The sequence below is a fragment of the Schistocerca piceifrons genome, chromosome 6, assembly GCF_021461385.2.
Source record: "Schistocerca piceifrons isolate TAMUIC-IGC-003096 chromosome 6, iqSchPice1.1, whole genome shotgun sequence".
NCBI classification, from domain to species: Eukaryota; Metazoa; Arthropoda; class Insecta; order Orthoptera; family Acrididae; genus Schistocerca; species Schistocerca piceifrons.
In genome coordinates this window covers 147,042,599-147,162,969 of record NC_060143.1, presented here as the reverse complement: position 1 = coordinate 147,162,969, position 120,371 = coordinate 147,042,599, and the positions used below count along the sequence as shown (strand labels likewise).

The 120,371-nt window shown below is 40.6% G+C and overlaps 1 protein-coding gene across 1 annotated transcript; it reads right to left on the bottom strand.

Moving 5' to 3' along the window:
• Positions 1-36,058: 36,058 nt before the first annotated feature.
• Positions 36,059-117,598, bottom strand: LOC124802510 (tRNA (cytosine(34)-C(5))-methyltransferase). Its single transcript, XM_047263343.1, has 15 exons — positions 117,434-117,598; positions 117,259-117,339; positions 101,180-101,415; positions 96,508-96,685; positions 96,346-96,427; positions 95,352-95,492; positions 95,112-95,241; positions 94,848-94,978; positions 72,173-72,374; positions 57,552-57,791; positions 57,317-57,452; positions 47,865-47,942; positions 44,268-44,421; positions 37,483-37,659; positions 36,059-36,915 (listed from the first exon to the last, which is right to left on the bottom strand). The coding sequence occupies exons 1-15, from the start codon at positions 117,497-117,499 to the stop codon at positions 36,737-36,739; spliced, it is 2,211 nt and encodes a 736-aa protein (XP_047119299.1). The 5' UTR covers positions 117,500-117,598; the 3' UTR covers positions 36,059-36,736.
• Between the last annotated feature and the right edge of the window lie 2,773 nt (positions 117,599-120,371).

The window sequence follows — 120,371 nt, the reverse complement described above, 5'->3', positions numbered from 1 at the left end:
ATGAAGTTGGTAAGTGTGATAAGGAACGAGGTTTTTGGAAGATCTTCGGGTGGGCGTTGGGAGAGGTAGTGCTCAAGGGCAGAGAGACCATGGGTATGTGGGATGTTTGTGTAAAGGGATGTAGCATCTATGGTGACAAGAAAGGTTTCAGGTGGGAGAGGAGTGGGAATGGATTTGAGGCGTTCTAGGAAGTGGTTTGTGTCTTTGATGTAGGATGGGAGTCTGCGGGTGATAGGTTGTAGGTGCTGGTCTACCAGAGCTGAGATACGTTCGGTTGGGGATTTGAAGCCTGCTACAATGGGACGGCCAGGATGGTTCTCTTTGTGGATTTTGGGTAATAGGTAGAAGGTAGGGGTACGTGGCTCAGGTGGAGTGAGTAAGTCTATGGAAGCCGTTGTGAGGCCTTGTGAGGGACCTTGGATTTTTAGGATTTTTTGCAGCTCAGTCTGGATGGAGGGAATGGGATCCTGGGTAACAGCTTTGTAGGTTGAGGTGTCAGAGAGTTGACGCAGTCCTTCTGCCACATACTCCACACGGTCAAGTACGACAGTTGTGGAGCCTTTATCCGCCGGGAGGATGACAATAGAGTGGTCTATTTTCAGCTCTTTAATGGCACGGGATTCAGCTGGGGTGATGTTGGGGGTTGTCGGGATGTTCTTCAAGAAGGACTGGGAGGCAACACTGGATGTGAGGAATTCCTGAAATGTCTGCAAGGGATGGTTTTGGGGGAGGGGAGGAGGATCCCTTTGAGAAGGCAGTCGAAACTGTTCTAGACAGGGTTCAACACTGGGTCTAGTGCTTGGGGGCTGTGTTTGGGTAGTGAAGTGATATTTCCAGTTGAGGTTCCGGGTGAATGAGAGGAGATCTTTAACCAGGGCAGTGTGGTTGAATTTAGGTGTGGGGCTAAAGGTTAAGCCTTTTGATAGAACAGATGTCTCTGGAGGAGAGAGGGATCTGGATGAGAGGTTTAGGACTGAATTGGGACTGGTGATATGTGGCATTTGACTGTGGTTATAGTTGAGATTTGGTCTGTGTGGGGTATGTGCTGGGATGGGGAGATTGAGTAGGGTGGCTAGGCTAGGTTTGTTGGCTATGAGGGGGGTTTGTTGAAGGTTCTGTTGTGGTTGGTGTTTGTGAGGGATAGGGAGAGGGACCCCACTTCTTAGGTGTTGCACTAGCACTGTGGATAGTTTTTTCAGGTGTTGTGTGGCATGGAACTCAAGTTTGCAGCTGGCTTCTAGGATGATGTTCCTCAGTGTGTTCTCCAAGCAAGGGTTTGAGAGGTGGAGGACTGTGAAGAGAGATAGGAGCTGTTGGGAGTGGTGGTTACATGAAGTAGTGTAGAGATTCAGGACAAGTTGGGTAAGGGCTAAGGATTGAAGGTTCTGGAAGTCCAGGAGAGACTGGTGGAAGGAGGAATTGCACCCAGAGATGGGAACTTTTAAAGTAAGCCCTTTAGGGGTAATTCCAAAGGTTAAGCAGGACTGGAGGAAAAGTATGTGGGATTGCAGTTTGGCTACAGTGAATGCATGTTTCCGGAATGAATGTAAATAATGTGGTATAGGATTAGGGTACATAGTGGGTAACTGGTGGATAGGGAAATTAGATAACTAAAGTTGAGATAGTAATCATAAGAAGGAGTAAAACACGGAGGGAAGGACGAGAAGGAAAGAAATTGTGTTGGTAATGTTCAATACCAAAGGAAGACCAGTAAATAAGAAAAATACGGAAAAAGTTAACCAGACCAAGCAAGTATGTCCAGATCAGGGGAAAAAGAACACACGTAGCTCAAAAACAGAGATAGCGAGTGGCGAAAAAAGATCGCACGTGCCGCAAAAGCGATCGCGCGTGCCGCAAAAGCGATCGCTCGTGCCGCAAAAGCGATCGCGCGTGCCGCAAAAGCGATCGCGCGTGCCGCAAAAGCGATCGCGCGTGCCGCAAAAAAGATCGCGCGTGCCGCAAAAAAGATCGCGCGTGCCGCAAAAAAGATCGCGGTTGGGGCAGAAATGTCCCAAAAAATTTTTCTTGTGGCAGAGAAAGATAGCCAATGGCACAAAAATATCGCCAGCGACAAGAAATCGACGGAAATGGATGATACTGGTAGGTGTGGAAGAGATTGTTGGCAGTGATTGTTGGCTGGGAAACAGCGAATAACGAACGTTAAAACTATGGAATGTTGAATAAATAAATCAATAAATAAAAAAGAGAAGAGGACTATAAACGGAACAAGATAATAGGAGGAAGATGAAACTAGCACAGTTGGTGACGAAAATATTTATTTATGTATATATAAAACACTGAAGAAGAGAAAGTGTTAAGATGACAGACGTAAGTGATAGCTAACAAAAGGGACAAAACAATGAAGGATGTGGACCATATAGGTGATCTAAATGATTAATGGAAAATCTCATATAAGATGTGAAACAAATACTAACAAAGAGGTAGAGGGGCTGGCCAGTACTTACCTCAGCTCAGTACAGCCGATAGATACACATAAAACAGAACTGAAAATTTACATTCCTAGCTTTCGGAACTTTGTTCCTTCATCAGGGAGGAGAGAGGGGAAAAAAAGGGAAGAAGGGAAAGTGGATTCAGTTACTCACAACCCAGGTTATGAAGCAACAGGGAAAGGTAAACAGGGAGGGTAGCAAGGATGGAGGCATGGTTGTCAGAGGGAAGCCAAAGATATTCTACTGTAAGTACTGTGCCAGCTTCAAACCAAAGAGGATGCATACAGAAGTAAAGTATAAAGATAAACACAACTATGTAGGATGAAAAGATGCGTGAATGGCTAAAGAGGAAAGGGAAAGAGGAGAAGACTGAAGAGTGAATGGGAGTGAGGTTCTTTAACGTAGGTTCAGTCCAGGGGGATGGCGGGATTAAAGGATGTGTTGAGTGCAAGTTCCCATCTCCGCAGTTCAGAGGGACTGGTGTTGGGTGGGAGAAGCCAAATGGCACATACGGTGTAGCAGGTTCCTAGGTCCCTAGAATTATGCTGGAGGGCATGCTCCGCTACTGGGTATTGGGCATCTCCTAGGCGGACAGTTCGTCTGTGTCCGTTCATTCGCTCAGCCAGTTTGGTTGTTGTCATGCCGATGTAAAAGGCTGTGCAGTGCAGGCACGTCAGTTGATAAATGACATGTGTAGTTTCACACGTAGCCCTGCCTTGAATTGTGTATGTTTTACCAGTAGCGGGGCTGGAGTAGGTGGTTGTGGGCGGATGCATGGGGCAGGTTTTGCAGCGGGGTCGCTTACAGGGGTAGGAACCGCTGGGTAGAGAAGGTAGTCTGGGAATATTGTAGGGTTTAACAAGGATGTTACGGAGGTTAGGGGGGCGACGAAAGGCAACTCTGGGTGGTGTGGGGAGAATTTTGTCAAGGGATGATCTCATTTCAGGGGTTGACTTGAGAAAGTCATATCCCTGGCGGAGTAATTTGTTGATGTTTTCGAGGCCAGGATAATACTGGGTGACAAGGGGGATGCTTCTGTGTGGTCTGGGGGTAGGAACATTGTTGTTGGATGGGGAGGAATGTATTGCTCGGGAAATCTGTTTGTGGACAAGGTCTGCAGGATAGTTGCGGGAGAGGAAAGCACTGGTCAGGTTATTGGTGTAGTTGTTGAGGGATTCGTCACTGGAGCAGATACGTTTGCCACGAATACCTAGGCTGTAGGGAAGGGAGCGTTTGATGTGGAAAGGATGGCAGCTATCAAAGTGAAGGTACTGTTGTTTGTTTGTGGGTTTGATATGGACTGAGGTGTGGATGTGAGCTTCAACAAGATGAAGGTCAACATCCAGGAAGGTGGCTCGGGTTTTGGAGAAGGACCAGGTGAAATTCAGATTCGAAAAGGAGTTGAGGTTATGGAGGAAATTAAGGAGTGTTTCTTCACCATGAGTCCAGACCACAAAGATGTCATCTATAAACCTATACCAGGCCAGGGGAAGCAGCTGTTGGGTCTTCAGGAAAGCCTCCTCCATGCGGCCCATGAAGAGGTTGGCATAGGAGGGAGCCATCCTGGTTCCCATGGCCGTTCCCCTGATTTGTTTGTAGGTCTGGCCTTCAAAAGTGAAGTAATTATGGGTGAGGATGAAGTTGGTAAGTGTGATAAGGAACGAGGTTTTTGGAAGATCTTCGGGTGGGCGTTGGGAGAGGTAGTGCTCAAGGGCAGAGAGACCATGGGTATGTGGGATGTTTGTGTAAAGGGATGTAGCATCTATGGTGACAAGAAAGGTTTCAGGTGGGAGAGGAGTGGGAATGGATTTGAGGCGTTCTAGGAAGTGGTTTGTGTCTTTGATGTAGGATGGGAGTCTGCGGGTGATAGGTTGTAGGTGCTGGTCTACCAGAGCTGAGATACGTTCGGTTGGGGATTTGAAGCCTGCTACAATGGGACGGCCAGGATGGTTCTCTTTGTGGATTTTGGGTAATAGGTAGAAGGTAGGGGTATGTGGCTCAGGTGGAGTGAGTAAGTCTATGGAAGCCGTTGTGAGGCCTTGTGAGGGACCTTGGATTTTTAGGATTTTTTGCAGCTCAGTCTGGATGGAGGGAATGGGATCCTGGGTAACAGCTTTGTAGGTTGAGGTGTCAGAGAGTTGACGCAGTCCTTCTGCCACATACTCCACACGGTCAAGTACGACAGTTGTGGAGCCTTTATCCGCCGGGAGGATGACAATAGAGTGGTCTATTTTCAGCTCTTTAATGGCACGGGATTCAGCTGGGGTGATGTTGGGGGTTGTCGGGATGTTCTTCAAGAAGGACTGGGAGGCAACACTGGATGTGAGGAATTCCTGAAATGTCTGCAAGGGATGGTTTTGGGGGAGGGGAGGAGGATCCCTTTGAGAAGGCAGTCGAAACTGTTCTAGACAGGGTTCAACACTGGGTCTAGTGCTTGGGGGCTGTGTTTGGGTAGTGAAGTGATATTTCCAGTTGAGGTTCCGGGTGAATGAGAGGAGATCTTTAACCAGGGCAGTGTGGTTGAATTTAGGTGTGGGGCTAAAGGTTAAGCCTTTTGACAGAACAGATGTCTCTGGAGGAGAGAGGGATCTGGATGAGAGGTTTAGGACTGAATTGGGACTGGTGATATGTGGCATTTGACTGTGGTTATAGTTGAGATTTGGTCTGTGTGGGGTATGTGCTGGGATGGGGAGATTGAGTAGGGTGGCTAGGCTAGGTTTGTTGGCTATGACGGGGGTTTGTTGAAGGTTCTGTTGTGGTTGGTGTTTGTGAGGGATAGGGAGAGGGACCCCACTTCTTAGGTGTTGCACTAGCACTGTGGATAGTTTTTTCAGGTGTTGTGTGGCATGGAACTCAAGTTTGCAGCTGGCTTCTAGGATGATGTTCCTCAGTGTGTTCTCCAAGCAAGGGTTTGAGAGGTGGAGGACTTTGAAGAGAGATAGGAGCTGTTGGGAGTGGTGGTTACATGAAGTAGTGTAGAGATTCAGGACAAGTTGGGTAAGGGCTAAGGATTGAAGGTTCTGGAAGTCCAGGAGAGACTGGTGGAAGGAGGAATTGCACCCAGAGATGGGAACTTTTAAGGTAAGCCCTTTAGGGGTAATTCCAAAGGTTAAGCAGGACTGGAGGAAAAGTATGTGGGATTGCAGTTTGGCTACAGTGAATGCATGTTTCCGGAATGAATGTAAATAATGTGGTATAGGATTAGGGTACATAGTGGGTAACTGGTGGATAGGGAAATTAGATAACTAAAGTTGAGATAGTAATCATAAGAAGGAGTAAAACACGGAGGGAAGGACGAGAAGGAAAGAAATTGTGTTGGTAATGTTCAATACCAAAGGAAGACCAGTAAATAAGAAAAATACGGAAAAAGTTAACCAGACCAAGCAAGTATGTCCAGATCAGGGGAAAAAGAACACACGTAGCTCAAAAACAGAGATAGCGAGTGGCGAAAAAAGATCGCGCGTGCCGCAAAAGCGATCGCGCGTGCCGCAAAAGCGATCGCGCGTGCCGCAAAAGCGATCGCGCGTGCCGCAAAAGCGATCGCGCGTGCCGCAAAAAAGATCGCGCGTGCCGCAAAAAAGATCGCGGGTGGGGCAGAAATGTCCCAAAAAATTTTTCTTGTGGCAGAGAAAGATAGCCAATGGCACAAAAATATCGCCAGCAACAAGAAATCGACGGAAATGGATGATACTGGTAGGTGTGGAAGAGATTGTTGGCAGTGATTGTTGGCTGGGAAACAGCGAATAACGAACGTTAAAACTATGGAATGTTGAATAAATAAATCAATAAATAAAAAAGAGAAGAGGACTATAAACGGAACAAGATAATAGGAGGAAGATGAAACTAGCACAGTTGGTGACGAAAATATTTATTTATGTATATATAAAACACTGAAGAAGAGAAAGTGTTAAGATGACAGACGTAAGTGATAGCTAACAAAAGGGACAAAACAATGAAGGATGTGGACCATATAGGTGATCTAAATGATTAATGGAAAATCTCATATAAGATGTGAAACAAATACTAACAAAGAGATAGAGGGGCTGGCCAGTACTTACCTCAGCTCAGTACAGCCGATAGATACACACAAAACAGAACTGAAAATTTACATTCCTAGCTCTCGGAACTTTGTTCCTTCATCAGGGAGGAGAGAGAGAAAAAAAAGGGAAGAAGGGAAAGTGGATTCAGTTACTCACAACCCAGGTTATGAAGCAACAGGGAAAGGTAAACAGGGAGGGTAGCAAGGATGGAGGCATGGTTGTCAGAGGGAAGCCAAAGATATTCTACTGTAAGTACTGTGCCAGCTTCAAACCAAAGAGGATGCATACAGAAGTAAAGTATAAAGATAAACACAACTATGTAGGATGAAAAGATGTGTGAATGGCTAAAGAGGAAAGGGAAAGAGGAGAAGACTGAAGAGTGAATGGGAGTGAGGTTCTTTAACGTAGGTTCAGTCCAGGGGGATGGCGGGATGAAAGGATGTGTTGGACTGCAAGTTCCCATCTCCGCAGTTCAGAGGGACTGGTGTTGGGTGGGAGAAGCCAAATGGCACATACGGTGTAGCAGGTTCCTAGGTCCCTAGAATTATGCTGGAGGGCATGCTCCGCTACTGGGTATTGGGCATCTCCTAGGCGGACAGTTCGTCTGTGTCCGTTCATTCGCTCAGCCAGTTTGGTTGTTGTCATGCCGATGTAAAAGGCTGTGCAGTGCAGGCACGTCAGTTGATAAATGACATGTGTAGTTTCACACGTAGCCCTGCCTTGAATTGTGTATGTTTTACCAGTAGCGGGGCTGGAGTAGGTGGTTGTGGGCGGATGCATGGGGCAGGTTTTGCAGCGGGGTCGGTTACAGGGGTAGGAACCGCTGGGTAGAGAAGGTAGTCTGGGAATATTGTAGGGTTTAACAAGGATGTTACGGAGGTTAGGGGGGCGACGAAAGGCAACTCTGGGTGGTGTGGGGAGAATTTTGTCAAGGGATGATCTCATTTCAGGGGTTGACTTGAGAAAGTCATATCCCTGGCGGAGTAATTTGTTGATGTTTTCGAGGCCAGGATAATACTGGGTGACAAGGGGGATGCTTCTGTGTGGTCTGGGGGTAGGAACATTGTTGTTGGACGGGGAGGAATGTATTGCTCGGGAAATCTGTTTGTGGACAAGGTCTGCAGGATAGTTGCGGGAGAGGAAAGCACTGGTCAGGTTATTGGTGTAGTTGTTGAGGGATTCGTCACTGGAGCAGATACGTTTGCCACGAATACCTAGGCTGTAGGGAAGGGAGCGTTTGATGTGGAAAGGATGGCAGCTATCAAAGTGAAGGTACTGTTGTTTGTTTGTGGGTTTGATATGGACTGAGGTGTGGATGTGAGCTTCAACAAGATGAAGGTCAACATCCAGGAAGGTGGCTTGGGTTTTGGAGAAGGACCAGGTGAAATTCAGATTCGAAAAGGAGTTGAGGTTATGGAGGAAATTAAGGAGTGTTTCTTCAACATGAGTCCAGACCACAAAGATGTCATCTATAAACCTATACCAGGCCAGGGGAAGCAGCTGTTGGGTCTTCAGGAAAGCCTCCTCCATGCGGCCCATGAAGAGGTTGGCATAGGAGGGAGCCATCCTGGTTCCCATGGCCGTTCCCCTGATTTGTTTGTAGGTCTGGCCTTCAAAAGTGAAGTAATTATGGGTGAGGATGAAGTTGGTAAGTGTGATAAGGAACGAGGTTTTTGGAAGATCTTCGGGTGGGCGTTGGGAGAGGTAGTGCTCAAGGGCAGAGAGACCATGGGTATGTGGGATGTTTGTGTAAAGGGATGTAGCATCTATGGTGACAAGAAAGGTTTCAGGTGGGAGAGGAGTGGGAATGGATTTGAGGCGTTCTAGGAAGTGGTTTGTGTCTTTGATGTAGGATGGGAGTCTGCGGGTGATAGGTTGTAGGTGCTGGTCTACCAGAGCTGAGATACGTTCGGTTGGGGATTTGAAGCCTGCTACAATGGGACGGCCAGGATGGTTCTCTTTGTGGATTTTGGGTAATAGGTAGAAGGTAGGGGTACGTGGCTCAGGTGGAGTGAGTAAGTCTATGGAAGCCGTTGTGAGGCCTTGTGAGGGACCTTGGATTTTTAGGATTTTTTGCAGCTCAGTCTGGATGGAGGGAATGGGATCCTGGGTAACAGCTTTGTAGGTTGAGGTGTCAGAGAGTTGACGCAGTCCTTCTGCCACATACTCCACACGGTCAAGTACGACAGTTGTGGAGCCTTTATCCGCCGGGAGGATGACAATAGAGTGGTCTATTTTCAGCTCTTTAATGGCACGGGATTCAGCTGGGGTGATGTTGGGGGTTGTCGGGATGTTCTTCAAGAAGGACTGGGAGGCAACACTGGATGTGAGGAATTCCTGAAATGTCTGCAAGGGATGGTTTTGGGGGAGGGGAGGAGGATCCCTTTGAGAAGGCAGTCGAAACTGTTCTAGACAGGGTTCAACACTGGGTCTAGTGCTTGGGGGCTGTGTTTGGGTAGTGAAGTGATATTTCCAGTTGAGGTTCCGGGTGAATGAGAGGAGATCTTTAACCAGGGCAGTGTGGTTGAATTTAGGTGTGGGGCTAAAGGTTAAGCCTTTTGATAGAACAGATGTCTCTGGAGGAGAGAGGGATCTGGATGAGAGGTTTAGGACTGAATTGGGACTGGTGATATGTGGCATTTGACTGTGGTTATAGTTGAGATTTGGTCTGTGTGGGGTATGTGCTGGGATGGGGAGATTGAGTAGGGTGGCTAGGCTAGGTTTGTTGGCTATGAGGGGGGTTTGTTGAAGGTTCTGTTGTGGTTGGTGTTTGTGAGGGATAGGGAGAGGGACCCCACTTCTTAGGTGTTGCACTAGCACTGTGGATAGTTTTTTCAGGTGTTGTGTGGCATGGAACTCAAGTTTGCAGCTGGCTTCTAGGATGATGTTCCTCAGTGTGTTCTCCAAGCAAGGGTTTGAGAGGTGGAGGACTTTGAAGAGAGATAGGAGCTGTTGGGAGTGGTGGTTACATGAAGTAGTGTAGAGATTCAGGACAAGTTGGGTAAGGGCTAAGGATTGAAGGTTCTGGAAGTCCAGGAGAGACTGGTGGAAGGAGGAATTGCACCCAGAGATGGGAACTTTTAAGGTAAGCCCTTTAGGGGTAATTCCAAAGGTTAAGCAGGACTGGAGGAAAAGTATGTGGGATTGCAGTTTGGCTACAGTGAATGCATGTTTCCGGAATGAATGTAAATAATGTGGTATAGGATTAGGGTACATAGTGGGTAACTGGTGGATAGGGAAATTAGATAACTAAAGTTGAGATAGTAATCATAAGAAGGAGTAAAACACGGAGGGAAGGACGAGAAGGAAAGAAATTGTGTTGGTAATGTTCAATACCAAAGGAAGACCAGTAAATAAGAAAAATACGGAAAAAGTTAACCAGACCAAGCAAGTATGTCCAGATCAGGGGAAAAAGAACACACGTAGCTCAAAAACAGAGATAGCGAGTGGCGAAAAAAGATCGCGCGTGCCGCAAAAGCGATCGCGCGTGCCGCAAAAGCGATCGCGCGTGCTGCAAAAGCGATCGCGCGTGCCGCAAAAGCGATCGCGCGTGCCGCAAAAGCGATCGCGCGTGCCGCAAAAGCGATCGCGCACGCCGCAAAAAAGATCGCGCGTGCCGCAAAAAAGATCGCGGGTGGGGCAGAAATGCCCCAAAAAAATTTTCTTGTGGCAGAGAAAGATAGCCAATGGCACAAAAATATCGCCAGCAACAAGAAATCGACGGAAATGGATGATACTGGTAGGTGTGGAAGAGATTGTTGGCAGTGATTGTTGGCTGGGAAACAGCGAATAACGAACGTTAAAACTATGGAATGTTGAATAAATAAATCAATAAATAAAAAAGAGAAGAGGACTATAAACGGAACAAGATAATAGGAGGAAGATGAAACTAGCACAGTTGGTGACGAAAATATTTATTTATGTATATATAAAACACTGAAGAAGAGAAAGTGTTAAGATGACAGACGTAAGTGATAGCTAACAAAAGGGACAAAACAATGAAGGATGTGGACCATATAGGTGATCTAAATGATTAATGGAAAATCTCATATAAGATGTGAAACAAATACTAACAAAGAGATAGAGGGGCTGGCCAGTACTTACCTCAGCTCAGTACAGCCGATAGATACACATAAAACAGAACTGAAAATTTACATTCCTAGCTTTCGGAACTTTGTTCCTTCATCAGGGAGGAGAGAGGGGAAAAAGGGGAAGAAGGGAAAGTGGATTCAGTTACTCACAACCCAGGTTATGAAGCAACAGGGAAAGGTAAACAGGGAGGGTAGCAAGGATGGAGGCATGGTTGTCAGAGGGAAGCCAAAGATATTCTACTGTAAGTACTGTGCCAGCTTCAAACCAAAGAGGATGCATACAGAAGTAAAGTATAAAGATAAGCACAACTATGTAGGATGAAAAGATGCGTGAATGGCTAAAGAGGAAAGGGAAAGAGGAGAAGACTGAAGAGTGAATGGGAGTGAGGTTCTTTAACGTAGGTTCAGTCCAGGGGGATGGCGGGATGAATGGATGTGTTGGAGTGCAAGTTCCCATCTCCGCAGTTCAGAGGGACTGGTGTTGGGTGGGAGAAGCCAAATGGCACATACGGTGTAGCAGGTTCCTAGGTCCCTAGAATTATGCTGGAGGGCATGCTCCGCTACTGGGTATTGGGCATCTCCTAGGCGGACAGTTCGTCTGTGTCCGTTCATTCGCTCAGCCAGTTTGGTTGTTGTCATGCCGATGTAAAAGGCTGTGCAGTGCAGGCACATCAGTTGATAAATGACATGTGTAGTTTCACACGTAGCCCTGCCTTGAATTGTGTATGTTTTACCAGTAGCGGGGCTGGAGTAGGTGGTTGTGGGCGGATGCATGGGGCAGGTTTTGCAGCGGGGTCGGTTACAGGGGTAGGAACCGCTGGGTAGAGAAGGTAGTCTGGGAATATTGTAGGGTTTAACAAGGATGTTACGGAGGTTAGGGGGGCGACGAAAGGCAACTCTGGGTGGTGTGGGGAGAATTTTGTCAAGGGATGATCTCATTTCAGGGGTTGACTTGAGAAAGTCATATCCCTGGCGGAGTAATTTGTTGATGTTTTCGAGGCCAGGATAATACTGGGTGACAAGGGGGATGCTTCTGTGTGGTCTGGGGATAGGAACATTGTTGTTGGACGGGGAGGAATGTATTGCTCGGGAAATCTGTTTGTGGACAAGGTCTGCAGGATAGTTGCGGGAGAGGAAAGCACTGGTCAGGTTATTGGTGTAGTTGTTGAGGGATTCGTCACTGGAGCAGATACGTTTGCCACGAATACCTAGGCTGTAGGGAAGGGAGCGTTTGATGTGGAAAGGATGGCAGCTATCAAAGTGAAGGTACTGTTGTTTGTTTGTGGGTTTGATATGGACTGAGGTGTGGATGTGAGCTTCAACAAGATGAAGGTCAACATCCAGGAAGGTGGCTTGGGTTTTGGAGAAGGACCAGGTGAAATTCAGATTCGAAAAGGAGTTGAGGTTATGGAGGAAATTAAGGAGTGTTTCTTCAACATGAGTCCAGACCACAAAGATGTCATCTATAAACCTATACCAGGCCAGGGGAAGCAGCTGTTGGGTCTTCAGGAAAGCCTCCTCCATGCGGCCCATGAAGAGGTTGGCATAGGAGGGAGTCATCCTGGTTCCCATGGCCGTTCCCCTGATTTGTTTGTAGGTCTGGCCTTCAAAAGTGAAGTAATTATGGGTGAGGATGAAGTTGGTAAGTGTGATAAGGAACGAGGTTTTTGGAAGATCTTCGAGTGGGCGTTGGGAGTGGTAGTGCTCAAGGGCAGAGAGACCATGGGTATGTGGGATGTTTGTGTAAAGGGATGTAGCATCTATGGTGACAAGAAAGGTTTCAGGTGGGAGTGGAGTGGGAATGGATTTGAGGCGTTCTAGGAAGTGGTTTGTGTCTTTGATGTAGGATGGGAGTCTGCGGGTGATAGGTTGTAGGTGCTGGTCTACCAGAGCTGAGATACGTTCGGTTGGGGATTTGAAGCCTGCTACAATGGGACGGCCAGGATGGTTCTCTTTGTGGATTTTGGGTAATAGGTAGAAGGTAGGGGTACGTGGCTCAGGTGGAGTGAGTAAGTCTATGGAAGCCGTTGTGAGGCCTTGTGAGGGACCTTGGATTTTTAGGATTTTTTGCAGCTCAGTCTGGATGGAGGGAATGGGATCCTGGGTAACAGCTTTGTAGGTTGAGGTGTCAGAGAGTTGACGCAGTCCTTCTGCCACATACTCCACACGGTCAAGTACGACAGTTGTGGAGCCTTTATCCGCCGGGAGGATGACAATAGAGTGGTCTATTTTCAGCTCTTTAATGGCACGGGATTCAGCTGGGGTGATGTTGGGGGTTGTCGGGATGTTCTTCAAGAAGGACTGGGAGGCAACACTGGATGTGAGGAATTCCTGAAATGTCTGCAAGGGATGGTTTTGGGGGAGGGGAGGAGGATCCCTTTGAGAAGGCAGTCGAAATTGTTCTAGACAGGGTTCAACACTGGGTCTAGTGCTTGGGGGCTGTGTTTGGGTAGTGAAGTGATATTTCCAGTTGAGGTTCCGGGTGAATGAGAGGAGATCTTTAACCAGGGCAGTGTGGTTGAATTTAGGTGTGGGGCTAAAGGTTAAGCCTTTTGATAGAACAGATGTCTCTGGAGGAGAGAGGGATCTGGATGAGAGGTTTAGGACTGAATTGGGACTGGTGATATGTGGCATTTGACTGTGGTTATAGTTGAGATTTGGTCTGTGTGGGGCATGTGCTGGGATGGGGAGATTGAGTAGGGTGGCTAGGCTAGGTTTGTTGGCTATGACGGGGGTTTGTTGAAGGTTCTGTTGTGGTTGGTGTTTGTGAGGGATAGGGAGAGGGACCCCACTTCTTAGGTGTTGCACTAGCACTGTGGATAGTTTTTTCAGGTGTTGTGTGGCATGGAACTCAAGTTTGCAGCTGGCTTCTAGGATGATGTTCCTCAGTGTGTTCTCCAAGCAAGGGTTTGAGAGGTGGAGGACTTTGAAGAGAGATAGGAGCTGTTGGGAGTGGTGGTTACATGAAGTAGTGTAGAGATTCAGGACAAGTTGGGTAAGGGCTAAGGATTGAAGGTTCTGGAAGTCCAGGAGAGACTGGTGGAAGGAGGAATTGCACCCAGAGATGGGAACTTTTAAGGTAAGCCCTTTAGGGGTAATTCCAAAGGTTAAGCAGGACTGGAGGAAAAGTATGTGGGATTGCAGTTTGGCTACAGTGAATGCATGTTTCCGGAATGAATGTAAATAATGTGGTATAGGATTAGGGTACATAGTGGGTAACTGGTGGATAGGGAAATTAGATAACTAAAGTTGAGATAGTAATCATAAGAAGGAGTAAAACACGGAGGGAAGGACGAGAAGGAAAGAAATTGTGTTGGTAATGTTCAATACCAAAGGAAGACCAGTAAATAAGAAAAATACGGAAAAAGTTAACCAGACCAAGCAAGTATGTCCAGATCAGGGGAAAAAGAACACACGTAGCTCAAAAACAGAGATAGCGAGTGGCTTCTCCAAAACCCAAGCCACCTTCCTGGATGTTGATCTTCATCTTGTTGAAGCTCACATCCACACCTCAGTCCATATCAAACCCACAAACAAACCCACAAACAAACAACAGTACCTTCACTTTGATAGCTGCCATCCTTTCCACATCAAACGCTCCCTTCCCTACAGCCTAGGTATTCGTGGCAAACGTATCTGCTCCAGTGACGAATCCCTCAACAACTACACCAATAACCTGACCAGTGCTTTCCTCTCCCGCAACTATCCTGCAGACCTTGTCCACAAACAGATTTCCCGAGCAATACATTCCTCCCCGTCCAACAACAATGTTCCTACCCCCAGACCTCACAGAAGCATCCCCCTTGTCACCCAGTATTATCCTGGCCTCGAAAACATCAACAAATTACTCCGCCAGGGATATGACTTTCTCAAGTCAACCCCTGAAATGAGATCATCCCTTGACAAAATTCTCCCCACACCACCCAGAGTTGCCTTTCGTCGCCCCCCTAACCTCCGTAACATCCTTGTTAAACCCTACAATATTCCCAGACTACCTTCTCTACCCAGCGGTTCCTACCCCTGTAACCGACCCCGCTGCAAAACCTGCCCCATGCATCCGCCCACAACCACCTACTCCAGCCCCGCTACTGGTAAAACATACACAATTCAAGGCAGGGCTACGTGTGAAACTACACATGTCATTTATCAACTGACGTGCCTGCACTGCATAGCCTTTTACATCGGCATGACAACAACCAAACTGGCTGAGCGAATGAACGGACACAGACGAACTGTCCGCCTAGGAGATGCCCAATACCCAGTAGCGGAGCATGCCCTCCAGCATAATTCTAGGGACCTAGGAACCTGCTACACCGTATGTGCCATTTGGCTTCTCCCACCCAACACCAGTCCCTCTGAACTGCGGAGATGGGAACTTGCAGTCCAACACATCCTTTCATCCCGCCATCCCCCTGGACTGAACCTACGTTAAAGAACCTCACTCCCATTCACTCTTCAGTCTTCTCCTCTTTCCCTTTCCTCTTTAGCCATTCACACATCTTTTCATCCTACATAGTTGTGTTTATCTTTATACTTTACTTCTGTATGCATCCTCTTTGGTTTGAAGCTGGCACAGTACTTACAGTAGAATATCTTTGGCTTCCCTCTGACAACCATGCCTCCATCCTTGCTACCCTCCCTGTTTACCTTTCCCTGTTGCTTCATAACCTGGGTTGTGAGTAACTGAATCCACTTTCCCTTCTTCCCTTTTTTTCCCCTCTCTCCTCCCTGATGAAGGAACAAAGTTCCGAAAGCTAGGAATGTAAATTTTCAGTTCTGTTTTATGTGTATCTATCGGCTGTACTGAGCTGAGGTAAGTACTGGCCAGCCCCTCTATCTCTTTGTTAGTATTTGTTTCACATCTTATATGAGATTTTCCATTAATCATTTAGATCACCTATATGGTCCACATCCTTCATTGTTTTGTCCCTTTTGTTAGCTATCACTTACGTCTGTCATCTTAACACTTTCTCTTCTTCAGTGTTTTATATATACATAAATAAATATTTTCGTCACCAACTGTGCTAGTTTCATCTTCCTCCTATTATCTTGTTCCGTTTATAGTCCTCTTCTCTTTTTTATTTATTGATTTATTTATTCAACATTCCATAGTTTTAACGTTCGTTATTCGCTGTTTCCCAGCCAACAATCACTGCCAACAATCTCTTCCACACCTACCAGTATCATCCATTTCCGTCGATTTCTTGTTGCTGGCGATATTTTTGTGCCATTGGCTATCTTTCTCTGCCACAAGAAAAATTTTTTGGGACATTTCTGCCCCACCCGCGATCTTTTTTGCGGCACGCGCGATCTTTTTTGCGGCACGCGCGATCGCTTTTGCGGCACGCGCGATCGCTTTTGCGGCACGCGCGATCGCTTTTGCGGCACGCGCGATCGCTTTTGCGGCACGCGCGATCGCTTTTGCGGCACGCGCGATCTTTTTTCGCCACTCGCTATCTCTGTTTTTGAGCTACGTGTGTTCTTTTTCCCCTGATCTGGACATACTTGCTTGGTCTGGTTAACTTTTTCCGTATTTTTCTTATTTACTGGTCTTCCTTTGGTATTGAACATTACCAACACAATTTCTTTCCTTCTCGTCCTTCCCTCCGTGTTTTACTCCTTCTTATGATTACTATCTCAACTTTAGTTATCTAATTTCCCTATCCACCAGTTACCCACTATGTACCCTAATCCTATACCACATTATTTACATTCATTCCGGAAACATGCATTCACTGTAGCCAAACTGCAATCCCACATACTTTTCCTCCAGTTCTGCTTAACCTTTGGAATTACCCCTAAAGGGCTTACCTTAAAAGTTCCCATCTCTGGGTGCAATTCCTCCTTCCACCAGTCTCTCCTGGACTTCCAGAACCTTCAATCCTTAGCCCTTACCCAACTTGTCCTGAATCTCTACACTACTTCATGTAACCACCACTCCCAACAGCTCCTATCTCTCTTCAAAGTCCTCCACCTCTCAAACCCTTGCTTGGAGAACACACTGAGGAACATCATCCTAGAAGCCAGCTGCAAACTTGAGTTCCATGCCACACAACACCTGAAAAAACTATCCACAGTGCTAGTGCAACACCTAAGAAGTGGGGTCCCTCTCCCTATCCCTCACAAACACCAACCACAACAGAACCTTCAACAAACCCCCCTCATGGCCAACAAACCTAGCCTAGCCACCCTACTCAATCTCCCCATCCCAGCACATACCCCACACAGACCAAATCTCAACTATAACCACAGTCAAATGCCACATATCACCAGTCCCAATTCAGTCCTAAACCTCTCATCCAGATCCCTCTCTCCTCCAGAGACATCTGTTCTATCAAAAGGCTTAACCTTTAGCCCCACACTTAAATTCAACCACACTGCCCTGGTTAAAGATCTCCTCTCATTCACCCGGAACCTCAACTGGAAATATCACTTCACTACCCAAACACAGCCCCCAAGCACTAGACCCAGTGTTGAACCCTGTCTAGAACAGTTTCGACTGCCTTCTCAAAGGGATCCTCCTCCCCTCCCCCAAAACCATCCCTTGCAGACATCTCAGGAATTCCTCACATCCAGTGTTGCCTCCCAGTCCTTCTTGAAGAACATCCCGACAACCCCCAACATCACCCCAGCTGAATCCCGTGCCATTAAAGAGCTGAAAATAGACCACTCTATTGTCATCCTCCCGGCGGATAAAGGCTCCACAACTGTCGTACTTGACCGTGTGGAGTATGTGGCAGAAGGACTGCGTCAACTCTCTGACATCTCAACCTACAAAGCTGTTACCCAGGATCCCATTCCCTCCATCCAGACTGAGGTGCAAAAAATCCTAAAAATCCAAGGTCCCTCACAAGGCCTCACAACGGCTTCCATAGACTTACTCACTCCACCTGAGCCACGTACCCCTACCTTCTACCTATTACCCAAAATCCACAAAGAGAACCATCCTGGCCGTCCCATTGTAGCAGGCTTCAAATCCCCAACCGAACGTATCTCAGCTCTGGTAGACCAGCACCTACAACCTATCACCCGCAGACTCCCATCCTACATCAAAGACACAAACCACTTCCTAGAACGCCTCAAATCCATTCCCACTCCTCTCCCACCTGAAACCTTTCTTGTCACCATAGATGCTACATCCCTTTACACAAACATCCCACATACCCATGGTCTCTCTGCCCTTGAGCACTACCTCTCCCAACGCCCACCCGAAGATCTTCCAAAAACCTCGTTCCTTATCACACTTACCAACTTCATCCTCACCCATAATTACTTCACTTTTGAAGGCCAGACCTACAAACAAATCAGGGGAACGGCCATGGGAACCAGGATGGCTCCCTCCTATGCCAACCTCTTCATGGGCCGCATGGAGGAGGCTTTCCGGAAGACCCAACAGCTGCTTCCCCTGGCCTGGTATAGGTTTATAGATGACATCTTTGTGGTCTGGACTCATGGTGAAGAAACACTCCTTAATTTCCTCCATAACCTCAACTCCTTTTCGAATCTGAATTTCACCTGGTCCTTCTCCAAAACCCAAGCCACCTTCCTGGATGTTGACCTTCATGTTGTTGAAGCTCACATCCACACCTCAGTCCATATCAAACCCACAAACAAACAACAGTACCTTCACTTTGATAGCTGCCATCCTTTCCACATCAAACGCTCCCTTCCCTACAGCCTAGGTATTCGTGGCAAACGTATCTGCTCCAGTGACGAATCCCTCAACAACTACACCAATAACCTGACCAGTGCTTTCCTCTCCCGCAACTATCCTGCAGACCTTGTCCACAAACAGATTTCCCGAGCAATACATTCCTCCCCGTCCAACAACAATGTTCCTACCCCCCAGACCACACAGAAGCATCCCCCTTGTCACCCAGTATTATCCTGGCCTCGAAAACATCAACAAATTACTCCGCCAGGGATATGACTTTCTCAAGTCAACCCCTGAAATGAGATCATCCCTTGACAAAATTCTCCCCACACCACCCAGAGTTGCCTTTCGTCGCCCCCCTAACCTCCGTAACATCCTTGTTAAACCCTACAATATTCCCAGACTACCTTCTCTACCCAGCGGTTCCTACCCCTGTAACCGACCCCGCTGCAAAACCTGCCCCATGCATCCGCCCACAACCACCTACTCCAGCCCCGCTACTGGTAAAACATACACAATTCAAGGCAGGGCTACGTGTGAAACTACACATGTCATTTATCAACTGACGTGCCTGCACTGCATAGCCTTTTACATCGGCATGACAACAACCAAACTGGCTGAGCGAATGAACGGACACAGACGAACTGTCCGCCTAGGAGATGCCCAATACCCAGTAGCGGAGCATGCCCTCCAGCATAATTCTAGGGACCTAGGAACCTGCTACACCGTATGTGCCATTTGGCTTCTCCCACCCAACACCAGTCCCTCTGAACTGCGGAGATGGGAACTTGCACTCCAACACATCCTTTCATCCCACCATCCCCCTGGACTGAACCTACGTTAAAGAACCTCACTCCCATTCACTCTTCAGTCTTCTCCTCTTTCCCTTTCCTCTTTAGCCATTCACGCATCTTTTCATCCTACATAGTTGTGTTTATCTTTATACTTTACTTCTGTATGCATCCTCTTTGGTTTGAAGCTGGCACAGTACTTACAGTAGAATATCTTTGGCTTCCCGCTGACAACCATGCCTCCATCCTTGCTACCCTCCCTGTTTACCTTTCCCTGTTGCTTCATAACCTGGGTTGTGAGTAACTGAATCCACTTTCCCTTCTTCCCTTTTTTTCCCCTCTCTCCTCCCTGATGAAGGAACAAAGTTCCGAAAGCTAGGAATGTAAATTTTCAGTTCTGTTTTATGTGTATCTATCGGCTGTACTGAGCTGAGGTAAGTACTGGCCAGCCCCTCTATCTCTTTGTTAGTAGATGATGATGATGATGATGATGATGATGAGTTATGTTGTCTTTCAATCTAACTCATACTGTAAACTTTCCAACTAGGATCACTAAATCCTCAAGGACAGCCATTGATAACATTTTTATAGACAAATCAAAGGAACAAAATCATATCATAAAACCTGTAATAAATGGACTATCAGATCATGACATGCAGCTCCTTGTTTTAGATGTAAATTCTAAGCAGATTATCAAGACTGCTAAATCTGAGTACAGGAGAGTAGTCAATCAACCAAAAATTGAGTGTTTTAGAAAACTGCTCAAAGATGTGAACTGGAAAGATGTTTATAGTGCTCATGACATGAATGAAAAATATAACACATTCATGAACAATGTCAGTATCTTGTTTGAAAACTGTTTTCCTCTAAAAGTTACTCAAATTAAACAGAAGTCTATAATAAAACCATGGATTACACAAGGAATGAAGATTTTCTGTAAGACAAAAAGGAAACTGTATCTGTCGACCAAGAATAGCTCCAATGCTGATGATTTAGCTAAATACAAGGAATACTGTAAAATATTAAAAAAAAGTAATTCAGACATCTAAACAAATGCACTACGAGAAGAAGATAGCAATGTCAGGGAACAAAATAAAAACAATATGGGATATAGTGAAAGAGGAGACTGGTAGAACCAGAAGGGAACAGGAGCAAATAGCATTAAGGGTAGATGACACATTAGTAACTGATGGGCATAGTGTGGCAAATCTATTTAACAAGTACTTTATATCCATTACTGATAGAATGGGATTGTCAGGATCAGTAAATAATGCCCTTGAATATCTGAAACTAGCCTTTACAAATGGCTTCAGGTACATGAATATGTCACTCACTTCACCAAAAGAAATAACTTCCATAATAAAATCTTTAAAAACAAAACATTCCAGTGGTTATGATGAAATATCAATAAAGTTAGTTAAGGCATGTTCTTGTGAGTTTAGTACAATTCTAAGTTACTTGTGTAACCAGCCAATTATAACTGGGACATTTCCTGACTGGCTAAAATATGCAGATGTTAAGCCTCTATTCAAGAAAGGGAATAAAGAGATACCATCAAACTACAGACCGATTTCACTTTTGCCAGCATTCTCAAAAATTTTAGAAAAAGTAATGTACAGGCAGCTTCTCAATCATCTGACCACAAATAACATATTATCAAGAACACAGTTTGGATATCTGAAGGCTTCTGATATCGAGAAGGCTATTTACACCTACAGTGAAAATGTACTTAATTGATTAAATAACAAATTACAAGCAGCGGGTATTTTCTGTGATTTGTCAAAGGCATTTGATTGTGTGAACCACAACATCGTTTTAAATAAATTAGAATTCTATGGTGTCACGGGCAGTGCTGCAAAATGGTTCAAGTCATACCTCGCTAACAGGAAACAAAGGGTGTCAGTGCAAGGGACTAGTGAATTAAGTCATCAGTCATCATAAGAATGGGAAGAAATTACATGTGGTGTCCCACAAGGATCCATCTTAGGGCCATTGCTTTTTCTTGTGTACATTAATGATCTCTCCATCAGTTACACTGCCAGAAGCAGAGTTCGTTTTGTTTACAGATGACACAAGTATTGCAATAAATAGTATGTAGAGTGTAGTTCTAGAAAGATCTGCTAATGATATTTTCATGGATATTAATAAATGGTTTAAAGCCAACTCACTGACATTAGACTTTTAAAAGACTCACTCTATGCAATTCAGAATCTGTAAGAAGTTTCCACCCAGCATATGCATAAGGTATGAAGAAGAGCAGATAGAAGAGGTTGACAGTCAAATTCCTGGGATTACAACTTGATAATAAATTCAGTTTGGAGGAGCACACCACAGAACTGCAGAAACGCCTTAACAAATCTGTATTTGCAATTCGTATGTTAGCTGACATGGAAATGAAAAAGCTTGCATACTTTGCCTACTTTCATTCCATAATGTCATATGGTATAATATTTTGGGGTAACTCTTCAAGTCAAACAAAAGTTTTCAGAGTCCAAAAGCGTGTAATACGTATTATTTGTGGAGTAAATTCACGGACGTCCTGTAGAAACCTCTTCAAAGAACTGGGTATACTAACTACTGCCTCTCGGTATATTTACCCCTTAATGAAAATTGTCCTAAATAATATCTCTCTCTTTCCAACAAACAGCTCAGTTCATACATACAATACCAGGCACAAAAATGATCTGCACAAGGACTTAAAAGCACTTACTTTAGTTCAAAAAGGAACACTCATCTTCAATAATTTGCCAGCAAAGGTAAAAAATTTAGTTACAAATAAAGGTCAGTTTAAAAGGAGCCTGAAAGACTCACTAGTGGCCAACTCCTTCTACTCCATTGACGAATTTTTTAATAGAAACAAATGATGTATTGTATATATTCATACTATTAGTATTGTTATTTAAGCTTTTTTTTTTTTTTTTTTTTTTTTAAAAAAACGACATGTTCCACATCCATGAGTATCTCTTCAGCACGGATCTATGGAATGAAAAACTAATCTAATCTAATCTGACCTCGTTGATGGGATGTTAAACACTAATCTCCTCCTCCTTCTTCTTCTCCTCCTCCTCCTTCTCCGACAGGAAATGAATCCTGTCATACAACTGAAGGAAGGAATATTGAGTTTAACATCCCATCGACACTGAGGTCATTAGAGATGGAGCACATGCTCGGATTGTGTCAGGGATGGGGAAGGACATTGGCCGTGCCCTTCAGAAGGAACCATCCTGTAATTTACCTGGAATGATTTAGGGAAAGCAGCATGGAAAACCTAAATCTGGATGGCTGGACGCAGGTTCGAAACACCGTCCTCCTGAATGCGAGTCCAGTCTGCTATTCACACGCAACTGAGACAATACTCCATAAGTAAGCAATTTAATTAGAAGTCGCTTGTGAGGAATGGTGTCAAAAGCCTTCTGGAAATCTAAAAATACTGAATCAATTTGATGTCCCATATCAATACCACTCATTACTTCGCAAGGATAAAGAGTTAATTGTATTTCAAAAGAACAGTATTTTCTGAATCTGTGTTGACTATTCGTAAATAAATTGTTTTGTACGAGGTGATTCATAAAGTTCATACACAATATACTTTTTCAAAATTCTACTGGAAACCAACATTAGTGATATGGGTCTGTAATTCGTGGTTTCCTTTCTCGAGTATTGCTGTGACTTGTCCAACTTTCCAGTATTTAGGTAAGGATCTTTGTACAAACCAACTGTTGTATATGACTGCTACGTATGGAGCTATTGTATCAGCATTCTCTCAAAGGAACCTGACTGGTATACAATCTGAACCAGAGACCTGGCCTTTCTTATCTGTTTTAAGCTGTTTTGTTACACTGAGAATATCTACATCTATGTTACAAATGTTGGCAGCTGTTCTTAATTCGAATTCTGGAATATTTACCTTGTCTTCTTTCATGAAGGAATTTCAAAGAATCATGTTTAGTAACTTTGCTTTGGTGGCACTGTCATTGATAACATCAATATTATTACGCAGTGAAGGTACTGACTGTATCTTGCCACTCGTGTACTTTGCATACAATCAGAATCTCTTTTGGTTTTCTGTAGATTTCAAAACTTCTCCAGTTTTGGTGATTCTGAATTCTTTTATATTTAGCATTTTTGTTATGCTTCTGCAACAGTATTTTGACTTGTTTAGTGTACCATAGACAGTCTGTACCATCTCTTATTAATTTATGTCGTATACCTCTCTCAATTGCCGTCGATACTATATCTTTGATTTCAAACCACAGCTGGTTTGTGCTTACACAGTCGGATTGGAAGAAGTGGAGACTGTTTCTTAGGAAAGTGTTAAGCAAATTATTATCTGATTTTTTTTAATAGAGGTATTTTATGTTTATTTCTGATAGGTTTGGATGTTATAGTATTCAGTCTAGCTATAACAACCTTGTAGTCACTAATCTGTCAGGACCCTATTTGGTCAGGATTATTTGTTGCTAAGAGGACAAGCATGTTTTTGCAACCATTTACAATTTGCGTGGGCTCCTGAAGTAGCTGTTCAAAATAGTTTTCTCAGAAGGCATTCAGAACAACTTTGGATAACATTTCACGCCTACCAGCAATTTTAAACATGTATTTCTGCCAATATATCGAGGGTAGATTGAAGTCACAGCCAACTATAATTGTATGAGTGGGGTAATTATTTGAAATGAGACTCAGGTAATCTTTGAACTGTTCATCTGAGTCAGATCAGTAAAAGGAACCAATTATTAATTCACTCTGGTCAAGTATAACTTCTACCCAAATTAACGCAAAGAAATTATCTACTTCAATTTCATTAAAAGGTAAACTATTTCATTGAACTTTTTCGATGTTCTCCATTGATCTTGTGTATCTGATAAGGATCCCATATCGCACAGCAATACTCCCAAAGAGAATGGGCAAGTGTAGAGTAGGTAGCCTCTTTAGTAGACCTGTTGCATCTTCTAAGTGTCCTGTCAATAAAGCACAATCTTTGGTTTGCCTACCCCACAACATTGTCTAAGTGATTGTTCCAATTTCAGTTCTTATCCCTAAATATTTAGTGAATTGACAGCCTTTAGATTTGCTTGATTTAATGTTTTAACACCACACAGATACCTTTGCAAAACATTTTTGCATTGGTTTCGATCTTCTGAAGACTTAACTAGATGGTCAATGACAGCATCACCTGCTAACAATCTAAAAGGGCTACTCAGATTGTCTCCCAAAATGTTTATATAGATTAAAACAGCAGAGGGCCTATAACACTACCTTGGGAAACAGTACATACCACTTCTGTTTTACTCGATAGTTTTCCATTATTTGCTACGTACTGTGATCTTTCTACAGGAAATAACACATAAGTTCGCACACCTGAGATGTAGGCACACAATTTGATTAGAAGTCGCTTGTGAGGAATGGTGTCAAAAGCCTTTAGGAAGTCTAAAAATATGGAACCAATCTGAGATTCCCTGACGATGGCATTCATTACTTTATGTGAATAAAGAGCTAGTTGTGTTTCATAACAACAATATTTTCTGAATCTGTGGTGACTTTGTCAATAGGTGATTTTCTTTGAGGTGTTTATTAGGTTAGAGCACAATGTGTGTTCCAAAATCCTACTGTAAATCAACATCAGTGATATTTGTCTGTAATTTGTATTTCCTTTCTTGAGAATTGGTATGACTTGAGCAACATTCCAGTCTTTAGGTATGGATCTTTTGTTGAGCAAGTAGTTGCATACGATTGCTCAGTAATAACATCTGCATCAAAAGAAACATAATTGGTATACAATCTGGACCAAAAAACTTCTATTTATGAAGTGATTAAAGCTCCTTCACTGTACTGAGGATATCTACTTCTAAGTTACAAATGTTGGCAGCTGTTCTTGATTCCAGTTCTGAAATATTTACTTTGTTTTCTACAGTGAAGAAATGTCAGAGAATCATATTTGGTAATTCCGCTTTTGTGGCATGTCATCAGTAACGTCAACATTCCTGTCACACATTGAAGGTACTGATTGGCTCTTTCTGCTGATTTACTTTACATATCATCAAAATCTTTCTGATTTCTTTTCGCCAGATTTCAAGACAAGAGTTTCAATGTGGAAACTATTAAAAGCACCTCACTTTGAAATCCAGACTCTTTTCCACCTCGCTCTGAAATCCAGACTTTGTACCAAAAGACCACAGTCAGTTCTGTCGACAATGCTACAGTTGGTGAGATCTGCCTTCATCTTACAAGCAAGACTAACAGACTTTACCACTTCAGATAGCTAGCCGAAAACAGAGAATCTCTTCCAATCCAAAGCAAAACACATCGTTGGTACCTGTGCTCTTTACTGTATCCAGAAGCACCGGTTCCACATCTGAACTCCTCCCGGTATGCACACAAAGTGCATACTGAATTCCTTCCCCTCCTTTGCAGCCGCACCCCTAAGAGGCCCCATTACGAGCCTAACATTGAAGCTCCCATCTACCAGTAATCCCACTTTCTGTGTATGCCCAGACTTTGTGGACCGAGAGGATTCCCGTAGAACAGGGCGAGCAATTTCATCTGGCTCAGGAACTTCTGTCAACCACAGACAGCGCCCAAAACTTGTTCATCGGACAAACTGGAAGGGGCCTCAAGATCACCCTTTCCCTCCCCTCCTCCAAGAAAGTCTTTCACAGCATGCCTCCCCTCGGACCAACCTCTCACTCAACCACGGGTAAGGGGTTAATTTCAGTGCAGGCAGTACCTGTGGTGACCATGGTAGTGGACCGATTGGGGGACACACACGGGACACCCTCAGATCACTCCATCTGGCTGCCCAAAACGATGCCCATTGGCAATAGCCTCAAGTTGCATGACTGTAACCAGCATTGCCTGGAGCTGTGAGCAATGGATTACCAACTCTGTTTTCATCTGAGCACAGTAACTATAGTTCCTACCCATACAAAATATGGCCTGACAAACTCTCAGACATGCACAAAATACAGGAGTTGAAGCTAAAGAACTCTCATGAAATTTAAAATAAGTCACTTCTTATGAGAAGCTGGGCCAACTCACAGTAATCTGATGCACTGCTGCTGCTGCTGCTGCTGCTGCTGCTGCTATGAGACCTATCACTCGACTGGAGGATCTAATTACTATAAGCAGCAAACACAAAACAAATGCCTGGTGAGATGCAAATAGCAGTTTTATGCACTGCAAAGTTAATAAAGGGCAGAACTTTGATAAATACACAAACATGCATGAAATATAACGAGCACCGCTGCCGTTATTGTGAGAGCTATCACTTGACTTCACAAATCAAGGCGTCACTGTTACATCAGTGCTAACTGGCTTCCTTCATTCCTGCAGTAGTTCCATGAGCGTGAGAGTCTGAGAACTGTGGCACTATGGTCACTTCCTACTCATCGACTTGTTCTCTCTTACTGAAGCATGCATTAGTATAGTGTTAATTGTAATTTATTGTTAGTATGGAAGATGAGTACACTATCTTGCTGCTCTGAAGTAGCGCTCACAAGGCAAAATGACCAATTCTCAGAATCTGATGGCGTTTAACAAAACTGTGTTTTGTGGGACTGTGGAGGATGTAAGACAAAAAGTAACTGATGCAAAGTACACAATTCAAAATGTGATGCATTAGAGAAGTGATATCTGGAATAACTTTCATACTGTAGTCAATGCTTCAGATGAAGAACAAATTTCATCCAATGAAATGGTTGTATTCTTGTTTAGTCCACCTCCACCATGGGAAAACATATGTAGTACATCAAAATGGAAGCTGCGCACAGAACAACCTCATTGTTAAACCCCAAAGTCCAAAAAGAGCATTTTTTTTTATATTCATTTTGTCATGGCAACTTACGTTCACTGGCTAACATGTGTTGTGTACCTTATCATTCATTTATGTAATGTATTTCAATAATTAGTCACCATTTAGACATTGCACTTCATCCTCATGACATTTTCTGATAATGTCATTACTGACTTGGTAACCACATGAAAGTGTGCTACATGTCAATGTAATTGTTACCAAGTTCAGAGATGTCACAGGACTCACTGGCAAGTTTAAAGTGAGTACACAGAGCTCATTACTGATCCCTAATACACAGTTTACAAACACCTACCTTACACAACTCATTAATTTGAAACCTCATAATGCCTGAAATACACTCCTGGAAATTGAAATAAGAACACCGTGAATTCATTGTCCCAGGAAGGGGAAACTTTATTGACACATTCCTGGGGTCAGATACATCACATGATCACACTGACAGAACCACAGGCACATAGACACAGGCAACAGAGCATGCACAATGTCAGCACTAGTACAGTGTATATCCACCTTTCGCAGCAATGCAGGCTGCTATTCTCCCATGGAGACGATCGTAGAGATGCTGGATGTAGTCCTGTGGAACGGCTTGCCATGCCATTTCCACCTGGCGCCTCAGTTGGACCAGCGTTCGTGCTGGACGTGCAGACCGCGTGAGACGACGCTTCATCCAGTCCCAAACATGCTCAATGGGGGACAGATCCGGAGATCTTGCTGGCCAGGGTAGTTGACTTACACCTTCTAGAGCACGTTGGGTGGCACGGGATACATGCGGACGTGCATTGTCCTGTTGGAACAGTAAGTTCCCTTGCCGGTCTAGGAATGGTAGAACGATGGGTTCGATGACGGTTTGGATGTACCGTGCACTATTCAGTGTCCCCTCGACGATCATCAGTGGTGTACGGCCAGTGTAGGAGATCGCTCCCCACACCATGATGCCGGGTGTTGGCCCTGTGTGCCTCGGTCGTATGCAATCCTGATTGTGGCGATCACCTGCACGGCGCCAAACACGCATACGACCATCATTGGCACCAAGGCAGAAGCGACTCTCATCGCTGAAGACGACACGTCTCCATTCGTCCCTCCATTCACACCTGTCGCGACACCACTGGAGGCGGGCTGCACGATGTTGGGGCGTGAGCGGAAGACGGCCTAACGGTGTGCGGGACCGTAGCCCAGCTTCATGGAGACGGTTGCGAATGGTCCTCGCCGATACCCCAGGAGCAACAGTGTCCCTAATTTGCTGGGAAGTGGCGGTGCGGTCCCCTACGGCACTGCGTAGGATCCTACGGTCTTGGCGTGCATCCGTGCGTCGCTGCAGTCCGGTCCCAGGTCGACGGGCACGTGCACCTTCCGCCGACCACTGGCGACAACATCGATGTACTGTGGAGACCTCACGCCCCATGTGTTGAGCAATTCGGCGGTACGCCCACCCGGCCTCCCGCATGCCCACTATACGCCCTCGCTCAAAGTCCGTCAACTGCACATACGGTTCACGTCCACGCTGTCGCGGCATGCTACCAGTGTTAAAGATTGCGATGGAGCTCCGTATGCCACGGCAAACTGGCTGACACTGACGGCGGCGGTGCACAAATGCTGCGCAGCTAGCGCCATTCGACGGCCAACACCGCGGTTCCTGGTGTGTCCGCTGTGCCGTGCGTGTGATCATTGCTTGTACAGCCCTCTCGCAGTGTCCGGAGCAAGTATAGTGGGTCTGACACACCAGTGTCAATGTGTTCTTTTTTCCATTTCCAGGAGTGTATTTACTTGCAACTATTGGTTTCTTTCTCAAAATACTCAGTTTAGTGTTTTGTACCATGTGTATCATTCTGAGCAGACGGTTTGGGACACACTGTATATTGTACCACACAATGAATTTCTACTACAAAGGAACAGAACTGAATTTCTGTCCACCTTTGCCCCCCCCCCCCTTTTTTTTTTAGGCTGAACTTTATAGTTATAAAAGAAATTGTAGAGCCAAGAAATAACCGACCAGAACAAACAGAAAAATTTGGTAACAACAGTATTATGAAAAGGGATAAATTGCTACTCACCATATAGTGTAAATGCTAAGTCACAGATAGGCACAACAAAAAGACAACAAGTAAGCTTTCAGCCAAAATGGTCTTCATCAGAGTTAAACACATACACACATGCGCGCACAAAAGAAACCCACATGCACAGGACAACAGTCAATGGCTGCCGTGGCCAGACTGCGAGCAGCAGTGTATGATGCGGGGAGGCTGGGGTTGGGATGGGAAGGGGTAGCAGGGCAGGGGCGGGGGACGGAAAATTGCTGCTTGTGGGAGCATACAGGGACGAGGTGGAGAGAAGGTAGGGCAGCTAGGTGCAGTTGGGAGGATAGATAGAGTGCGGACAAGGGGGAAGGGCCAGGGGGGACAGCAGAAAAGGAGAGAAGTAAAAAGACGGTGGGTGGATTGGTGAAATAAAGGGCTGTATAGTGCTGTCATGGGAACAGCGTGGGCACAGGTGGGTAAAGGACAAAGACTAATGAAGGTTTACGTCAGGAGGATTACGGAAATGTAGGATATACTGCAGGGTGAGTTCCCACATCCACAATTCAGAAAAGCTGGTGTTAGCAGGAAGGATCCAGATGGCACCGGCAGTGAAGCAGTCACTGAAATGAACACCATGTTGCGCAGCATGCTCAGCAGTTTAGCTTGTAAATCACATGACTGGTTTCGCAGGTATCCCTGCCTTTGAGGGGATAAGTTATGCTTGTGACCAGACTGGAGTACTAGATGGCAGTGGTGGTGGTGGGAGGACGTATGGGACAGGTTTGGCACCTAGATGTATTACAGGGATATGGACCAGGAGAGGCAAGAGGTTAGGAGCAGGGTTTCCGTAGGGATGGACAAGGATATTCTGTTGACTTGGTAGGCAATGGAATACCAGTGTGGGAGGGATGGGTAGGATAGTGAATAGGACATTCCTCATTTCAGGGCACGAGAGAGCTAGTCGAAAAACTGGCGGAGAATGCAATTCAGTTGCTCCAGTACTGGGCGGTACTGAGTCATGAGGGGATTGCTCTTCTGTGGCCAGACAGTCGGACTTTGGGAGGTGGTGGGCCACTGGAGAGAGAAGGCATGGGAGATCTGTTAATTACAGACCAAAATTAGCCTTCCAACCTTGTACAAAAACAGATCTCCTGTGTCTTACCTCTCCAGTCACTCCATCATCTCACAAAGAACCATCATCTGGCCACAGAGGAGCCATTCTCCTTGGACTTGGTACCATCCAGGAATGAAGCAAATGAATCGCATTCTCCGCCAGGGTTTCGACTACCTCTCATCGTACCTGGAAATGAGGAATGTCCTGCCCACTATCCTCCCCACCCCTCCCACAGTGGTATTATCCTGCTGCCCATCAAACCTACACAATATCCCCCTCCATTCCTATAAAACCTCTGCTCCTATTCCGTTGTCTCATGGCTCATATTTTGTAATATGATCTAGATGCAAGACCTGTCCCATACGTCCTCCCATCATTGCCTATTCCAGTATAGTCACAAGTATTACCTATCCCATCAAAGGCAGGACTACCTGTTAAACCCGTTCTGTGATCTACAAGCTAAGCTGCAACCACTGTGCTACGTTCTATGCGGGGATGACAGACAAAAAGCTGTCTCTGTTCACATGAATAGCCACCAACAAACTGTAGCCAAGAATCAGCTGGACCATCCCATTGGTCTTCATTTCAATGACTGCATCACTGCCTGTGCCATCTGGATCCTTCCTACCAATGCCAACTTTTCTGAACTATGTATGTGGGAACTCTCCCTGCAATATATCCTACATTCCCGTAACCCTCCTGGCCTCAACCTTCGTTAGTCTTTCTCCTTTATCCACCTATACCCACCATGTGCCCATTCTAGCACTACAAAGCCCTCTATTCCACCAACACACCCACAATCTTTTTACTTCTCTTCTTTTCTGCTGCACCTCACCCTCCGTCTAACACCCTGCCTCCACCTAATTGCCCTACCCTCTCTCCACCTCACCCCGCACTCTTCCCATTCCCGCCCCAGCCTCCCCCTTACTCCCATTGCACAGATTGCCTCTCCAATCTTGCGCTGCTGTTCCCAGTATGGCCTTGGCAGCCACAGACTGTTGCTGTGTGTGTGCGCGCGCGTGTTGCGTGTGTGTGTGTGTGTGTGTGTGTGTGTGTGTGTGTGTGTGTGTGTGTGTGTGTGTGTGTGTGACAAAGGCCATTAGGAGAAAGCTTTAAGTTTGAAAATCTTTTTGTTGTGCCTATCTGCGACTCAGCATCTCCGTTATACAGTGAGCAGCAATCTATCCTTTTCATAATACTGTCATTATTCCAACCTAGAGCCATTTGATAAGTAGATTTCATGCAGGTGCTGCAAGATGTCATGTGAAGCAACTCAACAGTTATAGTCTAGTAACATTTCCCTATAACCAATTATGGCAGTCTTACCACTTACCTCAACAACCGTGGCAAAGCTTCGATTAAGGCCCTCAGCCTACCCGAAAAATTCCAAAATAATTTGCTTAAACTGAATTTAATCTGATCTGATCATGAATCCTAGTATTTTTTTTTTATTTTTTTTATTTATTTTTTTTTCAAATATTTAACGTTTGAATTTCATATAGGCACCCACTATTATAGTGCATCACTCCCCTAACTTTGCAACCAATAGCAGCTCAGAATACCATGCTCATTACAAGCAAGCCCAGTACGCCTGTTTCTTTCACGTGGCAGACTGGGGTTTCTACAGTGTGTATACGGTTTTTAAAAGCTGGCATTTGATTTGTTTCTTCTGCTCACCAGCAGGTGGACACATGTCTAAGTGGAATGACAAGTCATTCAGCAGTTCCCTAATAGATAGTGCTATTCACATTGTCTAGCACACTAGCAGCAAGCTGGGCATAATGAGAAACCATTAACTCTTAATTTAAGTGTTTATTTAAAAAAACACGAAGACATTCATAATTCACAGAAAATAAATGTTAATGCGTCACAGGATGATGTTGCAACATTATAGGAAATAGCCCGTGTATTTTCATTGGTCCTCAGATTAAAATTCAGTAGTTTTACTTATTTCAAATGTTGGTAGTTCCATAGCATGTCTGTAGGTCTTCAAATCAACAGTACTAGATGTGCTTATGGTGAAACCTGGAACATGATTGTTGCAGTTAAAATGTTGTAAGCAGTGGTAGTGAAGTGTATTTCACTGTGCCCTGTCATGTGTGAGGTGTCAACGTCAATTTATCTTGTCATTGGGTTGTCGAAAGGAAAACTAAGTTGTCTAATATTTAAATCATTATCATATAACACATAGTACTGCTTTCTATCTCAAACTGCCATGGACACATTTATTTCTACACGAGACCCACTGAATTTTGTAACTGAAAACCCTGCATTCTTCTCTCATCTTTCTTTGGAAGATAAACTCCTGCTGAAAGAATGAAAGCCAACACCAATTCTGCCTATTACAAAACATTATGGAAAATTTATAAGACATTTCCAAACACAATGGTACTATGGTTAAGTGGCAACGTTTTTAAGTAACAAACCTCCTTCTTTTTACTGTGTGCTATTTGGAACGGGTAATAACAGTTTTGAATGGTGTAAGTGGGGAGTAGGTGAAGAGCGTTTTCAAAATTTCCTTTCAAATGCTACGAGGTATGAACATTCATTTTAAATATCACATCAGCTGTTAAATACAGTCAGCTAGGTACAGTAATAACTGACCAGGGTCTTTTAGAAGTAACATGCTTGAGAGCTTTGCAACGTAACAAGAAGGTTGATCAAAACAGAAGTATAATAAAGAAAATAATTTTGACTATCTGCTTTTTAGCACAGCAAGAGTTGGCTCTTTGAGGTCATGATGAATCTGAGGTGTCAGTAAATAAAGGGAATTATTTAGAACTTTCGGACTTCTTGGCAGAAGATGAATCACACATGAAGGATCTTTTATCATCCAGTGGAGTATTTAAAGGTGCTTCCTCTGACAAAGAGGACGAATTTATAGCTTGAATGAGATTTTCACTCTGCAGCGGAGTGTGCGCTGATATGAAACTTTCTGGCAGATTAAAACTGTGTGCTGGACCGAGACTCGAACTATGGACTTTTGCCTTTCGCGGGCAAGTGCTCTACCAACTGAGCTACCCAAGCACGACTCAAACCCCGTCCTCACAGCTCAGTTGGTAGAGCACTTACCCATGAAAAGCAAAGGTCCCGAGTTCGAGTCTTGGTCCGGCACACAGTTTTAATCTGCCAGAAAGAATTTATAGCTTGTTTATGGGTTTTGCTAATGAACAAAATTCAAGTGAAGTTAAACATATACCTTTTATATCATTAAATGCTGAGAAAACAATGGATACTAGAAGTTTGAGTGTAATTTTTTGTTCTGCAAATAATGAATCAGGAGAAATACAAGAGATTCTCAGGGTTTTATGACTTATCCAAAGACCAGACTGCACAAGACATAGCCATTATTTTACTGCAAGTGCTAAACAGTTTGGAATATTGATTAAAAAACTTATCGCAAATATACAACAGCTGCAGTGCACTGGCAAGGAAAAATCATGGTGTCCATTTTATTGTGAAACAAGCATATCATCATGCACTCTTTATTTACTGCTACACACATCAGTTGAACCTTGACCTCGTCTAAGCTTGTAAAAAAAAATTACAGAAGTAAAAATTCTTGTGGGATATCTATCAGGATTTCATGCATTTTTTAGCCGTTCCAGTAAAAGAAATTAACTTCTGAGATAAAGGGAATTTAAACTACCCAGTCCTTGTGAAACAAGGTGAAAATTCCATTCATGCACTGTACAAACCAATATTCTTCACTATACAGACCTGAGAGCAGCATTTAATGATGTGATAAACAATGAAAGGTGAAACAACAATTCTTTACATCAAGCAACTGGGCTAAATAGTATATCACACTTTTCTTTTTCTACTACAGCTGTTCAGTTTGATTTTCCAGCATGCAAGTACCTTGTTTATCATCTTGCAAAGTGAAACTTTTGACATAAACTACTGTAAGCTCAAAATTGAAAACTACATTAAGGCTGTTGAAAGGCTAAGATGTGAGGAAATTATTTTAAATGCAAAGTGGAAGCTAAGAGCCATATAAATTCAGCAAGAATAACTGAAATTTATTTTAATGAAACAGAAGCAAGTATTCAGAAATTGAGAAGGCTAGCATTCGAAACAGTTGACACAGTAGTAGTAAACATGGAAACTAGATTCCAGGACTTTCATGAAACAAATTTTACAGAGCTTGTAAATAAAAAGTTCTCAGTTTATAGTAGGCCAAACAATTTCTCAAACCATGATACTTAAAATATTGACTAATCTTTGACAGCGAAAAATTGAAAGGAGAATTTGTATTTATGACAACAGTGGTGATAAACGTCTACGGCTTCAGGACCTCCTTGAAACTATTATAAACAATGGATTAAAAAACGTGTTCTCTGAATGTGTGAAATTATTGTCATTGGTTCTTGGAATTCCAGGAACCACTACGTCTTGCAAAAGAAGCAACACAATGACAAATGACATACTGACAAACTTGGCAATTTTGGCTATTGAGAAGGAAACTGTCAGATCTTAAACGAAACAACAAGAGTTCATATCTATCAAACAATGGAAAATCCAGGATGGAATTTTAACAATATTATGAAAAGGAAAGTTGCTAGCCACTATATATAGGATATTCTGAGTCACCATGGGCACAACACATCTCTGCGATTTAGATCAAGGGAGAGGACACCTCATCCACATTCCTCCAGAAACTCAACAGCTTCTTCCTCATTTGCTTCATCTGGTCCTACTCAACCCAACAAACCACCTTCCTAGATGTTGACCTCCACCTCAAAGATGACTACATCAATGCCACTGTCCATATCAAACCTATTAACCACATGAAATACCTCCACTTAGCCACCCGTGGTTCATCTCTCAAAATATACCGAGGGTCTCACTGAGGCTTTCACAGACCGTAATTATCCTCCCAACCTCGTACAAAAACAAATCTCCCATGCCTTAACTTTCCAATCTCCCACAACTTCCCTAAGTCTCACTGTCCAGCCACAGAGGAGCATTCCCCTCATAACTCAGTACCACACAGAACTGGAGCAACTGAATTACATTCTCCAACAGGGTTTCGACTACTGCTTGTCATGCACTGAAAGGAGAAATGTCCTGCTCACTATCCTTCCCACCCCTTCACAGCTTGTGCCATATGGATCATTCCCACCAACACCAACTTTTCCGAATTGCACAAGTGAGAACTCTTCCCTGCAATATATCCCACATTTCAATTACTCTCCTGGCCTCAACCTTCATTAGCCATTGTCCTCACCCATCCCATTCTAGCACTTCACAGCCCTCATTCCACCAATGCACCCAGTGTTTTCACTTATCTCCTTTTCTGTAACGCCCCCCCCCCCCCCCAAAAAAAACCTCTCCTCTGCCCTCCATCTAACCTCCCAACTGCACCTAGCTGCCCTACCATCTCTCCACCTCGCCCTTGAGCACTCTGCAGCACCTCTTCACTGTCTGCCACCCCTACCAAGCTATCCCTCCATCTGTGTGTGTGTGTGTGTGTGTTCTATTTTCGACACAATGGCTGAGAGATTATACTGTGACAGTCTTTTTGTTGTGCCTATATGCAGCTCAGGAGTTCATCTCTCGTGTTTGCGATGTTTCCTCCATGGGAAAGGACAGGATAAACTGATTTATAAAAAGTTGTAACTGTCAGTTATATTTTTATTAATGTATAGGTGTTTAATATTTTTATGCATTTATTTATAACAATTTCTGTAGAAGTTTCTGTCTTAACAGAAATATGTAACTAAGTTACTTTTGCAGTATTTCTATTTTACAAGTTTTTTGTAAGATCTTTTTCTTTTTGAAATTCGTAATTCTCAGCCTACCATACAAAAAGTGCCACATTTCGCCACTGCTCAGCAACCATAATAAACAACAATGATGACACATCACATCCCATGCACATATTTTTTCCTCATCTTTGCCGAAGATTTTCTTTTACACAACAATTTCTTTCCATCTCTTCAGTTTGGTTGGCATCTATAAAATAAAGGGACTTTCTCATTTGAGAGATAAGGATCCAAAGAATCAGTGGGGAAATGACAGTACACCTAGCTCTTATACTGCCTTGAGTTTGGTGGCGCACATATTAACAATACTATTAATAAATTTCAATACCAATAATGAACTGTATTTATTAATACACAAAACCTGTACAGAAAAAGATAGAGCGTATTTAAAAATTCACAACTTTACTCTTCGTGCTCTGTGTGTAGCTTTAGATGACAAAATGAACAGTGATAAAAAAAAATTCTGGCACAGTCACTCACGTAGCACTTAGAACAATACCCCTGACAGCCACATAATAAATACTAAATCTTACACTCATAATTTAAAAAACATACATAATGCAGTATTTTGCTTCCTCACAGTAGTGTTTGTTATCTGCTTACACAAAAAGCACGAAGTGGTCAAATGAAATATCACATTTTACAGTGACAACAGCATTTGTCAAACTACTGGTTCACAATACTGTATACCAATTAACATCAAAATGTAAATCTGACTCTAAAAAATAGTTTCCTGCATTGAAAACCCAGATTTATTTCTTTCAATCTTTGGAAGAATTGTGCTGTGGGTATTGCACACCCCATAATAATAATAATTATTACTATTATGATATAATATGAGAAGTTATGGTAATTACTGTGTGGTGTATGCTTCTGCAAGAATTCAGTACCCTGCATAGCCACGAAGTAACATTCTGAGTCCACATGTTGGCAAATATGTCTGAAGACCATTTTTATTTAAGATGACATCTTGGTACATGAATACTTCAATTCAAAGCCTCTGTTATCCTTCACCTGCTTCTAGTTTGCTGGTTTCAACAGTGTCCCTCTGTGATGAGTTTCCATTATCCACAGAAAGAGATTCATTACTTGCTGATGAATCTTTATCACAAATGTTTAGGCAACTCTCAGATTTTTCACTGCTTTCGTCAGGAACATTTTTGTCTTTGAACTTGTTGACCTCTGAAAATGAACAAGTAAATAAGTTCGAGCTTTTAGGAGAGCCCACTTTTCTGGTGTGTGTGTGTGTGTGTGTGTGTGTGTGTGTGTGTGTGTGTGCGTGGAAGAAATACAAGCACCAAAACTTGCATTAACATGCTCTTATACTACAAGGTGACTGGTCTCGTATGCATGTTGTGGGCACTAAAATTTTCCACTAATACCTGCAATCAGACTACTTTAAAGTAAAGCAACTGAAAATCACAACTGAAAATATTGAAATGAACTTATAAAATTCTTATCAAGTTAAGATTCATATGGAAAATTGTAACTTCAATACACATCAACCACTTGATGATTATTAATGATGATTAATATTGGTAAATAACAGGAAAGGTATGTGGGCAATGTTGAAGTATTTGGGGATCCTAAAATTAAAGACTTGGTCTACAAAGGAAAAATAAGGACATAATTATAAATGCAGGAAAAAAGAATAGAAGTAAATGGAAGGAGGGACAAGAGTGTGGAAAAACAAAGAGCAGCTTCTGATAGATACATTTATTCTATTGTTTAATCAGAAATGGTTCTTACCATACTTTGAGACATCTGCTCCTAAAAGCCGCAAATAGTGAACACAGTCATTTGTTGGTACGTATGCTCGTACAGATTTTATACCTCGCCATCCCACCATGTGCAATGGTGTAGTACAGTTCATGTCACCATCATTGGTGGGCTCACCTTCATACACCAACACACAGCTGCCTTGTGCTGTAAATTTTCAAAAACAAAGAATGTCAATGTGCCGTTCTCGATTGTGTATATAATACGTCAGCAAGATTTAATTACATAGAGGACAGAGGGCACCAGTGCTCACCTAAGCCACTAATACTAAAATAGTACTCGTAAGCTAAGAAGGAAGGAAATACACAATTTACTCTCAACAGCAATTCTATTCGAAACAAGTCAAACACTGGAAACGCCAGGATGGAATGTGGCAATATTATGCGAAGTCAAACAACGGAAAATCCAGGATGGAATAATGACAATATTATGAAAATGGTAGATTGCTATTCACCATACAGTGGGCATGCTGAGTCACAGACAGGCATAGCACAGACAGGCATAGCTTCCAGCCAAAAGGCCTTCTGCTAACACACACACACACACACACACACACACACACACACACACACACAGAAATCACTGTCGTGCCACCGAGGCCAGAGACAGTGGTCATGCATGTGTGTGTGTGTGTGTGTTTTTTTTTTTGGGGGGGGGGGGGGGGGGGGTTGGGTATGGCCAACATTAAAAGAAAGCCTTTTGGCTAAAATCTCATTAGTTTAGCAGTCTTTTCACTGTGCCTGTCTGCAGCTCAACATCTCCGTTATATGGTGAGTAACAATCTACCCATTCCATAACACTGTCCAATAGGTAGATTGCTACTCACCATACATCTCCTTCTATATGTTGAGTACAATATATCCTTTGCATAAAGAACAGTATTATGGTTGATATGCTGATACAGTGCGCTGGCAGCAGTAAAAATATTTGGTATCTGAGTGTTGAAATTAGTCCTTCCAGTTACGAGCCCAGCATTCTATCACCGTGTTACATTCCTCTGGAAGAGTTAAAGACACAGAAACGAAATAGTTAAAATACTATCGTCTTTCTCTGTGGTCAAACAGATTTCTACACTGTGGAATATTTGTAAAATATTGCAACATTCTGGCTTTTACTGGAACGGTATGGTCTCTGAAAACAGAGGACTTTTCCTCAAAATAATTTTATTTCTTCACCGCAACAATGCTTTTAACAAGATGCACACAGTACAGTTAGAAATTGGCAACTTTAATACAAGGCTCTGATAATTTTTTGGTTACTTTTTACTGAGAAGTCTGAAGATATGGCTTTCATTCAGAATGTCCATTTTTTTTATTCATTCATACTTCATTTTACTCTGAATAATTTCCTTTTCCACTGTCATACACATTAACAATCTTCCACTCAAATTAAGGTGCTGCTTAGACCTTCCCAACAATTACATTATAAGAGAGAAAAACATTTTTTTTCTTTTTTTTCCCTTGCCGATTCAGACTATCAAATCTCAAATAAGCTTAACTCCAATATTATGAAAAGGATACACTAGCACTCCCCATAGAGTGGAGATGTTGAGTCACAGACAGATACAACAGAAAAGACTGCTACAAAAGTAAGTTTTCAAGCAAAAAGGCATTCTTCTGAATTCACACAAACACCGTTCACACACACATGGGCACTGTCTCTAGCTGCTGAGACCGGATTAGAATTAGCTTAATTTTATTTTAATTCAATTCAATCTTTTTCTCTGTCTCTGTTCACTGTTAAACACCTCATACATGCTGTATTCGGTGTTTCCCCAGTGGCACTAATATTTGATGAAAGGTTAAACCATGCTTCACTCAAATAAATCTTTCACTGAGCAACTGAGTGCATACAGTTATGAAACTTTCTCACACATTAAAATTAAGTGTTTGACTGGAACTGAAATACAAAACCTGGCCTTACAAGACAAAACTCTTGCCAGCTGACTTAGCCGGACATGACTCACTCTACAGCTCAAAGTTTTAGCTTCCCAGAAACCTTACTTTTACCATACTGAACTAGTGGCAGAAAGAGAAATGATATGGCAGAGAGCGACTTAGCCACAGTTACAGGTTACTCTTCTCAACAGTAGAGAGTATACCGTTATGATATTCCTCACAGATTACAACTGTGTGCAGCATTCTGAAAATAGTGTGCTGTGGATTAGAAAGAACACACCTGGTCTTGCACGTCACTCAGATTATGAATAAAATGTTATCAGACTTCTAGCTTTGTCAAGTGGTTAAAATGCCACAAACTTTCAACCCAAGTACTATTTGGCCATAGTACAGTGAAATAGTGCCAGTGAGGTTGCAGGGAGATCCTTATATACTCTAGCTGCCAGCTGGGACATTACTAGTGTTCACATTCTCACATTATCACCAAATATGGGCACATTTTGAGACGTCAAGGGATAGCCAATCTAATACTGGATGGAAGTGTGGGGGCAAACACTGTAGAGGGAGACCAACAGATGAATACAGTAAGCAGATACAGAAGGACATACGTTCCAACAGTTATTCGGAGATGAAGAGGCTCGCACAGGATAGGGTAGCATGAAGAGCTGCATCAAACCAATCTTCGGACTGACGATGACAACAACAGGCATGTGTTGCCTCGATATTCTACATGCTCCCAATCACTGAAGACCTCGCTGCACTCATGTTGTTCGGTGATTTTAATTCAATGGATTTTTTAAATTACATTGTCCTAGGAGTCATAAGTGCAAGCCACAACAGAGGTTTTGTTCAAATTTGATCATTTACATTTTACAGCATGTCTAAAGCATACTTTTTTGAAATAGCATAAGTGATAAAACCTCTTGCGCTCCTTCCTGTGTTGATATATGGTGCACACTGTTTGCCTAATTTAAGTTTAGACACGCTAACTAGGTATTTTGTAGATCCCAGATGTTCTGAGACCTGCCATATTTTTTTACTGATCTCAGTAACTGTCACATTTTTGATGGCAGCATGAAGAAAGATTTGACTGTGTGTCTTTTCGAGAGGCAACTTATGCTGCATGACATGGGACCATAAAACATCAAAAATGTAAATTTCTTTTCTTGCTCCTCATCGCTGGTCTTATTGTGATTCCTCCTCAACATCATTTCATTTATTGCCTCTGTCAAAAATCCAGTAATTATTGAGACCAGTAAAAGATGCAGCGGGTCTCCAAGCATCCAACCAAGGTCTACAAAATACCACGCAAATATAACCAATCTTAATGGCTTGCACTAAGGGCTTCTGGTACAGTGTAACTGAAAAAGTCTTTGAAATAAAAATCACTGACATCATCAGTAATTGAGATGGTGGCTACAGCTCAACGCAGCATACAGTGATTGTGAGGTTGGTGTGGGTGCACCGATCGCAGGCTCAACATAATATGCTATGCCAATGTAAGGCGATAACATGAGTACCAGTGATGTCATATCCAGCAATTAGAGAATGTAAGGACATACCATCAGTCCACTGGTAGTCATTCCTCTTGACAATGTTTGTTTTGTACTTGGTCAAAAGCTTGTGGCATTTTAACCACTTGATGTGGCTTGAAGCCTGAGAATATTTTATTCAATGTTACTGCCACAAGAGATTGCATCCTCACACTCTGTTTATAGTTTTATCCATGCCATAATGTACTGTATGTGAAGGTGACAGAGCTTGCTTCCAGATAGCAGCACGATAGAACCATCTGAAAGGGTTTTCACTGGTACACTAATTTGGCAGCTTGAGCATGGATAAACTAAGGTGACAATATTCCGAAGTTTACTCTTACACCCAGTTTTATATAAAGAGCATGCTATTAGTCATCAACTTGTGAGAAATATCACATGAGATGCCAGCAACAGATGTCCAACAGGTTTTTGGTTCTGGCAGCAAAACAAGTCAAATGAAGTACTGTGAGGGCCTCTAGCTTGATATGTTGCAATAATCACAGAGAAAACTGTTTCTGAGCAAACTGACTTCATTAGTTTACTATACACTTACCATAAGTGGTTACAGTACAGTGCACAGAACATTCACTTGACAGACAGCCAGCAACCCTATATTTCCTTTTCCACTTTTTGTCTGCAAAGTAATGTACACATTTTGACCCAGGGAAAATTGCGTTAATTGCATCAGTATCATAAAAGAAGCCCATTACGGAAGGAACAGTGGATACGAAGGAAGGAAAAAAGGAAGGAAGGATTAACATCCTGTTAACCTTGAGGTCTTAAGAGACTGTCTCCTAAGACTGTGTACATTCAAAGACATCATGAAGACAGTGTTCAACAGCAACAGTGCAATGGGGTACAGAAGCACACAATGCTCAATGATGAATACTGAGGGCGCCAGAAATAGAAAATGACCAGCCAGCTCCTTTCTGAAATCCTACATAGTACGAGCATTGGTGCAGAAGTGAGAAGCCACAAAAATAACTGAGCACAAAGAAGAACAGCCTGTCACTGCACTGCTATCCAAAACAATATCATCATACATTATGCAATCCAGTTCCAATCATGCATATGAGCTGACTGTCAGTATAAATGTAAAGAAAACATATTACATGGCTGTATAACACTTTGCACTATGACTGATGACCCAGCTGCCGGAGTCTAGATATGTGCAAATATAATAAAAAACCGCAAAAGAACTATTCTTAATTTAAGGGCACGATAGTACTTCACAATGCAGTGCCTAATTAATTTTCATGGACACAGCAGTTACTTTCATTTTGTGTTTATTTCTTACTTTACTCTTCTATTGCGTTGTCTCTGAAGTTTGTTCATTTTGCTTGCGTGTTCAAACTCTGACACCTGGTTTAGCAGAGTTAAATGAGGTACCAATATTTGCTGGGACAGGTGGATAATCAATGAACCAGTGGACTGGTTTATTGGTTTAATGATTAAAGGAACCAAAGTATGAGTCATTAGTCCCTCTTACCCTCTTACCTGGAACAGGCAAGTCAACAGACCTACACAACAAAGAAGGGCCTAGCTCAAACGACCAAAGGTCAACAGAGCCTGGAGAAAGGACCAAAAAAAGTGGCAGGGGGGGGGGGGGGGGGGGGAAGAGAGAGATTACGCAGGTGAGGTGCCCCGCCTCGTCCAGGGAGCAGCCATAAGCCGCCAAAGGCACAAAGGGCAACGGGGGACATATCCCTCACCACTTAGCAGAGGCATCCCACCCAACAGTAACCAGAAAAGATCAGTGACATATGCTGGGTGAGAGAAGCACAGGAAAAAGAGAGGAAAACACCAAGACAAACAGAACATGCAAGAAGGCTGAAGAAGATCAAGGGAGTGGGCAGGGTGAGGACTGGGGCAGACCACCAAGCCCAGAACCTATGCCTGTTCAGAGTAGAGGAATGAACCAGTGAAGTATTATTCATTAACTACCCTGCAAACCAAAACATTTTTCCATCAATGCCTTTCATTAGTTTAAAAACAGCGATGATTTACTTGCTTCAGAGCTCTGCCACAGTAAGAATCACTGTCCTATCATTTCAGAAAAAAATGTGATTCGTCTCATATCCGTTCCGGATTACTGGAAGCTAAACTGCTCCCCTGTACACGCCAATCTGCAATATTAACGCCTTTACACCTCTTGTATCAATGATAATGTGGTGCACTGTCTTTTCAACACCTGTCTAATCAAGCATACAGACCGAGTGGATTAGCACAGTGGTTAGCATATTGGTCTCGCATTCAGGCAATGATGGTTCAAATCCCTGTCTGTCCATTCAGATTTAGTTTCCTATTATTACCCTAAACCACTCCAAGCACATGCCAGAATGGTTCCTTTGGAAAGGGCAAGGCCAATGTACATCCCCATCCATTCATAATTCGAGCTTATGGTCCGTTTCTAATGACCACAGGATGTTAACTCTAATCTTCCTGTCTTCCTTCAACCACTCCCAAAGCACCTTTGCTACATGAAAGCAACAACAACCTACTTTTTGAGAATTTTGTTGAAGATCTCAACCATCTGTTTATCTAGAAGGAGGCAAGAATGATGAAATTAATGTGGGTCTTTATTTTCATTACAGAAATTTTTAGCATGTTGCAAATTGTGTTTAACAAGACTTTCACTTCACTAAAGGCACTTTCTGTTATTATGCAACAACTTTTTTGTGTCAGTGTGAATAAAATGCAATCAAACAAATTAGTATAGCAAGTTACAGTTAGCTCATTATCATTTTGGAACTTATTTGAGCAAAGAGCTAACATTCCTGGTTTACATTACGTTAAAAAAGAGAGAGTAAAATTTCAGGATAGTAATCACATCCAGTGATAAACATGCACCTCTGATACTAGTAGCACAAATGCAAAAATATTGGTGCAGTGCTACATAGTTTTAAGCAACTATCATGTTGTAATCCTTTACCATGCAAAAATAAGATCATGAAGTAAGACAAAGGTATGCCAAGATAAGATAAAAGAAGAGGAAAGGAGAAAAATCCCCCCCCCCCCCCCCCCCCCGACAATCCCCACACACACACCAGCAGTGGGAGGGATGGCAGGGAGGGCGGGCTAAGAGAGAGGAGAGAGGAGAAAGAAAGAAGAAGAGAGGCGGAGGGGATAGGGAGAGAGGAGAACTAAATGTTTGCTCCCTTTTTTTAACGAATGGATAACATTAAAAATTTTCAGTTTCAAGGCAGGTGTTTCATACATTGTTGAACACTGCACATGTAATGTGCTTTTAAAAAATCATACAGTACATTTTTTTTTGCTATTGTATATATTTACATGAACTTGCTGTTTCTTTTTTACTTACAAATGTCTTTAAGCTGCTGTTGTGTCTTCTGATCCAACGATGTAGCTTCTGGAGGGAATTTGGGGTTGTCATTCATCAGAAGGGCTATCAGATCAGACTTTGTAACTTTAATTTTCCTCTTTGGCCCCATATAAGGATAGATACTATGCAAACCCTACAATAAAAATTAAATATGAACAGAAAACAAATCACAAAAATAGAAAATGGTGGGTTCAACTGGCACAGAAAATATCTGAAAATGGATCATTAGTTTTCACAACCAAAAATTCACATTATCACACTAACAAACAAGAATGAAACTTTCTTAAAACAGTCCATCAAGACTTACATGTACACTATAGCTGGGGATATTACGACTTTGCGCAAACAGCAGCATTTATGAAATGTCATGAGAACATGCATTTTCCTGTGTGAAAGTGTCACAAATCTGGGGGAAACAATTTACTAATATTGGTAACAGACGGTTGAAATAGACTTATTTCTCAAGGGCTGAGGTTTTTGTGTAACCTTAACATGATAATTCACTGAAGAAAAATAGCAAAGAATAATTTTGGTCACATTATCCATTTTCAAAAACAGTTAACAATACGGTCACATTTTAATATTGGGATGTATATACATAGCGCACCAACACCTGCCTTCTAATCACAGTCTTCAATGATTTCACTGTCTACTTCACTACCATTACTTATTTCATTGGCATCAGTATTTTCATCACACTCCTCCCAAAGCACGATGTCCTCACTACCATCCTACACATCAGACACACTGCATGTCCTGAACTCATTGATGACATCATGAAAGAGACAATCCATTGACACATAAGGCAAAATAAGGTTTTTTTTATATTCTTTGCAGATGGAGTGAGCATATGATCCCCTTCTGAAAATGGACTGGAACAGTATTTTTGGAGAGTCTTCCAATGTCACCTACGGTCTTGAGGCCATACCTCCGGGTCTGTTTTCAACACATCAACTTATTTTTCACTTTGAATGTGAGGTAACCTTTAAAGGCGTCCAATATGAGCATAGTTCTCTCACTGAGCAGCACACTAGTCTGCGATTCCTAACATCAGCTAGCCAGTACAAAATAATTCTGTTGTCATCCAGCCTTTTTCTTGGCAATAAATTGCTAACCCCCTAAGGGAAATTTTCCTCGGGCAAAGTTACCCATTTTAATAATAACAAAGAGGGGGAGGCATGCATTCAGCATTTCTTCCTCTACAACACCATGGTAATTCTTTCTTTTCAGTTTCCTATTGTTCTTAATAAGATACTTATTGCCCCTTTATAGTCTACTGTCACATTGCTTGGCATGTCACAAAAGACTGGTGTCTCAGCGTTGCCCATTTGGTGTGCAGGATAAGAGCACCACTGCCCCATTTGTATTACATACCTCTGGAAGCTGGCAAGTTTCTTGGTAAAATCTTCTGCAATCTGTGTGCTGCTTCGTCAGATACAGGGACCACTTCTACACATAAACCGAAGTCTCCAATTGATGCTCCCATGAAATTCTGTCCATGTTGCATTTAAGCTCTAAGCAATTTCCGAGGTATTTAACTGGATTATTTGTTGAGAGAAAGATACCCCATCTTCTCCGGAAAATACTGCTTTTTCGAAGTACTAACCATGTGGGCAGAGAGACTTGCACGTCTGCAATGACCTGACGGCCATGCTAGTTGTAGTGCAGCTACTGGCAGGGTCTCCCATGCTGGGAAGGGCCCAGTGGATGAACCAGATGAAGAGTATCTAACAACAACCCATTTCTCCCATATCTGTTCCTGTAGTCGTTTCCCAATTCCTCAGACACCTAACGCAAGGTGTAATGCGATCCATGCTGAGGGGTGCCTGGCACATGAGAAGTTGTATTATTAACAGAACCACAGGGATACCGGATGACCTCCCTGAGTAATTAGTCTTGCACAGCATGTGTTCCATGATGTCAACCAAATAGAGCCCCAATTCTTGTGGGACCAGAAAGAAGAACATGGAAAACAAAACAAAAACTGAGGGACTTGATGAGATCTCAAACACCCAAGGAATTGATGGAAGCTATTTCTGCAGTTGGATTGGGCAAACGACCATCTGAGATTTGGAAACTGTTACTGAGAAGTTTGACTAGGGTCAAGATCAAATCCTTGTCTGGGGCTCGAATGAGAACACTCCTCAAAAGACAAATAGAAAAGGAAGGTAAAGAATGGCTTCTTAAAGATAAATGGAGGAAACTGAAAGGTCTTGAATGTAAGGCTTCAAAAATAACTCTCTCAGAGCACAGGATAATCAGATCCCTTCTATCACTACGACAGAGAACATGAGAACAAGGAAAGAGTCTAATACTCACACTTCTCAGGATAAACATATCCAGAAAAAGCAGAGGACGAAATTGGGAACAGACCTATAGCATGCAACGTCTAGTGTGTTTGTAATGGTCCATTTGTGTGTATATTTTACTGTAGATTACAAACTTCACCTTCTTGCACTCTAAAGTGTTGCAGAAGTACTGTGGCCCAGGCATCTTTGATTCAGACCCCTTTTCCTCCTGGACTCCTCTTCTGTGAAATACATGTATTCACTTTCCTTTACAATGACTACATTGCAATTTTACAGTTGGTTACACCCAATTTATACAACATTCTGGAACTAGTGAAAGGTCTCCTAGCACTACTTCTGGCTTTACTAGAACGACAGGGAGCAAAACCAAACAATAAACCCACCTTCAATTGGGCAACAATGGGCTAAAACCACTGTGGTTTTTGTTTTCCTGCATTAATCAAATCAAAGTATCCCATATTTCCTTTTACTTTATACACAGGATAGAACACTAGCTTTCAGTTCAGGATATTTCCCAGTTTTTGGCCTTCTGTAAGAAACTGCAGTTTGCAGCTTATACTCCAAAATGATCCAATGCTGCACATTAGACTACTCATCCAAACACTACTTTTTAACAGCGTCTCTATCAGATAATCACTAACTCTGAGTTTGATATTTACATCATAACTGCAGCAATTTCTGAAATGTGTTGATTTTCCTTTCGGTGTTAACACTCACAGTTGAAGATTAAATTTTACTCTTTAGTCACAGAAAATACAATGCCAGGCTTTGTAAAATGCTCATGTGATTGTGCTATAGAAATATAAAAAAAATAAAAGAACATAATGAATCAATCGCTTAATCTCCGTGGATGTGGGCAATAGTCATTCTTTTTTCATAGTTACAGAAAAACAGTGCTCGACTTGTGCAGGATAATGGACCTTTGAGTACGATAATAGTCACTACTTAAAAATAAACTGTCAGCAATACAAAAGACTGTTGCTTCAGATACAATGATTAATCTCCCTACACTTCAACACTGTTGCTCCACTTCGAACTAAGAAATGAGCACCATAGTCGACATTTCAATTATGTGAAAATATACCTGTTTTTGTAGATGCTGGTAAGGCAGACCCTAATTTTCTGTGACCGAGTTTTGGGGGGGAAAATGGGGCTGATATTTGGAGGGATATTGTATATGGTTCTCAAATGAAATTTTACATAAAATGTGTTACTTTTTTATCATCACAAATAAAAACAGAAAGTTATGCCAGTTCGTATCACTTACCTCCTGAGCCAATCGAAAAGGACATTCCTGGACTCTGTTGTCACACCGAACAAACGTTTTAACACCAGTGTTGATCAACTGAAAAGTATTTTAAAATGTTATTTTCAAGGAATTTAAAAGCAAAGTAAGCTATAATAATGGATCACTGCTTCTTATCTATCAAATTATTAAATTGTATATAAAAACGAAAGTGCTGGCAGGTCGATAGACACACAAACAAACACAAACATACACACAAAATTCAAGCTTTCGCAACAAACTGTTGCCTCATCAGGAAAGAGGGAAGGAGAGGGGAAGACGAAAGGAAGTGGGTTTTAAGGGAGAGGGTAAGGAGTCATTCCAATCCCGGGAGCGGAAAGACTTACCTTAGGGGGAAAAAAGGACAGGTACACACTCGCACATATCCATCCACACATAAAGACACAAGCAGATGTCTGCTTGTGTCTGTATGTGTGGATGGATATGTGCGAGTGTATACCTGTCCTTTTTTCCCCCTAAGGTAAGTCTTTCCGCTCCCGGGATTGGAATGACTCCTTACCCTCTCCCTTAAAACCCACTTCCTTTCGTCTTCCCCTCTCCTTCCCTCTTTCCTGATGAGGCAACAGTTTGTTGCGAAAGCTTGAATTTTGTGTGTATGTTTGTGTTTGTTTGTGTGTCTATCGACCTGCCAGCGCTTTCGTTTGGTAAGTCACCTCATCTTTGTTTTTATATAAAATTTTTCCCACGTGGAATGTTTCCTTCTATTATATAAATTATTAAATTGAGTCCATACCCAGTCATTGGATACATATTTCATAAAAGATGCAAGCAGCTCAAAAGACTGCATTCAGCTGGCACTACAATATGTGACCAAAGAAGTTACCTGTATTTATTATAGCTCCCTGACAAAACAGTTTCAAACTTCAATGTACATTATAGCTTGTCACTACCATTCTTATTTTGAACACAAGGGTAAATACAACAAATAATAACAATGTGCTGTGCTGCACTTGCTTTTGCATTTATATTTGGAAACAAAATTTGATGATGCTGACTAGAACATACTCTTTGAATTTCTGAAGTTATCAGGGATAAAATACGGCATACAGGAATCCCCACTTATTATTTAGGATTTGGAGTCTCTGGGGGAAAAAAATGCAACTTTTCTATTCAATATTGTTTGCATTGCGTGAAAGCTGGTGCTGTAATTGAAAAAAATCGAAACGGTTGAAAAACCATTGAAAAATGGTATCATCTCAAGAAACATAGTCAGATTAAGATCCCAGGAAGTGAGAATGCAGTTCTAAAACCTTTAATGAGAAACCAGTTTGTTATAGCAAAATATAATACAAAACATAATACATTACGTTGTCCATAGTATTAGTGTAATTTTTTTTCACAGTTGTCACTGAACTTAAAAGCAGCTGGAACAATTAATTAAACTACTTTTAGCTTTGCCCAGGAATGATGACATGGATGTAGTAGTATTTTGTTCCCTCTGGGATCTTTTTTAATGTGAGTCTCTTTGCCTCTCAGAAACCTCCCTGTTTTACTGAAGCAAATGTTTGAAATGGTGATCATTTTCTGCAATACATATTGCAATCCTATTTCTAAAGGACAATCCTACATCTCTAAGTATTTCTTCACTAATGTTTGCACATTCATTGATAATTTGCTGCCATATACTTTCCGGTGTTGTTGGTCCTTCCATGCAACATTTCTCTTTTAATGTTCCCCACGGGAAATATTGGGAGAAGTGAAATCGTGTGAATGTGCAGGCCAATTTTGAGGAACACCTCGTTCAATCTATCGACCATCATAGTTTGAATCAAAACTTCTCACTTTATCTGTGAATAATTTATTGGACATCCACTGTGTTTAAACACCATATCAATTTTTGTTTGAAGTGGGAGACCTGCAAATAGTACTGAAAAAAGGAAATATCTAAAAAGTCACCATTCACATTACTATCTATGAAAAATATATGGGCCACTTATCCATGTACCTGAACATACCACACCAAACACTGACACTCCACAGTTGTTGATGCTCGACTTGCCTTAAACAGTGGTAACTCTCCACTGAACAATAATACATATTATGCCATTCAATTGACTATGATTCAAAGAAGTTGATTCATCAGGAAAAGTGTCTGTAAAATAAAATCACTATAGGCCGCTAGTTGTTGCTGTATTTCAAAAGTTCACGGGGTCTGCAAGTCATTACCATGTTTTTCATGTAAAAATAAGTGAGGTGGGTGGAATTTGTATTAATGCGGGATGTGCAGAACAGTCCTTGGGGAAATTTCTCAATCTCTCGTGATTGGTCAAGAACTAACATGAGGATCTGCAGTAACTGCACCTAAAACATTCTCTTTGGCATTTTTCATTTGCCAAAGGCAGTGGTTGGACTCTTTCTTTGTGTTGCTCATTTCCACTTTCAGTGAACAGCAAAGAGTGACTGTAGAAGGAACATTCCTATCAGGGAACGGATTAGCACACCTTAAGGAAGGGTTGACTGCAGTTCAAATACTTGAAGTAAATTGAAATGTGAACACTTCGCACAGCCTTTTCCTTGTCCACAGTAAATGGTATGGCCACAGTCATGCTCCAAACAGTCTGACTACTTCCTTGAAACTGGAAGTGTTACACCTACGGCGAGAGTCTGACACATGGTCGCAGTCCATGCTTTATACCGTATTTACTCGAATCGAAGCCGCACTTTTTTTCCGGTTTTTGTAATCCAAAAAACCACCTGCGGCTTAGAATCGAGTGCAAAGCAAGCGGAAGTTCTGAAAAATGTTGGTGGGTGCTGCCACAACTAACTTCTGCCATCGAATATATGTAGCGCTACATAGGCATGCTTTGTAGGCACAAAGATAAATACTGGCACCAAAACCGCTGCGTCATAAATAAAAAAAGAAAAAAAGGTGGAAGACTAGCTTTTTTCTCCGCCCCGAGTTTTGACCACTGCATTTTCGTACATTATCCAACGAAGTAAATACAAATTCCGTATTGTTCATCTTCGAATGTAGCAGCAGCATTTCAATGTACTACGAAAATCCGACTGGCAAGACTGTTTGGGATGTTTGTCAATATGGCCAACTCTACATTCTGGATTTTTTCCTACCTGTGAGAAGAGATGGTTACTAATAGGAACTTTTATGAATTGTGGATCACATGCAGTATTCTCTTCACCATAAGAATAATACGAATATAAACATTTTACCATGTATTGTTTCGTGTTTGCTGCTATCTCATTTAAATCCTGTCTGCCTAATAAACTACGAAACTAGAGTGAGACAACAGCAAATGCGGAAGAATATACATATCATGCCATCTTTATATTCGTAAAATCTAAGATTTTTAAATCTAAGATGACTCTAATTTCTGTGCAGAATGTAATGTACTAAAGAGGCGCCTGCAAAGATTTTCAAACAGAGAAAAATTTTCGCTAAACTCTCGTTCAGAACATCTATCATACGCAGTCTATTATTTGGTTCTTGTTAATCATTAGCAAAGAAAGCAGCCCCATGCCGCGAGCGGTGACAGGCAGTAAACACGCACTATCAGAATGCAACAAACAATGCACGACACAGTACAGTAATGCATTTTCAGCTTAGAGTGACGTAAACACCTATAACAAAGAAAACGGCGCTTATCAAATCAAAGAAAAATAAGCAATCAATTCAAACCAGACGAAGCACGTGAAAAAGGAAGCGTACCCGCATAAATAAGGACGGAGCACCTGACGCATAGCAATGGCTACCTGGCAAAGCGTAACTGCTAAGCTTACGCCTCGAACCAAACTACTGTAGCTGTATCGTCATTCATTCGATCTAAATTGTGCCTCATACTACAATGGACCAACTTTGTTTCGATTTGGAGATGCGGCCTAAAACTTTTGTCTACCCTTGAATTTCGAGTCTCAAATTTCAGGTGCGGCTTAGATTTGGGGAAAATTTTTTTTCCTCGATTTCGAGTCTCATTTTTCAGGTGCGGCTTAGATTAGAGTGCGGCTTAGATTCGAGTAAATACGGTAAACAGTAATTTGAATGGTAAAAGATGTATTGCAGGAAATGGTCATCATTTTTCGATTTTCAACTCATTTTCATTTTTGGTCAATTGCAGCACCAATGGACAATGAAAACACTGTTAAATAGAGAAGGTAATGTATTTTTTTCCTAGGGAACCCAGATCCATGTTATAAAAGTGATTCTTATTTATGATTCCGAAGTTGACACTACACCCTTGCTCTGGAGGTGAGACAGGTGGTTTAGATTCGTGCCACAGGATTTCCCCCTTCAACACAAACAACTTTTATTACAACCTATTTTTAATTCAATTTGTAATTTTCTAGATATTTCAAAAACCAACTTCAAATACCTAATTCTGTATTGAAAATGATTGTGATATTTACAGCACAAAAGCCTAGTCATCTGTTCTGAAAAATTATCTGGGCCATCCAATCTCCAAGTAACCACATGCACCAAATCTGAGAACCACCTTTTTTCAATCAACAGACCCATGAAGATAAATAAAAGTACACATTAGTGAGCTCTCCCTGCGTGTATAAATTATTTATGAGAATTCTTACTATTTGCTGTACCATATTTACTCCAATATAAGATCATCCTGATTATAAAACAACATTTTTTCAAGAGGCTTGTTAACACATTCTAACTAAACAAAATTGCAAACAGTTTTACTGACAAAGTATCTTCCTAAAAAGTTAACATCATACCAATTCTAAATTTATACCTTTTATTGATTGTCCACAGTTCTGATAATAAGAGGAGACATAAAATAAACAAAAATAAAACGAACAATTGAAAATCCAGGATCGAATGTAACAATATTACGAAAAGGAAAGTTGCTACTCATCATATATCGGAGAAGCTGAGTCACAGATAGGCACAATAAAAAGACTATCACAAATACAGTTTTTGGCCAGTAAGGTCTTCACCAAAACCACACACACACACACACACACACACACACACACACACACACACACACACACACTTGTGTTTGAGCGAGTGTATACGTGTGTCTCTGTCATCTAATTTTGATGAAGGCCTTACTGGCCGAAAGCTATATTTGTGACAGTCTTTTTATTGTGCCTATCTGTGACTCAGCATGCCTGCTATATGGTGAGTAGTAACTGTCCTATTCACAAAAATAAGTCTCTTACATTAATTTGCAGACGGTTTTCTTTCCCACATTTTTCGCTTACTAACCCTGTTATCTGTGGTATCACTATTTTTGATTACCATTCTAACAGCACAACTATGACATTCACATCTTCTTCGTCACCAATATTTGGCTGTTTCTTCCAAATATGTTGCAATTTCTGAGGTTGTAGTAACCGTGGGACCTGAGGTCACAGCTGTTTTTACCCTAACACATATTGGATATCACTTCTATACTGATGTGAGAATGTTAGAATAAACACACTATCTGCCCATCACTCTTTTATCCGCTATGTAGAACCAGCAACTGACTCACCGCTTCTCGGTCCCATCATAAATGTCGGTGAGCATCAACAACATTGCAGCATGAAACGTGTAAATATGTCAAAGGTAACTGTGACATGTAAGCAAATAACAGGCCAAGCGCCAAAAAACTGATTTACAGATAGTCAACAAATTGTGTATAGCACTTAAACAAAAGCAACATAAAAGTTGGAGATCACTATACAAACACATGTGGGGTTTTATTCTATTTAAATGGATTTAAGAACAAAATGATACAAAATATGAAAAAAACGAAATGGTCTGTTTGAAATGGGTTTAACATAAATAACGATACAAGTGCCACCGTGTCCATTTTCACTCATTTCGCAAGTTTCTCATAAAACCACTTATTCTCCTCTTTTACAAATGGTATCATTTTAGCTTAATCCCTTCTCTTTTCTTCAGACAGCCTACATTCCCAGTGTAGTGTTTCCAGCTGCACGTGTTGAGATCAGAAGGCTTCACATTTCTCTTCAAGATGTAATATTCCTTGAACTCTTCAATTTCACTAAGAGCTGACCAAACTTGCAGTACCCCGGGCTGTTCAGCAGTCAGTCTGATCCATTGTGCTTTTGAAATATGCACATTGGTGACATTCATATATTTTTCAGCAGCTGACTTAAAGTTGTAAAAATCTGTTTCTTGAATAATAGTCACTAGAAATGGTATGGTGTGCATAACTTCAGTGATGAGACGAACTAAATCTTTTGTAACTTCAAACACAGCTAGCCTCTTTCATTTCTCAATGTGAGCAAAATCACAATCACAAGACATAAAAGAGTGTCCTTTCACCAAAAACTCGTGTTCTATTTCCGTAAAGTAACCCTTCGCTGTAAGATAAACTCACAGAAACATCATTATCTTGTTTTTGTTTTGTCCACAGCAGTTATGACTCCACATTATTAGTTTCTTTTTACAAGTAAGTGTCAATATAAAAGCTTTGTGGACATAGGAAGCAATTTCATTCCCTGTCACATACAGCCTCATGCCAGAGAAACATGTTTGATTATCAACCAAAAGTTTTAATTTGAGAGCTGTTCACTGTGTCTTAATGAAGGAAGAAAAAACACTTTTTTCCAAATCCATTGCAGCTGTACATACTTCTGAGTTATGCCCCTGACTCTCGATTGTGTCAGTTTTCATGGAATCTATAGCTTTCTTGCCTTTTGGTGATGGCGTTCTAGCTGCAGTTTATTGTCTTTATTATTGGGATCACACCTCAATTTGGCTTTAAGGAGGCCACATGTAGAACAAGTGTCACTTGGCAACTGATGAAACTTTAGCTTGGGGAATCTGACTTTAAAGATTTTTGCATAGAAACAGTATGTGGGTTAGTGTCTTCATGCTGCCTTTGAAATTCCTTAAATAAATGATAAACAGTAAGGTCTTCATTTAAGTTTGTCACCCATTTTTTTTCCCTTGAATAGTGGCTTTCTTGTCTTGGTATGGCGTTAATATGAACAACAACCAGCTTTTCATCTTCTTTATATTTCTGGTGTTTTGTCTTATTTCCTCACTCTTCTTCATATACAATCTCACCCCTCTGTTTCAACCGTGTTAATGTCTGAACTCTTCTTATGGTCAAACCGAGAACCTCAATAAATGTTCCTTTACATTCTCTTATTACGTCTCCCTCACCATCAAGCAATGTGTAAGACACAGTTATGTTTTTCTTCTTGGGTATGACCAGCTTTCCTGCACCTTTCTCGGTACACAGCTGCGCAGTTTCGTTACTATCATCATATATTTTTGACCTTCGCCTCTTCACTTTGCAAACATGTATGTGAGACACTGCATAGTTATTTTGCTTCACTGTATCGTTTGTTTAGTAGAATTCCTTAAACAACTTCAGTTTCTGGTCATATGAAAGGTGCCTGCATTTAAACTTATGTTTAAAGGAGACCTGAAAGAGTGAAGCAGTATATATAATATGTTTAAATCAACATGCCTACATATTTGCAAGTAAATAATTTCATTCCAGTAGTTAACTATAACCTCATAATAAGAATGATGACTTTTGTCCATACAAACTTCGTTTCAATAGCAAATTGAATGCATTAAAATACTAGAACATAACTTTCACAGATTCCAATCCTTGTAATAAAAATTAAAACGGCAATCAAGTCCTACTTGGTGCTTGGGAGCCTCTTTAGCTGGAACAACAGTGCTGTCTTTTCGAGAATATTCCTTTCCTTCGTTGCGTAATTTCTTCCTTTCACTTTGAGCACTACCTTCACCCTTCTTCCTCCGTTTTGGTGCAGTTTTCCTTTCCATTTTTCAAAATTGTGTATTATGTATCTGTAATATTACTTCAGCAGTGTCCTATTGTTGCAAACAAACTGCAGAGCTACTTCAATTATCAACAATTCACACATGTACGTGCCAAGACAATAACAGAGAACAGAGGGCACATGACTCATTATTTGAGCATTGATGTTGGTGTTAGACGTGACTGCCATCCTGTGAAAGTTGCAAACACTGTTTCACGCTGTTCTGGTGCTTGTATCAGAATACATATTATTGGCAATGGTGGTTACAGTGGAATTTCACCTATTACTCAAATTTTCATTTTTTGGCACTTGACCCGTTATTTACTTACATGCCACAACTTATCTAGACATTTTTTGTCTTCAGCAAAAATGAACACTACTGTTGAGTGCTTGTGCAATTTTGAGGTCAATTCAATTTCGACGGCAACAAATGATTTCACGCAAACTGCAGTTTAAAAGTGAGGGATGCACTACTCCCCTCCCCGCACTCACGTAGTTCTCAGCCAAGCTGTTATCACTGTTCCCCATCCAACACTTCAACAGTGCTGTGCTTAAGTGACTGTGAAACATGGACTGCAATACCTCCACCGGTACAAGTCATATGTAACAACAGCAACTAATATATAAATAAAAGATTGCAATCATGATTCAGTTCAATTTAGAAACTTTCGCTCATCCCATGATCTACTAACACCTGTGGCACTCACTACCTCCACGATGAGTCTTCTCGCAACAACAATTAGTTTAATAAGATTTATTTCGTTTCTTAGACATTTCATTCTGGATTAATTTTCCTTCTTGTTTAATCTGAATGTTACCATCATGTTCTAAAGCTGATTAAAAGCTGGTATTCTAATACAAGAACACCTTACAATCTCTCATACTCAAATAAAATACTGATCCGGGTTCCGAATCGAGCAATGTTTTTTGAAGGATAATATTTCCACTTTTGAATGTTACCTTTACTTAAACTGCAGCAATAATGTTTGTACATGGTATTCATGTATGTATGAGAACTTTTATTGCAAAACCTGGTCAAATACAACAAGAGTTTGTAAGATGATAGACTTCAGTGTTATTTCCTCCAGTGTGTCACAAAATTGTCAAATTTGTAGCAAGCAATAGTGTTGTAGTGGATAGTTCATAGTTTCTCGCGTATCTCTCACACTAGCACCGCAGGAGTCATATGTCACGTGATTGTTCGATCAACAATGGTACTGTATCGAGTGTTTCGGCGTATCAGGAAATCTTGAGCATCTTTAAATGCGAGTATCATTTGTAAACAATGTTTAAAAATGATACCCTCAGCAGCAATAATTTGTTCTGCAAATATAAGATGACCTTATACTTTTCAAATGACAAATTTGGGGAAAAAAGTAACCTTATAATCGGATAAATATGGCATTTAAATGTGATTCAAATATGATATTTTGAATTTAGATTTTATTTCCAAATTCTCTCTCTCTCTCTCTCTCTCTCTCTCTCTCTCTCTCTCTCTCTCTCTCTCTCTCTCTAACACCCCCTCCCCTCCCCCCGCACACACAGACATATATCCAAACAATAACCTGCCCTGACAAACTGTTAAATGCCTTCTTACAATTTACTTAACACACACAAATACATGACTTTTAGTAGTTGATTTAAGCAAACATTTATTTCTTATTCAATCTGTTAAAACTTACACTCACCTTAATGTTACTTTCATTATGTAAAACTATATCTCGTACTGCTGGCGATGTGAAGTATATGTTCTTTTTCTTTCCTTCTTTGCATCTTGTCAACAAACAAGTTGGCTGTAAATTTTTGTCAATGTCATAAAAGTCCCTGTAAAGAAACATTTTGTAGAAGTCTACAGTATCTGCTTCATTAGCATAAATAAAACATATACACAACTAAAAGGTATTTACTGACAACATTACAAACCTTATCTGTGGCCAAAGAGGTTCGTTTTCATCAAAGAAAATGAATGGATCTTCTTTGTACCCATGCATTCTCCTCCTCTTCCTCTGTGGTTCTGGTGCAGAATCTTTCTTTTCTGTAGATGGTTCAGTACTACTTGCATCATTTGGTTTCAATGGTGCTTCCCAAGGCAAAAGACGCATCTTCTCCAAAACCGCCACAAAGAAACCTCCAGTATCTTGTTTGTGAGGAAGTATGCGTATGCTGCGAAGCCAAATAAATATGACTGTATCATCTTAATAAGGTTCTTTCCAAAGAAAGTATAAATTACTATTACATTAAAAACAATGTATCAACAATTTGGTGCCCTAAATGATTGTTTCTGCAACACAAAAATATTATAAATTCTATTTCAAATCTGCTGTGCTTGACACTACAAAACAATTATCACTGCATCACACTGTCTATTGTAGGTAGCTGTGTTTGGAAATTATTATTATATTGAAAAAGTTTCATTTCTGCAGATTGTGTTTTATTGTCAATTTCACCTGAAGAAATAACAGCCAAAAAAGTACCAATATAAACATGTATCATAGACAAGACATGCTGCAGTTGACTACATGATGTAATAAACAGGAATTTCTCACAGAAGATGTAACAGTTCCTACAATAAGGCTTTAACAGTCTTGAAAGAGTAAGAAATATTGTATTGGGAGCTGGAATTAAAAATTCTCATTGTTGACAAAGAGCAGTAATTGCACTAGTGCAGCACGGTGGGCAGTAACACTGTACCTGTTTAACGCTACAAACATTAGGCTTTCACATCTGTGCATGACTTTGGGGCAGTGTGAACAGAGCATACCTATTTAGTGTCTTGAACATGTTAGGTTTTGTATTTATAAAACAGTATTTCAATAAGTGTTACTCTTCTGCTATCATCTCAAGAAAAGTGCTGTCGAAAATCATTGTCTGCTACTGGAAGCATATGGAGAACGCACTATGTCAGAAACAATGTACAGAGACTGTTTTAGTTAATTCAAAGACAACAATTTTGAGGCGAGTGGCCAAATGCATCCTGATCAGTGTGGTATACCATGACCTGCTGTAACTGGGGATGACCTCTATGTTGAGCGCCCATAAAGCCCCCCCAAACGGTGAATACTGTATGCTATGAAGTACGATTACTCAATCTGAATCAGGCTCTTAAAGACAAACACCTTCAATATGCTCACACACATGTCAAAGTTTTTTCTGCTACATGACAATACCTAACCATATGTTGTAAACTGAATGAAGGAAACCTTGATAGGACTTCAACTGGATGTCTTACCCCACCTGTCATATTATTACACATCGCCCCTTAAAATTACCATTAGTTTCTGAGTCCACATAGCATGACTTTTCTGAACAACATGTCACATCTTTTAACAATCTCGAAAACTGGCTCCATGAATGGACCACCTTAAAAGATCATGATTTTTTTTTTCCACACAGTCCAAGGTGGTAATAGGTTGTAGCTGCCAAAGGACACTAATTACAGTAAATTATCTTGTGCAACTCTATTAAAATAATGTGTGTTTTCTGTCCAATGACCTTCTTCTTCATTGTTGCTTTGGCCCAAATGACCATAGGTCTATGCCTTCTCTAGATCTCTCCAACAATAATTTCTGTTCCTGGCTTTCATAGTCCATCCTCCTTTTCTCAGGCCCATTGTCTCTTTACCCTTGTCGACACCATCTTCCGTCTTGTCTGTGGCCTTCCACAGCCCCTTCTGCACACCAGATCCTGAGAATGCTATTCATGGCTGACGTAGACGTACCTCTTCTATCCTAATTAGATGTCGTGTCTACATGAATCTTCTTTTCTTCACCTTAGGTTGGTCAGTTCCTGGTTTTTTAAATATCCTCCAGCCCTGTAACTGGGGGTACCTCTTGTGGTCAAATTCCTTTATATCTTGCTCTCTAAGACTAGCAGATTTTGTTCGCCATTTTTTGTTAATGTATAAGAAGTATTCAAAACAAAAGGTATAAAATGTCATAACAACCAAAGCAGTTGAAATTAGCAAATGCCGCTCTGAGACAACTTAGAGAAACATCAGGGGCACAATTGTAGTGTCTGGTGTGGTTGAGTGCATGTACATGCATCACCACTTCCCCTTAAAAAATTCAGAGCTGTGCGCCCTCAGTAGGCAAGGTTTTTCTTTTTTAATGTCTGAAGTGTGATACTCACTCAGTTCCTCAAGCAGTGAAAAAAATATTAACAGTGACGTGTATTGTGAGCCAGTCCATAGCCTACAGAAGTCCGCCACAGGCAAACGGCCTCAGCTGCTCACGGAGTGAGTGATTCTGCTCCACGATAATGCACGTCTTCATGTCTCCAAGGTTAGAAAAAGTGTACCAGCAAGTTCAAGCTGGAGCAGCTTGAGCATCCAGTCTGCAGCCCGGACATGTCGCCCTGTGACTTCCATGTGTTTGCTCTGTCTCTTATTAATTTACTTGGTATAAAATGCTTAACTGCCACTAAGAATACTTTTTTGAATTTAACAATACTAGAGAAGGAAAGTTGCTACTCACCATATAGCAGAGATCCTGAGTCACGATATGCACAACAAAGATATTCACACAATTAAATAAGTCCCTTCCATACAGCCTAGCCACCCGTGGTTGTCGCATCTGCAGTGACGAGTAGTCCCTCTCAAAATATACCGAGGGTCTCACTGAAGCCTTCACTGACCGTAATTATACTCCCATCTTTGTACAAAAACAAATCTCCCGTGCCTTATCTTTCCAGTCTCCCACCACCTCCCAAAGTCCCCCAGTCCGGCCACAGAGGAGCATTCCCCTCGTAACTCAGTACCATCTGGGACTGGAGCAACTGAATCACGTTCTCTGCCAGGGTTTCGATTACCTCTCATCGTACCCTGAAATGAGAAATGTTCTGCCCACTATCCTTCCCACCCCTCCTACCATGGTATTCCGCCATCCACCGAACCCACACAATATACTCGTCCATCCTTACACAACCCCTGCTCCCAATCCCTTACCTCATGGCTCAGACCCCTGTAATAGACCTAGATGCAAGACCTGTCCTATACATCCTCCTACCACACATACTCCAGTCCGGTCACTAACATCACCTATCCCATCAAACGCAGGGCTACCTGCGAAACCAGTCATGTGATTTACAAGCTAAGCTGCAACCACTGTGCTGCATTCTATGTAGGCATGACAAGCAACAAGCTGTCTGTCCACATGAACGGCCAACAACAAACTGTGGCCAAAAAACAAGTGGCCCACTTTTTTCTGTTGCTGAACACGCTGCCAAACATGACATCCCTCATCTCTATCACTGCTTCACAGCCTGTGCCAAATGGATCCTTCCCACCAACACCAGCTTTTCTGAATTGTGCAGGTGGGAACTTTGCCTGCAATACATCCTACATTCCCGTAACCCTCCTGGCCTCAACTTTCGTTAGTCACTGTCCTCACCCATCCAGCCCCCTCCCTGTTTCCATTCCAGCACTACACAGCCATCATTTCACCGCCACACCCAGTCTTTTAATTCCTTTTATTTCTCTCCTTTCCGCTACTTGCCCCCTCCCCCCTCCACACCTTCTCTCCTGCCCTCCATCTAAACAGCAACACTTCACTGTCCGCCACTCCCACCATACTATCCCTCTCTCTCCCCTCCCCAGCCTCCTCCTTACCCCCACCCAGTCACCACTCCCATCATGCACTGGTGCTGTTGCTCGCATTGTAGTTTCAGCTCTCTGAAACTGTGGACGTGTGTGTGTGTGTGTGTGTGTGTGTGTGTGTGTGTGTGTGTGTGTGTGTACTGCTGATAAAGGCCTTAAAGAACGAAAGCTTTAATTGTGTGAATCTTTTGGTTGTGCCTTATTGCGACTCAGCATCTGTGAGTGAGTAGTAACTTTCCTTCTCTGGTATTGTTACATTCCATCCTGGATTTTCCATTGTTTGATTTTTGAATTTGAGCTACATCTGGTTGACAGTTATACGAAGTGTTCACATGAAGAGGTGCTAAATGTTGTAACAACCAAACCAGCTGAAATTTGTGTATGTCACTTTAGCATAACATAGTGAGATATGATGCAAAGGACATGTCGTCACCTCCCAAAAAAATGCGAAGCTGTGCCCTCAGTAAGCAAGATGATGCTCACCATCTTTTTCAACATGCGAGGTACGATACTCATTGAATTCCTCAAGCACACAAAAACCATTAACAGTGACATGGACTGTGAAACACTCCACTGCCTATTTAAGTCCATCAAGAGCAAACGGACTGGGCTGTTTACATAGGCAGTAATTCTGCTCCATGATAACGCACATCCACACGTCTCCAACGTCAAAGTAACAGTACTGGCCAGGTTCAAATAGGGACTCAGTTACCTGTCTTGAGTGTAAAAGCTGATCAACAGTTGATTTGTTCCTTGTGATATTACACTGATAGTCCCCTATAATTCAATCTGCAACTGGTATCACCCTCTTCAGTAGACATGCTTACATTACAGTGCAACATCACATACCAGATGAACATTCTGTTTTAGTATAGCACAGACTATGGCTATTTTCCAGGTGTCGTGCAATCTCTCATATTCCCAAACATTTTTTAATAATTTTGTAATTATTTTAACCAGTACCAGTCATCCATTCTTTATTAGCTCTCTGGCAATTTGATCTTCTCTGAAAGCTTTGTTTTATGTTTTTGATTATTTCCTCTATTTCTTCTTCATTGGGGGTCTCTACTTCACTGTCTGTGGTGTCACACAGAAAAGACTGAATAAGGCCACCACAGTTTAGAAATTCTTTGAAGTACTCTGCCCACTGTCATTGTACTTCAGTGTCAATCATGAGGATCTTCCCCTGTGTGGCTTTAACAAATGTTTCCTTTTTCTTATATTTTTATATTACTTTCTTTACTACTCTTTACTTTTCTCTATGGCTAGCTCCTTGTAATATTTCCAATTCTCCTAACTTAGTATAGTTGCACTTTCCTTTCTTATTATGGTCACCTGCCTTTTGACTCCTGATAACATTTTCTAACCACCACTTCCTAGCCAAGCTTATCCCTTCTTTTTTTTCTGCCACACTTGATTGAACCACACCTTATCCAGCCTCTTGTGTGCCCAGAACTTATGATTCTACCTTGTTTACTGTTTCCTTAATTTGAGACCAGCTGTGGTTGATATCAGCGTCTCTCATTTTTTCGTCACATTTATGTAGGTTTTCTGCTAGCATTTAATCTCTTATATCGTAACTAGCTGAGAAACATTGTGTTACCCAGGTATTTATCTATTAATCCATCTCCTCCTCCCTTCTCTGTCTCTCCCCATCAACTTCTTCCCTCTCCCTTTGTCCATGTCCTCCTGCCCCTTCTTTCTATACACCTCCTACCTCATTCTACTTGACCTGTCTCTCTCTATCCATCTCTCCTCCTTCCTCTCTCCATCCATCACCCTTGCCCCAGTTCACATCATCTTCACTGCTCCCTCACTCCACTCTATCCATCACCCCTGTCCATCACCTCCACCCCTCTCCCTCTCTATCCACCCCCACCCCCCCACTGCCACCATCTATCACCTCCACTCCTCCCTCTCTCTATCCATTTCCTCCACCCTCCTATTCTCTGTCCTCCTCTTCCTGCCCCTCTTCCTGCTCATCTCCTCTACCCCTCTCTGTCCATCTCCTGCCCATCTCTCTCACTGACCACCACCACCATCACCAACTCTTCCTTTCCTCTGTTCATTTCACTATCCACCGCTGTCTGTTCATTTTCTTCTCCCTCATCTCTCTGCCTTCTCTGTCTATCTGCTCCTCTTCCCCCTCTTGTCCCATTGCCCTCCCCCCCCCCCCACTATCTCAGTCTATCTTCTCCTCCTCCTCCTCCTCCTCCTATTTGTGCCTATCTCTTCTTTCCCCATCATTGCCTGTCCATCTGCTTGTCCCACCTTCTCTCTCTCCATATTCTGTCACTCACACCAATAGGAAGATGGTTGTTCTACCCCTACAGTATTTCTTTCCAGACTGTAAATAATGTGTGTACCAAATTTGATTGAAATCATTCCAGGAGTTTAGGCTGAGCTTTTTACCTGTGGCTTTGTTTGTATACGTACATATCATATATGTCACACATATTTAACAAACTTCATGTGTACTTTCACAAATATTTCACCTGTCTGTCTAGCAAATTTTGCCCTGGAATTTCATTTTCAGGTATCTTAATGTTTAGCATGTCATATCTCCTGAACTATGAGCTGTACATTCTTATAATTTTGCAGGTACATCCAGTGGTGTAAAATTTGTTGTGAATACAGTGAGGTTTTTTCTCGCATCTCAGTATATGACGTAACATCTCATGAACTGTGTGTAATACAATGACATATTTTTGTAGGTACATTCAGCAGCAAATGTGGATACTACCTGCAAAAAGGACTGCAAATAGATTTAATAACACTGAAGTAATAAATTTAGCAGCTTGCGTGATGCAGTTGTTATTCACACATTGAGTGTCTACGATGACGTATCTCCTGAACTGTCACACAGTGATGTTATCTTTTTGGTACATTCAGAAGTATGTGTGAATACTGTCTGCATCATCTGTCATGATTACAGTTAGTAGTAAAGAAGTAATAAATTACATCATGCATCATGTGCAAAGTTTTACACAAGAACAGCAAAAATGTAGTAAATGACAACCTTTTTCCGTTCATCATTTTGTGGGGTTGGTCAGCTAGAAAACGTTTTTTAAAGTTTTGAAATTATGTGTGGAGTTTGTTGCAAGTTTCTAAGTGCCCTCATTCTCAAATACTGGATAACTAAAGTACAGGTATTCTTGCATCGTGGGCTACTCTGCTTTCTCATCCCCACCTCCACCTCATTGAAAGTTGGGTGGTTCCTACACCCTCCCCCCTCCCCCCCACCCACCCCCCAGTAATTCTTTACAGACAGTAAACAATATGTATACCACATTTGGTTGAAATCAGTCCAGTGGTTGAAGAAGAGCTGCAGAACATACATACGTACATTTTTGTTAGTTCTATGGATATGTAGTCTGATGTGACTACGAAGGCTTTCCCGGCGTAATAATTGATAATATTCTTCTCGGATATGCAGCCAGATCATAACGTCTTCAGGACACAATATTTCCACGGTCCAACTGGCCGCCATCTTCAGGTGAGAGCGCTGGTGCACAATCTCGCCGGAACTGACTTCCCAGCGCAAGCGGCAGCCCCTATATAGGCCGCAGAATACCCACAACGCGTGCACGAGAAGATGCCGTAGCTGCCCTCTAGCGCAGTAAACATGTCGCGCCGCCAGAGGTGGAAAGAGGCGAAATCGAGATATCGCTGTCAAAAATAAAAGAAATTTTAAAAGTTTTTATTCCGACGATTGAAACACAGACCGTTGTTTTTTAATGTCAGATAACACCGGGTCCCAAATCTTACTTAAAAGATAACCCTTGTCTCTATTAATAAGATTGTCAGATAAACGAATCTCTGTGGATTCTTTTAAAACACAGTCCCAATAGCGAGATGCAGGGGCAACCATTTGTGTAGATCATATAGCATTCTGTGTCCCTCGGTGAGACAGTGCTCCGCCACTGCGGATTTCTCAGGTTGAAGCAGCCATGTGTGCCGCTGATGCTCAACACATCGGTCCTCAATGGTCCGGATTGTCTGACCAATATAAGCCTTCCCACAGTGGCAGGGGATCTTGTACACACCGGGCTTCCTCAAACCCAAGTCATCCTTAACACAGCCAAAAAGCGCTCTAATCTTGGCTGGCGGACGAAAAATACTTTTGATATGATATCTTTTTAGAATTCTTCCTATCTTCGAGGAAATGCTCCCAGCAAAAAGCAGAAAAGCCACCGATTTGCAGGTATCTTCTGGCTGTTCAGGCGATGGTCCAAACTGGAAAGCACGACGGATCTGTTTATCTGTATAGCCATTCTGCTTGAACACAACCTTAAGGTGGTCCAATTCTTGTGTCAAGTTTTCTCCATCTGAAATGGCATAAGCTCTTCTCGCCAGCGTCCGCAGGACCCCCGTACGCTGGAATGATGGATGACAGCTAGAAGCATGCAGGTAACGGTCCGTGTGCGTAGGCTTTCGATAAACACTGTGTCCCAGTGTCCCATCATCCTTTCTGTACACCAGAACATCCAGAAACGGAAGCTTTCCATCACTTTCCACCTCCATGGTAAACTTGATGCTAGGATGCAGGGAATTAAAATGATCTAGGAGGCGGTCAAGAGCTTCTCTCCCATGAGGCCACACCATAAACGTGTCGTCAACATACCTCCAGAAACAGGTTGGTTTTAAGGACGCCGTCTTCAGCGCCATGTCCTCCAAATCTTCCATAAAAAGGTTGACGACTATTGGGGACAATGGGCTCCCCATAGCCACTCCGTCAGTCTGTTCAAAATATTTGTCATTGAATAAAAAGTACGTCAACGTCACCACTGACAAAGCCTGGTTGTTTCCTCATCCAGTTTCTCACCAATTAATTGCAAGGATTCTTCCAGAGGAACCCGGGTAAAAAGCGACACGACATCAAAGCTCACAAGCAAATCACAGGAACTAACAGACAAGGACTTCAATCTATGAATAAACACCATAGAATTGGGAATGTGATGTTCGCATTTACCGACGTGAGGGCCAAGAACAGATGCTAAATACTTGGCTAGATTGTAGGTAGGAGCACCCAAGTTACTCACGATCGGACGAAGCGGGACCCCTTTCTTATGAATCTTGGGTAGGCCGTATAGTCTCGGTGGCACGGCAGCACCAGGACGAAGTTTTTTGAGAACGTCGTCAGGTAAAGAACTCTTCTTCAGCAGTGAAAGCGTCTTCCGTTTTATCCGTTCAGTTGGGTCATCCTGCAATGTTCTGTATGCCGAGTCCTTAAGTAAGAGATCCATCTTTCCCAGATAGTCATCACGTGACAGACGAACCGTTGCGTTTCCTTTGTCCGCTGGTAGAACTATCAGATCCTCGTCTTCTCTAATGGACCGGACGGCTGCCCTTTCGAGAGAGGAGATGTTACTCCGTGGAGGCGGCGCCCGCCGCAATGTATGTGAGACCTCTTGCCTAATCTCTTCAGCTTGGTCCTCCGAAAAGTTGGACACTGCTTGTTCGACTGCACAGATGAATTCGGTGATAGGCACATTCCTCGGTGTAGGGGCAAAATTCAGGTCTTTCTCCAACACTGACAGCGTAGCGTCGTCCAGTTCTTTACTCGTGAGGTTAATCACTGTCCATCGACGGTTGTCGTCATCAGATATCATAGGTTGAGAACAAAGCCATTGAAACTTCGAAAACTGTTTCCTGACGGCGCTCCTATGCGTCCAATCTGATAGTGCCCAAGAAGAACTATCCATCCATTCCCAGGATGCATCCGACAGCAGCGACGATAACTCCAAGTGCAAGAAAAGTAAATCCTTGGATATGAGATCCAGTTGTCTTCGAGTGAAGCGAATGCGCTCCTTGACTAAGGCGAAACTGGCATGCTTCTTGATGTTGTCGGCCGTTTTCGTATCAATAAAATGCACAAATCTAGCAAACTTAGGTATTACTCTTCCATCGCGGCATCTCAGCAAAAAGGCAAGGGCACTCAGCACCTTGCCCTTCTTCTTACGAAGTTAATCAAACTTCTTCACAACTTCCACCATCTCCTCTCCGTAGAGGCTTCTGATGTGACTACGAAGGCTTTCCCAGCGTAATAATTGATAATATTCTTCTCGGGTATGCAGCCGGATCATAACGTCTTCATGACACAATATTTCCGTGGTCCAACTGGCCGCCATCTTCAGGTGAGAGCGCTGGTGCACAATCTCGCCGGAACTGACTTCCCAGCGCAAGCGGCAGCCCCTATATAGGCCGCAGAAGACCCACAACGCGTGCGTGAGAAGGTGCTGTTTAGCGCAGTAAACATGCCGCGCCGCCAGTGGTGGAAAGAGGCGAAATCGAGATATCGCTGTCAAAAATAAAAGAAATTTTAAAAGTTTTTATTCCGACGATTGAAACACAGACCGTTGTTTTTTAATGTCAGATAACACCAGGTCCCAAGTCTTACTTAAAAGATAACCCTTGTCTCTATTAATAAGATTGTCAGATAAACGAATCTCTATGGATTATTTTAAAACACAGTCCCAATAGCGAGATGCAGGGGCAACCATTTGTGTCGCATCATATAGCATTAGTGTTGTAGCACCCTGGGGCACTCTGGGATGCTCTCTGGGTTATTCTGGCTACTACCTCATGTTCTCTGCGTTCTCTGTGATGTTATCTCTTACGATCTCTATCTTGTGAAGGGTGCGGGAGTTCTGACTCCTGGGGAGGTGGGTGGGTTTTCTTTCATGGCTGTCTTAAGTTTATTTAAATTTTTTTATTTACTATATATAAAAACAAAGATGAGGTGACTTACCGAACGAAGGCGCTGGCAGGTCGATAGACACACAAACAAACACAAACATACACACAAAATTCAAGCTTTCGCAACAAACTGTTGCCTTATCAGGAAAGAGGGAAGGAGAAGGAAAGACGAAAGGAAGTGGGTTTTAAGGGAGAGGGTAAGGAGTCATTCCAATCCCGGGAGCGGTAAGACTTACCTTAGGGGGAAAAAAGGACAGGTATACACTCGCACACACACACATCCATCCACACATACAGACACAAGCAGACATATTTTTATTTACTATTGTTTTTAATTTTTTTTTTATTAAGATTCTTTCGTTTTATCTCTTGAGTTTTTTTTTAATTAGTACAGCAAACATTTTTATTTAAATGAAGACGCTTTCACTGCTGAAGAAGAGTTCTTTACCTGACGGCGTTCTCAAAAAACTTCGTCCTGGTGCTGCCGTGCCACCGAGACTATACGGCCTACCCAAGATTCGTAAGAAAGGGGTCCCGCTTCGTCCGATTGTGAGTAACTTGGGTGCTCCTACCTACAATCTAGCCAAGTATTTAGCACCTGTTCTTGGCCCTCACGTCGGTAAATGCGAACATCACATTCCCAATTCTATGGTGTTTATTCAGAGATTGAAGTCTTTGTCTCTTAGTTCCTGCGATTTGCTTGTGAGCTTTGATGTCGTGTCGCTTTTTACCCGGGTTTTTCTGGAAGAATCCTTGCAATTAATTGGTGAGAAACTAGATGAGGAAACAACCAGGCTTTGTCGCCACGTGCTGACGTCGACATACTTTTTATTCAATGACAAATATTTTGAACAGACTGACGGAGTGGCTATGGGGAGCCCATTGTCCCCAATAGTCGTCAACCTTTTTATGGGAGATTTGGAGGACATGGCGCTGAAGATGGCGTCCTTAAAACCAACCTGTTTCTGGAGGTATGTTGACGACACGTTTATGGTGTGGCCTCATGTGAGAGAAGCTCTTGACCGCCTCCTAGATCATTTTAATTCCCTGCATCCTAGCATCAAGTTTACCATGGAGGTGGAAAGTGATGGAAAGCTTCCGTTTCTGGATGTTCTGGTGTACAGAAAGGATGATGGGACACTGGGACACAGTGTTTATCGAAAGCCTACGCACACGGACCGTTACCTGCATGCTTCTAGCTGTCATCCATCATTCCAGCGTACGGGGGTCCTGCGGACGCTGGCGAGAAGAGCTTATGCCATTTCAGATGGAGAAAACTTGACACAAGAATTGGACCACCTTAAGGTTGTGTTCAAGCAGAATGGCTATACAGATAAACAGATCCGTCGTGCTTTCCAGTTTGGACCATCGCCTGAACAGCCAGAAGATACCTGCAAATCGGTGGCTTTTCTGCTTTTTGCTGGGAGCATTTCCTCGAAGATAGGAAGAATTCTAAAAAGATATCATATCAAAAGTATTTTTCGTCCGCCAGCCAAGATTAGAGCGCTTCTTGGCTCTGTTAAGGATGACTTGGGTTTGAAGAAGCCCGGTGTGTACAAGATCCCCTGCCACTGTGGGAAGGCTTATATTGGTCAGACAATCCGGACCATTGAGGACCGATGTGTTGAGCATCAGCGGCACACATGGCTGCTTCAACCTGAGAAATCCGCAGTGGCGGAGCACTGTCTCACCGAGGGACACAGAATGCTATATGATGCGACACAAATGGTTGCCCCTGCATCTCGCTATTGGGACTGTGTTTTAAAAGAATCCACAGAGATTCGTTTATCTGACAATCTTATTAATAGAGACAAGGGTTATCTTTTAACTAAGACTTGGGACCCGGTGTTATCTGACATTAAAAAACAACGGTCTGTGTTTCAATCGTCGGAATAAAAATTTTTTAAATTTCTTTTATTTTTGACAGCGATATCTCGATTTCGCCTCTTTCCACCACTGGCGGCGCGGCATGTTTACTGCACTAGAGGGCAGCTACGGCACCTTCTCGCGCACGCGTTGTGGGTCTTCTGCAGCCTACATAGGGGCTGCCGCTTGCGCTGGGAAGTCAGTTCCGGCGAGATTGTGCACCAGCGCTCTCACCTGAAGATGGCGGCCAGTTGGACCGTGGAAATATTGTGTCATGAAGACGTTATGATCCAGCTGCATACCCGAGAAGAATATTATCGATATGTAGTCTGCTTAACCATTCACCACATGTCCTTAAATTGTGCAAGCAAACAGCAAAAATTAATTGCAATATCCAACAGTCCTGAAATGTCAGCAAAGTGATATATACATTATTTCTCTATCAAAATCACTACATAGAATCAAATACATTTTCAATATGCATCCTGTAATAATATCTGATAAACTATGAAATTATACGTAGGCAATGTGACTGGGTGGTACTTACTTTCAAGAGGCAAAAAATAAACATAAATCTATTCCCTGCTCTCAGAATCGTTAGTGTATCACCAGGAAGGAAAGAGGGATATACTTCACAATATCTTTGTATCCCTTCACCCTCACATCAGTGGTGGAGGCCTCTCATTCTGATCTGCCCCTCTAATCTTCCAAAACATATCCCTCTTTCCAGTCTGATAAAGGGTTTAACAGTTCAAAAGGGCAGTAATCGATTTTTTCCCCCTACCTTTAATGTGTCTATTAACAGCACTGTAATTTCACCTCCTGAAGATAAGGTCTGGTCAGCCAGACTGTTTCCTTATAATTTTATCATTTTCTTGAGTGAATTCTCCTTTTGATGTCAATAAAACTTGATGTATCTCAAAAACACTCATTTAATCAAGAACTACACTAAATTAGTTAGTCAAAAATGCCGTGTCACATACAGCACGATCTAAAGCTTTATCCCATTTTGTCCATCAAGTGCTTAAATTATACTACATTTAGAAGCAAGTGTATTTTTGTAATACAGCATTTCTCACATTTTGTGAAGGTCCACCTGACAATATATTAACTACAGTACCATGTAACGTAATGATACATTACAAAGAAAACTATGTATACTAGTAACGACACACATGGAAGACCAGAGAAATTATTAATACAGTGATGGCATGTTTAAGACTTACATAATTAAGTATCAAATCCTGTTGAAACACAGAGATGTCACATAAAGGACACACTCTGACAGTAATGTGAGTGTGTATGGAACTAAGAGAGAGAAGACAAACTTGAACAGGGATGACTGGGTACTGCACCATATAATGTGCCCATTCTACATAATGACTGCCATCTTGTGCACATGGTCAAAATTGACCAACCAGCTTCATCTAGAGGGTTAGCTTGATGATGGAGCATTGAAACTGGTGTGAACCTCTCTATGTGTTAATTCTGGGACAGTCAGCTGGAGGTTGGACTGGTGGTATACTTTTAATTGCACCTTCCACAAACCACAAAAATCTCAGACTGCAACACCCATACAAGTCTCTCACCATGATGTTTCAGGTATGCTATACAGCATAATGCTTTTGGACAAGTACACATCACCCCACCCCAAAGTGATGGTAGCAACCTGTTAGGCATTACCCCACTCTCATATAGTAACTGGCAGCAGTCACAGTTGAGCAGCACAATTTATAAATGCAAAATTTGATGGTCTGCAAGTGCCAAAGCAATTCCACATGCTGTATTTTTTCAGTACAACGCCTAGCCACAGATGGTAAAGACAAGTAAACTGCTGTGGCTTGTATACATACTTGAAATGCTATCAATAAAACATGTATGTGATACAGATGTTTGCCAATTTGTTCATTACTGTTCTCCAGTAACCATTGTTGATTCAATTACATAGGCTATGTAACACTGTAAAAGACTGTGAAATAACTTTTATAAATAACACTTTATAAAATTGTTGGCAATGTATTGTGGTACGTTTATCGTATCTCTTTTAAAAGTTAGAAAGCAAGCACAACATTTACAAAATATTTGTCAAATATTTTTTTCTAGTGCAAGACAGGCCGTGCAGACTGGGCAGAGGGTAATTTTCCAGAAACACTTCAAGGTACCATGATTCCACGACATGATGCTTAGAGGCCCTGATTGTAGCCATCAAGGATTAACACCGCACTGAATTCTGCAAATTGGAGACACTGTGTTGCTAATAATTTGTGCATTGTCATGTATGTTATCTGTCATATGGAGTTCATCTCATAAATTTTAGTGTATCACCTTCTAATGTGATTTAAAACTATAACTTTTAAAGTTTTATTAAGATATTTAGCAATCTTACCAGCGATCAAGTTTATATTTCTCCGCATTTTCTGGTGCAGGAGGAAACATCTGCTGATGGATTACTGTACGCCATTTGTCTGGGACATCAGCAATGCTCTGATACCCCACTAGATCTCTCGATGCAGGAATCCAGTGAGATACACCTTTGCTATATACCAAGCCAGGTAAGAGGTTTGTGACATCAACTAGCTCAACAGCACCTAAAAATTTCCACTAGTCTTTAATACAGTGATTTTGGAAAACTTCCTAACAATTTTGATACTTGGTTTCCAACTAATCAATATATCTCCAGCATTTTCATCTTTCTCAAACTTATTTTTAGATACACACACAATTAATTAAAATTACACAATGTTTTCAGCAAAATGGTCACAAATGCAAAGACACTACTAAAAGAAGTAAAGCACATAAGAATCTTACTATCAATTATGCAGCAGTTATTTGAGCCATCTTGGTTGCCGCACAGTGAAACCTGCAACTTACATCCTCAATTATTTGTTGTGTGTGCTTCAATCTCTTCCTACAGGTATCTCTAGTATCTGGGAAGTTACCGGATGTTTGACCACATGTCCTATCATCTTGTCCCTTCTTTTCAGTATTTTCCATATTCTTTCTTCATTGACTCAGTTGAGAACCACATCACCACTTATCAGTCCAACCTAATCTATAACATCCTTCTGTAGCATCAAATCCCAAATGCTTTGGTTCCCATCTTTTCCAGTTTTCACACTGTCCACAATTCACTACCAAAGAAGGCTGTGCTGCATACACAAATTTCTCAAATTAACATTTTTTTTGGCTGGGAATACGCCTCTGCTTGTGATAATCTTCTTTTTAAGCCCCCTTGCTACAGTCACATGTTATTCTGTTTCCAAAGAGGCAGAAGTCCTTAACTTTGTCTACTTTGTTTTTACTGATTTTGATGTTAAGCTTATTAATCTTATTTCTGTTCCTCCTCATTACTTTCATTGTTCTTCAGTTTTAATCTCAATCCATATTGTGTGTTCATTATACTGTTCATTACATTCCAAATTCCTCACTTCATCTCCAAGTAACTACTGCAAGCTACATCCTTCTGAATCTGCTTGGTGTATTCATCTCTTGGCCTCCCTCTACAGTTTTTATCCTCCACGCTGCCCTCCAACACTAAATTGGTGATACCGTAATGCCTCAGAACATGTCCTACCAACCGACCCCTTCTTCTAGTCAATTTGTGTCACAAATTCGTCTTCTCCCCAATTCTGTTCAGTACCTCCTCATTAGTTATGAGATCTACTCATCTAATCTTCAGTATTCTTCTGTAGCACCACATTTCAAAAGCTTCTATTTTCTTGTCAAATATTTATCATCCATGTTTCACTTCCATATAAAGTTACACTCCATACAAATACTTTCAGAGAACACTTCCCAACACTTAATTCGATACTCGATGTTAACAAATTTCTCTTCTTCAGAAATGTTTTCCTTGACATTTCCAGCCTACATTTTATATCCTCTCTACTTCGACCATCATCAGTTATTTTGCTCCCCAAATAGCAAAACCTATCTACTACTTTAAGTGTTTCATTTCCTAAATTACTTACCTCAGCATCACCTGATTTATAAAGGGCGTTCAAAAAGAAACGGGCTGGAGGTGTAATTACAGATATCAGTACCTGTATGTTAGAAGTACTAACCCTGGCTGTTGAGATACTTGTTCCACTGTGACACAAAGTGGTGAATGGCAGTCTCATAAAATTCCCAGGGCTGCGATGTTAACCAGTTCCACACGAACTACTGGATATCTTAGTATGAGGCGCATCATTCCACAGACCAACTTGTTGAATGTTAGTAGGGTTGTCACTTGCCCCAATAATTTCAGAAATTCTGAAGGAAGATTTTCAATTCCTTCCACCTTACTTAATCACAAGTCTCTCGATGCTTTGTCAAACTCTGACAATAATACTGGATTGTCTGTCTTACATACTGATGGTCATTTCTTCTTTTATCACATCATCACACAAGTCCTCCCCCTCACAGAGGCCTTCAATGTACTCTGTTCACATATCCATTTTCTCCTCTGCATTTAACAGTGGAATCAACATGTCAACCATAAATGAATAACGCAAGTGTGGGGGGGGGTTGCAAAAACACTTACCTTCCATGAACCCTCACAAAAAAAGAGGGCAAAGTGAAGTCTGAGTAACCAGGAGGTTGATGGAAGTGCAAAATATCGAGACTTATTTCACACAAATTTGCACTCAGTAATCATAATGTTCAAAATTTTACTGTGAAATCACTAGTGCAACTCAGCACACTATCTTGTTGAAGACCTTCACATCTCCCCACAACTGAGGAAAAAGCCAATCCCTTAAATTCAGAAATTCAAGTTTTCAGCAAATCTCTGCAAAACAAATTTCTATTTGATGCTATCCCACAAAACAGTGTACAATTAACAATGGGTCAATCCCCTTGTCCCATACTAGTATGAAGCTGGTGTGTTTCCTGAATTCTAACACTGTCTCTTAATTTTTTCTGACAAATGGAATTCTTCCTTGTCATTAAAATCAAATTCAATGGAAAGTAGAGCAGAAAAAAAACTGCATATATTTCCCTTATCCTCTTCATTAATTGCTTGTCCAAGTTGAATCTTGTATGGTTTCAATGTTGGGCAGACCCGTTAACACTTATCAAACTGGAAAATACCACTCTTAATTTTGACATTGGCTATATAACTTACTTACAAACTCAATATTTTCCTTGCTTGTGTGTCAAGGAAGTGAAAATGTTCTGTGGCACATATGGTACTCTCATAAACTGAGCATATTCATTTTGTGAAACAGCTGGTTTGCCACTATAAAATGTCACTGTATCACTCTGGCCCTGCAAACTAGTTACAGCTCCTACAAACCTAATAAAACATGACCACTTCCTCCTTTGAATTGTACGCAGTTCACTGAAGTATGATCAGAATGATGTGCAAACGCCTCGTGTGTGTGAAGGATACTTTGCAGCACATTTAATGTTCAAAACATGTGACAGACAAATGAGGCAGAATTATTAAACTTGCTCATGAGTTGCAAGGTACACTGTCCGTGCTGTGACAAATTGCCTCACCTTCAGACACACTCACCACTTCAGAGGTTTCAAAGTTGCATTATTTTGAAATATGGGGTCTATTTTAGACAATCTGTACAACAGAAAACAGGTATATGAAGGAAATCACTGACACTATCGCATGGAGGGAAAAGGGGACAGCTTTTAACATAAAATAAAGATCAGAGGCAGAGTACTAGCGCAGCTGTACAAAAATACCTATGACTTGAAACATGTTCCTCGTGAATATGAAGCCAACACATTAACCATAATGGTCCACAAGCTTCTTCATCTCCCAGTACCTACTGCAGCCTACATCCTCCTGAATCTGCTTAGTGTATTCATCTCTTGGCCTCCCTCTACGATTTTTACCCTCCACACTGCCCTCCAATACTAAATTGGTGATGCCTTGATGCCTCAGAACATGTCCTACCAACCGATCCCTTCTTCTAGACAAGTTGTGCCACAAACTCCTCTCCTCCCCAATTCTATTCAATACCTCCTCATTAGTTATGTGATCTACCCATCTAATCTTCAGCATTCTTCTGTAGCACCACATTTCGAAAGCTTCTATTCTCTTCTTGTCTAAACTATCTATCGTCCTCGTTTCACTTCCCTACATGGCTACACTCCATACAAATACTTTCAGAAACGACTTCCTGACACTTAAATCTATACTCGATGTTAACAAATTTCTTTTCTTCAGAAACGCTTTCCTTGCCATTGCCAGTCTACATTTTATATTCTCTCAACTTCGACCATCATCAGTTATTTTGCTCCCCAAATAGCAAAACTCCTTTACTACTTTAAGTGTCTCATTTCCTAATCTAATACCCTCAACATCACCCGACTTAATTAGACTACATTCCATTATCCTCGTTTTGCTTTTGTTGATGTTCATCTTATATCCTCCCTTCAAGACTCTTTTCATTCCGTTCAACTGCTCTTCCAAGTCCTTTGCTGTCTCTGACAGAATTACAATGTCATCGGCGAACCTCAAAGTTTTTATTTCTTCTCCATGGACTTTAATACCTACTCCAAATTTTTCTTTTGTTTCCTTTACTACTTGCTCAATATACAGATTGAATAACATCGGGGATAGGCTACAACCCTGTCTCACTCCCTTCCCAACCGTTGCTTCCCTTTCATGCCCATCGACTCTTATAACTGCCATCTGGTTTCTGTACAAATTGTAAATAGCCTTTTGCTCCCTGTATTTTACCACTGCCACCTTTAGAATTTGAAAGAGCGTATTCCAGTCGACATTGTCAAAAGCTTTCTCTAAGTCTACAAATGCTAGAAATGTAGGTTTGCCTTTCCTTAATCTTTCTTCTAAGTCGTAGGGTCGGTATTGCCTCTCATGTTCCAACATTTCATCAATTAAATTCAGCATCTCTTCTGTTACCCAAGGATTTCTACTAGCCCTTGTCTTTTTACCTACTTGATCCTCTGCTGCCTTCACTATTTCATTCCTCAAAGCTACCCATTCTTCTTCTACTGTACTTCATTCCCCCATCCCTGTCAATTGTTCCCTTATGCTCTCCCTGAAACTCTGTACAACCTCTGGTTCTTTCAGTTTATCCAGGTCCCATCTCAAACTCCCACCTTTTTGCAGTTTCTTCAGTTTTAATCTACAGTTCATAACCAATAGATTGTGGTCAGAGTCCACATCTGCCCCTGGAAATGTCTTACAATTTAAAATCTGGTTCCTAAATCTCTGTCTTACCATTATATAATCTATCTGAAACCTTTTAGTATCTCCAGGGTTTTTCCATGTATACAACCTTCTTTCATGATTCTTGAACAAAGTGTTAGCTATGATTAATTTATGCTCTATGCAAAATTCTACCAGGCGGCTTCCTCTTTCATTTCTTAACCCCAATCCATATTCACCTACTACATTTCCTTCTCTTCCTTTTCCTACTCTCGAATTCCAGTCACCCATGACTATTAAATTTTTGTCTCCCTTCACTACCTGAATAATTTCTTTTACCTCATCATACATTTCATCAATTTCTTCGTCATCTGCAGAGCTAGTTGGCATGTAAACTTGTACTACTGTAGTAGGCGTGGGCTTTGTGTCTATCTTGGCCACAATAATGCGTTCACTATGCTGTTTGTAGTAGTTTACCCACACTAGTATTTTTTTATTCATTATTAAACCTACTCCTGCATTACCCCTATTTGATTTTGTATTTATAACCCTATATTCACCAGACCAAAAGTCTTGTTCCTCCTGCCACCGAACTTCACTAATTCCCACTATATCTAACTTCAACCTATCCATTTCCCTTTTTAAATTTTCTAACCTACCTGCCCGATTAAGGAATCTGACATTCCACGCTGCGATCCGTAGGACGCCAGTTTTCTTTCTCCTGATAACGACATCCTCTTGAGTAGTCCCCGCCCGGAGATCCGAATGGGGGACTATTTTACCTCCGGAATATTTTACCCAAGAGGACGCCATCATCATTTAATCATACAGTAAAGCTGCATGCCCTCGGGAAAAATTACGGCTGTAGTTTCCCCTTGCTTTCAGCCGTTCGCAGTACCAGCACAGCAAGGCTGTTTTGGTTAGTGTTACAGGGCCAGATCAGTCAATCATCTAGACTGTTGCCCCTGCAACTACTGAAAAGGCTGCTGCCCCTCTTCAGGAACCACACGCTTGTCTGGCCTCTCAACAGATACCCCTCCGTTGTAGTTGCACCTACGGTACGGCCATCTGTATCGCTGAGGCACGCAAGCCTCCCCCTCCCCACCAACGGCAAGGTCCATGGGGGGGGGGCACATAACATAGGTGTCTGCAATGGGAAGCACTATCACAGTGCATAAAACTGAAATTGAAACTAAGCTCATCTGTGCTTTAATTATAATACAATGCAGAATAAATTACACATCCTCTGTAGCATCAGTTCCGTTAATTCTCTTTCCTTATTTTTTCAACAATATTTTCAAATATTACCAGCTCTGTGTTCTGCCCTAGTGCTGACTAACTGCCATGCCTTCCTTTTTGTTATGGTGTTGTGTTAATGTGGTCTGGAGGAAATGCTGTTCAGTACATTGGTTTCCTGGCTGTTGTCAGTTTCTCAGACCTTGGTGCTGCTATTTTTCATTCACACAGATCTTTTATTGACATCACAAAGCTGAGTGCATCCCATTCCAGACCTTTCACCAGAGAAAAATCCCCAACAGTAGCTGAAATTGAACACAGGTCCTCCACATGGCAAGCCAACACACTGATTACTCAGCTACAGAGGTGCACAGTATCCAATCATCATCTTTCTTTTATTTTTTTATATTGGAGTAATTGTTTTCAACTATCCTAATGCCTTGAATCCTGATAAAAATTCTATATCTGTTACAGCAAAGAAATTTTTTCCCCTCAATTACTATTTAATTCTTGATTTCATCAAAACAAAGTAGCAACTTTAATATTAGTATGTGCATCCTGCAAATCCCATTAAATAATAAAAATGAAAATTATTCTCAATACAAAGAGGAAGCAATTTATGGTGCACAGTAGTAAATGGGAGACACACGATGCAAGAAGGAAAAAATAGATGTAACCACAATAAAAAGAAAAATGTAACCATATCCTGCAGCAGGCGGTATACAGTAGAGGCTGAAGACAGGAAGATTAGTTATTATTGTATTGTTGATGACTAGGTCAGCAGATACAGAGCACCAACACCTACAGGAGTAGTACAGTGAAGAAAACTGGCTCTCTTTTTCAAGGTAACAATCTAGACAGTTGTCTTCAGGGTTGCCACAAGTTTCCCCAAGTGAAATTTCCTGACATTTAGCTGATTTCCAGACAAGTCTAAGCATTTTTACCTGACAAATTTTGAGATCTCAAGGGTAAGTTAAAACGAAAGTTGACAATCTGTCTTTGCAGCTATGGAACTTGGACGTAGATGGCGTTTCCTGATGTGAGCAAAAATTGTAAGTACTAACATCAACTTCTTTTGTAATGAGCAGTTTTTAGACAGAGAAAGCATGCCAAATGATACAGGTGTTTCGTTAAGACCACTGATGTTATTTTATTCCAATAAAACGAAACACGTTAGGTGACAAAAATGTGCATTTCCTTGTAGTCGCAAGACATATTTAAAATACCTTCACTGATTTCAGAAATAAAAGCAAAAATAAATAAAATGGGGAAGAATTGTGTAAACCAATACTGTAGATGAATGCCAATAAAATTTGGTTCTACTATATTCATTATTGTCAGTTATTACCCATTGTGTTATATCTATTATTTTACATGTATTTTACGATTTTTCTTTCGAGAAATACAGGGTGAGTCAGGAGGAAAGGTACATGCTTTGAGAGGTAATAGTATTAGTGATTCTGAACAAAAAACTTCATGTGGACATATGCCCTGTTCCGAATGGTTTCCGAGATAGCACACATTTAATATCACTTTTGTTCGTTTTTCTTCATTAACTCTAAAATCGCATCCCTCAACAAAAACATGTTGCAGTGAAAAATTAAACTATATTAAATTTCCTACAAAACAGGTCCTACTCATTTTTTTTCTCTAGAACAAATGGTTTGTGCTAAGAGAGTGTGAGAATGTTGAAACTCATTTATTTTCTGTACTATCAAACACTGTCACTGTCTACAATGTACTACAGTAGTGCAGAGCAAGTTGAGACGAACAGTTTGATGTGGGACATTTGTGGTCTATCAAGTCGGGAAACTACCTCAAATTGGCCTATAAAAACTACATAAGCTACAGCACATGCACGTCGAGAGAGTTCTTCAACATTCTCGTGCTCTCTTCGCACAAACCATTGGTTTAGGGAAAAACAATGAATAGGACCTTTTTTGTACGAAATTTAATATAGTTTAATTTTGTACTGCAACACGTTTTTGTTGGACGATGTGGTTTTCGAGTTATTCAAGAAAAACGTAAAAGCTATATTAAATGTGTTCTATCTCGGAAACCATTCGGAATAGGGCATATGTCCAAATGGAAGTTTTTTTGTTCAGAATCACTAATACTATAATCCCTCAAAGCATACACCTTTCCTCCTAATTCACCCTGTATATGAATATATAGCGTACAAACCGCAAGCAACTGACAATTTTCTTCTTATTACCATTCACACTTCCAAACACATAAACTACTTTTTGAGTGCCAATATATACTAGAACAAATACAATGTCTATAAAACACCACACTGTATAATGTACTTGCAGTGAGACAATAGCAATTCCTGAAATCCATCACCTATGGCCTCTGGCCTGCTGACGAGCACAGCAGTCCTGGGTCCATGGATAAACAATGAAATCTGCTGCATTACACCACACACAAACTGACCTGACCTGCGGGCAGATTGGTGAGACTAGATTCGATAGGCAGGGCCTGCACATTAGTGGGAACCAAATGGCTTTAGATCGGCAGGCCCAATCCATTACAGTTACCCGCAGAAATGGCCCGCAGTTTTGGCCCGTCGCAAAAACCCATTTGTGTGGCCAGCTACTCACGAGCCAGAGACAACATGTAGATGAAATGAGACCACAGGGACCAATCCATGCAACAAATAACTTGTTCAAATACTCTGAGAATCAATAATAATGTGGACAGGAAGCAACTTACCATAAAGATAATTGCTGAGCTGCAGACAGGCACGTAGAAAAGAATCACACTCTCACAATTAAATTTTCAGCCATAGTTTTTGTCAAAAAACGAGAGCGCACACACACACACACACACACACACACACACACACACACACACACACACACAACTCGTACACACAACCACCGTCTCCGGCTGCTGTGTCTACAGTCTCAGAATCAGGTCCAAACAAATCACTCCTCATGCGTCCCTGCCTCTCATCAGCAGCTGCTAGGCTAGCAGCAAGAAGTAGTGGCAGCACTGACTGCAGGCTGAGGGGAGTGGTAGGAAGAGAAGTAGGGAAGCGGTGCACACAACTCAGCTGCACCCAACCAGCAACGATGCATGACATCTCAGTAAACAAGCCATTTCATCTACTGAGACAAAAATGAGATTTTTCCAGTTTTTTTTTTTTTTTTTTTTTCAAATTTCCCTGTTGTGTTTGAAATTCCCTGATTTCCAGAGCCTGTGCCAACCCTCGCCTTAATTCAGGGAAGCAATGGGAAACCTATGAGGAACAGATAAGTTACTAGAATAGATGGAATTAATGAAGAACTAATTAAACATGAAGGATTATCACTAGATTGAAGACTTTTACAGGTAATAAATGAATGTTGGACGAACTGCAAGACTGCAGACCATTGGTATACAGCAGAAGTAATCCCTTTTTTGAAAAAAGGGTAAGGTAATGACTACCATCACCACTGTTTTCCAACTCCAGTTTCTCGGGTGTGGTGCACAAGTGCTCCCCATCTTCTTCGCTGTTCATTCTTATTCTGTGCCCATACCACTGAAGCCTGGTTTCTTTATGACACTGGTAACAGGAACCTCAATACCAGCTACTTTTCTGTTCATCTCATTCCTGATTTTGTCGTTTCTAGTTGTTTGAGTCATAGTTCTAATAAATCTCATTTCTATTGCCCGAATTCTGCTGAGGTCTTTGGGTAGAAGGGTTCACGTTTGTCAACCAACATATGGATTGGTACGAAATAGGTGTGGTACATGGCCACTTTTGCTTTTCATGGATTTCGGATTTGACTGTGCAAATTGGATGCGTTCTGTTTCCTGCTAAGTACTTCCCGCTTAATGGTGATGTCTTTTGCAATCATGCTTCCTAGTTACTTGAAATGGGAAACAGATGTTACTTTAACTCCTTCTAGAAATAGATTTGAGATTGTTCCTTGGCTGTTGATTGTCCTTTTTACTGTCTTTTTTATTTATTTTTAATCCACAATTTTTGAATGTGTTGTTCCAATCATTAAGTTTCTTCTGTGCTTCAGCTTTTGTTTCTCCACATACTATCAAAACAGCAGAAAAAACCAGGGCATTTCATTCATTCACTGTGTATTTTCTTGATATATTTTATGATCTTGTCCTTAACTATTACAAACACGTGTGGTAAGTGTGGTGGTAGGGCGTTTCCTTGTTGGACACCTCTCTTCATTTCAAACAATTCTGATCGTCCACTGCCTATCTGAACACAGCTGTAACACTTTTGATATAGCATATTGGCTTTATCAGTTAGGAACTTTGGCACTTTTAGGTCTTACAAACTTTCCCATATCTTGTTTCAAGGAACACTGTCACTCACTTTTTGAATGTCCATGAATATAATCACAAGATTTCTTCCGTATTCCCAGTGCTTTTCTGTGTCAGTATCCATCAAACCTCAGTCTTTCCTGAATCCATGCTGTTCTGCCTCAAGCAAAGGTTCTACTATCTTTCCAAGTCTCATTTCTACGATCTTTTGTAACTGCTTCAGACTGTGTGAAAGCAGCGTGATGCCTCTGTGATTTCCATATTTTCGTCAACTGCCCTTTTTGAACAGAGGGATGATGACTCCTTTACTCCAATCTTCTGTAATTTTGTTTTCTTTCCAAAACACTGCTAACACACTATATTGCCAATTTAAGCCTAATATTCCAGCTGCCTTTATCACGTCTGAACTGAGATCACCAAAGCCTGTCAACTTTCCATTCCGCATGCTCTTTAATGTAGTTTCTACCTCACGCCAGGTTAATGGACGTACATTGGTTTGGACTTCATTAATTATTCTATAGTCATTGATGACTGTGTTGTCCCCATCTCCATTTAGCAGCACGCTGAAGTACTTTTTCATGTCGTCCCTGATCCCTTCCTCCGTTCATATTAAATTACTGTCATCTGTTTCCAAGGCAAGGATATTTACACACTTATTTCGTTTACACTTTAGTATTTTGTATTGTAATTTCGTAATTCCCTGACAGTCTTCCTCTATCCTTGTAGTCAAGTCTTCCCACCACTTTTCCTTTTCTTCCTGGATCAGTACTTTTACAGTTAGTTTCTTTCTCTGGTATTTCTGAGCTAGATGTTCAATTGCTAAATCATTTCGTCTGTCATGTGTTTTCTGTTTTTCATGGTCTAATTTTCTTTTCAGTATATTCCTATCTTTTACTGCTGTCTTTACCCAGTCATACCACCAAGGTGTTTCCTTCTTTTGGTGTAGCACTTTTTTTCCACAGATGCCCGTGGCTTCTTTAACAAGGGTTCTTTGAATAAAGACCATTCCTCTTCTACTTTCCCTTTCTCAGTTTTGGGTAATTTGGCTGTTATTCGTGCTTCATAGTTACTTTTCTTTTCCATGCCCTTCAACAGCAAAGTCTTACTCTTTGGCATTCTCTTTTGTTTAAATCTTGGCACTTTAACTTCTTTTAGGTCAGCAGTTAATAGCCTGTGGTCACTATCTAGGCTCTCATTGGGTATAACTACTGTCTGTAACATACTGACCAGCATTTCTATCACTGATGATGATGTCTATCATAGTCTTGAGCTTGTCATCCCAGCTGTATCTTGTTATTCTATGACTTTCCCTCTTCAGACACCACATGTTCTGTACGGTTGTTTCACAAAAATCAGTTAGGTTCTCTCCTCCTGGTTTTCTGTTCCCACAACCAAGAGGATCAATGATGTTTTCACATCCTAGATTTTTTTTACCAACTTGAGCAATCAGATCACCCATAACAATGGTGTTCTCTTCTATTATTTGTTCTACAAGTTCATTAAGTTAATGTTCTTTCTGCTCCATGGTACATCCTGTTTGTGGTGCATATACTTGCAAAACAGTATGCTGTGAATTACCAACCCTTAGACTCATCTGGATGATCCTGTCACTCATGTATTTGATGTCTGTCTGTCTATATCTTTATGGAGGATGAGGTTAACTTCATTTTTGGATTCACTATTGTCACCATCCCAGTACGGCACATATCTATTTTTCAGTGATTTCTTCCCACAGCTTTTCCACTTTGTCTCACTCAACCCCAATATTCTGAACTTACACCTCTCTGTAAGATCTACACCTCTCCATAAGATCTACCAGTTCTTCACACTTGGTGAGAGTGAAGATACTGAGTGCACCAATTTCCAGTTGTTCATTTTTGGGAGGGTTTTATGTCTTCTGGTATCTTCAATGAGCATCAGGCATTTTCCTGTCATTAGTTCAAGTGGTACTAGAACTGCAATGCCTTGTGTTTAATTCATTCTTCCAACTAAGGCTTGGTTTAGGTTTGAAACCAGTATATATTTGCTCAGCTGCAGACTTACTAGGCCTAACACAGATGGCATTCCAACCTGTGTTTATTACAATGTGTGTAGTTTTGTAAAGACTTTTTGCTACCTCTATTAGGTAATAAGGACATCCACATTCAGACATAAGAGAGGCATCAGTCTTCTACACACTGGTGACAAATGCATATTCAAAGATAATCAACAACAGCATGAAGAATACCACAAAAGCTATTATTTCTGAAGAACACAATGGATTTAGATCTGTACGTTCATGCACAGACAATGTGTTTGTAATTAAAAACATTTCAGAATTTAAAATAGAAACTCATATGGTCTTTATCAACATTAAGAAGGCTTTTGACTATGGAAGATTAGGTCTGCATGCAGATGTCCTTACAACCTAATAGAGGTAGTGAAAAGTCTTAACAAAACTACATGCACTGTAGTAAACACAGGTACAAATTGATTAGAAGAAATAATTATTAACCAATGTGTTAAGACAATGGTGTGGACTACTGTATTTCACAGACTACAAGATGCACATTTTCCTTTGAAAAATTGTCTCCAAAATTCAGGTGAGGCTTATACTTGAAATCAATTTAGAAATGCCCAGTGTTTAAAGTTCCCACCAGTCTTAAAAATGACCATGTATTTGATGCTGTGGGAAAAACCTATACCTATCTGGCAACATTGGATTCAACTGGCAACAGCAGTGCACTGATGTGACGAACATGAGATGCAGGGATTCACAAGCTTGCTAACAAGCTCCCTCCTGCCCCGCCATCATAAACCCAGAACACTGTCTAGCCTATGGTGCATCATTGCAATCTACAGTGGCAGTGAACTTTAATTGAAAGTGATTTGTGTTATTGGTAACAGTACAATATTTTTGTTGGTTGCTAGTTTTGTAGTGTAAAAAAAAAATTAAAAGGTATTAATATGATGCAGGCTATAAACTGAGAGTAACAGTATCTGCAAAAGAACATGGAAACAGGGCAGCTGAGCTGCATTTTGGGCCTCCTCCAACAGAAAAAAGCATTCGCAATTGGTGGTTTAGTAAAGAAGAGCTGAAAAAAAGAGGAAGAATAAATATGCAAATGGCCAAAACTAGAAGATGACAATTTTAAAGGTCAGTTTGGTTTTATAAACTAAGAATATTTTTTAGTCTGGCTTTGCAATCCAATAATAAAAATGATAAAATGTCATTTTTTTAAAAACTGCTTAAAAATTAAGATGCATCTTATAGTGTGTAGCGTCTTATAGTCCATAAAATGCAGTATCACCTACACTTTTTAATATTTATATTGACTTCATTCTTCGCAAATAGAAATATAAAGTAAACAAAGGAATTAAGATAACGAGCGAGAAATACCTGAATGTACTGCTGTTTGCTGATGACATCATTATTATTCAAAAGAATGAAGATGACCTCCAAAGATAAGTATACCAGCTGAACAAAATTTGCAAGAAGTTCAACTTTCAAATTTCTAGTCTCAGAACAAAAATAATGGCAAGGAGAATATCCAGTCAAATCAAAAATTGTTTTGGATAATTCATTTTTAGGGACAGGTGTCTCAGATCTCTTATTTAGGCTGTGCTATAAGTTTTGACTTTTGACTCTGATGTTGAAAATAATGCCATTAGCAGAACACTGGGCAAAAAAGACCTTCATAAAATTCAATAATGTAAGGGTGGTTTCTGTGTTATACCGGTAATATGGAAGCAAAAGCTGGGTTAGCAAAAAACAAGAAAATAAAATTCAAACAGCAGACATGAGGTTCCTGAGGGGCTGCAGAAGAAGAGAGAAAATTAGAAACAAAGATATTAGAACAGAATTAAATATTTTCAACATGAATGACAAAATTCAAAAATATGTTGAAGACAGGAGATATCATCTCATGAGAATGCCTGGTCACAAAATTCCCCTGAATATCCTGAACTACAAGTTGAATGGGAAAAGATATACTGGAAGACCTCAAAGAAGATGGGGATAATTTTGTTCCTGAGTTCGGAAAAGGCAATAGCCTAAACCTTGAAAGGGAGATGATACTGATGATGGAAAACCTGAATTTGGATATCGGAATGAGGGTTTTGACCCAACTCCTCCAGACAGAATTCAGTGCACCACATTGCTTGGCGAAGGAAAATCGCAGGAGGAGTAGGAGTAGGAGCAGCAGAAGGAGGAGGAAGAAGAACAGGGATGAAGTATGAAGAGGAGGAAAAATTGAATTAAGCAAGCAGGAGGGTAACAGTTCTTCTTCTTCTTCTTCTTAAACTATTGCTACAGGGTGTATACGTGGACGAGGAAAAAAAAATTCCCGGATTTTTCCCGTATTTCCCAGTTAAAAATACACTTTCTCCCAGATGAAAATACACTTTTCTGTGCTAAGTAACAGTATACTTTTCCTCAGAACTGTAAAACTTATCAATCCTTTCAATGGTTGTGGCTTTATACACCAGCGTAGAATTTCCCGGCACTTTAGAAAATGAAACTCAAGGGAAAAAACATGTTTTGGAAAAATGTCTGAAGTGCAGCAACATGTACACTACATATTTCCGTATTATGAAAGTATAAATTCGAATTCCACCAAACACCGCATGTTACTTTCCGAAGGATTGAAATCGAGATTGCGATGCACTTCTGTAAGCCAGTCGTAGCTTATGTCAAGCGATCTCGCCAGCCAATGACATTGAGTATTCAGAGCATAGGACATGTGATGTAGTCAGCCAATAACATCACTGTTAAGTAGCGCGAACACACAAACAGGAAAAGGTAATGGTTTAAATTAATATACATAGTGTTGCTACAAGAAAAGAAACGCTTTTACGTATAATATTGGTCTCTCAGATTAATAAGCTGCAAGAGAAGCTAAGCTTTCACACATAATGTTGATCTTTTTTGCACATGTTACACTTTAAGATGCATCTCACAAATGTGCCAGTAAAATTTTTAACATCGACATAAATGTCTGTTCTTCTGGGCTCTAAAATATTCTAAATGGTCGTCCTCAAAGATTTGATTTTTGAAAGAGTCAAACGCTCTGTGTTTTAAGAAATTCATCGGACATTCGCGCACGGAGTTCATCTAGGGTAAAAGGAAATTTACTTTGAAAGTAACACTTTCCAAACAACCATTCAGAATATTTTCCCGCGACTTGTTAGAAATAGATTCGTTTCAGCAGTTGCCAGAGAGCGCCAGATAACAGGCGTCGCCGCGATTGCGCAGCTACGATGACGCAGGAAACCTGTACGTTTGTATGTGTAGAACATTAAAAAATCTTACATTACGTCATAAAAGAAACAAAACATTAGAGGATACTCCACGAGCATGGGAATTTTGTGAACTATACTAAAATGCATCATTCTGCTTAAAGTGCACATTCCTGTGTCCAGATTCATATGTAAATTTTCTTCGAGTACCAGTACTGCATTATCTCATGTTTGGTTCTTTATCAAGGCATAATGCCATACGTGCTAGAAGATGTAAACGTGAACTTGAAATGCAGCGCACAGTTGAAACTAGCCAATAGAGTGGAACTTAACACTTCATTTCAAAAAAATTGACTGCCTCAGCAGAAAAGATTAATAAAAGTCAAATTTCTTTAACAAACCGACAAAAATAACTTCATTGTTCTGCAAGGCGATTAACGCTTGACTGTCAGAAAGGTGGAAATAAAATAAAATCTGAAACTAATTACATATTTTGGCCTTCCATAATTATGCGAATGTATTTTAATTCACTCGATAGCTCCCGGCCACAGAAATCTGTTTTGTTTTCATTTGACGTGAGAGCAATAAACGAAGAGGAAACAGCAAAATCACTTAACGTAAACACGGGTCACATGGAACTACCACCTCCCCACTACAACTCAGACTGCTCTGTGCATCAGGTCCGGATCTATGATATTTCCGAACTGGGGCAGTATTAGATAGTGGTGCTCTCCCTCCCTCAAGCGTTTGTGGTAGGACGCCAAAAATTCAAAAAATCGACGTTTCAAAAACACTTCATTTTGTAGCTCACATTTTTCTGAAGAGTCTGATACATAAAACATATATGTTCGAGGAATGTTATTTGGTCTTAAGTGTGCCAAAGTGCAGTGCCACGCCTCTTCACACAACATTCTTCCATCGCATGTATCTGATTTCGCTCTGTGGAGTTCAGACACGTAATATTTTGTAATGGGTGCCATCAAACTATATTCATGCCAGTGGAAATTAAAATGTCCTGTGGTGCCTCTCTTGCTCCCAGTCTGCCAGTTTGACATCCTGACCCTATTTTAAAAAATCATGCAATTAATGCTGGATGGGGTTATTTGTAACTGGCAGAAAAGAACTCTTCAGAAAATTTGCAGTCTTTACTGCCTATTAGCTAATAAATTGCTGTTTTGTGTGATATAAAATTAAATAGGGGATACATAAAATGAGTAAAGACAAGAGACAAGCAAGACAGTACACATTTCTTCAATCCTTAAGCTCTACCTTTTTTTCTCTGTAATATTGTCACAGCTTTATATAGCTAGCTTTTTCTTTCTGGGAAAGAATCTATTACCTCATTCAAGTTCGTCAACGTTTTGCTACATGAAGAAACGAAATTTCATTGTCTAATATTAGAAAAGCTGTTGATACAAATTGTACCCAAGACTGGTGTGGTTTCTCGATCTGATTACGTGCATTTTGTCACTGCTAGATAAAACGAAATAGGCCTGTCTAATATTGCTGCAGTTGTTACACACACCAAAAAAACGAGACTGTTTTAGCACAAATGGTCATTTTTATAACACGACAGAATATAATTCACGAAGTACCAATATCAAATGCCTGTTAGGCCTACTACAAGAAAAAGTTTTATGTTAGGAAATAGTTTCACATCTCATTCATACTCTCTCGCTTCTGAAGCATGAGATCGAAAAGTAGTAGTACGAAATTTTTATATAAATTTTGAATCTTCATATTCTTCTGTAATTTGTGAGAGTCCCCGTTTCTTCTCCTTCCTCGTTCTAACAGACAATCTTGTCATCACTAATTCTGTAACTATTCCTTTCAGTGTCAAAACTTATTCTTTGGTTAACTTCAATAACCCTGCCACTTTAGTTATTCCGAATTTATTCACCGGTTAGGCGTTATTACCCGTGTTCGTACAACGCGATTTCCGCGCTACTCCCAGAATAGAACTTTAGCAGCTGTTAGCCGGGGACTGTATAACTGGCCCTTAGTGGTGTAGCGGTCTGATCAAAAATTGTCCGTCAAAATTTCATTTTCTCGGGTGCACAGAGGAGAAAATAAGCAATCTTTGTTGCCTATTACTCCTGTTAGTTATTTATTTCAACTCTGGTAGTCTGAATCTGTGGAATTCGCTAGTAGTTATGACAACGCTGACCATTTGCAAACCCAGTCAACCACATAAATAGCGATTGGCATTCACCCGTTCGGCTTTATTCCACTCAGCTCTTATAGACCCGTACCCTTTTGTCTGCATGTAAGTTTATTTCTAGATGTGACGGGGATTCTGCTGGCAGAGACATCACATACACTATGCACACATTCAAAAATCAACTTACTATTCTTTCAGAAATCAATTTAGAATTTGTTCTAAAATGTTCAAAACCCAGCAGGGATGCGTTCAAAATCATATGAGTAATCAATAGACCAATGCGCGCTGGACGCTAGGCGCTTTGTGAAACAAGGTCTTTTTCCTCAATAATATGACTTTGGCGCCCTTCCCCCTTGAAACTGCCGCCCGGGGTAGTACCCTGGTTTGCTCCCGCCCCCTAGTTCCGTGCCTGTTGCGCATACGTGAATCTGGCAGCTTAGGTGCACCAGTAAAATTTTTCCAGATAGCATTTAGCTGCTTGCTGCTATTGCTTATATAGCTAACTGCCACACTTCTGCAGCCAAAGTGGGAGAAGGTACTACTCTAACGTGACTCAACTGCACATGCGCGTAAGCTCGCTCGCAACCACTCAAACGAATCTAATGTAAAAAGTTGTGACGTCACACTCATCGGAGGCAATTTGTTGTTGTGAAACACTGCATAATCTTCCTTACTGTTGGCAGACACTTATATGACCACTGTGTTTTGTTGTTGTATATGGCGCATTTCCTTTGCAACTTAAGTTTTATTTTCGTTTTTTTCCTCTCGTTCGTTTTTTATTACTGCAGTATTATTCTGCAGTAGCGAGATACAGTAATAGTCTTTGTCAGAGTATTGGTTCTACCAGTCAAAGTTACAAAAATTTAACTGAAAACTAGAACAATGAAAAATTCCCGGAATTCTAAAAAAAATTCCCGGGTTTTTCCCGGATCTCCCAGTTGTCCCAGGTCGTATACACCCTGTGCTACTACATTTGCACTGTAAGGTTGAGATGATTATCTGTTCCTCCATCACAAGTGTGGAGGATAAGGAACTCTTCATAATGTTCTTTAGCACCTACTATGGAAGACTGGCCTACTTCTTTTCCAAGGTTGCTAAAACACACCAGTTCAAATCCTGTTGGTAGAATGAATTTTCATCACCATTATTTCTCCACAAATGGGGGAGAATGAAGTGATAAAATACTTTTGCACACCAGAACTTGCACCAAGTGGTATATCCTGTGTTAAATACTAAATCCCTTTGCAGTGCTTCATGAAATATGGATGTGGTACTTTGTTGTGGTGATCTGTTTAACATATGGGTAGGTCAAGCTCAGTGATGCACTCAAGTGTAATTTGAGAGAAGTGAGCACAGGCATTTCACACTCTCTCCTCTCCATCCTTACTACTAAAGCATAACACTGCACTGTAGAAACACTCAATGCATTCATCTACATAATACAGATGCACACTTTACAACAGCTAATAGGAACACAATGGCAAACCACCTTCATTAAGGTTTTGACCAAAACAACAATTCAGCATTATTTCTGCTGCTAAGCATCCATTTATGAGGCAGACTTTCTATTGTGGTAGATTGTGTAAGGATAACAACAAAAGTGCATATATCCTCCTTTTTTTCCTGTTTAGAGATGTGCTATTGAAAGCTATGTTATCATAAATTTGGTGGTAACTCAATGGAAACATGCAAAACCCAAATAAGCATGGCTGGAAAGATAATTGAACCAAGTTGTTCCTGAATATCCATCTGAGTTTTCTCTCATGTGGCTGAACAGAAAGGTGTCAAGAATGCAATGTCTAGAAATGCAGGGGACATAAGTAGCAACACAGAAATAACTGACATGCTGAACAGCAATGCACTGCTAAAGAGAGAGAGAGAGAGAGAGAGAGAGAGAGAGAGAGAGAGAGAGAGAGAGTCATATGGTAAATGACAATCACCAGTACATTGATACAACACAGCTGTGCTATTACAGTAGATAAATGCAACAAAAATTTGATGAATAGGAAGTTATCGATATCAAACTCAGTGAAAATGTAAAAGGAAACAGTAGGACAGAGAGGAAACAGCGATACATAAAATGAAGAAATGAAAAGTATGCAACAAATATCACCCAGCCTTGATATGCAATCTGAAAACAGTTAAAACTCAACAACTGTCAACACAGACAGTAGATGTTAATGCATTCCCATACAAAATGTGAATCAATTTTGCTTACACAGAATACTGCAGTGTTTGCAAAAGTTGGTATACAAAGTATATTATTAGCCTGTATACTAAACAAATACTTTTTCACAATATCATTTACAGTAACCAAAAAAATCTCTCCCCCCCCCCCCCCTTACACGCACCAAACCCCACCTTGGCTACCACACTGTTTCTGTGTATTAATTTGAATCATTCACATTTACTGCTGGAATTCTGTTGCAAAAAGTATATACTTGGTCTCTTTATCTGCTATATCTCTGATCAAATAAGAGTGTATTTACAAAACAGAAATTACTTTTGTGTATAACAACAGACAAGTGTGTGTACATTTCACACACAGACTAACGACAAATAACAAATGTGTCTTATTCAGTTTCTTTGTTTATAGCTATCAAAGTACCAGGTGATCAAAAAGTCAGAATAAATTTGAAAACTGAATAAATCACGGAATAATGTAGATAGAGAGGTATAAATTGACACACATGCTTGGAATGACATGGGGTTTTATTAGAACCAAAAAAATGCAAAAGTTCAAAAAATTCCCAACAGATGGCGCTTCATCTGATCAGAATATCAATAATTAGAATAACAACGTAAGAGAACGCAAAGATGTTCTTTACAGGAAATGCTCAATGTGTTCACCATCATTCCTCAACAATAGCTGTAGTCGAGGAATAATGTTGTGAACAGCACTGTAAAGCATGTCTGCAGTTACGGTGAGGCATTGGCGTCGGATGTTGTCTTTCAGCACCCCTAGAGATGTCGCTCGATCACGATACACTTGCGACTTCAGGTAACCCCAAAGCCAATAATTGCACAGACTGAGGTCTGGCAACCTGGGAAGCCAAGCATGACGAAAGTGGCGGCTGAGCACACGATCATCACCAAACAATGCGCGCAAGAGATCTTTCACGCATCTAGCAATATGGTGTGGAGAACCTGCATAAACATCGTACATTCCAACAGGTGTTTATCAGCCAGGCTGGGGATGATGCTATTCTGTAACATATCAGCGTACCTCTCACCCGTCATGGTAGCAATTACAAAACCCAATTCACGCATTTCCTCGAAGAAAAAAGGCACAATAACGGTAGATGTGGTAAATCCAACCCATACCATGACTTTCTCGTCGTGCAATGGAGTTTCCATGGCAGTTCTAGAATTTTCGGTAGCCCAAATTCTGCAGTTGTGGGCATTGACAGGCCCTCGGAGCGTGAAATGAGCTTCGCCGGTCGACAACACGTTACTCAACCGATCGTCATCTTCCGCGATGTTTTGAAACGCCCTCACCGCAAATACTCCGCTTCACTAAATCGCCAGGTAACAGTTCATGATACCGATGGATTTTGTATGGATAGCACTGGAGGGTACGCCTCAGTGCCAACCAAACAGTAGTGTATGGCATGCTGGTGCAATGTGCGACTGCACGAGTGCTGACTTCCCCATGCATAGACGAACCTGCTACAGTCTCCATTTCTTCCTGAAATGTCTCAGCAGCATTACACCTTGTGCTCGGTCGGCCACTACGGGGTCTATCGTCTAAACAACCCAGGGCTTCGAACTTCGAAATCATTCTCGCCACAGCTGCACTGTCAACGGACCTTTACCCGTTCGAATCCCCTTCTTCTGGCGATAGGATCATAACACTGAACTAGCACATTCCCCATTCTGATAATACAGCTTTACTAAAAGCGCCTTTTCAGGTAACGTCAACATGCTGCGACTGCTGACGCATCCGATTCTCTCTCTCATTACAGCTCCTTTTATACACGATTGTCATGAGCAGTCACTGACGTTTTGCTGTCTAGTGCCATCTGTCGGACATTTTGTGGACTTTGTTTTATTTTTTTGGTTCTAATAAAACCCCATGACATTCCAAGCATGTGTGTCAATTTTTACCTCTCTATCTACATCATTCCGTGGTTTATTACATTTTCAAATTTATACTGACTTTTTGGTCACCTGGTACTTGTGATAGTATCTATTCTACACATCCTAACAGACACAGTAATTAATCTTTTACCCTGATGTTAAAGAAAAGAAGACCAACGTACACCCAATGAGTCATGAGGGAAGGTACATGCATTGAGGGGTGATATTTCTTGGTGATTCTGAACAAAATACATACTTACGGATATTTGCCCTATTCCGGATAGTTCTCAAGACAGAACACATTTAATGTCAATTTTGTATAATTTCCTGTATAACTCGAAAGCTGTGACCTCTAGCTAAAATGTGTTGCTCCACAAAACTGAACTACATTAAATTTCCTACAAAGAAGTCCCATTCATTTTTTATTTATTTATTTTTCCCCCCTCTAGGACTAATAGTTTGAACGAAGAGAATGAGAGAACATTGAAAATCATGCACGACATGCAGGCACTGCAGCTTGGATAATTTTTGTAGGCTTGTTTGAGGTAGTTTCCCCAACTTGATAGACCAGGTATGTCCCATATCAAGTTGTTCACCTTTAATTCCTCTACACTACTGTGGTATACTGTAAACAATGGCAATGTACTGAATAATGCAGAAAATAAGCAACAATGTATATTAAGAATTCTGAAACCATTCAGAATAGGGCATGAGTCCGTATGAAATTTTTCTTCAGAATCAGCAATATTCCACCCCCCCCCCCCCACCCCCCAAAAAGCATTCACTTTTCCTCATGACTTACCCGGTATAAAAATATGCTAAGCTATGTTTGTTACATGCTCCTGAGTAAAAATGAAAAAGAGCAGGTAAAATACAGAACCACATAAAAAAACATGAAACTTCAACTAACATGAAAAATTTGCAAACAGTGTTGAACGTAATTTATGGGTATAGTAAACAGTGTTAGACCCTCACCATCAGTCTCAGAAAGCAGCCTGTGAAGTACAGCTTCATTTTCCAGTGGGTTGAGAGAACACGTGGAATAAACTATGCGACCTCCTACTGCCAACATTTCCACACCACGTCGCAGAATTCTGAACTGAATGCTACCAAAAATAATGCAGGTAGCTATGTTATTCATACAGTCAGTTACTAAATTAATTTATAATTTCATAATGAAAGTGAAACTACACACTTATCCCACCTATCCAGAATAAAGTATATTGAGCTTATAATTACCCATGCAGATTGTTCCCATTAGCTGCATTCCACTTAACCCATATGTCAGGATTCTTCCTCATAGTGCCATCTCCAGAACATGGAACATCACACAGTATCCTGTCATATTTCAAAATCCCTTTGCTTCCGTCTGGGGTTTGCACATACAACAAAAGAAAGGACATGAACAACATCACTTTAGAATAAACATAATATGCACAATGTGTACTAAAAACAGCCCAGTGGTTTCCAGACACTTACCCTTCTGTGTGATTGTAAGGTTTGGCATTACTACTGAATCATGGTTTGTTACAATTATGCATGGTGAGTTCAATCGCTTTGCTTGGTGGACTAGCATATAGCAACGGTTATTATCAACATCATTGGCAATCACAAATCCATCTGTAAGAATGCCATACTGTAAAAAGATAATTTAAGAGATTCCAGTGGAATGAGGATAAAATGTATAATGGGATGGTGAATCATTATTCACAACATTTTGCACGAACATACCTAAATATCTATTAAAATTAATTTTGTCTAAAGAGCTTTCACAAGTATTAACAGGAGTTGTTCTTAAATCTTTACTATTCACGTTTCAAAATAATTAACATACCAAAAGAGAAACCCCTAGAAATGCAACTCAACAGCAAGTAACATCATTAAGCCCAATCATTTCTAATAACTATCATAATCATTTACTGTAATTTTTGTTTGGCATATTACACAAGTTATAGGAAACATGCAAAAAATACAAAAATTTTGGATGCAGCTTGCTATAGCAACTCAGGAAACAAAAGCAACATAAATCTTACCAGACAACTTGAGCAAAGCATAGTGCATATACTTACAGCATTTTAACATCAATTACCACTGCATGTGCTGATGGTACAGAAAGTTGCATTCAGATGTGTAGTTTATTACTCCCACAACAAGCATTATCACCACATAATTGACACCCAATATTATTTGGGCTGTCATGTAAAAAGCCCAAACAAAATAGTATTGTTTTAGGTACCAGTACACAGGAAGGGTGAAATATAAGAGAAGAAAAATTAAGGGAAAACGGACAACAAACATTTCACAAATTTAAATAATACAATACTTACAACATTTATGTGATTTTATACAAAGTAAGGTTTATTCTTTATTCCAAAAATGATAGGAGTTTTTGGAAAAATAATTTAAATATTGTAAGCATACAAGACAACTGGAACTTGTCTTCAAAGCGATAAAGTGATTACAAAAACCTCACCTGGCAGGTCTGAACTGTCCGAATGTAACAGCTCAATTAATTGTGCTGTTTTTGATCCTGGTGCAGCACACATATCAAGAATCTAAGGACAAACAGAACATGTCAAAATTTTTCAGCATGGCTGCCAGTCACAACACAGGAACAACAGAAGACTGCCCTCACCTTGTGGTGCGACTGAACATCCAGTAACAAGGGAGGGATCATACTGACAACTTCTTGTCGGCTAATGTTTCCACATTCTGTCTCTGCAATTAGGAAATTGTGTAAACGAAAATATATTTCAGATCGTCTTATATCCTTGCGAGTTAACTGCAGTTGCCATGCAAGGCCATCGGGGTACCTGGATAACACACAGTATTCAGTAAAGATGGGGAACAATATACAAAAATGTACTGTGTGTTTCGGAATTACAACACGATTTAAAAACTTTGAAACTTACATGACCAGATAAAGAAATCACCATCAATCAATGTACTATGAGAAAAAAAAGGAGAATTGTTGCAAAAATCATGAGAATGGCCATAAAAGATGCTCAAAAAAGCATATCAAGAGGAAATTGCAAAAAAAAAATAAAAATAAAAAAACTGCAATACAATAATTTGTGATGCACATGAAACAAATCCACTCAATCTGTTTTGACTTATAATCATCAAAAATGGCAGCATTACATTTAAATAAAAATTACAATAAAAGAAAGTTGAACTCAAATTTGATCAGTCATCTAATCCAATATTATAACATGTAAAATAAAGGAAAGGCAACCGCTTGGCTATAGCTGATGGACGCATGGAGCACAGAAACAGACAACAGAAAACAGCATTCACACTAGCTTTTGAGCACTAGCTCTTTTTCCAGCAATAGTACACACATTCACACATACAACCCCACATCATCCCAAACACACACTCCCCAAATGCCACAGAAGTGTACATTTGGGTGTAAGTAGGGTTATGTGTGTGAATGTTTGTACTATTGTTAAGAAAACAACTAGAGCTCGAAAGCTAGGGTGAATGCTGTTTTCCACTGAGTGTTTCTGTGCTCCACACATTGATTTACTACAGCTGAGCGGTTGCCTTTCCCTTTTTTATGTATTGGTCCATCCAGGACTTTCCATTACCAATAACATAACATATATTAACAGTATGCTTTGTTTGATACAAATACAACTAGAAAAGTCTGAGAAAAACATCTGGAATCAGTGGATGATAGGTGATGCATGAGGACAGATGACACAAAATAAAACCACTCACAACAACAACACAGGAACATTTTCCAATATTGTACAGCACGAGTGAAACTAAGAGTGTAAAACCAAAACTAGTGTTGTAAGGTACTAAAGCTAGCACAGAGTAGTTGGAAACATGTTCCAATAATTTTGTTTGATTAAAAATGCTAAAGGTAAACACCATTTAACAATATAAGACATGAGAGCACCCACCAACAACTGCAACTGCAGCGACAACTAGAGAGGGACCCATACAAAAATGAAATATGACAGATGTAAATCTGAAATTTCCAGAATTCAAAGAATAATTTCTTTGGAAATAGGAAAAAAAGTAAATATGATACAAGAAAATATTTACAGGTAAATAAGAAAAGGGAAACTCTTGCTGAACTCTGTCTTGTGAGACAGAATAGCTGTGGATGAGGTGATGGAAGTAACAATGTTCTTCAACAGCTGAGATTCAAGTTTCATAGTAGTACAGTATATATGCAATCAACTGGTATCAAAGAGTCAAAGGCCAGATGTAAAAATCTATATGAATAAAAATTCAATGCTGTTCGCATCAACCGCGAACAGCTGGACCGATTTGGCTTTTTTATGTTCGTAACAATACAAATAAAGAAAAATTGCAAAATGTTGCCCGGAAAAATGGACAATTTGGGAAAACCTGAAAGTGCTTTCTTCTACTGAATGGTGTATATGAATAAATCTTTTTTGTAAAGGTTTTTTTAAATTACCGCTACCAGTCACAAACTTTGTCAACTATTGTATTACTTATTTATTTAGCGACATGTTTCGAGGGTTAAATCTCATCTTAAAACTAAATGGCATTACAAAAACAACTTTACTATAAAGTCATACCCATATTACATAGTCTTTTCGTAAATGCTGTGGTCATCTTCGTCCTTCTGGCGTGGCGGTCTCATTGTGATGTGTTGCGGTGTATCCATTTCTGTGGCTCTCTTAGTCACTATTCACCAATTATCACTAATATAGCAGTAACTTGGAAACAGGATCACAAACAGTTCTGTAGTGCAGTAGACAGGATGGCCATCTTGTGGCTGCACATAAAGCATTATTCAACATTGTGGCGTTGCTGTCAGAGTTTCTCCGAGCCATAATCCGCAGGTAGCAGTCATCCACTGCAGTAGTAGCCCTTGGGTGGCCGGAGCGAAGCATGTCATTGACAGTTCCTGTCTCTGTATCTGCTCTATGTCTGAACAATACCACTTTGGTTCACTCCGAGATGCCTGGACACGTTCCTTGATGAGAGCCCTTCCTAGCACTAAGTAACAATGAAAACGCCATTGACCGGTGGTATTAACCGGCTAGGCATAGTGGAACTACAGACAACACAAGCCGTGTACCTCCTTCCTGGTGGAATGACTGGAACTGATTGGCTGTCAGACCCCCTCCATCTGATAGGCACTGCTCATGCATCATTGTTTACATCTCTGAGTGGGTTTAGTGACATCTCTAAACAGTCAAAGTGTCTGTGATACAATGTCCGCAGTCAACGTCTATCTTCAGGAGTTCTGGGGACAGGGGGGATGCGAAGCTTTTTTTGATCTATAGATTTTATAATATATTAATAAAAAATTACCAGTCTTTAGGTGCAAACTGCTTTTGGGGCAGCGAACATCAGGGAAGCTTCTTAGTTGTACGAAGTATTTGTATAACCATCTCTATCACATGTTGTCTTCTGCCCTTTGACCTCCTTTGAGTTCTCATGTCACATTCCTGTTACTGTACAGTTCATGTCCACTAGCAATGGCTGTCAAGTTTTTCTCCCCATACAGGAGTTTTTCCCCCACAGAGAAAATGGGCTGGCATGAGTGTTTACAGTTCCTCATACATTAGGAGTTCTGATGGGTTGGTCGCACAAATTCTTAGCAACTTTACTGGGAAGGCAGTTTCCTAATAGTTTCTTGATGGACTGAGGAGCATGTAGGACCCAGAACTAACTCTTCTAACAGTTCAGAAAGAACAATACTAACACCAAAATGATGTACACACATATGTACACACTGTGTCAGTAGATGACCAAAGTGAACTCATCAGTCTGAATGGATGTCGACGTGCCTTGGAAGGGCCTTGGGCAAACTACAGGCATCCACTTACGCAAATCAGTCTATTATCCAGAAATGTGAAATAGCAGGATGAAAGAAAACAGCAGCTCATCAATCCCACGGATAATAACAGAGAATTTGCCATTGAGATGACAGGTGATGATCACTATTGGAGAATCATGAAACACTCCACTCCAAAACACCTTTGTGAATCACTGGTGCCGATTTCTCAGTGCATTAGGTTGGATACTGAGAGGAAATGATCTGCAATTTCTGCGAAAACACCAATGGTAAATTACATTCAGCAGGATGACAATCCCCCTTCTATGGATGACACTTTCAAAACCAATCAAAGAACTGTCGTCCAGAGTGTCATTTTCACAAACAATTGCCAACACACAGAAAAACAATTTAAGTCATTACAGGAACAGTTGTCAAAATATGAAGATTTCAGGAAAATCTACAATGTGCAAGAACTACTACAAACACAGAGGCCTCCTTCCGCTAGACTTCTGTGATTGTACTGGCAACTGCTTTCTTTACAGATGAATGTACGAAGAGAATCATTCTGCGGAGTCAAGAGAGATTCATTTGTGAAGGAACAGAGGGAGATTAGTCAGGACTTATACGCAGACAAGGGAAGGGGGGGGGGGGAGGGGAAGACACACCCTCAAATTTTTCCCAAATTTCCCAGTTAAAAATACACTATTCCCCAGCTGAAAATACACCTTTTCCTTGTTGAAAGTACTTTTTTCCATGTTCAGTGACGATGTATTTACTCTCGGAGCTGTAAAACTTAGCAATCCCTTGAATGGTAAAGGTTTTATACACAGACAGTGAACTTCCCTGCCCTGTAGGGGAAAAATAAAAATGTTTGGAAAGATCTTTGATGCACAGCAATGTGTACACTCTACATTTTCGTATTACAAAAGTATGAATATGAATTCCATCAAATGCAGCTTGTTAGTTTCTGAAGCACTGAAATCGAGACTGTGCTGCACAATGTGTTTTATTGTCAGCCAATCATAGCTCATGTCACACAGTCTCGCCAGCTAGTGACAACAGATATTCACAGCATAGGCCACAGAATGTAGTCAGACAATAGCAACATCACTGTTAAGTAGTTTAAAACACACAAATAGGAAAAGCTAATGGTTGAAATTGATATACATACAGTATAGCTACAAGAAAACCTAAGCTTTTATACACAATATTGGTCTTTTTAAGCATGTGTTACCCTTTAAGATGTATCAAACACAAATGTGCCAGTAAAGTCTTAAATAATTACATAAATAGCTGCTCTTCTGCACAGAAAATTTTTCTAAATGGCTGGTCCTCAAAGTGTTAAGTTTTGAATGAGACTCAAACTCTCTGTGATATAAGAGTTTCATTGGACATTCTAACATGTTACATAATTCATCTTGTGTAAAAGAAAGTAACAGTTAGTTAACTTACATTTTTTTACGCGAGTATACTTCCCTACTTCAAATTCCGTCACTTAGAAAATTAATCAGTAGTGAAAAGTGGAAGCAAAGCTTACCATGGTAGACATATTGGTTTTATCCTCTGCTCAACATTTTCTGCATCCTGCTTCTCTTCGGAATCACCTTCAAGCTTTCCAGGATTCAGGAAGTTGTTAAAGAAATTACTTTGAACAAATCTTAGTAGAGCTCTGGCTTCCACTTTTGAGCCAGTAATTCGAAAAGCAGTTGGCAGATTTTGTTTTATTGTAGCCATAAAAGCATCCCATTCTTCCTCTGGACAGATTTTTTGCATCTGTAATAAATTTTATTTTGAAAGAATTAAATGTGACTAAATTATTCAGTAACCTTGTAGAATATATTCCAGTAAAGAAAAGGCAGACAATTAGCTTATTTTTACTCAAAAAGAGGAAAATATAGACTGCTGTTCAGTGTAAAAAAAAATAAAAATAAAAATGAATTCCCATGGCTGGGGCTCAATAAGGCTGACCCTACTTCCTATGTTTGCCAACCTCTTCTTGCTATTCATAAAAACAGTTTGATGTAAGAGAAAAGTCTTTTCTGGCAGCACTGTAATATAAAATATTCTCAGACTTCTTTCCACGTCATTTCAGGATAAAACCTGAAGTCTTCAAGAATTACCTCCATCGTCTTCTTCTGAAGCAGCTGACTGTCACATTTGCTGCAGGACTGTGGCATCTCTCACAAGACAATGCCGATGACATAAGACTTACCACCAGTCTCATTTTATCCTCAGCCAAGCCACTCAAATCTAATCAATTATTCAAAATGACAGTCACAATCACAATATTTATTTTGTCGCCAGCCGGTTTCAACCCGCGATGGGGGTCATCTTCAGGGCAATTTACACCATTTGGTCGCTCCCTGGAATCGTCATCCTGCCTGTGCACGGTTGGTAACTACTCCAGCGAGCGACCAAATGGTGTAAATTGCCCTGAAGATGACCCCATCGTGGGTTGAAACCGGTTGGCGACAAAATAAATATTGTGATTGTGACTGTCATTTTGAATAATTGATTATAAGTAAACCAATCGCTGTTATCTCCACGCAACTATGTTGTCTAAAAATTTACCCAAATCTAACATCAGCAGAGCAGAGAAAGGGGGGCTCCATGTGGTGTGGAGAGATGAAGATCTTGTGGTACTTCAGGCTGACAAGGGAAATGACACAGTTGTTCTTAATATCACTGAATATTACAGCAAAGCTGCACTGTTGCCTGATGATGGCACAGACAAATGCCTAACATGGGTCCCCCAACACTGTCATACAACAAGAAAGCTGTAGAGCTTCTGAAGAATTCTGGTCTACCAGAAGTTTTCATCAAAAATCTTAGCGCACGGGCTCCTAGACATCCCAGGCTGCACAGATTATCTAAAGCCCACAAGGACGGTATTCCACTGAGGCCAAATGTGAGTGCTATTGGTTCTCCGACCTACACGCTGGCCAAATATTTAACTAAGGTTATTTCAATAGCCAACAGCTGCAAACAACAGATCCAAACACTCAGTTGTTTGTTAAGAACACTAAACAGATTAGAGTTGTCCCAAATAATATTTCAGTCAGGTTGGATGTGGTCTCACTATTTACAAAAGTTCCTGTGGAGGACACACTGAAACTGCTGGCTGAGCATTGACAACCACGTCTTCCTTATATATGGCAGTAAATTTTATGAAATGACGGATGAAAGGCTGTGTGTTCTCTGTTGTTTCCAGCAATGGCAAACTTTTTTGAGGAGCATTCATTAAATTTGGCTCCCCTTCATCCATCTTATTTTAATCACTATACGTTGATAACACAGTTATGGTCTGGTCACATGGTGTAGTAGCTCTTGAGCATTTCCTTGAACACATGAAACAAGCCGCCGGCGGGGGCCGAGAAGCCGCCGGCGGGGGCCGAGAAGCCGCCGGCGGGGGCCAGAAGCCGCCGGCGGGGGCAAGATAGCAAATGCAATCAGCACAAAGTTCATAGTTCAACAAATCAAAGTAGGTAATAAATGTAAGCATGGTTTGTCTGTGAATGCCCCTATAACTGCGCAATCCACACCCACAGCACATCATGGATGTTATACGGTATGGTAGCCCTCTGTCCCCCATCAATGAAGGTTTTGATTTGAAACTGTAGGGGCTGGGTTCTACGATATGGATGTCAAAAGAGGGCAACACACACAGGTGCATTTTTTATAGCAACATAGCAAAGATAATTTTTTTGCTATCCTATTAGAATTGTGATTAATTGAGTACATTTATTTTCTGATAATTTCATTTTTCTGATTTTGGAGCAAAAAATAGGACACTACATATATCACCACGGCACCTCTGTGAGGTATTGAAACTATGGTGGTAAATGGATTTCCCACTTCGCCTTTGGGGGTTGTTATTTGTTGCCATTACACATATAAAAAATAATGAACAGTGTTTCCTGTTTTTATTTTTGTCTGCTTTTACTTTATTTAAACAATATTTGTTAACGATACTAAAATTTACTTACCACAATGTGAAAACAATCCATGAAACTCTATCAAACAATAAAGATATGAGATAATACAGGTCACAATAATGTATACTGCAGAAGTGAAGCAACGTGTCCCAACAACAGTAGTGATCCCACGGTAATAGAACTGATTGCGGCAACAGTTTTCATAAACCTGGTGCAGTGTACTACCGTACTACAACAAGATGTCAGACATAGACAGAGGTGGTAAGACGTATTCCCATAAGCTTTGGGATACCCCTAAGTTGGTGGTAAGTATGCTTCCCACAGACCACAAAAGACCAGATGAATTTTGTGGTAAGTATACTTCCCAATCTCAAGCGGGAAGGCATGCTGGTCCCCGGCACAAATCCGCCCAGCGGATTAGTGTCAAGGTCCAGTGTGCCGGCCAGCCTGTGGATGGCTTGTAAGGAGGTTTTCCATCTGCCACAGCAAATGTCGGCGATAGCTGCGCAAACACTGTCTCCACATACGCGTACATCACAATTACTCTACCAGGCAAACATTCATGGTTACACTTGTCTGGTATGAGACGTTCCCAAGGGGAGGGGGACCACTGGGGGCCGAACCACACAATTACCCTGGGTTCAGTGTGGGGTGGCGGCAGGGTGGGTTGACTGCTGTGGCCTGTTGTGGGATTATGAACCACTGAGGGCTATGGCAGGACAAAGCGTCTCCATCGTTTCTAGGTCCCCTGTTCAATACACCATATATACTTCCCTAGCCCCTTCCAGAAACTACTTTGGTGGTAACCATACTTCCCAACAACCATTAAAACACTGTTGTTTGGTAGGATGTATACTTCCCACAGTCCTGAAGGCTATATTTCACAACAAACAGAAATTACAGCTGGTGCAGCGGGCTGCCACTAGATGCCAGGAGCATACAGAAGTGGTAACACATATACCCTCAAACACTGTGAAGAAATATATTTAATGGGAAGTATTTCCCCATGGCCCATGAAAGGGTTAAGGGAAGTCAGTGAAGCAGCTGGGGATCAAGTCTATAACTGCCCAAGAATTATCAGAATGTACCGCCTAGAATGTTTTAAAACATTCGAGACCCCCCCCCCCATCTCTCTCTCTCTCTCTCTCTCTCTCTCTCTCTCTCTCTCTCTCTCTGTGTGTGTGTGTGTGTGTGTGTGTGTGTGTGTGTGTGTGTGTGTGTGTGTGTGTGTGTGTGTGATAATGTTTGTGGGAAAAGTTCAAGATACCTCTAAAACCACCCACTGCCAATCACTCAATCACTTGCTTTTGTGCCTACACTCTTAGATTCCCTGTTGTGCGCTATAGCGATTGCAGTGGTAGCTGTTGTGGTTGTGAGAAAAATGAGATCACTATAGCACTGTGCTGATCACTAAGATGTCTGCCATCTCTTTTTTATCAATGTATATTTCCAGGGAAAAAAATGTGAGATCTATATATAATGTTCTTGAGCTTTTAAGACTTTTCTTGAATATTAACAAATTTTTTGATTGTTCTAACATTTTCTCAAATGTTCTAGGTTATCCTGGAGTTTAACACTCAGGAATGTTTTGAAACATTCTCTGTGTTCTACAGATAAATGACTAAGTGAGTGCTAGGGTATTTTGCTTCAGATTGAGGTATTATTGAATACTTACATGGATTTAAGAGTAATTAGGAGTAATTTTGAGTATTCAAGAGTATTTTTGAGTGTGGAAGACTAACATTTTTTTAGCATCTTTGAATGTCATTTTATGATGTTCTTGAATGTTCTCTAAGGATTGAAATGTTCTGAGAAAACGAATGTAAAGTAAAGATCAAGTAAAGCTGGTCTTTTCCACCTGGTGGTAAATAAAACAAAACACTGCATGAGTAATTTATAAAAATGAATTCCATTATGTTACTGACGACATTTCATGCCCCTTTTACAAGCAACTTTTAGTAATGCTAAATGTGCTTGTCTTTGGGTTGGATACACATCTAATATTATCCTGAAAGTTAAATATTTCTATGATTAATTCAGACACATCAGCTACAAATTTTTGGCAGGATCAAAGTAGTTTGTCACAGTGTGTTGCAGCAAACTGTCACTGTGTTCAAAGCATAATTTTGCAATTGCTACCACTCTTTCGAATGATTGTTTGTATTTGAAAATCAGTTCAGGATCAAGCAAGCCAATAATTGCCTCTTGCTGACAAGTTATCAGAACCAATGGAAGGCTGCATCTCAAATGCAGCAAGTTGACCAGCAGCAAAAGTATTATGAAAATCATCCCATATTATTGAGAACCATGTTCATGAATGTGGTCTCTATCGAAACAAGTCTATGATGGAGGGACTTCAGGGGTTGCAGTACACCAAATACAGCCATTTTCCAGTCACTAAAAAGGCACAATTTATTGCCAATTTCATTTAAATCTGAAGGGAGCATGGAAAACAAAACAATATATACATAAGCCAAAACACTCAATTCTCGATTTGTTAAGTAGTTGAGAGGAGGATATGAGTGAGTGCATGGGTGGAGAGGAGGGGTGGGAGAATAAGCAAGTTCCACAGTGTGGGCATGAGATCCTCTCCCTCCACCACTTCTCCATGTCCTGGTGGCACAGGCAATTGTTTCTTTTATATGGCTGACTGTTCACCCACACAGAGAAAAACTGGTGGAAAACAATATCACTACAATGCTACATCCAGCATGCTTTTCATGCTATGCTGACATCATAGTGACTGCTGATGATTCATGAGATGACTACCTGCTTTGTCAGTTCCTTGACGACATCCATCCATCTCCTACACTTGCACTTAGGACACTTACTTGAACATCACATTGCATTGCAGTGCATTGAATTACATCACATCATAATCACCACATTATGACAGTCCACGCATGGCCTTCACATCAGTAGCCTCCAGCCACATAAAAATCAACAATTTTCTTGCTATTGTTTTAACATGGCATAAAATTGAGATTAAGTCACAACCTGGACAAAAGGCTTCCCTCCTATCAGCATACTAAAAACAGGTCATTAAAACATGGTGTACCGTGAGTGTAACCCCAGAAACAGTGCATTCTGATGGGTCTTCATGCTGCAGAGGATAAGCATGCATTACTGGGCAGTGTCAGATACAAAGGCAAGTAAAGACCACTTCATCCTTTCGGGGAGTTCAAAAGGAAGTGTTCCACGAGCGAATAGTCGGTCTGACCGACTGCAGCTTGCTGTTGTCCACTTCCAGCCAATGCCTTTACCACTGGCATGCTGCTTTTGCTGCACTGTCTGCTTTCTTATTCCCCTCGATTCCCACATGTCCAGGGATCCAACAGAAGGCCACCCCATTCTTCTGACTGTGCAGGTGGTGTATAGTGTCCTCGACCATCTGAACTATCTTACCTACTAGAAACATTTGCTGAATAGCCTGCAGAACACTAAGAGAGGCTGTGCAGACAAGAAACTTCTCTACCCCAAAAATTCTCATGTGCTCTAGTGCCTTCTTGATCACACAGAGCTCTGCATATCCTACTAATTTACTACTAAAGCACACTAGTCTTAGTCAGGATAAGGGCCTTAGTTTTACAAAGGCAAGACAATGACAAAACATTTCAAAAACTTCAAAAACAGTGAATGACTTGTCAGAACTATGTCTGCTTACAATAATTTTCCCTGTAAAATTATGAGTCCCACTGATGTAGTAGCAGAAGTATATGAAGGTGCTCCCCTTACACACAAATTACTGTGCAGAGAGCAGCAATTCAAGCCAAAAAAAAAACATGTGTGTTTCAGCTCCTATAAAAGTAGTGGAACCCATTCGCCATACACACAATGGGTGAGGTACATCAGCACATATAAGGGGGGGGGGGGGGGGGGGGGGGAATTTAAAGCATAGTTCTGGAACAACTAAAGCAATTTCAACCAAAATTGGTAAATATACAAGCTGCATTTTCAGGAAAAAAATAATATTAGAGTAAGACACCCCTTAGACAAAGAGGGTTGGAGTGTGACCTTGAAGGGAGTGACATGTAAATGTAATTGAAGACAATTAACACCAATGCTGCTATATTGCAGTCTCTATACAGTGAGATCGCCAAACTGAGAAAGTGAACCCATAGCCATCTCCTCCTATAGAAGTAGTTCAGCATTATTACTGTGACACCATGTTATCTTAGTGTAATGAAGGGGTTCTGGCTTTAGTGAACTTAATGATTATCAACAAAAGTCTAAAAGACATTGTTGGGTACATCCTTACTGGCATACTGGTATAATCATACATGGTGCTTTTACGGTGTTTAAAAGATTGATTAATATTCTGCTTCCCTTTTATTTTTTCCAAAACACACTATCAATTGAATAATACTGTGGCTGACATGTCAGTGGCAATATGGAAACATACAGTGTGAATATTTATCAACACCAATTAAAAAAATCTGGAAGAAAATTCCTGGCTGTGACTGGGAAATATGGAATATACCCAACTGTAATAGTAGTTGGCATGGAAATTTCATCAAAGTTAAAGCTCCTGTTACATCTGGATCAACACTTTATAATTACAAAGGTTTTTCTTCTACAGCCTTGTTAGTCTTTTCAGATGCAGCTGCATTATTTTTTTCATATGACATTGAATAATATAACTGCCACAATGATGGCAAGTATTAAATGAAAGTTACTTTGGTAAAGCATGGTTTGGGGGAGGGGGAGGGGGGCAAGCTGCTCCTTCAGGCACCCCAAAAATACTGCAAATTTCCTTATTATTCTACTTACAAGGGACATAATGAGATCATATCATCAGATACAAACAACTAATGAATGGCAAATATTTAATTAAAGATTACTGGAGGAAAAAGATCTGTAAAATGACATTTAGGCCTATAAGTGCTGAAGTTTCATGTGTTGGATATTTCAATAAATTGCAACATGACTCAAATAAATGTGAAAGTTGAAGAGCTTTGTATGTTACATAACTTTATACGGATTCATGACAGTGTAAGGCATAATGAAATCACTGAGAAAGAAAGACTGACTGCTGGGGAAATCTCCCCCCCCCCCCCCTCCAAAGTTGCCATCAAAAATCAGTCTTTCCTTCTCATCCTGCCCCATAAGATGCCCCTCACAAGGGATCCAAGGCAACTTTTCCATAACTCCTAAACCGCGCTAGTCATTTCCCTTCCTCCCTCATCCTTTCCTTTCAACCCTTCTGCCACATAATCTATCAGTACTATATCAAAGTTTGTATGTAGCTAAATATTAAAAGGATCTGATATTGCATTACACCCAGCAAATCAGTAAAGATTTGCAGGTTTTCATATTTAGCATAATTTCACATATTTTTGTTTAGTTTTATATCTATAAAATTAAATTAATTTCAATCACTGTACTTTTCTCTGATGACCTGACAAGAGGAAATGTCTCCTGTGAATATTCATCTAATTTTGCCTGTTATCCGAAGTCAACACCGAGTGACGAGATTCTCATATAATTAAACCTGCTACTTGAAACAAAACATAGACTTACAACTTGGGGATGAGACTGCTCAAACTTTCTAAAACCAACTATAGAAAATTGGAGATGATGGAATCACAAATGAGCCTTTTGGAAAGAAAAAACTGTCATCCAATTTTTGTAATTGGTGATGTTCTTTGTGAAGATAACAGAAGCAGCCTATTCTCCTGTTTTGCAAAAGCATAATTTGAACTGGTTGCAAGAGAGTGGTATCCTTGCATCTAAAAATGAAAACATCACAAAATACTTTGCAATGACAAAAGGTTACGTAAAGAAACTGCGGGGCAACTTACTGAAATAACACGAAATGGAGAGATCGTAACAGTCTCTTTCCTACAAAGACTGCACGTTTTGATGGATCCCCCTTATAACTTTCAGAGGTTGCAATTTTCAGTGAAGCACTTCCTCAATAATAGTTGATAAATCACATGGACAGTCTATTAAATGCTGTGGAGTGGATTTGAAATAATCACATTCTTTTTCACGAAACTTTTACTTTTCCTTTTTCAAATGTAGTTTGATCCCAGAATTTATCCATACTTGTACTGGAGGGAAACTACAAAAAGCAACACATATCATAAATTTTTGTGTTAAATTAGTACTACAATGGAAATGGTAGAGATTTTACTTTAGTCTGTAAACTGTACTTCTGTTTGCAGAAACATGTAAAGAAACCAAGCTTGTTTTTATAATACAAAGAGGATTCATTCATTTGCATACCTCACATAAAACTGGAACAAATAAGTAACCAGAAATGCCAAAGAATCAAGTAGTTTAAAACAAGAGAAAATACACACTGCACTACACAGCAACTGCCATCAGAGTAAATACAGCATTCACCTCAGGTTACTATAAAGCAACCATGAACACCATTGTTTACTAAGGTCAACTGTAGTTTGCTGTACCACTATCTGCTTTGGCCTGTGGCATAACTGTGTTTTGCGACAACGGTGCTGCAGCATATTAGAAATGGATCATTTTGCAGAGTGCATGTCACAGTAGGCAGTGGCACTCCCTAGTGTGGATTGTTTATGTTTCTAAATTGTTTGTGAGTGTTCTATGGGATTCATTGGGTTACTTTAGTGCTGTTCGTAAGGTTCATATTTCATTTTTTTGTAGTGGTTTGTCAGCAAGTTAGTAAGATGTTGGTAGTTATGGACAACAGATTCATTTTCAGGTTTGGAATTATTAGTACGACTTGCTGTTCATGACTGAAGATTTAATTTTATGTTTATCTTTTGTTACTTATGGATATGACAAGGTTCACGTGTTAGTCGCTGCATTCCACAATGGGGGTTGACTTGTTAGCCGCAAATTATTACAGCTGTTCGGTCTAATTGTTGAGTATGTAAAGTGTCACACTTGTAAGGAAGGCATGACACTGACCAAAGTAGCTGCATCTGGGACCAGGGTCAAGGTGGCGGCGTGTATGAATGTAGTGGCAAATCGCTCCGTGAATATCGGTAAATTACCGTCAGTGAATTGTATGCTATGTGCAAAAAAAGTGATAAAAGGTGTTAAAATATGTGTAGTGGCGCATAAATGGTATCATTCTTGTTGTTTCGTGGAAGCAAATCTCGTTCAACATAGGCCTACATGTGACTGTGGAACTGAGTGCAACGGTCTTGAAACTGCATTTGAGATGTGCAACGCTGGACTCGAAATAAGTGTGAGGGAAGAACTGCAAAGTGACTTAAGTAAAGCTAGACAATATGCAGAAATGCTGAAAAGTTTGATCGACTATATGGACCTTCCCACAGATACGCAAACAGGCAAACGAGAGTGTGTATATACTAGGCCTAAGAAAATCTCTCGACCTGTCTTAAATACCAATGTTTTTCGTGTTCCACTAATGAATAAATACGATGTTCTAAGTGCAGACAGCTCAGAATCACGGACAAAAAATCTCAGTGTAACAGGTAACTGCTCGGAAAGATCTGTTGAACAAAAAAGTGCCAGCAGAAACACGTTACCATCAAATACTATTAAACGAAAAAATCGTGTGAGAGCAACCTGTAATAAAACTGAACACGAGACAAAAAAGGAAACAGAGAAGAAGAAGGAAGAAATATACATATTATCGACGAGTCATGGCAAGGGACTGGCTACAATCATGTCTGATATGCAGTCCGAATATAAAGTGATTGGAATTTCGAAACCTGGTGCTCCTCTACGAGAAGTGCAGTGCTGAAAAACTGTGAAAGTTCCGTGAAAAGCGACGTCAACTGTGTCATAATCGGAGGGGGAAACGATGTCTATAAAAATGAAAGCAGCCTTGCTGTAAGAACACTGAAAGAATCGCTAGGAAAAATTTCACAGGCGAAGGTATTTGTTGTAAACATTCCCTACAGACACGACTTAACGGAAGACTCGTGTGTAAACAAAGAAGTCATCGCGACAAATCGGAAATTCAGGAAGATTTGTAGCAGTTTTGTGCACACAACTTTCATTGAAGCAACGAGTTCAGTAAGAGAGCATTTTACTAGACATGGACTGCACAGAAACAACCTAGGCAAGAAAGTGCTGGCGAAAGAAATTCTCCAGGTGATAAAGACAGCAGGAGTGGGTGCCTATGTAATAATAGCACTACCTGCAACAGGTTTTCTGCCAATGACAACAGAAAAGAAAAGTGCACCAACAGCATATGAGGAAGAAACATCTGCAGATACACCCTATGATGAAAAAATTACAACTGTGCAAACATGTAAAGCGTCACAGTCACCAGTGCCATTATCAGTAGCAGCAGTGGAAAAGGAAGTAACAGTAGCATCAACAGCAGAAGTTTCACCAGCAACAGTAACTATAGTGCCTCTAAAAGGAGAAATGAGAATTGCAGCAGGAGAAGCAGTATCAAGTGTTACGTGTAGACGGAAAACAGCACCTCCTGTCCGTCTAAATGATTTTTTAGTGGAAGGCAGCAGGATGAAGCAGCCCAGGAGATAAGTAGTGTAACAAATTTCACAACACCTCACCAAAACGTTCAATCTAAAATAAACAACAATTATGATTCTTAAAATTTGCTATCTGAATGTTCAAGGACTAATAGATAAAGAATTTATTGTAAACAGTTTTGGACTAGATAACAAATTTGATATTTTCTGTCTGAGTGAACATTGGGTTACTGAGAGTGTACTTACAGTTGTCAAACTTGATAACTATAATGTAGCAAATAGTTACTGTAGAAAACTGCATATAAGAGGTGGTGTGGCAATATATATTAATCAGTCATTCAGCTGCTCCATTGTTAAGTTGGACCTAGATTATTTATGTGAGGAACAGAACTTTGAAGCCACTGGTATAGTTATGGACAGTCTTAAGTTAGTAATAGTATCCCTTTACAGGTCACCTAAGGGTATCATCAATGTATTTCTAGAAAAATTGGACATGCTGTTAGATGTACTAAGAGGGACCAGATGGTTGCATTATGACATAGTAATTGGTGGAGATCTGAATGCAGATTTTGATATGACAACACATAAACGTACTGTGACTGAGTTGAAAAACCTTTTAAGACAGTGCAATTTGCACTCAATCAATAACAGGCCCACAAGAGATAAAGCATGTCTTGACAATATTTTTGTCAACTTTAAAACTACAGAAGAATCATGTGCTGTTACAGCGTTTCCATTTTCAGATCATGACTCTGTATCTTTAAACTATAGAAGTAGGTTCTGTATTGATAATAGTAATATTCCTAAGCCTGTCCCAAAAGTTATAATCACCAGGCCTGTCACAGATGACAAAATTGTTCAGCTCTGTAAGTCCCTTGCTGAGAGAGACTGGTTCAACCAATGTCATGGTGACACAAGTTATAGTCTTAGTGCTGATTTGTCAGGGGAAACTATTATTTGAGAGATTTTTTAAAACATTTCTGACACAATTTAATGACAATATCCCCATAAAGAAATGCAAATTAACTGACAAAGGCTTTACAAACAGGGCTACAAACAGACAAAATTCATGGTTCACTAAACAATTATCAAGTATGAAAAACCAAGTTATGGTGTTGCACAATATATGTAGCAATCAGAAAACAGAACATGCCAGATTAGCCTATATAAAATGCAGGAATGAGTATAAAAAAGCCATCGTGGAAGCCAAAAAAGCACATAATTTCAATACCATTGATAATTCTACAAATAAGTGCAAAGCTGCATGGAAATTAATAAATGGTGTTGCTAAAGATGTAAGAAGCAAAAAAATTAATATAAGTCCCCAAAAATTCAATGATTTCTTTATTAAATCTGTTGAAAATGTAGGAAATACTATAATCAAACCTGATATCAATTCATCAGAGCTACTTTCTAAAAATGTTTGCAGAACACCAAGAGACACAGGTACGTTTATGTTCTCCGAGGTCTCACCTAGTCATGTCCTAAGCATTGTAAAACGGATGAAATCTTCAGACAGTGTAGATATATACGACATATCCTGTAATTTACTAAAGAAAGTAATAGACTATATTGTGTACCCCTTAACATTCTGTATAAATAAATGCATATCTGAAGGATATTTTCCCGAAGAACTCAAAGTGGCTAGGGTAATTCCAATATATAAAAAGGGAGATATGGACTCACCTTGCAGTTACAGACCAATCTCCAGAGTCCCAGCTTTTTCTAAAATACTGGAATGTGTAATTTACCAACAGCTATCTGTCTATTTTGAAAAATTAGGAATAATTAGTGAATCTCAGTATGGTTTTAGGAAAAAGTTGTCTACTGTGGATGCTATAGACTTTGTAGTCAAATACTTACATCAAGTGTTTGGGGATAAGGGCTATGCTCAACTCACATTTTGTGATCCAAGCAAAGCTTTTGACTGTGTAAAGCATAAGCCACTCCTAGAAAAACTGGAATTCTATGGCATTAGACATAACAGCCTCAAATTAATAAAATCATATCTTCAGAATCGTAAGCAAGTTGTTTGTGTGGGGAGAGAAATGTCGAGTATAGAGCAAGTCAAGGTAGGTGTTCCGCAGGGATCTGTGCTGGGCCCCTTTTTGTTCCTGATAATGATAAATGATCTGCCGTCATTTATCAAGTCCACCACTGTGTTGTATGCAGATGATACAACATTTCTTCATGCTAGTGAGGATTTCAATAGCCTTAAAACTTGTGCAGCAAAGACAATTGACCAAGCATCCTATTGGTTCAAGGCAAATGGATTCCTGCTGAATGAAAACAAAACACAGCAGATGGTCTGTAGTCTTAGAGACAAGCTTCTGTCAGACGATCCAAGTTATGTCAAATTTTTGGGGGTATACATTGATGATAAATTATCTTGGGGTCAACATGTACAATATATTAGTGGTAAATTGTCTAGAGTTATTTACCTGTTAAGGCGACTTATGGATTGTGTTCCTGAAAAATATGTTAGAACATCCTATTTTTCATTCTTTCAGAGTATAATAACATATGGAATTATTTTGTGGGGGAACTCTAGCTGTGTACATGACATATTAATACTGCAAAAAAAAAGCTATTAGGATAATTACTGGTTCTGCATATAAGGCACACTGTAAACCATTGTTCTGTGAACAGAAAATCATGACTGTTATAAACTTGTACATATACTATGTTCTAATTTATACGAAGAAGAAATTACCAGAAACAAAAACCAGAGAAAATGTACACAGCCACAATACAAGAAGGAATAGGTGCCTCTATATTCCTTACCACAGGTTGTCAAAGTCACTCAACAGCTACGAAATCATGGGGTACAAACTATTTAATAAACTTCCTCAATCTGTTCAAGAATTACCTGAACAATTATTCAAACAAACAATTCATGACTGGCTAGTCCTCCACCCATTCTATGACATAAGAGAATTTATCAACTGTAATATAATACTATAATGTTAACAAGAAACCTGTTGTTTCTTTCAAACTATTAATTGTATTTTAGTATGTATATGACGTTGTCTATTGCTGTAATGGCCGAATGACAATAAAATTATTATTATTATTATTATATTTAGGTATATGAGCAAGTTTGGTGTTGTGGTACCATGGACATTCTGTTAGCTATATAGATCAAGCTAAGGGTTCAAAACCACACTTACTGAACTGTGTGTGGTTCTCTGATACAGCTGACCTTGTTTGAGTTCAAGTGAAATTTCCTAAACTGGTGTTTGAAGCCTTGTGTGGGTTTGTGGTGTCATGGACTTCATTTCAGCTCTACAGGTCAACTGAAATTTTCAGACATTTTTTTCTTTTTTTGTGTGATATCATGGACTTACTTTCAGCATATCAACACTTGTGAAATTTCTGATATCAACTTCTTTCTAGATTTTTTTATTGAGGTTTCATTGAGTGATGAAGTTTTCATTTGTTTCATTTTTACACAAAATTTCTTTCAGAAAGTCTTTATTATTATAACTGCCATACATTTACTTTCTCTCCACCCTAAACCCCCTAAATTCCCACTGGTTTCATGTAATTTCTACAAATACATATTTTGTAATTATTCATGTCTGTTCTCTGGTGCAAAGTGACGTCACTGTCACCATATTGTATAAGCTTGAAATGGGAGTGTCTCCCATCTTCATGACATCACGGGTCAAAATCTACAGGTGGTACCAGAATCTTCAGTAATCCAGTTTACCAGCTATGGTTGTGATTACAAGTGTTAAAGTGAGACACCTCAAAATTTCAACTGTTGTGAACAGACTGACTTGTAGCACAGCCCAATGTCCCAATTTAAAAGGGATGACTTGGTTAGTATTTGACACAACCAATGAATCTGAAATTAAGGATGTGATAACTGACTAATCTTAAGCCTATCCTGATGTCTTATGTTTGCTTCATTATTGACTGTGTATTACTGCTAATAACTAAACCTGCAATCAAAGTTTTGAAACAAGTGTTCTGGAGCATGTGTTTGTGGCTATGTGGTTAAATAAAAGGTTAGGAATCAAAAAGTCTGAAGGTTTAATCCCTGTTCAACCTTGTGATTATCTGCCCCTTATTACTTTTTCCAACTGTGGCAATATTTGTCAACATGAAAAATGCTGAATTGCACTGTAGTTAGGAGCCCACTTAAAACTATAGACCCCCCCCCCCCCCCCCCAAAACTGATGGGACTAATCAGTTCAAAGTTCGGACAAAATCAAGGGCATATCACCCAAACAGGACCATATATGCTTAAGCCCTGTACAGTTCAAACCAACCTTCATGTCAACTGCAGACTTACCTTGTATGCACTTAGCATATAAAATATGAAGAATGAAGGGCAGGGTCACAACATAGCACTTAATGCCCACAAACATGTTAATACCCCCCCCCCCCCCCCAACATGCCATTTATCACACTATGACTCATTGCGTTCCTTTCACTTGTTCCCCACACAATACTGAATTCCTAATAATATAACTGATGGTTTCGTTCATGTGCCATTATAAGTAAAATTACATATTGAAGCCCCTTTCATTCTTTAATATGGCACAGATGTGAACATTAGGCAATGCTACTAGTTAATTTGCTAGCACAACTTTCACTTGGCTCCACCTTCGTCAGCTTCACCAACTCACAACCATCAGCTTTCAACCTAACATACACCTCATGCAGCAATACAGAATAGTCTGTCACCACAACCAAATTTTCAGGAGGAGGTATACAATATCAATTAAGGTACTGGATAATTCGCTCAGTTAACGGAAAATGAAAGTGGTAGTGTCCAAAATTGACATGCATTTTAACTAAATCTGCAATATGTTTCCACACCAAAATCTTTCTCCAGCAGGATGTTACAATAAAAAAGAATTAGGCTGGAGCATGCACTGATATAGATGAGCCTTTAGGAACCATCTTTACAAGAGATACCTTTAAAATGAATTGAGTGTTTCTAAACCAGCATTTGTAAGGGAAACCGACACAGAATGTACGTTGTAAACGAATTCTCAAATGCTACGCCACAATACTTTCCACACAAAATGCTGTTACACAATTACGTTCAAATGCTATAAAACAATTATTATGGCTGCAGTTGTCACCATTTTTAAATCCCAATCTTCAATAATTTAGAAAAATAAAGACTTATGCTCTCAAGAACTACCGTGAGTGTGGGAGGGCTATACGGGAGGGACCGAGTTACTGGAAATGACTTTGATCTACGGGCAACCAGGCAATACCGGTGCACACACAAACTACTACTACTACAATAAAAGAAGTAGTACCTTATAATATTTCTCAAAATCTGCATTTTCACGAACAATATCCTGGTACTCCCTTCGTGGTGCATTTGCATCCCATTTATTCTGCAACATAAACAAAAACAAAACAAACAATTAAGCGTACATTACAGATGCAGTTAAGCGCAACTACAAATAAGAATACTTAGTCATCGACTACCTCACGCGCTCTTCGTTTTTCCGCAAAATTTAAGTCTCTTCTCCTCATTTTTCTGGCCTTCCCCATTGCAACTAACTACTTTTTTTGGTAAAGTGTGTTACCACATCAACAAAACATACACAAGTCAAAGACACATTGACATATTCAAACACGTGCACTGCTCGACCAATTTCACTGCCTGCTTCGCTATCGTTCCTAGGTTCATCGCAACCCCAATACATGGACGGTAGGTATCACAGGTAAGTATCCGATTGCTACCAATTTCCAACAATACAATTATTTTTATCATTGACTGGTCCACACGCAACAATCTGTATGCATAGATACCTGATTAGAAACATGTGCATTCAATAAATCCACTGAATGTTCGCCAAGTGTCGGTCTAGGAAAGGCGTTTCAGTGACAACTGCCAAGCTCTCGCAAGGGATGTTTCAGTTCAACAAACTAACTCGTAATTATTCTGCGGTCTGTGCTTGCACAATGTCTTGCAAAAATGCAAATAAGATGTCTAAGACGGAAAGGACGATAGAAATTACATTACTATTTGTTCCTTAGATCATGAATAAGACATTTTGTAATGACGTAGAACATGTCAGTTTAAGATACTGTTTCTCTACACGTTGTAATCACTTTTTTCACAATTACTACTTATATCTAAAAACTCCTCTATCGAATGGAAGAAGCTGCCATAAATAAATTCTTTTAATTTGTTTATAAATGCTGGTTGGCAATCTGTCAGATTTTAACGCTATTTCGTAAATGATTAAAGACTTTTATGGCAGCATAATTCACCCGTTTCAGTGCCGAAGTCAGATTTAACCCAGAATAGTGAAGATCATCTTTTCTTCTAGTGTCGTAGCTATGCACTTCGATGTTTTTTTGAATTGGGTTGATTATTAATAACAAATTTCATATTGAGAAGGTACTGCGAATATCATTAGTTCCTTAAATGTATGTCTACAAGATGAGCTTGGATGGGCTCGACCTATTATTCTGAGTACACCTTTTTGTGAAATGAATACTTTTTCTGTTAATAATGAATTATCCCAGAATATGATGCCAATCAAAGCAGTGATTGGAAACAGGCACTGTAGGCTAATTTATTGAAATCTTTATCACCAAAATTTGCAATAACCCTAATGGCATAAGTAGCTGAAATCAAATGTGTCAGCAGATCATCAAAATGTTCCTTCCAATTCAAATTCTCATCAATGCCAGAAATTTTGAATATTCTAACTCAGCAACAGAGTCCTGTTCAAAGACCATATTCATCAATGGCTTTACGCTATTCACTGTACGGAACTGTCATTAATATATATTAAGAACAATAAGGGATCCAAGAGTGAACCCTGTGGGACTCTGTTGTTGATACTCTTTTGATTTTTGCAGTCTATCCGTACTGCGAATTTCAACCTTCGGGGTATTCTTCCAATTAAATATGAATTAAACCATTTGCGCACTGCCCCACCAATGCCACAGTTCTTAAACTTACCTAGAAGAATTCTGATGAGACACATAGTCAAAAGCCTCTGAGAGACCACAAAAAATCCTAATCGATGATGTTCGGTTATTAAGAGCATTTAATATTTCATCTGTGAAAGCTTATAAATAATTTTCTGTTGAAAAGCCTTTCTGAAAACCGAATTTTTTGTACTTCTTTTAAGTAAAGCTACTCTTGGATTAATTATTTTTTCAAGAATTTTGGCTAAAGCTGTCAAAGTGAGACTGGGCGGTAGTAATGATTTAACAATAGCACATTTCAGTCTACCTGAAAAAATGCCCCCTTTCAGTGAGCTACTACACAAGTGGCTGAGAATCGTACTTATGTGTTGGGAACAAGCTTTTAGTACTCTGTTGGAAATGCCATCAGTTCCAGTGGCCCCTAAAGGAAAGAAATTTTCAAATATTAATTTATTTCACGTGCTACAGGGAGTACATAACGACTATCTAAATTGTTTTTAAATAGATGGGCAATATCTATAGACATTCGCAACTCCTCATGCTCCACTTCCTCTGACTTAGCATCTTCAACTTCGATCTCAGTCGTGCAATGCTGATCTCGGTATTTCCTGATCGATCAGCAAGCACACGACGGAAAAAAACCACCAACTTGGCTTATGTTTCGTTATTCCGGTGCCAGATAGATTACTTTCCTTTACTTGACTTTTTTTGGTGTAAACAGATCACAACGAATCTTTTTTTATTACCGTTTTCCCGTTTGTCGCAGTGTAATCTGCTTCTATATTCTCTATTATGGAATTATAAGTAGTTGTTTTCTTATTCTCATTGCTGTACACCTTGCTCTTAACTTTCCACAAACTTTTTTTCAACTTAGCCAATATTTACCAATAAACTCAGCAATTCTCTAGTGCACTGACTGGTATCAGCCTTTTCAGAAAGATGATAAGCATTAAACTGAAGAAACTGCTACCTGAAACATAACAGGTTTCTTAGAAGAAAGGTTATATTTGAAGAGCTCTCTATGCGTTCACAACAGATCGGAGGAGAGTGCAGGGCATGTTCATTTTTTTCTCACAGTCTAGTAAGTACAGTCACGACACTCTCGCAGATTGCACGTGCTTGAATATTTAGCTCGTGAAGATAAGTAACTCATTCTATAATAACTGTCAATTAAGTTAATATTACACTGTAAAGAAAGTTAATTATACTCTGTTTTATATTATCTATTGCAGGTTTCACTCGTTTCAAAGTACTTCTCGAAGAAAAATAAAAGCATAACCTAAGGGGTACTTTACACACACACACATATATAGTAGTGCTGTATCTCCTCGGAGAATTAAAGGTTTTATTTCCTCTCAAAACAGATAAGCACGTATTACGCATACACGATCTTAGGCCTAATTTTTCGGGCATAAGAGTTTTGACTTCAGTTTAACTGCATAATGTTACTATATTAATAGTATACACGTATATTAGT

Bases quoted from the DNA above. Each gene is read 5' to 3' on its own strand.
- LOC124802510 (XM_047263343.1), bottom strand. From the start codon at position 117,499: ATGGGGAAGGCCAGAAAAATGAGGAGAAGAGACTTAAATTTTGCGGAA. The intron at 96,686-101,179 runs GTAAGCTTTGCT...TGTGTTATCCAG, and splicing joins AAACCAATATGTCTACCATG to GTACCCCGATGGCCTTGCAT. The intron at 96,428-96,507 runs GTGAGGGCAGTC...GTTTGTCCTTAG, and splicing joins ATGTTCAGTCGCACCACAAG to ATTCTTGATATGTGTGCTGC.